General features: G+C 36.0%; 5 protein-coding genes across 8 annotated transcripts; 4 read left to right on the top strand and 1 right to left on the bottom strand.

Annotated features, from left to right (window-relative positions):
* The first annotated feature begins 16,195 nt into the window (after nt 1–16,195).
* Nucleotides 16,196–27,599, top strand: LOC123564436 (uncharacterized). The gene is made up of 4 exons (XM_053537064.1): nt 16,196–16,311; nt 21,551–21,919; nt 26,093–26,239; nt 26,598–27,599. Exons 1-4 carry the CDS (start codon nt 16,231–16,233, stop codon nt 27,087–27,089), a joined length of 1,089 nt encoding a protein of 362 aa, XP_053393039.1. The 5' UTR covers nt 16,196–16,230; the 3' UTR covers nt 27,090–27,599.
* Nucleotides 27,600–40,770: 13,171 nt separating this feature from the next.
* On the top strand, nt 40,771–50,160 carry LOC123564435 (cytochrome c oxidase assembly protein COX19-like). 2 transcript variants are annotated; one of them, XM_045358024.2, is made up of 3 exons: nt 40,771–40,909; nt 45,615–45,726; nt 48,147–50,160. In XM_045358024.2, the coding sequence occupies exons 1-3, from the start codon at nt 40,816–40,818 to the stop codon at nt 48,211–48,213; spliced, it is 273 nt and encodes a 90-aa protein (XP_045213959.2). In that variant the 5' UTR covers nt 40,771–40,815; the 3' UTR covers nt 48,214–50,160. The 2 variants fall into 2 exon arrangements, with proteins under 2 accessions (XP_045213959.2, XP_045213960.2); XM_045358025.2 differs by having other exon boundaries at nt 40,794–40,931.
* Nucleotides 50,161–60,292: 10,132 nt separating this feature from the next.
* On the bottom strand, nt 60,293–69,455 carry LOC128549670 (uncharacterized). The gene is made up of 2 exons (XM_053526900.1): nt 69,300–69,455; nt 60,293–62,358 (listed from the first exon to the last, which is right to left on the bottom strand). Exon 2 carries the CDS (start codon nt 62,351–62,353, stop codon nt 60,293–60,295), a length of 2,061 nt encoding a protein of 686 aa, XP_053382875.1. The 5' UTR covers nt 62,354–62,358; nt 69,300–69,455.
* Nucleotides 69,456–69,561: 106 nt separating this feature from the next.
* Nucleotides 69,562–139,470, top strand: LOC123564434 (macrophage mannose receptor 1-like). Of its 3 annotated transcripts, none has more exons than XR_008369916.1 (11): nt 69,562–69,813; nt 74,040–74,122; nt 74,417–74,488; nt 76,109–76,232; nt 77,089–77,186; nt 77,578–77,655; nt 78,239–78,353; nt 82,749–82,931; nt 83,211–83,498; nt 84,157–84,394; nt 139,188–139,327. XR_008369916.1 is itself a non-coding variant. In XM_053537063.1 (11 exons), the coding sequence occupies exons 1-11, from the start codon at nt 123,208–123,210 to the stop codon at nt 139,418–139,420; spliced, it is 1,662 nt and encodes a 553-aa protein (XP_053393038.1). In that variant the 5' UTR covers nt 123,066–123,207; the 3' UTR covers nt 139,421–139,470. The 3 variants fall into 3 exon arrangements, 1 of the variants encoding a protein (XP_053393038.1); XR_008369915.1 differs by lacking the exon at nt 139,188–139,327 and adding an exon at nt 86,618–86,895; XM_053537063.1 differs by lacking the exons at nt 69,562–69,813; nt 74,040–74,122; nt 74,417–74,488; ... (5 more) ...; nt 83,211–83,498; nt 84,157–84,394 and adding exons at nt 123,066–123,256; nt 124,703–124,785; nt 125,104–125,175; ... (5 more) ...; nt 135,203–135,490; nt 135,914–136,156 and having other exon boundaries at nt 139,188–139,470.
* Nucleotides 100,561–115,038, top strand: LOC123564432 (prestalk protein-like). The gene is made up of 9 exons (XM_045358021.2): nt 100,561–100,704; nt 106,444–106,526; nt 106,826–106,897; nt 108,168–108,291; nt 109,142–109,239; nt 109,579–109,656; nt 109,826–109,940; nt 110,285–110,479; nt 114,750–115,038. Exons 1-9 carry the CDS (start codon nt 100,653–100,655, stop codon nt 114,998–115,000), a joined length of 1,068 nt encoding a protein of 355 aa, XP_045213956.2. The 5' UTR covers nt 100,561–100,652; the 3' UTR covers nt 115,001–115,038.
* Nucleotides 139,471–144,179: the final 4,709 nt, after the last annotated feature.

Here is a 144,179-nt window from a genome sequence, read left to right as displayed (position 1 = left end):
TACATCATTTTTGCATGCTCTATATCTATTTAAACATTGTAAGAATATATCCCTTTTTTCAAAACAGTGTTCATTAAACCATGGCTGATTACGTTCACTATAGCCAACATTCACATTATTACGTGTATTTATTCTCTTAACAAAAGGTGAAGCTGCATTTCCGAAAAAGCCTTCAAATTCATGTATACACTGGTCAATATCAAACTGACTATCACTCATGCTAATATGTGTTGACAAATTATCCAAAGACGCTAAATTTTCAGGCCTATTTAAATTTTTAACATATGTATTCTTTTCTTCCGTATTCCACAAGTACTTATAAGAAATATTTTCATATGTGTTATCTGTATTACTACATATTTTATCTATAACTGTATCAAAACTGAATGTAACATTCATTAAACAGTGATCTGACATTATGTTTGGATCATCAAAATTAAAAGATGAAATATTCTTAAACATATTATATTTACACAATAGATAATCAACAACACTACAACCTCTGTTAGTGACACAAGTATATTTTCCCACCTTCATATCGTTACCTATTCTGCCGTTAACTAATCTCAAACCTGTTTGCCTACACAAATCTAACAGTAAACGACCATTATTATTTAAATGACCTTGATCTTGAGAAAATCTCTGCATACCAGTATCAATCTGATATAGTAGACGCAACTTGACCGCGATGGTTGACCTTAGGCTGATTATTCATATCGGTTATTTCATTATAGAAATCAAGTGTGCTTAGGGTTGCCGTGTATATTTATATGGAATTAGTTTGTATACAGTGCAGTATCAAAGTATATATACTTACATTTGATCAATTAAAACTTTCCAATATACTAATTTATATTTACACAAAATTATATTTCCTTCTTCTCGTGCAGCTCGTGTTTTACGTACACTCCTTTTCAATAATAGGTTGTGCTTCATTATGTATTATAATGCAGAGGTCAACCATCGGGGTCAAGTTGCGTCTACTATAGTCATCAGGCAGAATATCATCAATACAGGTGTCAAATTCAACAAAATCAGGATATACGCCGAAATATTTCACGAAATTCACGTGACAAAGACACGGGTGGTAAACGCGCAATCCAATTCCCGCCGGAAATACGCTTAAAATGGGTTGCGCAACGTCCGGTGCTGGTGTTGCGCGTAAAAAAGACGAAATTGAGGTATGTGAAGTTATGTTTTTGCTTAGTATGAGACAAGTATAAATTTTCTCGAAAAAAGAAAAATGCTATTCGACACAAATATGATAATACATCATATGTGTAAAATATCTGGTTTGTAATTTGTTTCGACTCTAATATCACGAAAACGCAGGCGAACAAGAAGCGTGAAAAAAGTATGAAATCAACAAAAATGGAAGTTTCTGACCTCATATGCCTAATCTGAGGACATCTGATGCTTTTTATGATAACTCAACTGTTTTGAAGTAACGAATATCAAAATTATTTGCTTCAAATCCTGCTTACTGGGACATAATTGACAAAAAAAAAGCATCGAGAATGGGGTTGCGCACCGGGAATGGAGTTGCTCGTATACATCATAATGTATATAATGTATACGCGCAACTCCATTCCCGGGGCGCAACCCCATTCCCGAATATTTTTTGCCAATAGAAAATTTGCATTTTTCATGATTCCATGCTTTTTGACAGCTCGAGCCAGCAGAGTTTTTGTGATAACAGAGCTGATTCTTAAATTAAAAGGTTGGTATTTCACACATATGATCTTTATTCATTTTTGTGTCGAATAGCATTTTGCTTTTTTTCGAAAGCACTCGTAAATGTGTCATTATTTACAAAAACAAAAACCAACCTACCTCGATTGTGTATATATTGATGCGCAACACCAGCACCGGAAGTCGCGCAACCCATTTTTAGCGTATTCCCAGTGGGAATTGGATTGCGCGTTTACCACCCGTGAAAGAGCGCCCAAATATACAACAACAACAACAACAACAATAAATTTATTGCATTAAACATTTTACAATGTCTATAGCAAACTGACAACTCCAACACGAACATAGCTTTACGGAAGATCTTACATGTACTTAGTTTCTGATTTTACTTGCATGGTATAAGAATTTGGACAAATTTATTAACACATTTCTAGATTTTATTGACAAAAGGTTAGATAGTTTTTGAAGCGTAGGCCATGTAAAATAATATTTCTTTATAATTTTTGTCTGAGATCTTTGTATTTAGTACATATTAAAAGATGATGAAATTCATTTTCAACCATATTTGATCTACATTGAACACATATTCTATTATTTCTTGGAACATTAACATGTCTACCTGTTTCTATGAAAAGATCATGGGAAGAAGTTCGAAATTTAGTTAAGGCTATTCTGTATTTTTTCTCTTGTATTTTGTCTAAGTACGACTCAAAAGCAAATGAATGTTTGAATAAACAATATGTTTCTAAACGAGGTGAATTATTAATTGCCGCATACCAGGTTTGATGATATATGTCTATAATTCTTTATCTAATGATATTATAATTTAACAACATAGTAAATTGATTTTGCCACAAATACGCTAACCCTGCTTGATCTAATATACATTTTACTTGATACGCCCAACTGGTTTGGTTATAGGTAACGCCATTATCAACATCAGTCTTTAACATACAATACGTTTTAAACAATAAAGAAGTATCTTTCTGTTGTAAAACTTTAAGCCAGTATTTTATAATTATTAGTTTCCTATAAATATACATCGGAATTCTTCCTAATTCCCCGTAAACAGCATCCAGATTGGTGGAATTTCTCACACACAGTAGTTTTCGACAGAATTTAGAGTGCACAAATTCGACATCCGGGCTTTTATGATAGCCCCAAATTTCTGCGGCATAATTCAGTATAGGAGCTACAAGTGTGTCAAATAAACCTAATTTCTGTGACACTTGCAGTTCTAACTGATTATTTACAATAAACAAGTTATGCATGGAAAACGAAGCATGTTGCGCAACTAATTTTTGCGTGCGATTCCAATTTCCGTTTTTAAATAGATGAACGCCTAGATATTTAAACGTTGTAACAACCTCTATACGTGAATCATAAAGATAAAAATCATGGGAGGTATGACGCCCGTTTTCGAAAATCATAACTTTTGTTTTGTTTACATTTAAACGTAATCCCCATGTATTACTGTAATTTTCAATGTCATTTAACATTGACTGAAGAGAAAATGGATCATACGCAAATATAATCGCGTCATCGGCAAATAATAGAAGAAAGATTTTAAGATCATTTATTTGCAACAAACCATCTATATTGCTATTTATGTTGTTTATGATATCATTTAAGAAAAATAAACATAACAAGCTACTTGACGAATCACCCTGTTTTACGCCAATATTAGACTGTATATATGAAGATTTATCTGCCTTGTATCTCACATACGATTTTACAACATTATACATAGATTTTATAGCCTTGATAAATTTTGAACTAATATTTTCCTGCATTAATTTATGCCAAAGATACAGCCTATTTATTTTGTCGAACATTTTTTCCCAATCTAAAAATGCAGTATACAGTTTTCTTTTAGACGCTAATGTTTGAGAAATTAAAGCATGTAAAATAAAGATACAGTCTACTGTAGACTTGCCTCGCTGGAAACCAAATTGATTATCTATCAGTTTCTCATGTTTTTCGGCCCATTTTGTGAGACGTGCAACCAGAAGTCTAGAGTATATTTTAGACAGGATATTATTCAAAGTGATACCTCTGTAGTTTTTAGCTTCTTCGGCGTTCCCTCCTTTAAAAATAGGTATTATAATTCCTTCTCCCCAAGTTGTTGGGAAAATACCATCATCTAATATTTTATTATAAAGTTTATGCAGAAAAGGAGATATAATGTCAAACGAGTTCTTAAAAACCTCAGAGATCAATTGATCTGTCCCTGGACTTTTGGAATTACTTTGCGCTGAAACAGCTGCTTTAATTTCTGTAATGGAAAACTCTGTGTCCAAGTCATTGTCTAAAACAGTATACTCACTCGGTATTACGTAGTCTGCATTATTATTTTCAGTTTCATAAAGCTGATTAAAGTGCGTGTATAAATCATTAATATTCAAACTATTTGATTCATTATTATTTTGTTTATACTGCTGCTTAACATTTTTCCAAAAAGATTTTGGATTAGTTTTAGCTAAATTAGATATACGTGTACCTTCTTTCTTGTAAAAAAGCCTTTTATACTTTCGTTTTGTTTTAATGTACGTTTGTTTTTTATTCAAGAAATTATTCTTATTAATTAGACTTTTATCTCGAATAAATGCATTTCTTGCTTTATTGTATTCTTTGCGTGTTTCATACTATACTAGCATAACCTTCAGACCAAACTAGTACTGGGATAAACTACCAAGAAAAGTAATTTCGAAACGCGAATAATTTTATGTAAACACCAGAGTTATTGTCCTTCAACAAGTTAAAAGTGCAGATGCCATATCACTTTGTAAAGGTTTAAAGTCAATTGATATCTGATGTGAGTGCGTTTACTCATTGCCGCCGATTTCCTGCAAATGTTTTATTGCTCATGATAGATATTATAGTCAGTTTTTGCTGATATTTTTGCCATAAGCCTTATGGTGGATATCATATACATTTTGTATAATGTTGTAAATACTTATAGTAACTCAAAAATGTTTTACAGCAAATGTAGCCAGAATCTACACAATAGAGAGTTTGAGATTTCAACCTTCGCCTTCCCCTTCAACGTCTCTCATATATATTTGGGGTAAAACGTCACCTATATGCGTGTATTTTATTTATATCAGACGTTGCTACTAAAGTTTTCCATGTAATTTCAAGTAAGCCTAAGACTTCGTTTAATTACTATGTGAAATAAAAAGCTTAGTTTCAGGATTTCTGCTTATTAAGTTATTCGATTATCCATATGTATAATTGGACTAAATTTGATGCGAAACACTATCAATACGTATAAGAATATTGAAGTTTTGTTTGGCTAATGATTTTAACCAGATATATTGAATTGAACCTGGAAGTATGAAGTTATCAACTGATTTTGAGAAACTTTGAGATTTTGTTCAAACTTTAACTTCTACGGCATATTTGTGTCCTCAGGCGGTATTGATTATACCAGATGGGCCTTTTTGTCGTAAGAAGTGAAGTTTTGAACGGCCGAAGTTGTGATATCACGAAAGTCAAAACTTCAGTCTTTGTACATCTACTCTGTCCACATACACGGCATCAAAGACAGAAATCTGGATGGAGGCACATGGCATGACAGTCATTTTACTTAAAAAATGAATGATAACGCGCGATTATCATTTGGTGGAACATTTTATTTTAACTTCTAAATAGAATCAACCCGTTTCTGCCGGACACTTAATAAGACAATTGCGTTTTAATTATAAACATAAAATGGTACTAGTAAGACGGATTTTTTTTGAAGTATCAGACAATTTTAGATCTATGATATCATGATGCGAGAGGTTTCCTGTTAGCCGTATGGGATAGCTCCATTTTTTACATGCACGGAGCCAGAACATGGCAGAGGGGCATTTGGGTCAATCCCCCTTCGATTCTTACATTTTACAAAGAAAAACGTCTTGAAACTCGGTGTGACTACCCCCTCTTAAAGTTGGTGTCACTCTAACTAAAATTCCTTCATCTGCACATGCTTTACTTATGAAATAGTATATATGCCCACATCTTATTTTGTGCGACAATTTTCGTCTCCACCTAACAGTTCTTGACTGTTTCGCTAGACACATGGTGACTTTGCACGATTATATTGTGCTGTCTGAGAGTTTGGCATTATACAGAGTCAAACTGAGTGTCATGATGCCAAAACGTATGATATCACGAGAGTATCTTACATTTGTTTCAAATCGCTTGTTAAATGTATTCATATATTGTGTATATTGGCTCATGTTATCAACATATCTTTTAAAAGGTTAGATTTTTAACAGGAACAGTCTACAAGTAAAACGCGTCTTTTAAGGAATTCGATGTAGAAAGTACCAATCCAAAGTAAAAAAAAACCTTTAAGAAAAACTATGAAATACTAGTCAACAGCATTTTGTGTTTGCTTTATCTCATATATTTAACTTCAAAGTATATCGAGGAATGCATTTATTGTAGTTGATGTCTCATGTTTTTGTTTAAAAAATATTAACTGTAATATCTTTCAAGAACACCATCAACAATAGAATACCATTTTTATTTCCTCTCATGTATGATTTACAATCATGCATTGTATACTGACATCATTTTATATAAAATGTTTTTTTTGTTTTGTTTTTTTTTATTATTATTATTATTGTAATCGCACTAATATCCATTCGATGATTATGTTAATTGAAATGTTGTTTTTTTTAATTTTCATTTCTTAAACCTCTTGTAAAAGTCCTGCACTTTCGGACAATTGATATCAAAATGCACGAGAAAAACGATCATAATTACTGATAAATTGAATGGGCGGATTAAAAGAAGTAAGGTTTATTCTAAAGTTTGAAATCTTAAGGAATTTTAATCGAACTTCAACTTCATACGTTAACTTCGCAAGAGAAGTTGAAGGGGAAGGCGAAGGTTGAAATCTCAAACTCTCTAATAACACCAAAGTTACTGCACTTAACTGAAATTTTGTTATTACTTTTGTTGTTACGTCTCAATGTCAAATATACATTTTCTATCAAATTGTGTATGAAATTCTTTTTTTTCTCTCGCCATGACTAACGAGTACTAGTAGTTTCCAAAAGTTTTTTTTCATACAACGATACACAGAGTTATTATTTAAAGATATACTATGTTGATATTTCACTACAATATTTGATCCTCGGATATTAAATCTTCACCAAATATATTCATCTTGATTTTAATATTAAAACTAACTGTGTAGAGCTGTTTTTACAATTAAATGTCATGTAGAAACAGTCATTTGTTAGAAAAACACTTCCAGTTCCCTATAAGTGATAAAATTAGTTCATATTCGTAAGATGGCTAGTTGATACACATTTATACGTCTGTTTTGTTTTAATCTAACACACAATAATCCTGGTCCTGGCACTGGAAATTTCTGAGATGCTCTTGAGTGTCTCCCACCTAACTAAAGGCCGGTACTGGTTCTTCCCAGGAAATACGGCTTCGTGTGTACCGGTACTATACACCGGTTACGTTAAGGAGAACAGACTGTCTTTCGGCTAAGTTAACTGGGCAGGCCTATATCTGAAACTCTCTCTCTCTCTCTCTCTCTCTCTCTCTCTCTGTTCTTGGGGCTGTGGGAACGCTAAATATACAACTTCGCGAAATGATACAACTGACGTTAAATGATACAAAACTGACGCTAAATGATACAACCAACGCTAAATGATACAAAATCGAGGCTCGCTAAATATAAAAGATACAAAACTAACGCTAAATGATACAACAATTTTAGGCTCGCTAAAAGCTACAAACCGTTGACGCTAAAAGATGAAAATTTTCTATAGGAATAAATGGAGAATTTCTACATTAGTTGACGATTTCACGAAATTTTTATCTTATTTCATGCAGGACTTGTCACACGAAAATTTAAATATAGTTTTATATGTTTCCTTTTAAATAAACATATAGGCCTACATGATCCCAATTGTATTTTGCTGGAGTGCTCGCCAGCGTATATAAACAAGAACAGAGTGGCATGTATTCGATCTTTATACAATCTCTACGCCGTTATTAATACTTTTTTAGTTGTATAAATTGGAATCAGTGCATTTGTAATGTTTAAAGTCAAACTGCCGTAGTAACATATGCAAAATGAATACAAATTGAAATAAATATGTTTGTTTGTTTGTTTTGGGTTTAACGCCGTTTTTCAACAGTATTTCAGTCATGTAACGGCGGGCAGTTAACCTAACCAGTGTTCCTGGATTCTATACCAGTACAAACCTGTTTTCCGCAAGTAACTGCCAACTTCCCCACATGAATCAGAGGTGGAGGACTAATGAATTCAGACACAATGTCGTTTATCAAATAGTCACGGAGAACATACGCTCCGCCCGGGGATCGAACTCACGACCCCACGATCCGTAGACCAACGCTCTTACCTACTGAAATAAATATGTTATATTTTATGTTATTGGCACTGTTATGACAACAATTTAACATTATTTTTAGTTTTGCAAATTACCCGCTACGATTGTATATTTTTGTTTTACATGGTTTTGATAATTCGTCTGCGATTTTAAATTTGTACGCAAAAATGTCCGCATGGTATTGCCTACTGTCACTGTACTTTGAAAGTTTTTTGCTTGACATTCCAGATAATGAAATAGACTACTAGTGTATTGATGTAAAGGGTAGTTGAAAGCATTAAAAGAAACAATACAATTTGTTTTTAATTGATTGAAAATTAAGATATACATGTATTTATCGATTATCGTTTGCAGTTACAGAAGTATCACTCATGAAAGAATCGATACAAAATGAACGCTATGTAGTACAACACGTCTGACATTGAAGCGTGCAAGAAGACTCATTTTCAAGGGTGCTTTCCAGGCCCGGATCCAGAAATATTAGATTGGGGGCACCAGTTTATCATCGGCAAGGTGCAGAGAGTAAAGTTTATACGGGAAGAGGTACCCCCAACTTCCGTCCTAAATTTTTGAAATAAAGGTATGAAATGCGAAAAATTTGGGTGCAACTTTGATGACTGAGGGGAAGGTGTGGGCACGGACCATCTGGATCCTCCAAGCCTGTTTTCAGTAATTGCCTTCTTTTATGAGATAGGCTCATGACCTTCTCCGTTTACCTTTTTCGACATGTCTTTAGAACGACATCTTATCTCGTGCATAATACATCTTATCTCGAGCGCAAGAGATCTTATCTCGTGCATACGATATATTATTTCGAGCGCACGACATCTTATATCGTGCGCACGACATCTTGTCTCCTGCGCACGACATTTTAGCATTTGGAAATTAGCATGACACAAGGGCCAACCAAGCCTAGTTGTGTATACTAGCATAGCTGAAATGTTATGGTTAAATGATTTTCCCTGGAGTCGTGGCCCTTTATTTGTGGCAGCTCGTCTGACCAGCTCCTACTAGATGATATATTTCCAGAGCCAACGATAGCCTGCAACCAACACCAGTCCGTTGGAAAATCTTTTGATTTAGTAACAAGATATCTGCCGACACTTGCATTTATTTTAGTTTCAATGATAATTTTTCAATGTCTTTAAATTTACAAAAAATCCGCGCGAGTTTTCGTCAATGCCGGTGACGACATTTTTACCAATATTTTGAAGTATGGTACCTACGTTTGAGATATTTACACGTGCCAAAAAGTAATTGTTTTGCGCCCATTCGGTGTTACTTTGAAATCATTGCAGTTAATATTGTATGCAGTAAAATATATTAATAAACAATTCATATATTAATAAAACGTTTTAGATATTATTTCAATATTCCGCCATACTGAAGTTCCTGACTTTTCTTGATAGGTTTTTCAAGTACAATATAATCCAACGTAATTTTGATCCACTCTCATACGGGTGTCGATTTTCTGTCTATTTTGGCTGAATCGTTCAGGCTTCGTCACCATTTGACGTCAAGTAGAAGTCATATACGAAGCACCTTCAGCTTGAAGTAACAGCTTGACTAAAGGGTGTGTTTTGGGCAGTAAAGTCAATGCAGTGTCATCACGCCATGTACCCGGATAATCCTAACTCTGTTAAGCGACCCTAACTCAGTGCCAACATGGCTTACAGAAAGATGATGTATGTAGTTAATTTCCTTGTCTTTTTTCGTGTTTTATGTGAGTATGCAATGTTAGCGACAAACTTTTGATAGTCATAATATCCTGTTTTGATAACATGTTTTGTGTACTAAATATTTCAATCGAAATGTCACATTATGTGGCTGGAATTCATTAAAATGTACTCAAAAAAGTCTTCAAAATGAACATGTTTTATGTTTCTAACTGTTTTAACGTACCAGAAATTGCAGTAAGACCTTACTTATTAAATGTATTAGTTCCATAAATATCTCTTTGACAATGTTTAACAGTATCAATGTTTGAAATCGAATTTTATAGCTTAAAAATTGTATTGATTATGAGGTGGGTTTAAATTTGCGGATAATTCCTAACTGGTATAGGAAACAGTGCTGGATAAATACGAACTTAGAATGGATAAACACCTAACCAAACGAAAACTGCTGTTCGCCTGTGCTTTTTTTTGGACTGCTGATGCTCGAAGATCTTTGATCTACCCACCCAGGCAGGGATGTGGGATTCCTTTGTCCAACTTATCCGACTCGTGATTTTTTGCCGGCGGACAAGTGCATTTTTCATTCTGTGTGTCCGCGGACAAGCATATTTTTCAGGTATAAAATGAGAAAACATAAAATATCATTTAGATTGTGTCTTGATTCAAGTGTATGGAGGTGATAAAGATAATGGGTTCTTTGACTAGGGCTCGCGCACACTGTAACTCTGTGACTATGATAAAATATCAGAGAAGACTTAGATACAAGAAGATTTAGTTAACGTCGGAAAAGTATAAACATATAACACTAGCTTAAAGCTATTTTCCGACAAACACATGTAAATAAGCTCAACATAAGTAAAACAGCTGTAATAAAATGCAAATATGTGAAAACACTGTGCCACATTAAAGCAAATAAAGCATCTGGCTCTAAGTAGATAGGAAACAAATCACAAATTATCACATACATGTTACAGCGCATTAAAACAAAAAAGCACATATGTACTAGCAAATAAAACGAAATAGTAATTTACTACATACAGATTTAGCACATTTAAAGCAACATAAAAAATTAGCTGACACTACACAAAAATGAGAAGAGTTGCATTTTACAACATGCATTAAAAAAAAAAACAACATAAAAGAAGAAACAATATACATGCTAAAGGAACCATAAGAACTACATGTACTTAAAGTAGCTGAAGAAAAATATTTGCATCATTGATCAGCATGTAGCATTCTGTAACTAAAACTAAAAAAGGAAAACAAGGGTTACACACAGAGAACTAAAAGGACATTTAAAGACATCAGAAACGTAAACAACTTATGAAAAGTATTATGACAAATTTGTAAGTAGAATTCCAACTGCTGAGACAATAAGTCACTGTCAAAGGAAATATTTGACCCAGTAGTCAGCTAAATTAAAATTAAAAGCACACAGAAATCGCAAGTATGACTAAAACAAGTCGGAACGTTTTACGGCGTGGGCAGTGTTGCTTTTTCCATTACTGCCCATGAACAGACTCAATCAAACCGAGTCTGCAATTTTCACTATTTGCCTTGTTCCCGGTTCTTCCGAGGGATCTACTTTCCAGATTTTATTAAGAGTCTTTCTCTGAATTCATCTGGCTTTGCACCATTGCGTGGGCAGTGTTTCGGGCATGACCTCAAAAGATCCCGAACACTGCTTACGCGATTTCAGGCGTTTATAAACTTTAAAAGGCAAATATTTCAACAGCTTATATTTTACCACAGTTACTGCGATATGCTTTTCGTTTCATTGTCCTAAATAAAGAACTCGATCTCCAGTCTATTTGGGCTTTCATGAAGGTTTAATATTACAAATCAGAGCAAGTAAAATTTGACTATGGACAAATGAAAAATGTAAGGATACCCACGTCCCTGTCCCGTCAGTCCATGCATCACTCCCCCTTCCCCCCCCCCCCCCCCCCCCCCCCCCCCACACACACACACTTTTCAAGAAAAAAAAAACATTAGATAATTTTAGGATTTTATTTAATGATAACATCCTTACACCATTTAAAAATGTTTCAGCAAATAACTTTTTATCTACACTACAGTATGTTCTTTGATTTTAATGCCGACCGTAACTTTGTAAATTCTTGTCCGGGCTGTAATTCTGTCATCCATGAAGGTATTTTGAAATAGTCTGGCATAAATGTATTAACCTTAATGAGACGACGTTTCATGTGTAACTCTCAGACCCCTTTCTACAAGGTCAAGGTCACACTTAGAAGTCAAACAGTCTGTTTTGTGTCCGGATCGTAACTTTGCCATTCATCAAGAGGTTTTAAAAGTACTTAGCATAAATGTTTACCAAAATGAGAACCCTAGCTCCAAGGTCAAGGTGTTAACAGGGTTATTTTTGTGTGCGATCCATATTTCTGCTGTCCATGGAGGGATTTTGAAATATTTAGACTTTATGAACTATGTGACAACACAACAGAGACGTATCATAAGCCAGTATGGCAGATCAGAAAAGTTTACCATTATATCAAAGATGATATTGACTAAATGCATGCAAATAATAAACATACTGTTGTTTTATATAAAGGCATACATACAAATACAAACCATCAAAGAAAGAAACAAAAATATGGGAATGAAAATGAAAACGAAAAGAAACACACACACACACACACACACACACACACACACACAAAGACAAAACATGAAAAAAAAACTCACGTAGATTCGACCCCACAAAATGATTACGCGCAAGACCCAGACCCCTAGCTCCAAGATCAAGTTTACACTTAGAAGTCAAGTGAAAGCTAAGGTCAAAAAGGTCTGTTTCATATCCGGTTCGTAACTCTGTCATTAATCAAGAAATTTCGAAATTAATTTGCAGAAATATTCCCCGATAACGAGAAAACGTGTCGTGCATAACAACCAGACCACTAGCTTACTTAGATTAAAAAGCTAAAATTTATGTTTCTTGTCCAGTCAATAACTCTGCCATCATCAAACATTATTTGTCACAATTTTCCCTATGATGAGTTAGTGTGTCATGTTCAAGACCCAGACCCTAGCCCTAAGGTCAAGGTTGCCTTCGGAGAATTTTTTTCTCTTGTCGAAAAATTAGCCATACCTTAACTATTCTGGCATATTTTGCGCATCGAACTGTAGCATTCTTGGACAAACCTCGGGGGCGTTTGTCACTAATGTGCCATCTCTTGTTTGAGCTTCAATTCTAACTTTGAGAGTTATATATATATTTGTACTTATCCCTTTAAAATGTCAAGTTCAGTAGTGGCTATTGTCAAGTTACCTTAAAGACACACCACTAACTAACTGGAACCTTTTGTATTTCCATAATGCTGTCTGACTAAAGTACATCTCCTATTACGTTATACTTAGGATCTGAAGACGTGCTATTGATAGCCTCGTTCTGACGACCATTCCGTTAGCCAGGCAGAAGGCTTACTTACAACATTTTGTAAGAATAAAAAATCTGTAAGTGACTGGTCCCGGATTCGAGTCCCTGACAGCCTACACATTTTTACTTACTTACAACATTTTGTAAGAATAAAAAATCTATATTTAGACTGGGTTTTTGATAGTTAGATTTTTTATGACGTAAAGTGTCAGCCGGTTATCTCTGTCGGTAAAACGTTAGCTCTGTCGGTAGAGCACTTGCTCTGTAAGCGACTGGTCCCGGATTCGAGTCCCTGACAGCCTACACATCTTTCTTATCTTTGACATTCGAACAAGTCGTCTGATTGGTTAAAATAAAAAAAAAATAGAATTGCGAAAATAAAAATAGCACTTCTGGAAATCAAAAATGTACAGAAGACGATTAAGAATGGGTCATTCTCGGATCTTCGTTTAAAAGATCAAGTACTTCAGTCAGATTGTTCCAAAATTGTAATTATACATTTTTGTATGGAGAAATGAGAAATAGCAAGTGTCAAATTACAGTTCGACAGTAACAGATATAAGGCTAAGACAATGTATTACTAAATATATTATTCAATTAATGTAGCAGTATGCACGGTACTTCATGTATTAAGGTGAGTTTAGATCACACTTTGTTTCTATATACAGTGTAAGATAGTTATTATTCTGTTTTGTTTTTTTTAAACTATACTGAGAAGAGAATGACTGAGTAAGTTTGCAGATGAAGTTATGAAAGCCGGACTGATATTGTCCACCTGTCATCTTGTAGAATAGTTGTATGATACCAGTATTACCAGAATTATTTGCACAAAGTTCATGTTGGAGGAAAAAGTAGACCACTAGGTATTGGCGGGTCTTTAACTCTTCTAACTTGTTAAATACCGATGGATAAAAATAAATGCTATAGCCTATAATTAACGGTCAATGCGAATACGTTAATGTTACACACCGATAGCCACACGAAAACTACATGCAGATATAGACTTGCCACAGTTCTCTACTGCGAAAATCTAAAGTGGTAATTTTGACTGGGAATTCACGGCATGAGTAAGGTAACAATATATTCTTTTATAATATACCTATATAAATTCTGTAAAAAATCGGCTTGTATTTCACAATTAAATATGAATAGACAGACAAAAAATCCGTATTGTACCTTTTAAATTCCGTATTGTACCTTCCATATTGTATGCTGCCGGACTACTTTCATTAATATGCATGACCCGGCACATTTCTATAAGTAGCGCACATAAAAACTTCACTAAGTTCCATTTAATATCGATAAACATTGAAGATTTCGTTCAAGAACTAAACAAGAATCAAAATGGTAAAGGTATATAATAAAAGGGTCATTATAACAGTAGCTAGATTTGGGACTTTGTATTCGGCTCTCGTTGATTTTGCCAGGTTGGATCACACTCGGCGCTTGCGCGCCTCGTGAGATCCCATCTGGCAAAATCCACTCGAGCCGAATACTGCATCCCAGATCAAGCTACTGTTATAATAACCCATTATATTGTTTTTATTCACGAGTTGTAAGCTACAATATAAAATACCCATTTTTAACAAAATCAAACTGGAAGTTAGAAATAACAGAAAAAAATAATTAGGTCATGAGTCATCATTATTATACCTGTCAAAATAAAATTTGTCATTAGTTTTCACGAGCTGTCAAAATTACTTTTATCTCTCTATTCTGCAAATGCATTGTTTTTGTAAGTATCTCGTTCGAATATTGTAGTGTGTGACTTACCTTACATTCCATATTAATATTTTTGCTTGAAATTGCTTTGTTGAGCTAACCGAAGTCACATATGAATTGCTATTGTTTTAGTTTATTGTCTGTTATAAAGGTACCAAACCTCAATATTAGGAAAGAAGAATTATGCCTTTCTGATAGACAAGGGAAACTATTTGGTTGAATCATAACATAACGGTTTTTGCAAAGAACTGAATATTCTTTGGTTTTTTGTTATTCACCGGAAATTCAAAATGTGACATCACCTCGAAATTTCGAAATTTATTTCACCGAGTGAACACTATAATGCAGTATAGCGCAGCCACGAGTGAAAATGTAAATTATGGTGTTCACAGTTTTTGGTTTTAACCAAATTATATCCAGTTTGTCCGCGCAACGTCACGTGCATCGCATCATGACGTCATTATGTCGTGACGTCGAGATATAGTTCTATTACATTTCCTGATTTCTGTTACACTTTGTTATAATAGAATGTATATATATTTATGATCATGTTAGTATTTCTATACATCTGTATCTTTACTTAGTATATTTTGCATGGAATTTTCTATTATTTATAATTCATATTCTTTCGTGTTCAAATGTAGTTCCGTACCAGTGAAAAATAAAAATGATATTTTCGTTGTTTGAAACAGTGAAAATATTAATTTTATTTCACGGATAAATTTCATTATTTCACCGAGGAGCATAAAGCATGTTACTTTGAGAAAGTAGGATTGTTTGACATAATAGTACGTCTGTCTGACAAGATAGTATGTTACTTTGAGAAAATAGGATGGTCATTTAACAAAATGCTACGTCACTCTGTGAAGATAGTATGTTAGGCCTACTTTGAGAATAGGATGGTCGTTTAACAAAATAGTATATCACTCTGACAAAACTGTATGTTCACTGGACATGATATCATGTTGTTGTTTTTTAGCTCACTCGTCCGTCGTCTGTCGTCTGTCTGTCGTCCGTTAACATTTAGCTTGTTAGCTATGCGATAGAGGCTGTATTTTTCAATTGATCTTCATGAATATTGGTCAGAATGATAACGTTGATAAAATCTAGGCCGAGTTCAAAAATGGGTTATCTGGGGTCAAAAATTAGGTCATTAGGTCAAATCAAAGAAAAGTCTTGTGTATGCGATAGAGGCTGTTGGAGAAAGGTTTATCCACCCGAGGCTTGCAGGATAAATAGAATATGGTTACTGTCTTTCTTAACTTAAGTTTATCCACCGAATTGGAGAAAGGTTTATCCACCCGAGGTTTGCCGAGATAAATTTAGCGTCGTGTAACCTAATTTGTTCGCGACAACAACAACAACAACATGAAAAATGCTGTTAACGAAATTATTAAATAATACAATTTTGTCTGGAACATACTGCCGTCAGTATATGACGAGGTGTTTTACAAAGGTAGCTTAAAATGTTACGTTCAATAATCGAGTAAACATGGACTTTAAAGTTCTAGTGCCGATGTTTTGAATGTTTGTTATTTCGGATAATTTCGGATAGGCAGTGGCTACGATTACGGTACCGTAATCCTAGCCTCCGATTCTAGGATTACAGAAGTTCCATATTCCTAGACTACCCTTTGAGGATAGGCTAGGATTACAGAAGTATTTAAGAGGCATCAAATATATGTTAAGACATGCATAAATGATGTTGTAAACTTACTTATCTATCTATCTCTCTCTCTGTCTATAGATACTGCATGACACCCTTGCGAGTATTTTATGCAGGTGCGCGTCAGTGCATAAGAGTTATTTCACTTAAAATAGCGAAAAGGAAATAAAAATAAACATATACAGATGTTGATTTTGCCCGATTCTAAATGCGCAGAAATCTAAAGTGACCAGATTCTAAATGCGCAGAAATCTTCGTAAATGTTCCAAATTGGGAAATATTTAGCCCTATATGATATAGTAAGGATGTGTTTAAGCACTTTCTCATACACTTGTTTCACATTGTACAACCTCTTTAAAGTTTAACATACTTCCATTACAAAATTGTCCATAATTTGGTCAATATTTGTGCAATTTTGGTGAAATTTTTTCAGAATGTAGATTGGGAAATTTTGCACTCATTTTGGGAAAAATACATACTTTTTGGCATTGGGAATATAGCCGAATAATGGGGAATATAGCCGAATAACGGCTATAAAAACGGCCGAAAAAAAACCCTGAAAAGATATACATGAAATAATAAGGCGGCCATGAAAAAAGAAACAACAAAAAAACGCTATTTTAATTAAGTTTACAACATCATTTATGCATGTCCTAACGTATACATTTGATGCCTCTTAAATACTTCAGTAATCCTAGCCTATCCTCAAAGGGTTGTCTAGGAATACGGAACTTCTGTAGTCCTAGAACCGAAGGCTAGGATTACGGTACCATAATCATAGCCACTGCCTAAGGTTTCATATAGTGATACAGATTTCATCATCTCTTCCTATCTGTCATCCATTAAAAGCAATATAATATATTGATATTCTAACATTCCGTCACTGTTATCAGACACATGGTTAAAAATAGAATGACCTATCAGGGAATGATCATGCGACTCTAGACGAGATATTAATTTCGCGCTTAGAAAAAAAAAGTTTCTAAATCATATTACTCCTGTTTTTTGTACGGTACAAAAGACTGGACTATGTTTTGTTAAGGGCATAATGCACATTTCATCAATTTTCAGTATATAAAGCACCAAACTTTAAGAGATTTTAAGCTTGTCTGTAGCTCTGAACTTATTTGTACTGGTACAAATAACCGGAGTATATATATAGAGAGAGCTACTTGGAAAGAAACTGTAATTATAATGCATTGCAAAGGGAAGATTTCCCGGGAAAACATTTTTCTTTGGGGGCTAAATAATAGAATATGGAGCTCGGAATACTTTTAGGGGTAGGTATGATTCTGAAAATGGCAATATTCAGGCAAAAAATGTTGAAAAATATGCTTCTGTACAAATAACAGGAGTATATTAGGCGAGAATCGGGCCATGCATTCAGGGGTAAGATTTATGCTTTTGGGACTGTTTTTCATTCTTAATGGCATTTGTGTTCTAACAAACTGTGCAGAATTAGTTAGTGCTTGAGATGGATAGAGAAAATAATTGTGCAATTTATGAATTAGGGAGTTTAATTCAGGATGATATTATTGGTTCTGCGTCACAATGGCCACATAGAATTAAACGTCTGTTTTGGACACAAAAACGTCAAGCATTTTGATAGATTAATTGTGGCATCATTTGTCTATGTAAAAGGATTAACCGCTAATTGCTACCTTTAGAAATTTTACTAGTCCCCAGTTGATGTAAATCCGTTACAAATCGCCTTGTTTTCGGTAGGTGCGAACCACATATAATTAAAACTCATCAGAAAGTACTTGAACTAATGACTCGGATTTCAATCAAAGTCGATTCAAGATGTATTTCAGTAAAGAAAAATGCAGAAAAGTGGTGTAAACAAGTCAAATGTGATAAATATTGTTTTTATGTAAAACGGATTCCTCTTGATAATAAATGCATTTCGTATGGAAAAAAATGGTAGAATCTACTCAGTATTCAGACAGAGGGTAAAGTTTAGCAAAATATATCTTTTATAAGACTCCCCCACCCCCACAGTCTTAATTTTACAACCCGTTTAATCGAAAATATTGTTCATGCTATTACTTGAAACTACTGTCAAAATGCAAGCAATGCCGCCTGTCTTTTTAAAGTATTTCACGCGATCATCCGATAAGAAGTCGGCTATGTGTAATATGTGTGGAGAGAACCTTACTTACGGGAGGGCTACATCCCTGTAAAAACATGTAAAAATAAGTAAAACCTATATAGAGTATATGTAAATGGAAGCAAATAACAAATATTTTATGTTCAAAAAGATAAACAAGCGATGAGAACGATAAGTCAGTCTTAATTCGTCAATGTCTAAATTACTTCCGGTGTGAACGAAAGTAGAATTAATGCAGATGGCTGCTAAGGGTACGATAAATTCATAAGATTTTGAGTTGATTTGTTGATCATTTGATGACCGAATATTCGAATATTCGTTCGGAAGGCTGACCGAATATTCGAATACCAAAATTGCTATTCGTTGCCATCCCTAAAATATATTGAAATAATACTGGATTGTATTATGATGGTTTTTGAAGGAATACTGGATATTTGACCTTATAAGGTGAGTAACATGTATTTATAGTAACAAGTATCTCACTGATACTGATTCTCGTGTTCGTTACACCATCTAGGTTTTAACGGAATAAACAACAATTTTCATAAGGATGAAATTTAACCAAAATATACTTGTCCCGCGGTACAAATAATCGGATAATGCCCTGACCGATCTGAATTGCTAATAATCTTGCCTTTCTCAAGCTGTTTTTTATATGGAGTTTGAAGGCGGGAGGATTTAAAATAAACCTTTAGTTGAGGTTTTTCAATTTTTTACTGCTCTGAGTAGAAAAAGCTTATCCCAAACATTGGTTCGTAAAGTTCTGCTGTGAACTCTAAGATATAAATTGTATATCACTATTTATAAAGCACACATTGATTGCTAATTTCACAAAATGTTTAATCCCAGTAAAGCAGGTGACATTCATATTACTTTAAAAATATAAGGGTAGTGGGGTTTAAGCACGATGGGACACATGCTATTGGGTACCATGGGACAGTGTTAAGTGCATCTGGAAAAAAAACACAAGTTATTACATTGGTAGATTTATGCATACAAATGTAGAAAACTTGACCTATCGGTTGAGTTTTTTGAAGCGTCGACCCATGACAATCAAGGCTTTGATGTCTTTTTATACCAGACGGCAAGTTCAAGCTGATGATATGGAATATGATGATATATTGTAATAATATTTCTTCAGCCAAGCAATAAAGGAGGCACTGCAAGAGCTGAAAAACAGCTGAAGTTTGACTTTGACCTAACTCACTATTTCTCAGCAAAGGCATTCAATACTGTTGGCATGCCATTACTGGATAAATCAATCAGTTATGAGAAATCAGTTAATACATTAAGTTTAGAAGTTTATAAACAGATATGTGTGTTCATTTGATACTGTTGTATAGGAGAGATCGCCATGACATCACGCATTAATACCTGTTTATCATTGTTTCTTTTGTCAGGTGTAACACAGGTGTATAGATCTGAATATAATACCAGTAAATAATGTTGCCTTTTTAGCTCACCTGAGCAATGCTCAGGTGAGTTTTTGTGATTGCTCGACATCCGGCTTCTGTCGTTTGTCAACATTTAGCTTGTGTATGTGATAGAGGCTGTATTTTTCAACTGATCTTCATGAAATTTGGTGGGAATGATTGCCTTGATGAAATCTAGGTCAATTTTGAATATGGGTCATCTTGGGTCAAAAACTAGGTCACTAGGTCAAATTATAGAAAAATCTTGTGTATGCAGTAGAGACTGTATTTTTCAATTGATTTTCATGAAGTTTGGTCAGAATGATTGCCTTGATAAAATCTAGGTTGAGTTTGAATATTGGTCCTCTTGGGTCAAAAAGTAGGTTAGTAGGTCAAACCTTGTGTATGCGATAGAGGCTGTATTTCTCAATTGATCTTCATGAAATTTGGTCAGAATGATTGCCTTGATGAAATCTAGGGTAAGTTAGAATATGGTTCAATCTAGGAACAAAAAGTAGGTCACTAGGTCAAATCAGATATAATTCTTGCGTATGCAATAGCTGTATTTTTCATCAGTTGATCTTCATGAAATTTGGTCAGAATGATTTCCTTGATAAAATCTAGGTCAAGTTCGAATATGGGCCATCTGGGGTCAAAAAGTAGGTCACCAGGTCAGATCAAAGAAAAACCTTATTATGTGATAGAGGCGGTATTTTTCAATTGATCTTCATAAACTTATGTCGATATGATAGCCTTAATGACATCTAGGTTGAATTTGAGTATGGGTCATTTGAGGTAAAAAAGCTAGGTCAAATCAAAGAAAAAACATTATGTATGCGATAGAGACTGTATTTTTCAACTGGTCTTCATGAAATTTGCTCAGAATGATTGCCTTGACAAAATCTAGGTTGAGTTTGAATACGGGTCATTTGGGGTCAAAAAGTAGGTCACTAGGTCAAATCAAAGAAAAACCTTGTGTATCAATAAAGACTGTATTTTTCAATTGATCTTCATGAGTTTTGGTCAGAATGATTGCCATGATAAAATCTAGGTCAAGTCAGAATATGGGTCATCTGGGGTCAAAAACTAGGTCATTAGGTCATATCTAAGAAAATACTTGCTTAAACTCAGGAGACCACATTTTTGGTCCAATCTTAATGAAAATTGACCAGAATATTTGTTTCCTTGAAATCACTAGGTCAAACATGTTTACACTGTTATGGTGCGTTTCTCAGGTGAGCGACCTAGGGCCATCTTGGCCCTCTTGTTTAGCTTTCAAGAGTCATTATTTTCAGTGTCAGATGCATGTAGTATACACATGTATAGATACTATACCAGTAATTAATGTTGCCTTTTTTAGTTTTCAAGAGTCATTATTTTCAGTGTCACATGCACAGTATACAGTATAGATACAATATCAGTAATTAATTTTGCCTTTTTAGTTTTCAAGAGTCAGTATTTTCAGTGTCAGATGCACAGTATATATAGCCCTGTTTTTGCTTTACAGAGATGTTTCTGTGCACCTTCCACAAGTGAAGTGATAGATACAAGGAAAAGGAAAAAAAGGAATGTTGTGACTCTTGACAAAAATGAAAACGATGTTGTTCTAGATTTCTTTAATAATTGTGACCATGTTACTCTGAATAAACTAATTGGTTACAAGTCCCACCTGTTTAAACATTATGACTACAGCAAGTGTATTACATCATCTAGAGAAGACAGATTCTGTGATGTGGAAGACTTTTTGAATAAAACTGGAATCACAGAAGACAAATTAAAAGAAATGGCATATGCAGTCCTATTATTTAAGAATGTGGAGAATACTTCAACAGGAATGAAGTTTTTTTATCCAAAATTTGATCGGAAGAATATAGAGGTATATTTTTATTTACTATTATGCAAACTAACATGATCATGATCAGCATTTTTTGAGTATTTTTAGCTCTCCTAAGCACTAAGTGCACATGGTGAGCTTTCAGAATTGTTGGAAGTCCTTTCATCGATCTGTTCACACTTTCATCCACAGATTCATTACAGAACATTTTCAAAACCACCAAGTCACAGGTAAATGCCTTGGGTGGTCCCCATTCAGATTCCTTCTAATCTAGGTCATCCGTGCAAAATTAAATTCTAGTTGTCATAGGGAAGAAAGTCAAACGCCCTCTGAGAAACTACTGGCCCTATTTTGAAATATTTGCACAGAAATGTCTCTTTGACTGCAGTCTGCAAAATACCTTTGGATTGTTCTGTTCTTAAAAGATCATAGCTGTAAGTTTAGCAGGGCTAGTTTTTCCACTATGAAAGAAGGATTTGATTTACTGACCTTCAACCTTTATTCATAGACTGGCATGTAAACAGAAAATAAATCTACCAAAAAACCGGCAACCATCAGACATTTCAAGGCTTTGATTAATATATTGTTGTTAAAGGCATGTACTCTGTATCTTCTACATGTATATACCAATTCATGATTACCTCCCCTGATTTTAATAAAAATGGATTTATCTCAGTAAGTATTTATAGGACTCATTGTAAATTTCATTATTGTCATGAGTTGGACTGAGACAATCAGGGCAGATAATTATGTCTCCCACCACACAGTGGTGTGGGAGACATATTGATTTACTCCAGTCTGTGTGTGTGTCTGTCACAAAACTTGTCCGCACTCTTAAGTCGAACATTTCTCATCCGATTTTCACCAAACTTGAACAAAATGTGTTTGACCATGAGACCTCGGCCAAGTTCGATAACTAGCCAAATCGGTCCAGGCGTCTTGGAGGTATGGCCCTTGAATTACCAAAAATCGGCCTTTTTACTCTTGTCCGCACTCTAATTCAAACATTTCTCATCCAATCCTCACCAAACTTGAACAAAATGTGTTTGACCATGAGACCTCAGTCAAGTTCGATAACAAGCCAAATCGGTCCAGGCATTTTGGAGATACGGCCCTTGAATTACTGAAAAATCTGCATTTTTACTCTTGTCCTCTCTCTAAGTCGAACATTTCTCATCCGAACTTCACCAAACTTGAACAAAATGTGTTTGGCCATAAGACCATAGCCAAGTTTGATAACTAGCCAAATCCGCCCAGGCTTTTTTGATTTATGGCCCTTGAATTACTGATTGGATCCACTCGTCCAGACCATCTAATTGGATCCGCTCATCTAAGCCATCTAGAGACACTACACATTTTTCATAGGGGCAGTTGTGGGAGACATGCGTTTTTCTTAAAAGCATCTCTAGTTATTGACTGATTTTGTGTCAAATTACCTCCCTTTGTTTCAAACTAAAATGGGTGTATTTCAGTAACCAATGAAGATACTGATTTGAAATAACATTTATGCCATCAGATGGACTCAGACAATCAGGTTAGACTTTTGACTGAATTTATGACAAATTACCTCCCTTTATTTTATGTAAATGAATATACCTCAGAGCAGAATCTAATGAGATTGGTTCTAAATGTTATTTAAGTCTTCCAGGGTAAGAAATAATCATGCTTGTACAAAAATGCAGCATTTGAGCCTAGGACCTTTAAACTTGATATATGGAGATTGGCCCTGACTAGTATGTGACCCATATGTAAAAAGGGACTGTTACAAGAAAATATTTATCCTGATGATTTTTGATGTGTATGTCTATGTCATCTATGTCAAAACTTGATCTATCATTAAGAGCAATGGTACTTTGGTGAGCAATATAGGGCAATCATAGCCCTCTTGTTTATTAAGTGAGACTTTTCGGAAATTATTTTTGTGTCAAAAAATGAATACAAGTCAGGGGTTATACTTTTAGAACATCAGTAAGTTAATTTTTAACATGACTGACCATGTTTAAAGCATAAAAACTGCAGTTTTGCAACTTTTTGTTAAAAAGTTGAAAAACATATTCTCCAAGGCCATAAAAACATTTAGGGTCAGGCCAAAAATTTAGGGTAGATCAGGATACCGGAAACAAACAATTTTTTTATGCCTATAATTGTCTATACATCATTGACAGATATGTGATCATTATGTTGTTTTGCAGTGTAGTTGTAGGTGCCTTTCAGTAGGGGACTTTGTATTGCATGGCAATACTTCATTCACTTCTTCAAGCTAAGTATATTTATTACATACACGTTTCTATTCCTCATTAAGTTACACTGGTACCGGAAACGTCAATATTTTTCCATACACTGACGCCAGAATTTCATATCGGGTGCGTGACGTAATTCAGTGTTTGTTCTTGCACTATTTTTTTCTATTTAGTTCAGTATTGTCAATCCTATTCAGGCTATTGAACAAATTTATGATATTTACATTATATTTATACGTGTAGATGTGTATGTAATAAAAAGGTTATTATCTTTGCATCGGGAAATATGCACTCTTTCTTCAGCGGAAGAATATTGCGCTCCTAAAGTCACGCAATATTTCCGCTGAGAACTCGTGCATATTTCCCGATACAAAGCTAATAAGCTATAAATATTAAATGTTCACTTCTGCATAAAAAAATCTAAGTTGGGCTACCTGGATAGAAAATTTTTCATATTCTCTAATGAAAATCTTACATGCAGTTAGACAAGTTCTGAACACCTCTATTATCAATTGAATGGCATAATTTGAAGTAAAGCCCCATGTAAGCACAGCTATAAACTGTTCACACAGGTGTATGAATAGCATGAACACAGTTCATCATTCTTGGCTGAAAAAGGCAATGACCAAAAACATACTACAAAACAATTTACATGCACTTTTCTTTTGCTATAATAATGTGAAATCATGTAATTTTGTTGGCACATGCCAGCATCTTATGTATGGACAGCATTATTATTTATACATTATTTATGAATATATCCCAGGATATTTTTGTGAAAAAGCCACTACGTGGAATCCATAATTATACCCCCACAAAACGAAGTTTGGGGGGTATATAGGGGTGAGTTTGTCGGTCGGTCTGTAGGTCCGTTGGTTGTCATGGTTTCCGGATGATAACTCAAGAAAGGCTTGACCAATTTAAATAATTTTTGGTACACAGGTATAACATCAGGAAATACAGGTCAAGTTTGGCTTGTAGGTCAAAGGTCAAGGTCACACTGACTCGAAACAGTTAAACGGTTTCCAGATGATAACTTGAGAACCCTTTGGTCTAAGATCATTATTTTTTGTACACAGGTGTAACATGATAAAATACAGGGAAAGTTCGACTTTGGGGTCAGTCCGTCAAAGTTCAAGGTCACAGTGACCCTGAACAGTAAAACAGTTTCCGGATGATATCTTGTGAACGCTTGGGCTTAGGTTCAAAAATTTTGGTATACAGGTGTAACATCATGAAATACAGGTCAAGTTCGACTTTGAGGTCAGTAGGTCAAAGGTCAAGGACACAGTGACATGAAACAGTTAAACTGTTTCCGGATGATAACTTTAGAACGCTTGAGTCTAGGATCATAATTTTTTGTACACAGGTGTAACATGATAAAATACAGGTCAAATTCAACTTTGAAGTTAATAGGTCAAAGGTCAAGGTCACAATGACACAAAACAGTTAAACAGTTTCGGGATGATAACTTGAGAACACTTGGGCCTAGGATCATGAAAATTGATAGGGAGGTTGGTTATGACCAGCAGATGACCCCTTATGATTTTCAAGTCAGTAGGTGACAGGTCAAGGCCACAGTGACCTGGAACATTTAAAACGGTTTTCAGACAACAACTTCAGAACACTTTGGACTAGGATCACGAAACTTAATAGGGAGGTTGGTCATGATCAGCAGATGGCCCGTATTGATTTGAGTTCCAAAGGTCAAAGGTCAGAGTGACATGGAACATTCAAACCATTTCCGGACGATAACTTGAGAACACTAAGCCGAGGATTATGAAACTTCATAGGGAGGTTGATCATGACCAGCAGATGACCTATATTGATTTTGAGGTCAGTAGGTCAAAGGTCAAGCAAGTTCAGCCTTGACATTGGCTTAGTTCTGTGACAAGGCCATATTATTGGGGTATAATTCGTCACTCCTGTGACAACTCTAGTTGATTCATTTATGATGTATTTGTAACTGTTTTAGAATATAGACAAGGTGGTTGTGTTGGACGTATTTCACAGAGAATTTGCTTGGTGTGTAAGAAATACAGATGATGGCTATATAACTGATATAGGCTTAAAGAAAATCAACTTGAAAGGTACCTATGATCACCTTGCTCACCACAATCAGGTATGTTCTCTTCTCTGTTGTGTATTTAGTAAACTTCATTTCAGTCTTGCATACAGAAAAAACCTTTGACGGTTTCTTGATGGTTGTGATAGGCCATTTTATTTGTTACCTTGTTCAGTGAACTGTACGTTCTTTAAAAGAAAGTATTACTAGTAATAAGCTTTTCACATGAAGATCAGATGCAGAGGTCCAGTGGAAATATACTGTCTGACTAAGAAACCAGGGGTCACCCCCCTCTCCTCCAACTTAAAATAGATACCAGTTTAGATACCAGTACATTCATTTTCTCATGAAAAGAAAGTGTTAATTTTGTGTAATCAGACTTGCAGTTTTTAATATCTGACTTAAAATATTTCAGATTCGAAGGTTTCTGGAGACAATTCCAGAGTCTGAAGTTTATCTGCTTCGCACAAGTACTGCACGTGGCAGAACTGTATCTAAGCAGGGTAGTAGATACGCTGTCCACCAAGCTGTTGTAGAAGCTTTACTTATTACACTGCTAAACGAAAGACACCAACCAACTGATTTGGAATACGTACATCCATCTGACGAGAACGGAACTGAAAGGAGGAAGTTTGAGAATAGAGTTTATTTGTTTGAACCTCCAGCTTTGAGAGACTTTTATAATGTTACGTTCCAGAAAGATTTACTGGAAGTATCAGATTTATTTAAAGATTGGTATTTCCATAAACATTCAAATATAAAAGAGTGGGGTTTAGACAATGAAGAAAGGAAACAGTTGTTTTTTGATCAAGGTGCAGGACAAGTGTCCATTTGTGCTTTAATAACAGATGTGTTTTGTAGATCTCTAAAGAAGAAGAACAAACAGTTCCCTCATGCATATACATGAGGACAATACATGAAGGCATGTACTATAGGTTGAATAGAAAATTGTCTTAATACTTTTTTTCATTGAATATGAATTGCAGCAGTGGTTTCCTTAAAACCTTGACAAGTTTGTATTCCATATAGTGAATCATTATATACATATGATGAAGATCCAGAATAAAAGTCCAGCAAATATTTGAATATTTGGATAAAGTCCCCTGTTTTTTTTCCCAGGGGGGATGGGGTCTTACGCCATTTTTCAACAGTATTTCAGTTATGTAAAAAGTGTTCCTGGATCCTGTATCAGCAAGAAGCTGCCAACTACCCCACAGGAATAAGAGTATTTTATCTTAATAGCTTAGGAAAAAGCATGCATACCCATGGGTGTTATGTGTTCATTCTGTTATATAGGATTTCAGTCACTTATATGGTAAAAAAAAAAAGAGAAAACACTGTTCAGTAAAAAAAAATTATGATGAAAATTTTAGTATATTGTGACAGACATTTTCTGGGAAATAAAATAAAAAATATATGTATATTTCATAGTAATGTTGGAATTTATATAATTTGTAGTTGTGTAGTTTTATATGACTTGTACAGAAGTTATAATTGAAGAAAAAAAAATATCATTCACGAAATTTACTAGATAAATTGCTTTAGTACTTGGTTTTTGTGTTTGAATACCAGTTTCATATTGATCATTTGAGCCACGCCATGAGAAAACCAACATAGTGGCTCTACGACAAGCATTCGTGACCGCGGATGCACAGGTTGGTCTGTTTCCATGTTGGTTGCAAAGCGACTATGTTGGTTTTCTCATGGCGTGGCTCATTTGTTTATCCTGTCTGTACATTAAAAACAAGCATGGTAGCATACCCAAATGAGCACTGAAGTTGACTGAGTAAATATTAAATTTAATAGACATGTAAACTTCTAGAAAATTTGAATTTGAAAATCTTTAAGGACCCTTTTAGAACCCTGTCATATTATTTGATGGCACATGTGACTGCCATTCTATCTGTCCGTCTGTCTGATATATTTTGTGGCCAGAGCATAATTCAATAACCATTCAAGAGATTAACATTAAACTTGGCATCTTGGCATGTAGGTAGGTTCATTTGAAGGAATGGATTCAAAGTTATTGTACAATTTATTTGACCTGTCAAAACTTATTTCCGGCTTTCATTATATTTCATTCACGCCTATATAAGATTGACATGAAAGCCAGAAACATGTTTTGACAGGTCAACTAAATAGTACAATACTCATATGCACAACCTTATCTTAATACAATTTGCTTCAGACTTTTAGTAGAACATCGTTCATGTGAAGATTACATTACTAAAAACTTTGCTATTTTGAGGATGGTGCAGTATGTGGGGGCACCCGTGTCCTATTGACACAATTTTAGTTTATTCATGTGCCTTAGTATTCAAGGCATGAACGAGGTCATTACATCAAAGATGAAGGTTACAGCAAAGTCAAATTTGTCCATATTTTTTATCAGAATGTTTGTCTTGATGAAATATAGGTCAAGATCAAATATGGGTAATCTAAGGTCAAAGACTAGGTCACCCAGTCAAATCAAAGAGAGACTGTATGTGTGCTATTAGGGCTGCATTTTTCACTAGATATTTGTGAAATTTGATCAGAATGATCATTTTGATAAAATCTAGGTCAAGTTCGAATATGGGTCATCTCGGAAAAAAACTAGGTCACCTGTTCAAATGAAAGAAAAACATTGAATATGCAATAGGGGCTGCATTTTTCACTGGATATTCATGGAATTTTAAGATTGTCTTGATCAAGTCTAGACCAAGTTTGATTATAGGTCATCTTGGGTTAAAAACTAGGTCACTCTGTCAAATCAAAGAAAAACCTTGTGTGTGCAATAAGGGCTTCAATCTGATGTGCATGAAACTTGGTCAGAATGTTTGTCTCCATGAAACCTTGGATGAGTGTTATCTGAGTCACATGGGGTCAAAAACTAGGTCATTAGGTTAAATAAAAGAAAAAGCTTGTTTACACTTTCGGAGCCACACTTTTTATTCAGCCTTCATAAAACATTGTCAGAATGTTTGCTATCATGAAATCTTGGATTTTTAGCTCACCTGAGCACGAAGTGCTCAAAGGTGAGCTTTTGTGATCGCCCTGTGTCCTTCAGTCATCCATCGTCCGTCAGTCGTCTGTCGTCAACAATTTGACTGTTAACACTCTAGAGGTCACAATTTTGGCCCAGTCTTAATAAAAATTGGTCAGAATGTTACCCTCAACAAAATCTTGGACGAGTTCGATATTGGGTCATCTGGGGTCAAAAACTAGGTCACCAGGCCAAATCAAAAGAAAAGCTTGTTAACACTCTAGAGGTCACAATTTTGGTCCAATCTTAATGAAACTTGGTCAGAATGTTACCCTCAATAAAATCTCAGAAGAATTCGATATTGGGTCATCTGGGGTCAAAAGCTAGGCCACCAGGTCAAATCAAAGGAAAAGCTTGTTAACATTGTAGAGGCCACATTTATGACTGTATCTTCATGAATCTTGGTCAGAATGTTAATCTTGATGGTCGCAAGGTCCATTTTGAATCTGGGTCATGTAGGATCAAAAACTAGGGCACCAGGTCAAATCAAAGGAAAAGCTAGTTAACACTGTAGAGGCCACATTTATGACCATATCTTCATGAAACTTAGTCAGAATGTTAATCTTGATGATCTTTAGGTCAAGTTCGAATCTGGGTCATTTGGGGTCAAAAACTAGGTCACTGGGTCAAATCAAAGGAAAAGCTAGTTAACACTTTAGAGACCACATTTATGACCATATCTTAATGAAACTTGGTCAGAATGTTAATCTTGATGATCTTTAGGCTAGTAGGTCAGGTGAGCGATACAGGGCCTTCATGGCCCTCTTGTTTTGAATCTGGGTCACATGGGGTCAAAAACTAGGTCACTTGGTTAAATAAAAGGAAAAGCTTGTTTACACTAGAGGCCACTTTTTTGCTCTAATCTGAAAATAAGTCAGAATATTTGTTGCCATGAAATCTCAGACGGGTCAAAAACTGGGTCAGGTTGGGTCAAAAACTAGGTCACTTGGCCAAATTGAAGAAAAATCTTGTTATACACTCTAGAGGCCACATTTTTGCTCCAATCTTCATGAAACTTGGTCAGAATGATTATCTCCTTAAAAACTTGGACGAGTTTGAAACTGGGTCATGTGGTGTCAAAAATTGAGTCACTAAGTCGAACATGTTTACACTGTTATGGTGTGTTACTCAGGTGAGCGACCTAGGGCCATCTTGGCCCCTTTGTTTACCTTAAATGTTCGAACATCTGCATAGAATCTACAAATATTGCTTGTAGTACTGGTTCTAATGCATCCAGGGCTATGGTATAGATGGCACTGCATAGTTTATACTTGAGTTATTTGTAGAACAATTACCAAAAACAAACTACCCACTTACAACTTTTGGGACCAGAAATGAATCGTAAAGCTTCCCATGGAACAGTTTGTAACCTTCTTTCCAAAGTTTTCTAGTGCATATATTTCACTTCGGATGAACCTTTTAACAACGTTATAAGGCAATATTTTAAAAAATGGCATATATTTTCCATTGGGGAATTGTTTACTGATGACAAGCGATAACCATTTTTAGCTCGACTTTTCAAAGAAAAAGCAGAGCTATTGCACTCGCCCTGCCGTCGGCATCGCCATTGGTTAAAGTTTTTGGTAAAGACAAATATCTCTGTTACTATCAAAGCTATTGACTTGAAACTTAATATAGCTTTTTACTATCAAAGTCTACGCCAGGAGAAACAATTCCCATAACTCTGATATGAATTTTGACAGAGTTATGCCGCTTTTTGACTTAGAATTTTTAGCTCGACTTTTCGAAGAAAATGTAGAGCTATTGCACTCGCCCCGGCGTTGCCATCGCCGTCGCCGTTGGTTAAAGTTTTTGATAAAGTCAAATATCTTGTTACTATCAAAGCTATTGACTTGAAACTTAAAATATGTATTTACTATCAAAGTCTACACCAGGAGAAACAATCCCCATAACTCTGATTTGAATTTTGACAGAATTATGCCCCAATCTGACTGAAGTACATCTCCTATTACGCTACGCATAGGATCTGAGAACGACCTATTCATAGCCTCGTTCTGACGACCCTTTCGCTAGCCAATCAGAGCCTAACTTACAACATCTTGCAAATCTACCTGTAGCCTTGACTTTTGATATTTACAATTCTTATGTCGTAATGTATCAGATAGCCGGCTAGCTCAGTCGGTAGGCCACTTGCTTTGTAAGCGAGGGGTCCCGGGTTCGAGCCCTAGAATGACTGCAATTTTTCTTACTCTTTGACATTCGAACAAGTCGTCTGATTGGATAAAATAAAAATAGCAATACTGGAAATCCAAAATATACAGAAGACGAATGTGAATGGGTCGTTCTCAGATCTTCGTTTAGAAGATCAAGTACTTTAGTCAGATTGAATTATGCCCCTTCTTAACTTAGAATTTTTGGTTAAAGTTTTTGATAAAGTCAAATAACTCTGTTACTGTCAAAGCTATTGACTTGAAACTTAAAATACTTATTTACTATCAAAATCTACACCTGAAGAAACAATCCCCATAACTCTGATTGAATTTTGACAGAATTATGCCCTTTTTTAACTTAGAATTTTTTGATAAAATTTTTGATAACAGTCAAATATCTCTGTTACTATCAAAGCTTTTGACTTGAAACTTAAAATACTTATTTACCATCAAAGTCTAAACCAGGAGAAACGACCCCCATAAGTCTGATTTGAATTATGCCTCTTTTTAACATAGAATTTATTGTTAAAATTTTTGATAAAGTCAAATATCTCTGTTACTATTAAAGCTTTTGACTTGAAACTCAAAATTGTTATTTACTATCAAAGTCTACACCAGGAGACACAATTCCTATAACTCTGATTTGAATTTTGACAGAATTATGTCCCTTTTTAACTTAGAATTTTTTTAAAAAAATTTTGATAAAGTCAGATATCTCTGTTACTATTAAAGCTTTTGACTTGAAACTCAAAATAGTTATTTCTATCAAAGTCTGCACCAGGAGACACAATTCCCATAACTTTGATTTGAATTTTGACAGAATTATGTCCCTTTTTAACTTGGAATTTTTTTTACTGGCAAAGCTCTAATTTAGAGTCAAGCACTGAGAAAAGTCGAGCGCGCTGTCTTACGAACAGCTCTTGTTGGTTAAAGTTTTTTTATAAAGTCAGATATCTCTGTTACTATCAAAGCTTTAACCTTGAAACTTAAAATAGTTATTTACTATCAAAGTCTACACCAGGAGAAACAATCCCCATAACTCTGATTTGAACTTTGACAGAGTTATGCCCCGTTTTAACTTAGTACTTTTAATCCCCCGCCGTGGCGGAGGGATTATAGGAATGGTCTGCATCCCTCCTTCCGTCTGTCCTTCCATCTGTAACAAAATCGTGTCCGGTCCATTCTCCTAAACCCCTTGAAGGATTTTCATGAAACTTGGGTCAAATGATCACCTCATCAAGACGATGTGCAGAACCCATGAGTCAGCCTTGTCGGTTCAAGGTCAAGGTCAAAGGTTTGAGCCTGCCATTTTGTGTCCGCTCTATATCTCCTAAACCCCTTGAAAGAATTTTATAAAACTTGGGTCAAATGATCACCTCGTCAAGACAATGTGCAGAACCCATGAGTCAGCCATGCTGGCTCAAGGTCAAGGTCACAACTCAAGGTCAAAGGTTTGAGCCTTCCATTTTGTGTCCGCTCTATATCTCTTAAACCCCTTGAAGGAATTTTATAAAACTTGGGTCAAATGATCACCTCATCAAGACGATGTGCAGAACCCATGAGTCAGTGATGCTGGCTCAAGGTCAAGGTCACAACTTAGGATCAAAGGTTTGAGCCTTCCATTTTGTGTCCGCTCTATATCTCCTAAACCCCTTGAAAGATTTTCATCAAACTTGGTTCAAACGATCACCTCATCAAGGCGATGTGTAGAACTTATGAGTCAGCCATGTCGGCTCGAGGTCAAGGTCACAACTGAAAGTCAAAGGTTTGAGCCTTCCATTCCGTGTCCACTCTATATCTCCTAAACCCCTTGAAGGAATTTTCATCAAACTTGGGGTCAACTGATCACCTCATCAAGAACTCATGAGTCAGCCATGTCAACTCAAGGTCAAGGTCACGACTGAAGGTCAAAGGTTTCAGCTCTGTATCTCCTAAACCCCTTGAAGGATTTTCATGAAACTTTGGTCAAATGATCACCTCATCAAGACGTTGTGCAGAATTCATGAGTCAGCCATGTCAGTTCAAGGTCAAGGTCACAGCTAAAATCAAAGGTTTACCCTTTCACTATCCATAGCAGTGGCGGGGGATTTAGCTGGCAGTCTGTCTTTCAGACTGCCTTGTTTGGTTAAAGTTTTTGATTAAGTCAAATATTTCTGTTACTATCGAAGCTGTTGACTGGAAACTTAAGATATTATTTACTATCAAAGTTTACACCAGGAGAAACAATCCCTATAACTCTGGTTTGAATTTTGACAGGTGTTATGCCCCTTTTTAACTTTGATTTGTTTGGTTAAACTTTTTTTAAAGTTTTCAATGGCAAAGCTCTAATTCAGAGTCAAGCACTGAGAAAAGTCGAGTGTACTGTCTTACGGACAGCTCTTGTTATATAACTCTGATTTATCAGGTAACTTTAAAGGCACTGACCTCCGCATCGCAAGATAAAAAGAAAAAGAATTTTTAGATATGAGAGGTAATTGCTCTATTTCTTAAGAAGGCTTTAAAACTTAGTTGCTGAAAGATTATATCTATGTTATGCAAACACGAGAATTACCTGTTTTCAGTAAGTCTAATTTTGCCGAGACAAATACAAATACTTGGCATTTATATAGCGCAAAAATTATAAAATATTCTATTGCGCTTTACAATTACATAACACACATTTAAAATATATACATTCAAAATATGAACAGGATTCTAAAACTTAGATTTAGAGATTTAGACATGTATAAATACTATACCACTACTGATATTTTTTATTTTAACAAGAGTACACTGTCTTATTGTTCATGAAACTGACTAAACAAATGTGTTTTCAGTTTTGATCTAAAGCTGGCTTCAGACTGAATGTCTTTCAGATAGCTAGGCAGATTGTTCCCACCATTTGGGACAAAAACGACTGCCATAGATCTGTCTGCTAATTTTGTTCGCTGTCTAGGGATGTTAAAGTTAGTGTCACTTTGTGAGCGTAGTCTGTACCGATGTCGAGTAGGTACAAACATTTCCCTCAGATATACTGGAGTTGTACCATTGATGACAGGGAAGACTATTACTAGGACTTTGAACATGACTCTAGCCTTAACTGGAAGCCAGTGTAATTCTTTCAGAAGTTCAGCACTTGGTTGTTCATAGGAAGCATTCATGACTACTCTAGTGGCATGATTTTGGACTCGCTGTAGTTTGTTGATTTGGTAGGCTGGAATTTTTGTAAATAAACTGTTGCAGAAGTCAATGTGAGAATGAACCAATCCATGCACTAATGATTCAGTTGACTTTTGTGTGAGATGTTTCCGTATAGCCCTAAGGTTTCGTAACTGCACATGAGCTATCTGACACTTTTACTGGATGTGATGGTCAAAGTTAGTGTGTTGGTCATGGTTACACCCAGATCTCTGACATGATCGACGCATTTTACATCACACCCACCAACGTTTACACTTGTGATGTTCAATTTCACTAACTGTTGTCTGATTCTATACATAATTATTTCAGTATTAGACCGATTCATTTTCAGTTTGAAGTTTGTCATCCATTTTATGATTTCATTGAGACAACTGTCTAGTTGTTGAAGAACAGTTGTCTCATTTTGAGAATTTCCCGCTTGAATTTTTAGCTCGACTATTCGAAAAATAAGTGAGCTATCCTACTCACCACGGCGTCGGCGTCACATCTTGGTTAAGTTTTTCGTACCAGTCCACTTTTTGACAAAGTCTTGAGAGAAAGCTTTGAAACTTTCAATACTAGTTTACCATCACCATGTCCAGTTTTAGGCTAGAGTACATAACTCCATCAAGTATTTTGGCTGAATTATGGCCCCTTTTAACTTAGAAATCTTGGTTAAGTTTTTCGTACCAGTTCACATTTTGTGTAAAGTGTTTTACATATGGCTTTGAAACTTTTATAACATGTTTATTATAACAGTCTCTCTCTGTAGGCAAGGGTACATAACTCTGTCAACTATTTTGGCTGAATTATGGCCCTTTTTTGACTTGGAAATTGGTTGAGTTTTCGTACAAGTCCATGTTTTGTCAAAACTATTTGACATGTGGCTTTGAAACTTTTAACACTTGTTTATCATCATGATTTCCATCTGTAGGCAAGAGTACATAACTTTTATCAACTTTTTTGGCTGAATTATGGCCCTTTTTGGACTTGGAAATTGGTTCAGTTTTGTCAAAGCTATTTGACATGTGGCTTTGAAAATTTAACACTTGTTTATCATCATGATTCCCATCTGTAGGCAAGAGTACATTACTATGTCAACTCTTTTGGCTAAATTATGGCCCTTTTTGGACTTGGAAATCAGTTAAGTTTTTCGTACCAGTCTGCATTTTGCCTAACCTGTTTGTCATATGGCTTTGAAACTTTGACCATTTGTTTACCTTCATAGTCTACTTACCTAGGACAAGGACTTAAGCTTACCAACATGGTCACACATTGCCATATAGTGCAAGACTTATCTAAATCTACAAATGCAGGTACATTGTTTGTCTTATCTGTTCCTTATGTTTTGTCTAAAAATCTCAGGTAATATTTTGAGCCTATACAGTGAAGTTCTATCAATGCTTTGAATAGTCGAGCGCGCTGTCAACAGACAGCTCTTGTTAATACAATCTTGTGATCATCCGTGTATCCATAGAGATTGGCTGGATATTTCTGCACCACTCAGATGAGAGCCAATATATACAAGGTAAAGATCACAGGTCGGGCACAAGAACCCTGCAGGACACCAAACCTCAGTGGCTCCCTGTCAGATGCTGACTAAAACTTCAATTGTTCTATTCGTGAGATAAGATTCTATCCATTTCAAGGGAGTGCTATGTATACCAAATTCACCTTGAAGGATTTTAATCGGTATCGGGATATCGATGGTATCGAACACTGCACTCAGTCGATCATGACCGCGATTGTTACTTGATTTTTATCTATGGTTTCCAAAAGGTCATTATACATTTTGAGCATTACTGTTTCAACCCCATGATATTTTCTATAGGCACTTTGGTAAGCTGGGAGGAGATTGTTAGCTTCAATATGCTTATTGATTTGGTTTAGTGCAGCTTTTTCAAGAATTTTGGAGAGGGATGTTAAATTTGACACCGGCCGATAGTTTTGCAGTTCAAGTGGGACACCTTTCTTCTTCAACAAAGGTTTTTATCACAGCACTTTTCCATTCCTCAGGGAACACTACAGATAGCAGTGATCGATTTACAATTTCTGTCACAACTGGAGCAAGTTGTGAAAAATGCTCCTTTAATTTTTTAGTTGGAATCACATCAAGTTCACAAGTTGTAGATTTTGATGCATATACAAGTTTCAAAATAGCGTTTTCGGAAAGTGGTTTGAACGCAGTAAATGAATGTATTCATAATCACAGGTGGATTCGAGTAGGAAGAATTACCATTGCTGGGTGTTTCAATTGGTATATTGTCAAGATCATTTCTCAATTGGTTATTTTATCAGCAAAGTATCGTAGGAAGTCATTTGCCAAAGATACTGCACTTGTGTGTAATGGGAGCGGATATATAAAAAGGAATATAAGTAAAAAACATTTGGTCCCAGTGGGGTTTGAAGCTATGCACCCTTGAAAAATTAAAAGTCAAAGGTAGGTTTAAGGTAGGAATTGAATACTCTTCAAAATGAGGTACATTATTAGGTATCTAATAACTTAAGGAAACAAATTCCAACTAGAATTTAGATGCTCATAGGACAACATTATTATAATGTTGAAACACCATCTCACAGGGTTGTTTTGGCAGAGTGTTTGATTGTGTCTTAATATTCCAGTTAGTGTTTGTTTTTCTTCAACAGGTTAGTTATGTCTCCTCCACTAGGAGAGACATATTGTTTTTGCCCTGTCCATCCGTACATCCATACGTCACACTTCATTTACGATCAATAACTTTAAGAGAACCATTTGATATAGAACCTTCAAACTTCATACGGTGGCAGGGCTTATGGAGTAGACAACCCCTATTGATTTTGGGGCCACTCCAAAGGTCAAGGTCACAGGGGCCTGAACATGGAAAAACATTTCCGATCAATAACTTGAGAACCACTTGACCCAGAACGTTGAAACTTCATAGGATGATTGGTCATGCAGGGTAGATGACCCCTATTGATTTTGGGGTCACTCTGTTAAAGTTCAACTTCGCAGGGGCCCGAACATGGAAAACCATTTCCGATCAATAACTTGAGAACCACTTGACCCAGGATGTTGAAACGTCATAGGATGATTGATAATGCAGACTAGATGACCCCGATTGATTTTGGGTTCACTCTGTTAAAGGTCAAGGTCACAGGGGCCTGAACATGGAAAACCATTTCCAATCAATAACTTGAGTACTACTTGACCCACAATGTTGAAACTTCATAGGATGATTTGGACGTGCAGAGTAGATGACACCTTAGGTTTTAGGGTCATTCTGTTAAAGGTCAAGGTCCCCAGGGCCGAACATGGAAAACCATTTCCAATCATATTGATAACCGCTTGACCAGAATGTTGAAACTTCATAGGATGACTGGACATGCAGAGCAGATGACCCCTATTGGTTTTGGGATCACTCTTTTAAAGGTCAAGGTCGCAGCGGACAGAACATGGAAATCCATTTCCGGACAATAACTTGAGAATCATTTGACTAGAACCTTCAAACTTCATAGGGTGATAGGACTTACAGAGTAGATGACCCCTATTTTTTTGGGGGGTCACTCCATGACAGGTCAAGGTCACATGGGGCTGAACATCGAAAACACTTTCCAGTCAGTAACTTGAGAACCACTTGACCTTAATAGGATGATTGGACATGCAGAGTAGATGACCCCTACTGATTTTGGGGTCACTCAATCAAAGGTCAAGGTCACAGGGGCTGAACATAGAAAATGATTTCCAATTCATAACTTGAAAACCATTAGGCCCGGAATGTTGAAACTTAGTGGGATGATTGGACATGCCAAGTAGATGATCCCTATTGTAGCCAACCGTCAGTGTCTCTTTGACTTCAGCTCCTGTCCCCTGTTGACTTCTTGCTTATACGACTATGCATTGGGGGAGACACGCGCTTTTCTACAAAAGCATCTTCTAGTTTTGACCTGAAGATCATTTGATTGAGCAGAGTCTGGTACTTCATCCATAGGTATTTCTCATAAGGAATTCGGTGGTGGGAATGTTGGCTCTGTGGAACACGGGCATCTGAAAAAGTGGTCAAAACGTTCACAGCACAGCAAAAGTTAACCATATAACCCTATTTGGCCAAAATGGAATTGATATTCTGAAATAATTCTTCTGACTAAATTCTTTACAAGGTAGTTTTTACCAAGAAAGAGGATTATTTCCACATTTTAAAGACAACTTTGGTAATATAAAAATTTAAAAACATTTTGCCACAGATCTAAAATGGTATAACATCATTTATCCGGATGCCATTACTTCTGGTTGATCAAATGTTTATAACTACCTGAATATATTTAAATGAACTTACTTTGATTGGCTATTTACTTGTTCAGAGATCCAGGTCATATTAAAACAACCTTGCATTTCCAATTAGAGCTTTTTTAATGACATTCCCTATGTAAGTGGCATATCTAAATGCTGTCACCAGAATCAGTGTACTCGGGGCCTAGTCTATAAAATCTGGTGGCAGTAAAATGTAGAGATATGACTAAAATAAAGTTATTGTAAATGCAATGCTTCCTGACTACAAGATTGAAAATATTTTCAGACATTGTCAAGCAAGAATAACGACGGGCACTAGAAGGCACCATAGAATCTTGCCAATTTTGCATACGTCGGTATAAGGTGTGAACCATGGTGACATACTTAATATAATTACCTAGTTTGCACCAGTTGAGTTAATGCAAAAGGGATACAACTATTTAGTAAGAAAAGCAATACTTATTTTATTTTATTTACATCCGCATGTATTATTATTATATACCACATTTATATAGCACTCTTCATATAAAAATACGTTCAGTAGTGCTTCACATAAAAACATTTATAAAATGTTCAATAAAAAATGGTAATTGAACTATTATAGAAGAACTTAAAATTACATTACAATAATAAGATACCAAACATTTTAAATTAAAGGTAAGCAAATCAAAACATGAAACAAAAATACAATATCATAAAACATTAACTGGCCTATCAAAGACAAAGGTTAGAGCAGAATAGAACAGAAGATATTTTACAAGTATGATGTCTGCGAAATGCATCCCAGCATGCAAACCGTCCCGGATGAAACGGTCCGGAGAACATGCATGATACATCCCACAGAAAAAGCACTGCCAACATTATTCTGTAACGCTATTCTAACATTGTAAAAACAAATGGAGATAAAACAGTATTTTTACAAAGAAAGTATAAAACATAAAAAAATCAGAATACCCAGAAAGCTAATTCTTGGTAATGTGTACTATTTGGCTGTATATTCATAAATTCATATACCCTACAAAAATTTTTTTCAGTCAGTTAAAAATGAAGAAACTGGAGGAGATTTTGTAAAAAGGGTAAACATGTGCAGTTGCTAAGAAGTTTATTAAAATTTACATATTCTTATTCTGATCATTATGTACCACTTACTTGTTTTTAGATACATTTGGCAAAGTTTCACTAGATATGGCTAAAAACTGGCCATGTATGAATTTCACAGCTGTTATTTAGTCAATAAGTTTTTGCGCGATCAATGCAATGTCTTATTTACATTTCCCTAGTTGTTTGAGCAAAGCGCATGCATAAAAAGATTTATTTGTTTATTTTGTTGGGTTGAACGTCTCACCAACACAATCATATGAATCACATGAAGAATTCTACGCCACGAGTGAGACTCGTACCAACATCGATGAGGGGCAAGTGATTGAAGTCAGCGGCCTCAACCACTTTGCCACAAAGGCCCCCTACTGTCTTCTAACTGATTCAGGTAACAAGGCAATAATATTGGTACTTTTCACTGACTTTTACATCTTTAAATTTAAATCAATGCATTTTGATGATTAATTTCATGAAGAAAAAACTGTAAAATATTTGATAAAGATAAGCTTCCTTATATGAAATTTCTTGAAAGAATCACATTTAAATAGTCATCTCTGAAGTTTGTGGTAATGAAATTTTGGAATATTGTACAAGTGACTAACTGAATGCCAGACTTCAATTTTCACTTTAGAATAGTAGGTGTCAGTGGGCATTTGGCCTCTAAATGTCATTCAACAGAGTGGGTAGTTGTGTTTGATGAGAAACTGTAAAAAATTGGACAGGTTAAACCTATATAAAAGTACTGTTTTTTGGTGTATAACATATCACTTTACTAAAAGAAGCACGTTTTAATTGTCATCTCTAAATTTTGGGGTATGTGACAGATCAAAAGATCAATAGCAGTGCCTGACCATGACGCTATGCAAAATCAATAGCAGTGGTTGACCTAAACTGAAGAGTAAACAATTTTGTAATGTCAGGGGGAACTGTCTTGAATGCGTTTGGTTCTCAGAATAAATTTCAGGCTAAACCACCTGAAAAAGGAAGCTTTCCTATCGATCATGAAGGTGAGAGTCTCTTATATCGAAGGTAAACGCTCGATTAAATAATAAGAAAGTTTGTCATACAATTTCGCGACCTATTTTGTAACAGGCAATGGGATTTAGTCCAAATAATAGGACATTTTAGGACAGCATGAAAACTTTGGTATCTAGTTAACTCGTCTCCCAGTCAACTCGTCCCAATATTTGTCATTTCGTTCCCCAAATTTGGTCAAACATGCTCAAAAATTAGGGTAGGTAAGTCGGTAACATTTTTTTTTCTTGGAAAGTTTTTTTATTAGGAACTTCGGAATAATTTTTTTATGTGCAAAAATGTTACAATAAGGTGTTATGCCTTTAGAGCATCATCAAATTGATTTTAACATCATGGCATGTTAAATGCATAAAAAAGTGAGTTTTAGATCCTTTTTGTTTGAAAGTAAAAAAAAAATCCAGGATTAAAATCACATTTTAAGTCGGGCAAAAATTATGTGTATGGTCTGGATTTCCGAAACAACATGAATCTTTTTTTTTTATCCTTAGGACATATGGCACACAGAGTCGAAACTGTATAAATGCTCTGTACATTTTATACCACCACAATGGTTTAAACTAGAAGAACTCATGGTCATGAAGGGAAGAAATACTATAACTCGTTTCAATGATAGATTTTCACTAAACGTGCAGTTCGGTGAATTACATGGGTATCCTAGTATATTAGAACAAGCGATATTTATACTTGCCATACGGTGTACCAGTCCATTGTATAATCAATATCCATAATCTGAGATATAAACATATTTTATGCATTTAAATCAATAGTTACAGAAAATTGCGTGACCTAAAAATACTAATAACTCCAGGTCTAGAGGTCACGGTAGGTACACATGTTTGCCAAAAGTAAACAAACCAAAATAAGAATTTAATAAAAATCACAATTTTGACACTAAACTAATAGGATGAAATTCAAATTTGTGATAAAAGATCTTTAATTTCAATAATCATAATGGTTGCTGTATATGTTTTTTTATTCATTTTGGAAACATTATGCTGCATTTTCACATTTTAGCGAACACGTGTAGTAAAATGACGATTGACATACATTTCAAAACAGCCAATCAGAATGTTTTGTAATTAGAAACGGAACTTCATAGGAAGTTCAAAATTTTTTAGAGTAAATTGAAAAAACATAAACTACGTTGTTTTTCTAACGATAGATGTATTGAAGAAATGTTGACCTTACAATGCGCAAGTAAATTACTGTTTGTTGATATCCATATAACGATTTACCGAACTACGATTGGTTTTAGGTAGAAAATGCGCATTGAACATAGGGTTAGTATATTTTCCTCTTCATGACCATGGTTCTTATAGAATAACTAGGGGTAAGGTATAACATGTACAGAGGCATTTTCTTTCTGTTCTGGTGCCAGTGACCCGGACCATGTTTTAGGACGACCAGGACCATGTTTCTGAAAGTTCTAGGAAACTTTTTACTTAGAAATATATGTTATTTTGATGTCTTAGAATTACCCGTCAAGTCATAGATGAGCAATATTCATAGTCATTAAACTTCATTTACCGACAAAAGTTATGCACCAACTGGACTATATAGCGGGCGACCTATATAAACCATCATTCAATATGTATTTATATTTATATAAGTTTTAGAATCCTTTTATTGTAATCTTATTTTTTAAAGTGTGGATTTATTAACCATATTTAATTGCTAAAATTCAACATGTTCAATTATAAATTGTTTTTCTCTCATGTTTAAAGGTGCGACAAACGTGTCTTTGATTATAATCTAATTCAATCACTGATGTTCTATGTTAGCGATATTAACGAGGTGATAGTTCAGTGGAACTTTTTTCATTGATGTGCATTATTGTGACTTTTTTTTGAAGATATGTTTGTCAAATGATGGATTTCTTCAAAACTGAAACAGATAATCATTTACACTTATTTATGTTCACTGAGTGTTAAATGCAAGTCAGTTTAATACTCGAGATTATAGTTATTATTTTCCTATCAAGATAAAGTTGTTTAGCATAGAAATATATGTGATGAATGTAGCTCTGGTTATATTATGGTAGAACTTTTTTTTAATGGTAGATCAAACATTAATTTAGCTTTTAGATACATGCAATGCAATGCACCGTCCTATATCCGTCCCTGCAAATGTCGTGTTGTCCTTGTTATTGATCTGTGACATCATACGTACATGTATTTGTCTGCCTAACTGTTGTATATGCCTAACTGTGTTATTAATTATCAAGGGTGGAGCGCTGTATGAAAGAAAGGAATTGTGAGTGAGAGCACTAAATTTCACGTGCGTGCCTGACCCCACATAACCTTGCTAACCCAGAGAAATATCTAATTCCCGCCATACTAACTTCTCTTGGGCATTCTTCTCCAGCTAAAATGCTGCCTTCACTGTAGTTTGGCATTGACAAAATTGCACAACAGATCATTTGCTGGTTGTCTTCAGGATTCCGGCTCTGTTTTAACCTTGTAGGATGATTTAGAAACTAATTTCACACCCCCATGGTGAGTCCCAGCCCCCTAGTGACCTTAAAGAAATGAGCATTTTTATGATCACCTTGTATCCGTCGTCAGTCAGTCCGTCCATCCGTCGTCCGTTGTCAACAATTTGACTGTTACCACTCTGGAGGTCACATTTTTGGCCCAATCTTAATGAAACTTGGTCAGAATGTTACCCTCAATAAAATCTTGCATGAGTTCGATATTGGGTCATCTGGGGTCAAAAACTAGGTCACCAGGTCAGATCAAAGGAAAAGCTTGTTAACACTAGAGGTCACAATTTTGGCCCAATCTTAATGAAACTTGGTCAGAATGTTACCCTCAATAAAATCTTGGACGAGTTCGATATTGGGTCATCTGGGGTCAAAAGCTAGGTCACCAGGTCAAATCAAAGGAAAAGCTTGTTAACACTCTAGAGGTCACATTTTTGGCCCAATCTTAATGAAACTTTGTCAGAATGTTACTCTTAATAAAATCTTGGATGAGTTCGATATTGGGTCATCTGGGGTCAAAAACTAGGTCACCAGGTCAAATCAAAGGAAAAGCTTGTTAACACTGTAGAGGCCACATTTATGACTGTATCTTCATGAAACTTGGTCAGAATGTTAATATTGATGATCTTAAGGTCCAGTTTGAATCTGGGTCATGTAGGGTCAAAAACCAGGTTACCCGGTCAAATCTAAGGAAAAGTTAGTTTACACTGTAGAGGTCACATTTATGACCATATCTTAATGAAACTTGGTCAAAATATTAATCTTGATGATCTGTAGGTCAAGTTCAAATCTGGGTCAGGTGGGTTCAGAAACTAGGTCAAAGGAAAAGCCTGTTAACAGTCTAGAGGCCACATTTATGACTGTATCTTCATGAAACTTAATCAGAATGTTAAACTTGATGATCTTTAGGACAAGTTTGGATCTGGGTCATGTCGGGTCAGAAATTAGGTCACAGGGTCAAATCAAAGGAAAAGCTAGTTTACACTTTAGAGGCTACATTTATGACCATATCTTAATGAAACTCGGTCTGGGCCCAGTTGTTTGAAACTTTAACAGTTGATTAAGCTAACAGTCGATTAACTTTTAAAGTAATATTTCGACATTTTAGAAAACTTAGAAAACAAATGTATGACTTTAGAATTATGAAAACTGAAACGTCTTTACAGAAAAATTAAAACAGCTTACTAGTGTTTCCCACCAAGACTAGTATTTTGAATCAAAATTTAACAGGCGATTAGTTTAACAGTCTGTTAAAGTTTCGAACAACTGGCTCCAGAATGATAATCTTGATGATCTTTAGGTCAAGTTTAAATCTGGGTCAGGTGGGGTTAAAAATTAGGTCACTAGGTCAAATCAAAGGAAAAGCTTGTTAACACTCTAGAGGCCACATTTATGACTGTATCTTCATGAAACTTAATCAGAATGTTAAACTTGATGATCTTTAGGTCAAGTTCAAATCTGGGTCATGTCGGCCAAAAACTAGGTCACGGGGTCAAATCAAAGGAATAGCTAGTTAACACTAGAGGCCACATTTATGACCATATCTTAATGAAACTTGGTCAGAATGTTAATCTTGATGATCTTTCGGTCAGTAGGTCAGGTGAGCGATACAGGGCCTTCATGGCCCTCTTGTTTAGATTTTTTGATGCCTTTGAAAATTCATAGGTCTGTTTGTCTGTTCATCCATCTGAATTTGTGTTGTGCATATCTCAAAAAGTATTTGACCTAAAGGCATTGAACCTCACAGGATTGTCATTCAGCATGATTGTGAAGGTATGCACCTGGTGTTTTAATTGGGATTTCACACAGCCGACCAGAGTTATGGCCCTTGACGTAGACAAAACTATGCACACATTGACAGGAGTGGGGCATCTGTGTCCTAATGACACAGATCTAGTTAGTACTAATTTGCTAGGCATTTGCCATTAAGGAATGTTTGATTTTTGAAAGTCTATATAAGATTATAGTAGCATAGATTTGATACTCTGTCAAAAAAAAACAACAACTTGTAATGTGTAAAATATAAAAAAAAAAGTGTTCATTAAGTACCGTATCTTGATACTAGCTTCTTAAATAATATTTACTGGTGACTTTTAAAACTTCAAAGATTTATTCTGCCAAAATGATGGGGAGGCAAGTTCCTTTAACAAAAATCAAATGTATCCACATTTTATTTGTATACAATCTCTTTTCAGGGGAATGCAAGGTATTTATGAGGAGCTTTATGAAGTGTTTACAGGCAAATAACAATGACAATTCAAAATGTCGCTCACAGTCTAAGGACTACCTCTCCTGTAGAATGGACAAGTAAGCTAAAAAAGAATTTGATTGCTTAAATAATAAAATGTGGGAGGGTCTTTTCACCCCAAGACACACCAAAGCACCCAAAGACACCTCAAGATGCCTACAAAACAATAATTATCCTATTGTTTAGTATCAAAATATCGAAATAATAACATTTTGAAGTAAATTCTGATAATTTTCATTTATTTTTAATCGTAGAAACGGAAACTGTAGAACATAATAATTCAAGGGGAACAATCCAAAAGCTAAGCTGCTTAAATATAATATTACATGCTGATCCAGTTATTTCCCTTCTATTCAGAAGTAACTGTGTTTGTAACATATGTTAGTAAATTTAAGCAAAAAAAAATGTTTTTAACTGTAAGGGCGTCATGGATTTGCAGAATGACCATATCCAAGGGAAATAACTCAATATGTAATTTACATAGTATTAATGTTGGCTTTACCTCCCTTTAACATTGATAAAAAGTTCGTTTCAGCTGATGTTCTTAGATGTATTTCCTTGAACAAACCTATTCTAAAGGTTATTTTAACTGCATTAACAATATATATTTAATAAATGATACAAATTAATTAATATTCTAGGTGTCTTGGGGTGAAAAGACCTTCCGATAAAATGTAACTTGATACAGAATTCAGGGTGAGCTATTACTACATGTATCTGTGGACAGTCAGGCATCTATTAATCAGGAATCTACGAGGGTCCTGCAAATAGTTCTGTCAATAATGGGCTTCGGTAGTTTTATCTCAGGTATTTTATAAAATACTTTGTTGCACTTGAATGGTGTGTCCAATAGCTGATGATATCCGTTCATTTCATGCAAATTGCTTTTAAAATGACCAGGTTATTTCAAATTGAAATACATGCAGTCATATACACTGACCAATTTGCTTGTCACATTGTAAAATGGACGAAAAGACTGAAATTCATAGCCATATTAATGCTGCATTAGGCTTGATATAGATTCAAAGCGGATATTTAATGAATTGTGTGTATATATGGACCTCAGGCCATTTCAATGTACACAGTTTTTAGCTCAACTATCCGAAGAATAAGTAGAGCTATCCTACTCACCACAGCGTCGGCATCACTCCATGGTTAAGTTTTTCATACTAGTCCACATTTTGGCAAAGTCTTTTGAGATAAAGCTTGAAACTTTCAAGGGGCCTCAGTGGCCGAGTGGTTAAGGTCGCTGACTTCAAATCACTTGCCCCTCATCCATGTGGGTTCAAGCCTCACTCGGGGCGTTGAATTTTTCATGTGAGGAAGCTATCCAGCTGGCTTACGGAAGGTCGGTGGTTCTACCCAGGTGCCCGCTTGTGATGAAATAATGCACAGAGGGGCACCTGGGGTCTTCCTCCACCATTAAAGCTGGAAAGTCGCCATATGACCTATCATGTGTCGGTGCGACGTTAAATCCAACAAAAAAAAAAATTGAAACTTTCAACACTTATGTACCATCACCATATCCAGTTTTAGTCAAGAGTATATACCTCTATCAAGGATTTTGGCTAGATTATGGCCACTTTTAACTTAATCTTGGTTAAGTTTTTTTTGCATACCAGTTTACATTTTGTGTAGTGTTCGACATTAGGCTTTGAAACTTTTATTGCTTGTAATAGTCTCTATCTGTAGGCAAGAGTACGTAACTCAACTATTTGGCTGAATTATGGCCCTTTTTTGGACTTGGAAATTGCTACAATTTTTGTACAAGTCCATGTTTTGTCAAAACTATTTGACATGTGGCTTTGAAAGTTTGAACAATTGTTTATCATCATGATTTCCATCTGTAGGCAAGAGTACATAACTCTGTCAACTATTTTGGCAGAGTTATGGCCCTTTTTGGACTTGGAAATTGGTTCAGTTTTCGTACAAGTACATGTTTTGTCAAAACTATTTGACATGTGGCTTTGAAACTTTGAACACTTGCTTATCATCATGATTTCCATCTGTAGGCAACCCTTTAAGGGACCTACAAAGCCGAATATAGGAAAATCTGTAAACAACTTTTTCTCATTAACAGAAGCAAGGAACAAAGTTACAGGTCAAGTGCTTTATATGAAGGGCTTTATGGACCTCTTCTTGATTATTCATGCACAAGTAAAGGTTCAAGGATGCAGCTTTACAGCTGATACCTTTTTCAATTTTCAAGGCACTAACTGGCATGGTTTCTATCTATCACAGTATCATTATAGAAAAGCAGCTATTCCATGTTTCATCTGATTTATGCCTTAAATATAGCATTTGTTCATATATACATATTTAGATGTTTGCATTTCAAAAAACTTCACTGTCCCACACCCAGTGGGACAAACATGCTGTTTTTACTGACAACTGTGGTTTTGACCTTACTTATGATTGATATGTATTTTTTAAATAGAAAACAAGTTACAAGAGCTAATATGATATTTATTTAATTTAGGAATCTTATGGAGCGTGAAACTTGGAAGAAGCTTGGTTATGCTGATCTGGTGAAGGATGGAACATAGAACATTTACCATTGATGCTATTTTGAAGAGATAAAACATTTAAAATGTTAGCGAAGATGTGAAGATATTGTGAAGAAAGGAACTTTTATCATAAAAATTTGTGATGATATTTCAATGAGATAAAATTTTTACCATAAGAAAACATGTCATTATGTGAGGTAAAACATTTACCATTTTTGATGGAATAGACTTATCAAGCAGCAGTGTATAGAAACCTGAGCACTTTCCACCTTTACAGATTCTTTGAAATATAACACTATCAATACAGTCATGTTTTTGAATTATTCAGTTTCTTCTCATAAACCATCAATGGAAGGTCTTCTCCCGGCTCTGTTTAAGTAGAATGCTTGGCCCTTTTAGGGGCCACTAGAGTTAAAAATAGGAAAACCTCTCATGAAATGCTTGATGGATCTTCAACAAAGTTGATCTGTAACATCATTGTGAGGTCCTCTCCCAAAGTTGTTGAAATGGTTCTGCCTAGTCTTTTTTAGGGGACACCAGAATTAAAAATAGAAGAAAAAAAAACAGATTACTTTTTATCTTGAATATTGTTCAAGTGGTAATGCATTTTTGGGCCGTCACAGCAAAATATAGAAATAACCTTTCAATTACTTCTATTTTAATATTTTCACCAAACTTGGTCAAAAGCAAGGTCAGATGGTTAAGGTTCTCTTCAGATAAGCGTTTGGGTCTATTGTAATGACTTTATGAATTGCTTGATGGATCTTCATCAGACTTTGTTTGTAGCATCATTATAAGGTTCTCTCCTAATTTTGCAACAATGGGGACACTTTGCGCCTTTTAGATGCTACTTTAGCTAAAAGTAGAAATAACTTTTAACATCTTCTTCACTGGAACTGTTAGATTTATCTTCGTATCTAGCTTAATTGTGAGGTTAGCTCCTAAGTTTGTTCAAATGGGAGCACTTGGTCCCTGTTATGGGCTGCTAGAGCTAAAAATAGAGATACCTATAAATAACTTCTTCTCATGAATGGCTTGATGGATCTTCACCAAACTTGGTCTGTAGTATAATTGTATGATCCTTTTCCAGACTTCTTCAAATGGGGGCACTCCCCTTTTAGAGACCACTTTAGCTAAAAATAGAAATAAAATAGAAAAAAAGTGGAAACTTCACAGGTCGCTCAACACAACAAAAACACTCATGACCAAATGGATGCAGATAACCATTTTAAAGATACTTTCTAAACTGCTCTCAGTCTACTCAAATGGTCTGTATCATTTCTAGCCAAAATTTTTAAAGACTTTAGGAGCATATTGTGTTTGAACTGTTTTTCAACTGTCACATAATTTATGTAATCAACCTCTACTACTTCCAGAATTTTTAACACCTGGAGTATAAAATGATCCTCTTTTAAAGTTGAACTCTCTGTAGCCTGTTTAAGCTCCACATCTCAGGTGAGTGATCTAATGCCATCATGGTCCTCTTGTTTACTTCAGTAATAAAATCGATGAAAGATCATGAGGAAGCATAGAACGCAATGTAATAGCAGACTCGGTTTATGAGATGTAATATAATGTGCAACACCCCTCGTGCCCCCTGGTACCTGTTTGAGTGGAACTTAACTGGGAAATGTTTTGATGAATAATATTTCACTTACAATGTACTGTATTAATAATATTTTATATTGCTCCTTGCACTGTTTCATCCCTTGAATAAGTCTTCAGTACATTGTATGCCTTGTATAAATAAGTTGTATTAATTTTTAAATCAGTCTACTTTCAATGATTTAATTGAAGACATGATGTATTAAAGTAAATTATGTATGAAATGTGATATTAAGTTTGTTTTCTGTGATTTGTATCTGTGTTTATAACTAATCACCTAAAAACACATTTGTGGTACTTTATTATTGTTTGTGTTTTGTCATCTGTCCTAAATACCATTGAATATTTGTAAAAAAAATATAAAAACTTTTAAAAAGAAAAGCCTTGGTTTATTTTGGTACCTAACAGAGTGTGACACAAACAAAAGTGCATGATTGAACTTAAACAGAAAACAGAAAGTAAGCATTGTGTATTTGAGAAGATATATATTTACCAAATAGTGATTTCTCATTCAGTAAAATAATTGTTTGGAGTTCAGATGTGAATGTGTTTTATCAGGAGGATGCAGTCCAAAGATATAACATGCATCTGAACAACAAAAATGATTTTTGTTGAGCCCGCTTGCGGAAGCGAAGACATAGTTGTCCAAATGGCTGTTGGTGTATGTGAGTGCGTGCGTCCGGATTTGTTTGTCCGGACCATAACTTTGACATGCATTGAGCAATCTTGTTTATATTTGGCATGAATGTAAACCTCAGTGAGACGGAGTGTCATGCGCAAACCCCATGTTCCTATCTCAAAGGTCAAGGTCACGGAGGTCAAAGGTCAAAATTGAAGTTTGTCCGGACCGTAACTTTGACATGCATGGTTCAGATTTGTTTATATTTGGCATGAATGTTTACCTCAATGAGAAGTAGTGTCATGCGCAAACCCCATGTTCCTGTCTCAAAGGTCAAGGTCACAGTTGGAGGTCAAATTGAAGCTTGTCTGGAGCATTTCTTCTTCATGCATGGTGGGATTTTGATGTAACTTGGCATGAATGTTCACCTATATGAGATGGAGTGTCATGCGCAAGATCCAGGTCAAAGGTCAAGGTCACAGAGGCCAAAGGTCAGATACAAGAATGACATTGTCTGGAGCATTTCTTCATGCAAAAGGGGATTTTGATGTAACTTGGCATATATGTTCAACACCATGAGGCAACCTTGTTTTTAGAATTACTTCCCTTTGTTGTTACTATAAATAGTTTATATTGTAACTTTTTATGCCCCCGAAGGGAGGCATATTAGTTTTCAACTGTCCGTCCGTTAGTTTGTTTGCCACAACGTTAACTTCTTGCATGAAGGCACTTCACTCGCAAACCACTGCACCCAGGACCTTCAAACTTCACATGCTGATAGTACTTACTACTTAGTGAGTACATGACCCCTACTGACTTTGGGGTCACCAGGTCAAGGTCACCAGGTCAAAGGTCAAGGCACTGCTGGGGCATTTGTCACTATTAGTGACAGCTCTTGTTTATTACTGGCCATGGGGAAAATTGAGACCATTTTTCTGTGGTACAACATGCATGTTACATCCAATTTTTAGGTGTATTTTGACTTATCTCTACCTGATAAGGAGGTTTGTGTGGACTTATATAGATTTTTTTATGCCCCCAAAGGGAGGCATATTAGTTTTCAACTGTCCGTCTGTTCGTTAGTTCGTCACAACATTAACATTTTGCATGAAGGCACTTTACTCACGAACCACTGCACCTAGGACCTTCAAACTTCATGTGCTGATAGCACTTATTTAGTACACGACCCCTAATGACTTTGGGGTCAAAGGTCAAGGTCACAGGGGCCAATGTTAACTTTTTGCATGAAGGCGCTTTTCTCGCGAACCACTGCACCCCTTGGGTCAAATATGGCCCCGCCCCGGGGGCCACATGGTTTATATAGACTTGTATAGGGAAAACTTTGAAAATTTTCTTGTCCAAAACCACAGGGCCTAGGGCTTTGATATTTGGTATGTAGCATCATCTAGTGGTCCTCCACCGAGATTGTTCAAATTATGCCCCAAGGATCAAATATGGCCCCGCCCCGGGGGTCCAAACTTTTACATAGACTTATATAGGAAAAAAGTTTAAAAATCGTCTTATCTGAAACCACAAGACATAGGCCTTTGATATTTGGTTTGTAGCATTGTCTTATGGTCCTCTACCAAAATTGTTCAAATTGTACCCCTGGGGTGAAAAGAGGCCCTACCCTGGGGGTCCCAAGTTTTACATAGATTTATATAGGAAAAAACTGAAAAAATCTTCTTGTCTGAAACCACAAGACCTAGGCTCTTGATATTTGGTATGATGCATGGCCTAGTAGTCCTCTACCAAAATTTTTCAAATTATGTCCCTGGGGTTAAACGAGGCCCCTCCCTGGGGTCACTTACTTATTATATGAGTTATTTAGGAAAAAATACCTAAAAAATTATCTGATCCTATTTCCAAGACTATAATTATAATTACCTGATGACCCCAAGTAATATGATGTCACTTGACTGTGACCTTGACCTGCTGACCTACTTTCTTGTTTTTTAAGATACAGCCTTGAAATTTTGATTACATACACAGTTTTGCACACCGAACGTAAAACTGATTTTCATTGACCATGAATGTGACCTACTGACTTTCTTAATATTTTAGCATCAGTTTAACATTTGAAACATGTTGCTCATATTACTCAGGTGAGCGATCCAGGGTCATCATGACCCTCTTGCTACTAATTTTTAATCGCATGTGGTGGGGGTTATAGGAATGGTCTCTGTCCGTCCATCCGTCGGTAACAATTGTGTCTCCATATAACTTTAACCTCTTGAAGAATTTTTATGAGACCTGGGTCGAATGATCACCTCATCAAGACTGTGCAGGACTCATGAGTCAGCCATGTCGGCTCAAGGTCAAGGTCACAACTCAAGGTCAAAGGTTTGAGCCTTCCATTTTTGTGTCCGCTCTGTGTCTCCTAAACCCCTTGGAGGATTTTCATGAAACTTGGATGAAATGATCACCTCATCAAGACAGTGTGCAGAGTTAATGAGTCAGCCATGTTCAATAAAGGTCAAGGTCACAACTCATGGTCAAAGGTTTTCGCCTTCCATTATATTTAACGATAGCTAAAACGCATTCCTCTGTGGCGTTTGCCGCAGCGGTCCGTGGTTCCAGTCCAGACTTATTCATAATATGACCAAACTTCAATTTTAACGAAAGATCAGTTTTAGCAAAGCTTAGTGCCTTTAAATAAAATATAGTAGAAATGTTAACTGCAGTAAGGAAATGCCACCTAGCAAGTTTCAGTCAGATTACTTGAGGAACACCAGATTGTATTTATATAGTGTTTGTATTCAACTTCCGTTACATCAGGCTTTTGTATAGGTGGATGATTCAGGTTCATCATTCTGCGTCAGTTGTCTATAACATTTTATGCTCCATTCGAAAAAAGAGGGGTCATATTGTTTTGCTCATAGCTGGTCAAGCTGTCTGACTAGAGAGTGCTTGGTCGCACGTTTGTCAAGTTTCATAAGATAATTGTCTGTGGTCAGTAGCTGGTCAAGGTAACAGTGACCTCGAGACTGAAAAAAGTTTTTGCTAATTTACTAATGAAGAACTTGGCATACACTTGTCAAACTCCATAGCATGACTGCCTGTGGTCAGTAAGCTGAAAAAAAAATTGCTTTCGCACTTCTACTGTCAATGTTCATAATTATGATGGTTACATGCCGTCAGTAGATGACCCTGTTGTTTCAAAGGTGGTTAGGTCAAAGGTCAAGGTTACATCGTACAAAATCACATACTTATTTGCCTCTGATAGGCCATCGTGCGGGGGAGGGGAGGGTTGTGGCATATGTGTTTTACAAACCACTATCTTCTCTGAAACTACTAGTCGAAATTACTCTAAACTTGGTCTGTAGCACCCTGGCATGGACCTCTCTCAAGTTTGTTCCAGTGGTTTTACTTGGTCATCTGTTGTAAAAACTTCAAGGTAAAATCATAGAAAATGCAATGTTTGTCTTTATGAACTACGATAAGTTCGAAATTTGGTCAAAGCACACAAGATCCAATCTTAGAAAAAAATGTTAACACTTTAGAGGCTATATCAGTTACCATTTCTACAAGATACCTTTTCTAATTGTTTACCTTACATATAGGTCAAATGAGCAACTGGGTCATCCTTAGTCTAGTCCAAAACTAGGCCACTAGCTCAGGTCGCCAAAACTAGGCCACTGGCTCAGGTCGCCAAAGCCAGGCCACTAGCTCAGGTCGCCAAAACTAGGCCACTAGCTCAGATCGTAGCAAAAACAAAACGACCATATTATTTTTGCCCAGTATACTGGAAAAATGGTCAGACTGTTTGTCTTTGTGTAGTCTTCACCAGATTTGAAAGTGTGTGTTTGGGTAGGGGTGGGGGGAGGGGGGGGGGGGAGGGGCATCTGTGGTAAAATCTAGGCCACTTTATATCAAGTCATAGAAAAATAAATGTCAACACTCAAGACGCTACATTTTCATCCAACATTTTATGAATCTTGGCCCAAATATTTGTCTTCATATAACTTAAAGGTGGTTAATCAGATTTTGTTAAAAACTTGAATAGCTAATCATTTACACTTATTTGTGCCAACAGATTTTCATACGTGTTAGATTTCCACTGGAAGTATTACTAAAACTTGATTTTCCTGCCAAGATAGCGTTATTTTAGCATAAGTATAAATTTAATACATGTACATTGTTTTGTAAACATATTTTGCCTCAGGAATAATATGAATATGAGCACTATTGTATTAAATATTTAAAAGATTTGCATTGACTAGTATATACAGTCTACTAGTATTTTGCCAAAATTCATTAGAAAAGCACGTTTATAGTTTTATTATTACCTCCCTTTGCCTATCTCGGTTGCGCAACCAAGATAGACTGAAAAATGGTATTTTTCCTAAGCTACACACTGTTTTAAAACTTGGCTTTTGCTTCAGGTATTTCAAATATCCCATTATATGTCAAATGCAAATGCAAAACTTGAATTTATATTGAAACCAAAAGGAATAATCCACTTTTTAAATACTTTTATATTAAGGGAGGTAATTGCAAAATTTCAAATAAAGTAGTAAAATACATATTTCTGACAGGAATCTAACGCTGTGTAAATGGGTCTTTTTGTTCCTTAAATAAATCTCTATCACAATACATGAAAACTTAAAAATGTCATAAAATGTTGCTCAAATATAATTGACCACCTTTAAGCATCTTTGGTAAAAAAAACAAAAACAAAACAAAAGCAGGTGATCGTATATCACTCTTAGAAGTCATTTTGTTTCCCCTTTGGTGCTCCTGGTGTTTTGTTAACCAGGCCAGAGTTATATGGCCCTTAATTTACTAAACATAAGGGAACTTCAAGTTTATGTCCCACATATCTCAAAAATATTTGGCCTAGTATGATCATGAAACACGAGAACGTTACTCGGCAAGTATCTGACTTTGAGTCCTGAAAGCCTTTAGAAATATTATTCCGCATGTGAAGTTGTTCACCAGGGGTTTTTGTTTGGGTGGTACGCCTCCTCCCCCATGCTCCTAAAACTACTCTTAGATTCTTTTATTTTATTTTTCTTAATGTTTTGAAGTATCCTTGCGCCCCGCCCCACGAAGTATGAAGTATGAAAGTTAGCATTGTCAACAGATAACATATGACGTTACAGTGGCAGTAAATGTGGTCATCTGTATTCAATAAACACACATCTGATTTCTACCTGATTTACAATAATTACCAGGATTTATGAATCAATGGCAGATGCAAAACTAGAGTTATCTATGCATAAAATCTAGGTTACTGGCTATTTCGTAGAAAGAAACATTATAAACATTCTAGAAACCAATTTGTGAGTTGATATAATGTTGATTTGCAAGTTCACACGAATCAAAGATTCAAGATTGAGTTTATATGTTACAATCTGACATCTGTCGTCTGTCATCCATAATTTTATTGTTGATGCTACAATTTTGGCCCAATCTTGAGGAAAACTAGAACAACGATAGCTTTGAAACTTTGCACACTTGTTCACTATCCATAATTAGGTGGCTACGTAGGACAAGAACCATAACTCTGATAAGCATTTTTTCAGGAAACTTTGTACACTTGTTATTATCATGAAGGCCAAGAGCCATAAGTCTAATATGCATTTTATCTGCATTATGGCCCTTTATGTAGTTAGAAAAATTGTATTTCGTGTTATTTAGGTTCACTTTTCTTGAATTCTTAAGAGTTATAGTTTTGAATCATTGTACACTTGTTTACTATCATTAGATTAGTAAATAGAAATAGATAAAAAAAAAAAAAACGTTACTCTCTCATGCATTTTGTCAGGATTAAGGGCCTTTGAAACCTAGAAAATCAATACTTCTTGGTTGTTCTTTTTATTTAAAGTTCTGTTTTGAATACTTTACTATAGCTTTGAAACTTTATACATTTGTATACAACTTAGTTCTCTAGCCAAAGTACCGTGCGCAGGTAAATGATGCAAAGAAATGGTAAAATTAATTAAGATAATAATATGCATAATACTTACCAAAAGAAACAAAGTGAATGAATTCCGGCGCAGCATTATGCATAGAAATAAAATTCCGGTTTCCTAGCCTATGCACAGTACTTTGGCTAAGGAACCGGTTCCGGACGAATAAGTTCGCTGTCTAGGGAACCGTTTCGGTTCTCTAGCCACTGCCTATTTCTACCTGTACCCACAGGCACGAGTATCGGACCTGGGACAAAAATATGACCAGATTGATAAAAACCCTTGTTTTCATCCTATACGAGTCCAAAATGAAAATATGAAGTGAAATATGATCCCCTTTCAAAAGATACATATGTCTACTGTAGACATATGTATCTTTAGAAGGGGGCTCATAGTTCACTACATATTTTCAATGTGGTAATGAAGGGGTCCGGTCACTTGATCTTGGTTTTGTCTAGAGTTTCGATATTCTTCAGAAACAGCCCTAAAATGAGTATAAACCATGTATAATTATCGAAGTTATTCCCCGCTTTTGCAATGGTAGGCTTCAAGGATAAACACCTGGAAACAAATTGGCTAAAACTATTGTGCAAATTTAGTACTCGGACATCAAAATCAAAAACAGAACGTGCAGTAGTTCTTGAACATGATGAGATATTTAAGGTTTTGAAATGACCAAGAATTTATAGTCCCTTTATAGGTCAATACTTTTGTTTGTTTGTTTTGGGTATAACACCATTTTTCAACAGTATTTCAGTTATGTAACGGCGGGCAGTTAACCTAACCAGTGCTCCTGGATTCTGTACCAGTACAGAACTGTGTTCCGTAAGTAACTACCAACTTACCCACATGGATCGGAGGTGGAGGACGAATTATTTCAGACACCATGCTTTCTATAAAATCGTCGCGTAGAACATACACCCCGCCCGGGGATCGAACTCACGACCCCGCGATCCCTAGATCTGCGCTCTCCCAATTGAGATATGCGGGCGGGCGGGCGTTTCTTCTGAGGATAGAGTATGTAACAAGTAGATTATGATATTCATGTCTATATGCGGATAAATATACATACCATTGTGAATAAGTGTAAAGTTGAAGTCAGATAGGTAAGATATTGTGTCCACAAATCCAGGGCTTAGGATGTACAATTTTATACGAGAGGAAGCTATTTATGGCTCGAAACAATGCCCGGAGCGGGGGCCGGGCTTTTCATCCGTCACTAACAACTGGGAAAGTCGCTCTATGACCTAAACTGTGAGTATTCTAAACCAAACCAAAAACGAAGAAAACACCCGATTAGATTTTGATTTACCTATGTATCGTAATTTAACTCCTGTATAGACATGTAAAATTGATAAGTTCGTAGTCAAAGGTCAAATCGGCAAAAGCTTTTCTTTCGAACATCTTTGACTGGAATAGCATGCCACTACAATGTAGAAGTTTATTAAACCCTGATTTTTCAAAACTTCAAATTCAGCAATTAAAAAGCAAAGGTCCATGTGCTAGCTTTGATATATTTCCTGTAACTAAAGAGGTTTGCACATTTCAAGCTGATTTTGAGACATTATTTGGAATCATTTAACATGCTAAACTCGAAAGACACGTGGTGACATTTCAACTTCATTATTTCAAGCTTTCTGCTTTATGATTTCCACTTCATGAATACACAAATTCACGATTTTTGCTTCCTGATTTCACGATTTCCACCACGAATTTAGGACTCCACGATTTCATTATTTAACTTCACGATTTCCGCTTCACGAATTCACGATTTCACCATTAAACTTCACGATTTCATGATTTCTTGATTTCACTATTTCCAATTGGCCAATCCATTCAGTTACTCTCCATTCGATGAAGTGTATACGTAATGAATGGCCTGGGTTACCGAGGATGAGTCTATACTCCTGCATACGTCTGTGTGGAGGTTGGGGAGAGATATTGGTGCCTGTACCAACACAGTCTTGGATACTTTCAACACTAAAACATGTATGAATACAATAAGATGCCCAAGTAGCTATACTTTTATTAGACAATTCCAAAATATATAAGTATGTTTATTATGCCCCCGCCATTTATGGCGACGGGGCATTAAGCCTTGCAGTTGTTTGTCTGTCTTTCCGTTATTTTGGAATCCGTCTTTCCGTCCACAGACACATTGGTTTCCGTTCATGTAAAAGAGAATGCTTGCATGGATTGAATTTTTATTTTGTATGCATATCCTTTCCACGCCTGTAACGTAGTAAAACATCTAAGCCGCTTTTTTGTGGTAAGGCCATTCCCTTGATCAACTCAGTTTGCATACCATTTACACAGCAGGTGGCAATAGCTTACATGTGAATAAGATGCATCGCTTTTCATTTAATAGAACAAAGATTGGGAGCTTACTAAAACCGAAAAAAAGGGACTGGAACAATTTCACATTTAAAGCAATAATGCATTCTAAAAGTTTTGTTTGTAAGTCTATTTCCTCATCAGTTGAGGCATTTTCGGCCGGTTTCCACTTTCAGTACCTAAACCTGGTTGTGCAAATATATAACACGCCATCTTACATGTAACGAATATCACCCGCGATTTTCTACGTCATACATCATGTGACCAATAAAGGCGCGAAAAGTTGAAATTGTACTATTATGAAATCGTGAATTCTTGAAGTGGAAATCGTGAATTCGTGAAGTGGAAATCGTGAATCCGTGAAATCGTGAATTCGTGAAGTGGAAATCGTGAAATCAGGAAGCAGAAATTGTGAATTATGTAGTAGAAATCGTGAAATCATGAAGCAGAAAGCGTGATATAATGAAGTTGAAATGTCACCACGGGTCTTTCGTACTAAACCTTTCAGTATGATTAGAACTTGTCTTTAGAAAGATAGCAACGTTGACGTTTTGATAAATTCATTCACGGGTTGCCGCTAATTCGTTCAATGGTTTTGGTTCCTACCTTAAAGAGAGCTTCGTGAAGTTAACGTTGTTCAGTGGTGGTATATATACGAGACGTCGTTTCTACTACAACCTTTATCAGTTTTGTTGCAAATGAACGACATTTTCTTAAGGTATAAAACTGTTCTACATACTCCAATGTGTGGAAGTATGACGCGACTGAAAGTCTAAAGTGTACGTGTTTTGAAAGAAAACATCGTCCCAGGATACAGTAAGAATATTTCATTTTACATTGCAGTTCAATAACAAATCTTAGCGTAATTTACACAAGTATCTGATCTGAGCATACGTTCCCTACATATCGCATATTGTTCTGTAAATGGGGCCTTAAAATGTTCTTTAAACCGCTGTTGGTATTCTGCATGAAATTGTCCTTGTGTTGAACCCGCTACAACCCTTACAATGGACTAATATAAAGTATATAATAACTTACCAACTTTGTCAAGCGCTGAATACCTTCTAGAATGAAGTAATTTGTGTAACGTTCTGCCAATAGTTTTTCCAATATGGCGGCCTCCTAGTAAGAGGGCGATCCCAGCATCCTTTACGTCAGCCAGCAGTTTCGCGGGCGACACACATGAGTGATCCGCGTCTACTACACTCCTCCCAACCCTATAAGGGAGTGCATCTATGTCAACTGTATCAGCCTCTCGGAAATGTCTGAGCCTGCCATGTTTGATGTTCCAACCAAACGTTGTAGGTTGGATGTCCTGGGTTCAAACCAGTACTAGCACTAGGTTGTCCGCATATTTTTTCTACCCTGGGCAACCTGGAGTCTCCCGGCAAAGCCGCACCTTCCTTGACCAGGAACCAGCCTTCACAGTTTAGGTGAAGCCTAGTCGATATTAGGCCCTGCTTAGGCCAACTCTGGAGGCATCTTTCTGACATAGAGCCGTTCCGTGTTGGTGGCGGCTCTTTGAAGAAGATCTCTCCATGGCTCACTGCGGATCTTGGCTACCTCAGCTGCGGTGTACCCAAGGCAGCTGGTGTCGACCTTCGAAGGGCTGCACCAGGAACCGGAAAGTATGGAGCATCAGTCTCTAGGAGAATTCGTCCGGATCAACATGCCTTATCCAATCCAACCTGTCATGGTCCCCAGGCTCCTTATATTTGGACACCACCGAAGTGAAACCGAAGTACGTGCTTGGGTACTCCGCAATCCATCTCTCTGCTAGTGAGCGACTGCCCGTAAAGCAATGGCAGTGGATAAGGTGTTCCCGTCCCACTGACCGATGCGCCTTCAGAATCATGAGGACAGTCAGCCATGCTTCGTCGGATTCCGTCCCCACACTCCTGCAATGTAACACTAGGACATGGTTTGGTCCTAAGCAATCTAACGCCTTCTCCAGATTCAACATCTGGGTATACCACTGATTTGGTGGCTCATTGCGCTCCAAGCCAACTTCCCCTAGAGCAACCACTTCGGGCATATTCAGGCGATCCCTGAACCGTCTCCAGTCCTCTTCAGTCCCTGAGTTTTTCCGGGGATGCCATCCAATAGCAGGACAAACTCCTTGGCTGACCCAGTTCTTTATGTCTGTTTTAGAAGGGTAAGTTTCTGGGTCACAAAACACGCCAATGACCCTTGGTACCTCAATCTCATATTCTGGTAAAGTTGACGAGCCATCCAGAATACTGGAGAGATTCTTCTCTCTTTTCCCTAGTTTCTCCATTGTCCGGTCTAAATGACGATGGCTGTCAAATCCAACTGCGAGTTTAGGCAGTAGAAGTTGTTCCTCTTCAGACGGTTCGAATAGCTCCCTGAAGGTGTCCCGCTGTTCCGGCCTTAGCAACGAAACCAAAGAAATGAGCCTGCTCCACTCGATTAAGGAAAGAACACTGCTTCCATGATTACGGAGCGTCAAATCCTCCTCACGCTTGTTCAGCACCTCTCCCAGCTCACGCATGCCCTGCTGTAGGTCAGTTACAGGAGTTTTAGTTTCAGAAAACTCCCCAATACTTTCAGCCAGCGTCACCAAACTATTCAGCGTCTTGTGAGCTCCCACCAGCATTCGCTGGAGATGGACAAGAGCCGTCCTCCTCCTCTCAGCAACTTCCGTGCCATTCAGCGCAGGATGAAATAGCAATGGCAGATGTTTTTTGAAGGCAGGTTTTTCCTCCATTCTGTCACTACATCCTTGAATTGGGCATCTAGGCAGCGCCGATTTAGGACGCTTGCCAGACTCCTGGCCTGCCTGCTGCGAGGGGCTCCGTTTTCTCGGCTGCTCCTCCCTATGCCTGTGGCTGTCATCTCGTTGACGCTGCCTGTCTGACATACCATGACCTCGGTTATCGGGGGGTCTCGGTCTGATTGGGCCCGAGTTGCCCCTATTGCCTGATGAATGCCCTTGCTTATGGGGCTGCTTTGGGTTTCCCCTACTCTCCTGACCTCGGTCGACATGCTTGTCCTTCCGGGATTCTCTCCGGCTCTCTTCATGCCCTTCTTTGTGGGCCTCACAGGCACTATCTCGGTAATCCTGACGTTTTGGGGATTCCCTAGACTTTTCCTTGGTTTTAGGCTGTTCAGAAGAAGCTTTGCCCTTTGGAATATCCTTCACCCATGGCTTAACTGGGCTGACAGGTTTAGTGCCAGCTGGCGTACGTTCCGGAGTCCTAGGTCTGTCTGGCGCGTTCACCAACTGGACATCATCTTCCAACAGACGAGACTCATCTTCCTCGGTCAAATCCAACTCCATCTCTTCCTCCCCCTCCAACAGAGACGATGCTGCTTTCCCTGATACCAGCTGCTCAATCCTTTCGATTTCAGGATTTGATTGAATTCTTATATCCTTGCTGGGGCCCTGGACTACCTCACTCCAAGTGCGTTGCTTCGGCGGAGGGAGTGGTGCCACATTAGCTTCCAGCCATGACCTGTTATGGAAGTTGAGCTCCAAGAGGTCCCTTGACAGTTTTTTAAGCCAAGCTTTCTTGGAATTTCTGGACTTTGCCAGTTCGACCTGGCTCAGCAATGTAGCCTCGGCCTGCTGACGGAATTCTGGTGGGCACATAGTTAGTGTGGTCACCAGTGGTTCTGTTGGAGACAGCCTACCAACCTTGGAAAGGTCTTGTATCTCCTTGAGATTTTGCTCATGATTTGCCATCTTATCTGCAAATAGAAAGAAGAGAATTTAAATAACTTACCACGTCCCTGATTATGTTCTACCCTTACAATCCGCGCACTGGTACATGCCAATGTTCAAGGCATCTGTCGGAGTAATATCCACACATGATCCATGGAACCATTCCTCGCAATGATCACATTGTATCATGAATCTCCCCTGCCATTGTTTTCTGCAAAAGCAATAGACTCGGTCGTCCCCTCTGGCAGTTTTAGTGCCCTCGGGGTTAGCCTTCCAGTGTTTGATCCAGCTTGGCAACTGTCTGTCTCGACATGGTTTTAATCGATCATGATTAGCGACAAACACTACATTCCTAAGCTTCACCCTGAAAAGATAAGACGACAATCTTGTGACGATTACCCCGGGCCCTTTCCAAGGCGGACATAGCTTCTTACACTTACCCTTTACGGCCGCTGTGTCAAGGACATAGACTGCATCACCTACCTGGTAAGATCTTTCAAATAATCTCAAATCATGGTCACGTTTCATTCTCTTTGTGCTAGTTTTTAGTGTTTTCCTAGCAACTTCATGAGCCTGCTGTAGACTTGTTACCAGCGATGTAACATGTTCATCTGGACTTACCTGTTTATTTTGACCCTGTGGGAACATCAAACTAGCTGGAGTATTTACTTCCCTACCCAACATCATCTTATTTGGTGTAAACCCTGTCATACGATTGACCGAAGCACGAAGAGCGCCGGCCAATTGTGGCAAGTACTGGTCCCATTTGTTTTGGGATTTGCCTATGAAACAACGCACAGCGTCCATTAAGGTTCTGTTATACCTCTCCACTTGTCCATTACTAGAGGGTCGGTATGGTGTGGTTCGTGCTTTGTGAATTTCTAGAACAGAGCATACTTCAGTGAATAGTTTAGATTCAAAGTTTCTGCCCTGGTCTGAAAAAATTTCAAAAGGTACACCAAATCTCACAAAAAAATGATTAACCGCACCTCTAGCTGTATCCTCTGCTGACTGAGTTGGTAAGGGTATACACTCGACCCATTTGGTGAACTGGTCCACCATCATCAAGACATACTCATTACCTTGAGAAGTTTTTGGGAGAGGCCCCAAGAAATCAAGGTGCACCCGTTCCATGGGCACCCCTGCCTGGTGTTCGGACAAAGGGCTACGGCCATGCCTGCTTGTCTTCTTGTTTTGATTACAAACAGCACACCCTGATATATACCTGGTCACATCATCCTTGAGCCCATACCATGTGTACTTTTCTCTAAGTCTTTCTTTAGTTCTCCCTACCCCTTGATGACCTGAAGAGGGGAGGTCATGATTTAACCCTATTGCAATCTCTCGTAGCTCTTTTGGCAAGACAAGTCTTTTGTCATCTGTATCTGGGTCATTTAGGTACAAAACCCCCTGGATAAACAGAATTCTTCCCTATTCAGCCAATAAGATTTAAGCGCGGGACTAGCTCGGAACAATTCAGATGGATCTGGCTCCCGAATATCGTCTAACCATTCAATTATAACCCGAAGGTCTTCGTCAGACCATTGAGCCTGTTTTAGCTCATCTAAAGAAAAGCCCCAGCTATATAAGGTTCGATTGCTTACACCTGGTAAGTCTGTGTCATTATCTTTATCCGACTCACCACTGTCGTCGTCTGTCTGAGTCACAAGAGGTTGTTTAGATCTGACTGGCAAAGGCCCTGTTTTCGACCTATTGTCAGCGGTATCACCATCCACTGGCTTTAGCGGAGCGTCGGAGTCTGTTTTCGGCACATCCGATCCACCCTGGTCTACTGCTGCATTATCCCTTGCCTTACCCCGGGTAGTAACCATGTTAACACCTACCACTCCATAGCAACCTGCAGGTTCTTCAGTTTGCCATGGAATGTTGTCGATTACAGACTGCAAAACTTCTATGTCGTCTTGACATACTGCACCAGATTCTAAATGCTGCTGAGTTGTGCAACAGCCAAGAATCTCTGATTCTGAGTTATCTAGATGAAACCCTTTTTGGTTCAAGACTGGCTTGCCACTGTCGCTGTTCAGGCTGTTTGAATTTCCCCAATCAATCCCGTAGATGTTTTCACCTGTGCCCCCATGGGTCCTCACAGTTTGACCATCGCTGGAGTGGCCAACAACAGCGGAAACCGTCAAAGCTGATCTTGTCACCAATGGCACTGCATCATCTACTTCTTCTTGGAAGACTGCCCAATTTGTTTCATGAGCCCTAACACAATATTGGCACCCACCGCATGGTAAATTACCAGGTCGCACCCCGGCACTGTGACCTTCGCATGTCCCCTCTACAGCCGGCATTCTGGACAATGCATCCGCGTTACCGTGTTCACGACCTGCCCGGTGTTTCAACACCATATTATATTGAGATAGCTGTTCCAACCATCTCGCCAACTGACCTTGCGGTTCCCGGAAGTTCATAAGCCATCTTAAGCTTGAATGGTCAGTCCTAACCGTAAATGGTTTGCCTAGTAAATAGTGCCTGAACTGTCTTGTAAAACGCACCACCGCCAGAAGTTCTTTCCTGGTTGTACAATACCGACGTTGCTCCTTTGTTAGAGCAAAGCTGCCATAGGCGATGACTTTTTCCATGCCTTGCTGCACTTGAATGAGTTCAGCTCCGATTGCATAATTAGAGGCATCAGTGTCTAGAATGAATTCATCTTTGAGATTCGGCAACGCTAATACAGGTGGTGAAATGAGAGCTTGTTTTAGAAACTCAAATGCTTCCGCCTGTTTCTCAGTCCACTCGAATTGTTTTTTCCGAGTGACAGCATAAAGAGGTTCGGCAATTTGTGAAAAGTTTTTCACAAATCCCCTGTGGTAATTGGCCAGCCCCATGAATCTCTCTACCTCCTTGGCTGATTTTGGAGGTGGCCAATCTTTCACTACTTGGATGTCAGTGTCGGACATCTGCAAGGAATCACCTGTAACTCTACGCCCCAGAAACTCAACCTCCTTCTGAAACAATGAACATTTCTTGGGTTTTAGTTTTAACCCATACTGTTTGAACCTCTCCAGGACCTCCCTCAAGTTTTGGAGGTGATCCTGGAAGCTCGACCCTAGCACTAAAATATCATCTAGGAATGCCAAGACGATCTTCCATGACAAACCACGCAATACAAGATACATGACACGCGCATATGTGGCTGGAGCTCCGCAAAGTCCAAAACCCATACGCACATGTTCATACAATCCGTACTTAGTGATGAATGCCGTTTTCTTCCGGTCTTCTTCCCGGATAGGCACTTGCCAGTACGCAGAATTGGCATCTAGTTTAGAGAACCAAACACTACCAGCCAGCGTATCTAGGCAGTCATCCACTAGAGGTAATGGGAAGACATCTTTGGTTGAGGATGCATTCAAAGCTCTGAAGTCCAGGCACCAACGAACTGAGCCATCGCGCTTTCTGATGAGAACTGGTGTCGATGCCCAATCAGATGTGGACTCTTGAATAACTCCAGCTTTGAGCATTTTTTGCAAGTGAGCTTCCTCTTCCCCCGCAAAACATGCAGGTGTGCGGCGCAACCTTTGTTTTGTAGGTTTAGCATCACCTGTATCTATTGTGTGCTCAATAGCATCAAAATGACCTAGATCAAATTCGTCTTTGGCAAAGACATCCTGATATTCAATCAGGATTTCCTCAAGTTCTGAACTTTGTTCCTTGTTTAAGCGTTGGCTTGCTTCTTCCCAGACGGATTTTAAATGCTCTGGGATACCAGTTTTGATATCCTGTTCTACACCTTGGTGTTTATCTGTCTCATTTTCTGAGACCTCACCTACCTGATAGACCCGTACCCCCTCCGCAGACTCCTCAGCCAGAGTGTCAGATATGGCATATGCCTTGCCTAAATCCTTTCCTTTTTTGACTAATCGATACCTGTCTCCCGGATTAATTAAACATACCATGGGATCTGATTTTCCATTTCTTACAACTCTAGGGGCAAGAAATCCCAAGTTTTCATCTGGTTCAATGACATAATCAGGTAGTGGTGTTTCCATTTTACACTGTTATCGTACTACAGAATGAGGAGGTACCACCACGCGCTTAGCAACAGTAACTCTAGCAACCTGGGGCTTGTCCCCATATGATGCCTCATCAAGCGCTATCCTCATGCCATCAAAATGCAGCACACCCCTACCCATATCGAGAACAGCTTGACCCCTTCTTAAGATGTCGATACCAAATAGCATATCTTGCTCAATGGGACCTACGTATAAGGTCTCTTTGTACCAACGTGTCCCTATCCTGATTTTGAAAGGACCTGCAATGAAACCAGACATAGCCATTTCTCTCCCAGCAGTTAGAAGTTTCACCACCTTAATTTTTGGTGGAGGATTTTTCAGGGAATTGTAAACAGAGTCAGATATTATAGTGACTTGGGCAGCAGTATCTACAACTGCCGAAAGTTGACGGTCGTTGAGTTGAATTGGCATGGAAAATTCAGATGCTGACTTTATTTGACATACAAGTACTTCTTCTACCCCTTGACCACCATTAGGAACTGAAAAGTCCTGTTTTGGCACTTGGTTTTGTTGGGGACCATGGTGTCGAGTATCAACTGTACTGGTCAAAACCGGATTTTCGGATGCCATGTCGTCGGGTTTTCCCTTATTGCTTTGTTTTTACAATTGATCACTTTGGGTACCATGCTGTCGGGGATTGTCTGTATTCTTAAGAATGCTATTGTCTGATACCAAACTACTTTGAGTCGGTGGAGAACCTGTTTGGCCAAGTTTTTGGCACTGGTTGTTGAAGGTACCATACTCTTGAGTGTTGACTGTAGCTGAAAAAATGTTATGATTTGGTGTGTCCTTGCTGTTAAGATGAATAGGACTTAGTTTTTGACCTTGGTTTTCAAGATGGCCATGATGTTGAGGTGCTACTGTATCAAAAAAATTATCTACGTATGTATCCGTATTGATAAAATGATCATTGCATGGTTTTTGCAATGAGTCCCCCTGGGTACCAAGCTCCCGAAGTTCAACTGTACTGTTTTTTAACTGTTCCCTGTTAACTGACACTTGGATCTGGCATGTAAGCGGATTGGACAGGCCTAATTCTGAGGATTGGGTCGGGGTTCGGCCGTACTGCCCGACCCCTTGGAGTTTAACTGTACATTGCGTTTTGGGCAATTTCGTCTAAAATGACCTTGTTCACCACAGTAAAAACAACCACTTGACCGCGATGGTCGACCTCTCCCTCGCCCCCTGTTTTCCAGGATTGATTTCTGGAGACGTTCCTCCAGATCCTTAAGGGCCTTCATAAATTCTGGCTCTTGCGGTGGCTTGGAAGGTTTTTGAAAAACTTGGTTTACAGTAAACAGGTCATCATCTGATTCGGTACGCCGTTTTTGGCGATCAGCCTTAGACTTACCGTACATTGCTATGTGTACTTGCTGATACTTACGGACCAGCTGGATAGCATGTTGCACGGTATGCGGTTCTTGCATACAGACATGGTGCCCTGCATCTTTATCAACCATACCCTGGCAAAAACGATTAACGGCCTGTTCAGTGCAGAACTTATCCGGAAGATCCTTGTACGCTCGGGCAGCCAAAGTCAGAACTCGGTCTGCCCAGTCTTCCAATGACTCACCCTGGTTTTGGGTGGCTTGCTGAAATCTTACCTGAGCAGCAGCCGGCACTTCGCGTTCACCAAGTCGGTCTCCCAGCTTTTTCAATAAAGCACCAAAAGTCAAAGGTTCTGACCTATCGCTGATTATCGCATAGTAATCAAGCGCTTTTCCCTTTAGGCTCCAGCAGAGGCAGTTTAGGCACTCTTGCTCGGTCCAGTCATACGCCTTTGCATACCTGGTAAATTGCATTTTAAAAGCCTTCCAGTTACCTTTCCCATCATAGGTTAGATTCTTTGGAAGAGTAACAACTGAACGTTTCGGCTTTTGTTTAACCGAACCTTCAGTTTTCGGCTTGCGTGATGGCTTGGAGCGGTGCAATTTCCTTGAGCTGTCATCATCAGAGCTACTTTGATCAGTTTCAGTAAAATCACCAGAAGGAAAATCACTTACCTTATCCGGGCCAGTAGGTAGTTGGTAATATTGAGAGGATTTAGCCGAGTAGACCTGTTTGGTTTCACAGTCAGGATTTTTTACCTGTTCTGGGCCCGCCTGTTTAGACAAATCTTCCATCATGCCCTCTTTTCCCTCCTTCAACAGTTTACGGGCTGAAGCGAGAACTGTCAGTATATCACCGTAAAGGGGTGGGGTATCTTTAGACCCCGGCGGGGAATGGACATGCATTTCCCCCCTTGAAAATTCATCAGAATCCTCAAGGTCTGAGCTTTCCGCCTTAATTTGGGCTAGTTTAGCATTTTTGGTAAAATCTATTTGGCTCAATACCTCTTCTGAAAAAGACCTACGGGCAATTGTTTCTAATACCTCTTTATTTAGGTTGCCGCTACTCTCCCGTACAGCAACAATTGCAGAAGCCAACTTGAATTTTATACCAGGTATTTGTATTAATTGTTCCACAGAAGCAAAGTTTATTGCCACTGGCCCCCAAGGAAGATTACTAGGCTGATTGTCCATGTTTAGGGACATTCGTAAACTTACACAAATAAATTAAACAATTGAAAGTGCTGTATTTCCACGAAACGGATGTTTACACTTTGCAAACTATCGGAAAAAGGTTAGTTTCCGGTGAGCATGCGCAGACGTTTCACCAAACAAAAATTGCCTAAAATCGTTTAATTAGACAAATCTACGATGAAACCAATCCTACAATGATGTTGTAACACTGCTCGAGCGATCCAAATCAGGTTCGAAGTACTACAGGGTTTTTTTGAATGCACTGGTGCTGCGCTGTATTGCGCAATAGGGAACGTGGTAGCGTCTTCGAAGATCGGCGATTCTGAGCTTTTTAAACCGCTGCCACCAGTGTTGAACCCGCTACAACCCTTACAATGGACTAATATAAAGTATATAATAACTTACCAACTTTGTCGAGCGCTGAATACCTTCTAGAATGAAGTAATTTGTGTAACGTTCTGCCAATAGTTTTTCCAATATGGCGGCCTCCTAGTAAGAGGGCGATCCCAGCATCCTTTACGTCAGCCAGCAGTTTCGCGGGCGACACACATGAGTGATCCGCGTCTACTACACTTGTTTCACAGGATGATCCATTGAACGTTGCTCTATAACGACCAAATTTGCTTGAAAAGCTGTATGTTGATCACACGGTACTAGCTGGGTCGTTCTTTGATTTCACTAATATAGAATTGTCAATGACTGACATCTTTAACCTTTTAAACACGAATCTCTAGTCTTTGCGAGATAAACACATATATACACAATCGTTTCATTCTATTTTTGAATGACTAGCCTGTACACGTACATTTGGGAACAAAATAGAAACATAAAGTGACCTCAATTTACCATAACTGTAAATCGGTCGACATGATCGTTGTTAAGCTATTTGTTCTTGGTTATATTGGCTTGTTCTATTTTGGTAAGTATGATATTCTTTATCTATGATCAACAGAGCTTCTTCAGTACAACGACATTCAAAATAGACAATATTTTTTAATGACCTTAATAATTCTTTTGTTTAAAGGTCTGTTTTGCGTGGATATGGTCCTTAGTTTAAAGAGCAGATGACATTGTGTAGGTCGACTGTTCGAAGAATAAATAGAGCTATTGTACCATCCTTCTTAATTGGTATCCCTTATAACCATTTAACCCCTGACAATACACCCAATCACTCCTCAGATTTTTTATAGTTCGTATTGTTTCACATCAAAACTTGTACTCACCTCTGACCCATGTCATCTTCCCCGTTAATACTTTGGTGGCTACAATACCATCGTCCTCGTAGGAATATTGCAAAGACTGTATCAATATAAAGGGGAAGTAACATTATGTTGGAGTTTGCATAACCACTGTGACCAGTCCCGCCATGTTGCTACAGTCCACACCTTCAAGTCCGAGATCATGATAACAGAACATTTGCACATGGAAACCTGAAAACATTTTAGAGACATTTGCAGGTATATATCTACAACGATGTACCTGGAACCTTTCGAAACACAGAGTGCAATTCCGTGAAAAGCGGCGTATTTTTCCAAAATAATGGGCTTGCCTTGAACGAGTGAAAATTGGCAGAGTGCAATTTCAACTTGAATTTATAGAGGGGGCTCAGGATATGGAGCCTGCATATCACAGAAACTGCCAAAGACAAACCCAGAAAGCAGGCACCATATTCAAGGGGTGATTAGACAATACTCAAAGCTATGAACATCACAATATTGGAATCATCCAAACGGAAAGAAAATTATGCTGAAAAAGCTGAAAAATTAAACGTTAACAGTAACACAACATAAACGTCCTGTTAAACGATCTGAAAAGATCGAAAAATAACAACTCTCCGTTAACAAATCAAATTTCATTACCCTAGCAGTCTTTAATTAAAAAAAATACTCCTCTTCCTGAAATGGCACAATTGATATTCTCTTCGTCATCTTTGAAACCATTAAAGATAATTCATTGGAACTTCAAAAGTGGTGATAATGATCATAAGACAAGTTCACCTAGCAGCTCCCATTGTTGACCTATGTTTTCAAATAACGTCAGTTTAACACTAGATTATTAAAAGATTACAAATACTGTAGTCTTCGGTTAAGTATTTACTGCATAATAAACAGTATCAGGAATTGAAAGTATCAAATCTAGTTTGATTATCAAGATAAAATATGAAAAAAAAGCATTTGTGACTTATTTAGTGATTTGTTAAAAAACAGGAAATGCCATTCGTAGAAGACATCCGCCCATACATAGTTCAACAAGCATGGATATATGTGGGTGTGTATAAATGTAAATATATACCTGTACACAACGACTGAGCATATGAACGAATAATAATTACACAGAAGTAACAGACATGCACAGATATACATGAAGATGGAACATAGCAGGGTACCACCTTGGAATGGTCAGTGTCAAAACACTACGGATGCCGAGATTACACAAGTATACTGGTCGTGGCACCAGATTTCACTCTATAACCATAATCTAATATTACAAGACGGTGTAAATAAAAGTACTCCCCGTCCAAGAAAAATCTGTATGCACGAAACAGTAAAAACTAACACAAATACGCATACTAGTAAGTAAAGATATACAAATAAATCAAACCAAAGAACCGTAAACGTATACATTTACTCGATGACTTTGCAGAAGCCAGAGCACCGAAGGAAACATCCTTAAGGACATGGCGAAGTAGGGGAACAGTTATCAAATTAGTATGTTCCTGGACAGCTGCCATGGAGTTTCGACCTCTCATGTCATTGCACAACCAAAGAGGAAAGCGTATACAGAGGCCCATCATAAAAGGACTGACCACTAAACAGGCGTAGCATTCAGAAATAAAACATTGGATATCTTTTATAAATAAGGGCCGGGTCGGATGTTATGCCAAGACCACATCTCCATAAAAATTAGGTTGCGAAATACCTTGTCACAGATACTTTTGAAGTTAAGTACTAATACCGAATAACGGTAAACGATTTACGAAGTTTACGATAACGGTCGCCTGCTGCTTACGGTAACAGTATATAACTTTACGAAGGAAAAAGTCTTCAAAATAACTATAGGCTCAAATGGTGCTTACCCTGTAAGATGTGGCAATGGGTACACCTTCATCACTGTGGGAAAAATTTGAAGTCTATATTTTCATATGTGTAATACCATTATCAACGGAGAGATGAAAATCTGAAAGCAATGGTAACCGCATTGTTAGCATTATCTAAATTAATTCTCTAGGTTTTATATCAGCAATAATAGAAACAAAATACGGATTCCAGCCCCGTCTGGTATGCAAGAATTGCCTGTTCTGTGAATACTGTTCTAAATTTTTAATGAGACAGCCCATCGATGGAGCCTAAGTCTATATTCATAGCCGTAGTACAAACACTGCTGCTCAGGTATATGTATACGCCTGACAACTTCATTTTATTAAACAAACAAATTGATTCTGTGTTATTTTATTTTCTGGTCCTTTTGGATCTATGTAATAGATTTCCGCTTAAACCGGTGCTAGAGGGTGTGTGGGGTGTTGCTCTTTCAATCACCTCTCATGAACAGACTCAGTCAAAGCGAGTCTGCTATTATTTTTTGTTTGCATTCTATGATTCCAAAGGATCTTCATATAGCACAACAGCAATCTTGCCGTATGGCGGCCGTAAAATGTCTCCCCGTACTTGAATTCAGTGTTGTTATATTTTCTTTTCTGGTTCTTTTGGATCATGGAGTCCACTTTCAATATCTCTGTAATAGAGTTAAGCTTATGGCGGTGCTGGTGGAGGGAGTGGGGGCGGGGGCGGCGTGAGGTTGTTGCACTTTCCAAAGATTCGGTCAAATAGAGTATGCTATTATTTAACTTGATATATACTCGGTAAAAAAAAGTCCTGCATTCTTCATTATAGCGCAAATTAAAAACTTACATGCATTTACCATAGTCAACAGATATCTGTTACAAGGACACTGGTCGAAACAGAATGAAAATCGATACATAAATGATCAAGTTATAACAGTTTATATGCACTGGGGGTAAGCCTTCAAAAATGGCAAAATTAGCAGTAAATTTGAAGTGCTCAGAATAGTCTAGCTTGCATTCTTTCCTGACACACTGACCATACACAGACAAAGTCCTGAATATGAGTAATTTATTCTTTTGTTGATCAGTCAAACACATAGTAACTTAATTACTTTGTTTGTAAAATGAATTTGATAAAAGAAAATAAACATGCAATCCGTATTCAAAGTTTGGTCACTGTCATAGTAATGGCTAATGTACTGCCAAGGCGTCCGTTAAGACGACTAACTAATGAAGACCGTGCTCGTGCCCTGGGACATTTAGAAGCTGGTATGCGACCCCAGGATGTTGCAGCGATATTTGGAATTCACCGGAGTACTGCTGTTCGTCTTAATCAGCGGTATCAAGCAGAGTGTCACATTCAGCGTGGAGGATATACGCATTATTAGTGTTTGGTAGTAAAACAGTGATTTAACCATTTTTGACAGAGGACCCTTTGGGACTTCTTTTATGGATTACTCAAGAACAGATACTTGGATTTTATTTTCGTTTCCAGTTCTGTGTTAAGCTTTGATTAAAGTTTATTCTGGTATATTCATGTTTGTTGTGTGGCATATAACAAAAATATAGTCACCCAAAACATCGGCGTGTGCAGAATTTTTTTTTACCGAGTACAAATTTTGTTAAATACACGCACCGACATTTGTGCACTCAAATCACTGAACAAAATGCAATGCTAGAGTAGCCGATGAACTAGAGAAATATTATTTAGATTTTCAATACATTCCATCAAAGTGTTCAAGAAAATTGATTATTCAATACGTTAGGCGAACCGAACTAATCTAAAACCCGATAATATCAAAGTCTTGTACGCTTTTGTTTAATTTTTCAAAAATATATTTAAATGAAATACTAACTTTGAAAAATGCAGTAAGATTCAAGACACATTTTGATTTCCTTTTACTTTACGATATGTAAAACAAAATCGTTCGATATTTTTTTTAAAGTAAAATTTTAGGCGCGAGGTATGTAGTTGCATATGAAGAAGTTATGTACCTATGTGAGTCTTTAATAAATTATATATAAATGTTCTGAGCTGATATTTAGTTTAGACAGAATGGTAAAAGTGATTTTATTACTTGCAGCACAAGCGGAGCGGTGCTTTCGTTGTGCAGATGTAGCGGACCCAAGTAACTGTACCAAAATTGAAACATGCGGACCAGATCAGGTAGGTCTGCAACTCAAAACACACTTTGAAGTTACTACTATTTTATTCAAGAGAACGTTTTCAAATGCGAATGGATTTACCTCTCAAATATTTTTCTATTTGATAAAAAACTTTATTAGTCGCATTTACCCGAAGAGTTAATAATAGTAACATACTTTTACCAGAAATGGGTATGAATCTGGCCTACATAAACATCGGATCCATACGCATGCATAAAATCAGCTCTTGTTTATATATATATATAAGTTCAAAAAAGTTTCTTTCACAGTTAATAAAATTACATCTTCAATTTAGACTTGCTCCATCAGACAGTTTGTGACAGCTGTTGGCGATGTAATGTACAGCTCTGGATGTCTTGATAAAACGGTATTCAGATTTTCAAACATTTACCTAATGCCACAATCTTAGAAAAATCATAAAATATTAAACTGGTTCACATAGTTTATGTAGATGCTACGTGGATATGAAGTGAATAATTGCAAACTAAGGCCAACATATTGGAATAAGAAATTGCTTCCATCAGTTACGTGTGAATTTGTATTGTAATATAAGATATAAATGTATCAGTTTTTTATAAAGCTTTCTATGATTTCCATGTACTATTAGCTATAAAAGAACATACATTACCATACACAATACAATTTATGTCCATAATAAGTATGACTATGTTCAAACCAATACGATATAGTCAACTTCAGTCGTCAGTTCCATCTATGATTGCTATAAACATGTAATTCTGTATTTTACGACACAGCTTACCCGTTATTTCTTATTTTGCTAATATCTTATTTTTTTTAAATAAATGGACAGTTAGACCATGATTTTGTTTATAACATTAATATCAAAATTACAAAATATCAAATTAGGCATCTATAGATATATTATATGCATTAATTCCCTCTACTTCGATAGGTCACAATAAGGTAGAGCTGGTACCTAAAAAATTAAAATTCATTTTTACAGATTTTCCTCAGAATGAAATGATAGCTAAGTGCACCAATTTACTAAATATATTTATAGCTTTCCTCCTCTCAATGTAAAACGGAGTACCTTGTTTATTTAAAATGTGAGAACCACTAGACCCAGAAATTGAAACTTCATAGGATGATTGAGTATGCAAATGATCCCTCTTAATGTTTGGGTCACTAGCTTTAAGGTCAAGGTCACAGGGGCCTGAACATAGAAAACAGTTTCCGATTAACAACTTTACAACCATTTGACCAAGAATGTTGATACTTCATAGGATGATTGGACATGCAGAGTAGAAGACCCCTATTGACTTTAGGGTCACTCCTTCAAAGGCCAAGATCAAAGGGATCAGAACATGAAAAACCGTTTCCAATCCATAATTTAGGAACCTCTTGACCCAGAACGTTGAAATTTAATGAGAAGATCGGATATGCCGGGTAGATGGTCCCTATTGCATTGCAGTCACTAAGCCAGCCATCAGTGTCTCTTTGGTTTCTCTCCTGAGCCCTATTGACCAGTTATATACTACCATGCTTCGGGGGGGGGGGGGGGGGGGGGGGGGGGGGGGGGGGGACATGCGCTTTTCTACAAAAGCATCTTCTAGTTCATATAGATTATATGTATATATAATTATATATTTTATTGCCTAACATATTTTGTTTAATGCCTTTGTATTCTATGCAAAGTAATAAGCTAGCTCTACTGTATTTTTTCTGTGAACCATCGATCTTCGTGTAGGACTAATTTCCGTGAATTCATTAACCCGTGAAATTTAATATCAACGTAAGTAAAAGTAATCATTTCATACCTCTTACGCTGTGAATAATAATGTTTTAAGTTATGTTTCAACTTACTTTTCATCAACTGTAATAACCTAAAAGAAAATTTGTTTGATGTTCATGAAAATATAGAAATTATCTCACTTCTCAATGAGATATTTTCCAAATTTGCTTCTGGCAAAGAAATATCCTTTATACTTAACATAAAAAACTAAAGAATATTGTTAATTTCTTCCAGAAATGTGGAACACTTGGCAATATTTTCGGAAGGAGAAATTTATCTGAGAGAGGTACTGATGTAACCACATGCCACGAATGTTGCGATCAAGATTTCTGTAACAGTCAAGGATGTGGTACAACAGGTAATCTTTTCTTCTACGTATGTTATTTGATGTAATGTCGACATTTCGTTGGATAATAACAAGATATTAATGTTTGTTTGCATTGGGTTTAACACCGTTTTCAACTGTATTTCAGTTATAGTTATTCAACGGTGGGCAGTTAACCTAACCAGTGTTTCTGGTTTCTGAACCAGTACAAACCTGTTCTCCGCAAGTAACTGCCAACTTCCCCACATGCATCAGAGGTGGAGGACGAATGATTTCAGACACAATGTCTTCTATCAAATAGTCACAGAGAACATACGCCCCTCCGGGGATCGAACTGACGACCCCGCGATCTGTAGACCTGCGCTCTCCTTATTGAGCAAAGCGGGCGGACGGCAGATATGAATGAGACCTGCAGTATGAATAATGACAAACAACTGTAATAAGCAGAGGAATTATGATCATCAATAATATTTTATTGGTTAAAGAAAAAGGAGAGAATATCTTCGGCAACACAGTTATAATAGTAATGGTAAAAGTTCAAATACTCGTAGTAGCAGCAGTATTATTACTCGTGTACCAGCAATATCAGCAAACGTATCTTCAACAACAGAAGCAGCACTGAAAGTGAAAGCGGCTACTAAATAATGTTATAACACAGTATGTTACTGCTATCGCAATGCCGACAGTAGCAGCAGCATTATATCAAGTAGTTGTACCAAAGCAATAACACATAGATTAAGTACAAAGAACATAATACAAAGTTTATTTGTCCTGTGGTTAGTGGCAACATTGCAGTCGCAGCAGATATAGAACAGCTGTAGTAGTTGTAGAAAGAAATTTCAGAACTAGTACGCAACAGATAATCATTGTCATTTCATTTATCCTTCAGCAATATCACGTGATAAGCGGGGACCTTATTGTTTCACGTGCGATGCCAGCCTGGACCCTCAAGCTTGCACTGACATTAACATTTGTAAAGACACTGAGGTGAGACAATTAATGAAAGCTGCAGTTGTTTGAAACTGAAAAATCGCTGGGCATGTAGTTTTTCCTTTCAAGTGCTTAAACCTATTTAGTTTGGAAAAGAAGACAATTTAAAATGACACAAGTGATATCTGACACGCGACCGAATGTACTTCTATTACACCATGTGGCAGTCATCATCTCTAAAAGGCGGATATTTGTAGTTGGAGAACTAAATATGCTCATAACTAACAATCGGCTCACGCATTTTAGTTTGAACCAAATTAACAAGCTATCGGACAAGGTGTATTTTTGACCATCGCAACCAACGTTTCTAATTGTCGCAGTTTGTCAGTGTCCGAATTACAGCACCATGAAATGTGTTATAAAGCCATTTTTGCATAAACCATTTCAGGAGTGCATTGTTGTTGTGTCTGCACATTTGACCAGTTCCTCGCAATTTGTATACACAAGTATGTGTGAGTCTAAAGCGGTAAGTTAATACCTTTAATTGTTAAAGTGTCATTATGCTTATCTTACTGCTCGTAGTGTGCTTTTGGTGAAATTTTCGGTTGCTGTCCATTTAAATGTGTTAAATTAACGGTAACGCCATATAAGTATATGAAGTTTATGCTTTAGAAATAAAGAAATCGACTAATAAAATAATAGCTCTTTCCTTCAATCTTCTACTCAGTGATCTTTCTTTCCTATAGGTAGAGATTTCTTTAATTGAAGGGATGCAACTCCTGTATGCATTTTGACCTTTCTTAAAAATACTGCCCCATTCAAAATAAGAAAAGTCATATTTGGAAACTTATTATTTCGTAGAGGTTACAGGAAGAATTTGGCATATTAGGTTAAAAACTATGATTCCCTCCACCCTTTTTACGCGCACATCTATTTCAGCTGGAGTTTTACTTGAAAAATGCGCATGTTTTCATTTTAATGGAGTTAATCTTTAGTGATTTTGTGATCGTTGTGCAATTTAAAAAAGCTTGTGAATTTCTTAATCTGTTATGTGTAACAAGTGCGTTATCAAAAAGCCATATACATTATTTAATCTGCATGTCTTCCAGGCATGTGCGGCATTCTCTCATATCGGCACAAATGGTAGTTGTCCGCCAGTTTGCTGTAACCAAGACTTTTGTAATGACAATTGCAGACCTGGTGTACCGGCGACTAGCCCTCCGGGTAAATAACATTTTACAGGGAAATGTAACGATCGAAGGTGGTTTTCATACGAAAGTCGTTAGTATTTTCCTAACAACGCTATTCTCTCTCATCGTAGTCTAACTGTAATTGTACAAGTCTTCTTTGAATTAATGCATTTCTGTCTTGTTATATTTCCATCTCTTTCGCTATGTTTTAGATTAAATATGTGCTAGCTATTTTCAATGAAATCTGTTTATATTGAAAAAAAAAATGATACATTGTAAAATACAGATTAAAGCAAGTCACTTTTTCTTTATTTTAGTTTTGATACATACTTATTTCAAGCTTGAAATTTCTGTCCAAAATCCAGTACAGTACTAAAAGTTTTATTCACAGATAAGGTGTATTTCTTGAATGGAAAAAAATCTGTGATCTGTCATCATAATAAATCATGAATATATAGATAAAACTTTATCAAGTGGATAGCTTATTCAGTGAAAAAAATTCAAGTGCAAGACCTTCCCTATGTTAGTATAAATGCAAAATTAGTATTTGGATTAACAAGCATAGTAACAAAGAGTGAGTAGATATAAATTTACAATCAAGACCGGTATAAAAATTAAGCCTGCACAACAAGGATGATAGGTCTCTAGTCTATGCTCTTAACCTGCTGGGATGCAAATAGATTTGCACCTTTGTGTCTGTCTATTCAAAGTCTTGTTTGCAGAGAGTTGCTATCTAATGATTTTTTAGCTCAAGGTGAACTATTGTAACTTGTCATTGTCCGTCGGTGTACGTCGTCCGTCGTCCGTCGTTCCTCAACATTTGCCTTGTTAACACTCTAGAGGCCACAGTTGTGACCCAATCTTTATGAAATTGGTCAGAATGCTTGTATTGATGGTCTCTAGGTCAAGTTCGAAACTGGATCAGTAGGCCAGATCAAAGGAAAACTTTGTTAACAGTCTAGTGTCCACAGTTTAAGTTTAAACTCATGGGACTTGGTCAGAATGTTTGTCTTGATAACCTCTAGGTCAACATTAAATGTTGGTCATGTGGGGTCAAAAATTAGGTCACCAGGTCAAATCAAAGGAAAAGCTTCTTAACACTCTAAAGGCCGCATTCTTGACTCTATCTTCATGAAACTTGGTCAAAATGTTTGTCTTGATGATATCTAGTTGAAACTTGAAACTGGGTCATGTGGGGTCAAAAACTAGGTTACCCAATCAAATCAAAGAAAAACTATGTGTGTGCAATGCTGCTGGCTCGATATGATTGGACCTATTCACGGACGGTAGTGGAAATGCATGGTCCTCTAGCCTTGGGTTAAGCAGAACTTACCCACATGTTACAAGTACCAAAACAATTAAGAGACATCCACAGATTAATTCATACGGTAGTTCACATGGAACCTTCAATAAAATATTAGTGTGTAATTTCACAAAAAGCGGCGCATGATCCCAAGTTGAAATAATGGAATTGCCCTAAACGGAAAAACAATGTGCAGAACATAGCTTTTTTTATCATTATAACACACTCTAAAGATAGTTTTTTTTATCATCATAACACAGTCTGCAGAAAAAATCACGCTTTGACATGATAACATGGCTAGTTGACATGATAAAACACTATTTTGGAAATAAATATCATAGCTTTTTTAAAAGTAAGAAGATTTAGCTTACCAAAAGGTTCCTTCTAGCGCATATTAAATATTCTTTTTAAGGGATCTGTTTTTAGCATCCTGTTGCAGATGTTTAATAAAACAATAATGAAAAATATGCTTTGTTAGTTTACGTGCATTCTTATCTAGATCTATTTAAAAACATTTAAAGTTATTTCGCACAAACATATATTTTAACTTATAATAATAATCAAACTCCTTAAATATTATATCAGCGGACAATAAATAATAAAGATCATCATTCTATCAAAATTTCGGGAATCTTCCCTAGTGGAGTGGCACAGATCGGAATTTGGCCGTATGTTAGCCTCTTTGTAAATTTAAAGTTTCACATAGCAATACATGGACAGAAAAGTGCTGCCAAACGCCTTGCTTAATTGCATCGCATGACTTTTACTTCCAGCTCCAGAACGAAATACGGCCGTCTGGGACCGTAGAAGTTAAACTAGAAGAAAATGAAACCAAGCAGAATAATAGCAGACGATATTTTTGACGGGAGTCTATTTTTAGATGATGCGTACTCATTTAAATAATCTCCATTCTTCATTATGACAAGTTAGATTTAGGAGTTATATGATTTTAACTATATTGTTGTTTCTTAAAGACCTGTTATTACGTAGTTGTATTTCACTAAACTTTAGTCTAAAGACTGGTTTAAAGATGCGTAAATACACCCTGGCAAAGAGGCTATTTGTAATGAATATGCATGAGTCCAAGATGGCGGCGCCCTACTGGAATTCGGATGCCTTTGATGATATCCTTGTATCCATTACCTGCTCAGTCAAGTGTGACATGTTCACCATAAGTGTTCCTTCCCTTGAGAAGGAACAATAAGACATTGTTTTGAGAAGTTAACACCATAATTTGACAATATAACATGGCTAGTTAACTTTGTAAGACACTGTTTCGACAAGTTGAGACAACAATTTGACAACATAACATGGCTAATAAATATAATGAGACACTGTTTCGACAACTTCACACCACACTTTGAAATAATAACATATCTTTTTCAACATAATGAGACACTGTTTTGTCAAGTTAACATCAAACTTTGACATGGTAACATAGAATGTCCTAGCATAAAAAAGCTGCGGCGTTCCATTGGTTTCTCTAGGTTTGACAATGTTATGTCTATGTTACAATATATTTCCAAACTGTCTAGAAATCGTAGCAAACATTTAAATTAATATTGCAACATACTAGAGATGGAAACACTGACAAAGGCTTATGATAATTGTTGACTGGAAATTATTTTAAATTTATATGAATTAGATATATCCTCCTTCATGATTGTCTACGTGATGTCCTAAGTGTACGTGTTATTTAACAAAAACTCGAATTAATGTAATTATCTCACTTCTTGAACGTTTGCATTCTTGTGGATATTTGTATCGGCGTCATGACTTGAGAAAGAAACAGCTTATTAAAGTTGGCGATAAGAAAAGTATCTGACAGATTTCTATAATATCTGCTATTACAAACTTATCTAATAATGTGCATGCAGGTAGATTAATGCGTGGGCTGAAATGGCTGGAATGGTCGTAGCAAAACATCTTTATTGAAATCATGTAATAAAGAATATAGATGTAATATGTGTTTAAAAATTGATGTACGGACCAGCCTTCACAAAACTATTTCGTACCAAAATCATGTATTTCGTCTGAATCAGATAAGTTTGTTTCTTCTGAATAGTATAGTTCTCTAAAAGTAAACCAATTGTGTTTACAGATTACATATTTTATTAACTATCGCAACAACAATCTTTAATTGTCGTGTGGCGGCTGTAAAAAGTATTCCGTAAAGGGATTCAGTGTTGTTATATAATCTGGTCCTTTAGGATCATGGAGTCCATTCAATAGGTGCGTAATAGAGTTTCGCTTAAGCCGGTGCTAGGGGGGCTTGAAAGGTGTAGCACGTTGCATTATCTCTCACGAACAGACTCAATCAAACCGAGTCTGCTTTTATTCTGCTTGATTGCATTCTATGCTTCCAAAGGATCTTTTTACAGATTCTATTGTTTTGAGGCTCAAGAAACAAATGAAAACTGATATTAAGAAATGGCTGACAAATGCTTTCCATGTCGTGATGGAAAACCCAAAAGACGTAGGAAAATTGAAGCACGACGTAATATACAGTACAGACATGTAAAATTGTATAACAAAATTTGCATTGTCATGAAAATAGATCAGATTACAGAAAATTACGACCCTATTTGTAATAAATACATTGATCCGATGTCTTCTGAAACGCAAAACTACTGTTCATTTGGTTTATCGACATACTAACACAATTAAAGGTCATATGGTAACTACCCAGCTAAGGTGGATGAAGACCCTAAGTTCCCAATTCAAGCATTATTATAGACTCGGGTGGGCACCTGGACAGAACCAATGACCTTCCGCACGCTAGCTTGGAGGCTTTCTGACATGAATTGATTCTACATCCCAAGCGAGTTTTCTACCACAAACTGCAGTGAGAGCGAAATGACCAGAAGTCAGTGGCCGGAATTACTCGGACACGGTCGTTCATTTCTTCCTGATTGTATGCCATTTGGCAAAGTTCTAAAAATGAACACTTTTATTTGTACAATAATGTAAACGTTAGTGTATTTTTTAACGTAAATGTTTATATATTTGAATATATAACGTTTATGACTTTGCAATGCTGCACTAATGTTTCAAGGGAACTTTTTTAAATATATAATAAATAAACATTTCTGTGACTTCCTCATTAAAACAGTTTATTATAAACAGCTTCGTGTAAGGTGAACCACTTCTACGATGACCTTACGGGGATGTGCATCAAGATTGACGAAACACGCAAACTCAACTACGCTGACGCTATGAAAGCATGCGAAGCCATTGGAGATCAGCTGGTTACAATAGATACTCACGAAAAGACCCTGTTTGTTGAATATATGATATTGCGGCACTCCCGTAAGTTTGTTAGCTTATGATATGATTGTTCGGTCGTTTAAACTTTTCTGTATTCAGATTAGTGTTGTAGATGTTTGCGTTTTGAATCAAAGTAAGAAATGTTTGCTCTTCCTGAAATATCTTAACATCTCATATTACGGTTTCAGTACGAATGTAAGAAGAAAGATTACGTATAATGAAAAACCATTGGCATTAAACGCGTTTAATATTGCGACAGAAACAAACCCAATTTAAACATCGAAAGCTATTGAGTATTATGCATTATTAAACACATTTCAGAATTATCGGACGAGTCAGAGAAAAATTACTATATTGGTGCTTTTGACAAGCATGACAACAGCGTATTTTACTGGCCAAATGGACACAAGATGTACTACACAAATTGGGGCGGAGGTGATGAGGTGGTTCACAACCAGCAGCCGGATGGTCGAATCGGAAATCCTCAAAATTGTGTGATATTGTACGGACTAGATCATTATCGCTGGCATGACGATAAATGTTCACATTTATTGCATTTTATTTGTGAAGATCGTTCAACATTGAACGTGAACATAGTTCATCAAACTGGTAAGTACTTTCTCATCGAACAAAGTGTGTAATTACTTTTAAATTTTAGGAAGTTTCCATCAGATTTCTTGAATTTTGTACACTGTTATAAAACTTATTGTGAAGAATAAGATGATAAAGACCTTACGTTCTTTCACTTAGCAAAAATCGATGAATTGTGGTTTCAACTTTTCTTTTCAGCTGAAACAAGAAAACTATTGATTATAAATTTAAGTTAAGGTTTCGTACAAGTATTTGTTGGCACTTTAAGCATGTGTGGCAATATTTAGGTTAAACAAGAAGAGAAGAAAATTTATTTATTTTGTGGGTTTAATGTCGCACTGAAACAATTATAGGTCATATGGCGACTTTTCCAGGTTTGATAGTGGAGGAAGACCCTACGTGCCCCTCCATGCATCACGAGCGGGCACCTTGGTTGAACCACCGACCTTCCGTAAGCCAGCTGGAGGGCATCCTCACATGAAGAATTCAACGCCCAGAGTGGGGCTCGAACCCACAACAATGAGGGGCAAACGATTTGAAGTCAGCGACATTAACCACTCTGCCAAGAAGAAAAATAAAGCCTTTATGTATCATAGGTTTTATTTATGACTGTCTTGGCTGTTACTTAAATTATCATATTCATGTAAGTTTCTCTCGCTATTATTATATAAAATAGGAGCCACAGATTCAGCAAACATTCCACTGCCTACAGACGGTAGTAACACTTCATTGCAATGCGCATGGCGGATACATGCATTTGCACGCGGTAGGCACTGATCTTTGCGTACATATTGTAACACATCATGCTGACTGGAACTCAGCACGAGCAGCATGTAAGAAAGAAGGCGGTGATCTCGTTGTCTTGGATACAACAAGCAAAGCAACGTTGATGAGGGGAAAAGTAGGACACTCTTGTACGTATGATATGATTTGTAACGGAAACACACTCTAAATTAACTTAACAGTAAATTTGAACGATTGTTTATTCAAATATCGTTTGTTGTGCCAAAAGGAAAAATATATGTGATGAAATTTATCATTCCTTTAAGGCGTACGCTAGAATTCCCTGTATATGAGATGGGCGAAAATTTTCCCAAAAACAGAATTTCTTTAAACTTTGGATATTGAAGGACAATCATCTAAGAAACAAAAAAATGCAATAAAAATCATAGGTCACCGGATTCGAAAAAGAGTTATCTGCCCTTGAAAACGTCATTTTTGGGGGAAATGCCGTTTTCAGGGGCAGATAACTCTTTTTTGATACCGGTGACCTATGATTTTTATTGCATTTTTTTGTTTCTTAGATGATTGTCCTTCAATATCCAAAGTTTGAAGAAATTCTGTTATTGGGAAAATTTTCGCACCAAATTCTAGCATACGTCCTTAATTAGATGAAAATATATGTATATTGTACATTAAGCTTTCTTGCTATATTCATTAGGCATTCTCTTCATACATTCTAGTATACATTTGACTTTCTCTTTCTCTTTCTCTTGATATATACATATGGCTTTCTCTTGCTTTCTCTTGATATATACATACGGCTTTCTCTTGATATATGCGTACGACTTTCTCTTGATACATACGACTTTCTCTTGTTATATACTTTAGCCTTTCTCTGGATATATATTAGCCTTTTTCTTAATAAAGACATAAGATTTTCTCTTGATATATACATTAGGTTTTCTCTTGATTTCTCTTAATGTATGCTTTAGGCTATTTTTTGATTTATACATTAGATATATATTCTTTTCAGACACGTTTTATAGTTATGTTTTAGCGTTAACACTGCAAAAAAATATAAAACACTTTCGTATCGTAAACATGTGGTACAAAGAGGAAAATAGTCATACCAGCTTTACAATACATATTTTGATATATAAGTTTGATAGAACATCAAATGGAGAAAAGTAGAAACCGCAGTATTGCACTGAATAAATAGAGGATATGTGTTTGATTTGAGTGCATATATGGAATATATCTCGCTGAGAAGTGAGAAAATTTCAAAGATTTACACGAGCGCGTAGCGCGAGTGAAAATGTGAAAATTTTCTCACTTCGAGGTGAGACATATTCCATATTCACGAAAAACAAACATTTTTTCTTTTTATTTTATGCTTTTACGTTGAGATGTGCATTTTGCAATAAATATTAATATAAGCGCGGGAAACAGACGCGCGTAAACAGACATGACATCAGACGTGTTGTGACGTTAGAAAGGTGCACACAACATAAAGTTCCATTTTATTTTATGTTTTGCTGCATAACGTTATGAAATTCTAATTAAGTAAAATAATTTGAATCGAGAATTATACTATTAAGAAGAAAGTGCGACTGCAATTTTCATCGTGTTTTAAGAAAATTATTTAAAATTCGTACACAATGTACAAGTATATCGGCATTTACAGAGTATTTCATCAGTTAGCATAAAATAATTACGGTTATCTTAAAACATTTCTAGATTTCTAGATAGACCGGTTTCTAAGTAGGAGCAAAAGACTTTTTCTTTAAAAAAACATTTCTCATGGTTAAATGGGCAAACATTTATACACGGTGATTGGAACTCGGGCCAGCCTAACCACCATGATGGGAGAATATACATGAAACTTTCCTTATATATATGAATTTCTCCTGATATGTATATATGAGGATTTCTTTTTATACTGCATGTATAATATTACATACAAAAGGTCATTATTTAATATGTACATAGGACTTTCCTTTCACATATACACTAGACTTTTTTCTTAATATATACATGAGGCTTTCTCTTAATTTCTCTTAATATTAGACTTTCTCTTGATGTATTTATATGGTTTCTTTATTGATACATACAGGGGACTTTTTCTTCTTATATCCATAAAGTTTTCACTTGGTACATACGTTAGGCTTTCTCCTTCTATATACACTAGGTTATCTTTAATATATATAATATTACTTTGCTTTAAAAATATACGTTGACACTACACCACAATTATAGAACAATTTTTTATCGTAAACATGTGATACAGAAAAAAATTGTTATATTAAATGTATTACATATATCTTGATGTATTGATCTTATAAGACAATGGAAGAAAAATAGAAAAAAGCAGTAATTTAATGCGAATAATAACGTTTATCTAAATACATTTCTAGACTCCAGTCAGAACGGTTACTGGATAGGAGCAAAGGACTTTTCTTCACATAATCACTTCTTATGGGTAAATGGGCAACCAGTTACACACGGGGATTGGTATCCAGGCCAGCCTAACCACCACGACGGAGGGCATGACCATGATTGTGCTTGTATGTGTAATTCCGGGGAGCACTATCACTGGCACGATGACTATTGTCCAAAACGTCTTGGTTATATCTGTGAACGAAAGTAGAACTTTGACAATTTCATTAAAGACAAAATAAAATAAGTAAATTTATGTGTTTGTTGCTACAATATATTCCTCTGAAAAGTAATGCTGTAAGTTTAAACCTACTATATATATCTTCGTGATGTTGAAAGAAACATACAAGTTCTTTCAATATTCACATTCAATAAAACGTCTTGCTTCTTGACACTATATCACCAGATACAGGAAGATTAATTAAACCCAATAAAATTAAGGGTTAATTTAAGGCGAGGACAGTTATCGGCAATAGCTTGTATATATAAGTTATGTCTAAATTATTACATTCTCGACTAAAGAACTACTTTCAGGTACCTTCTTTAACCTTTTCACATATCAGAATTTACATGCACACATTATTACAGCGACCAAATATTCGACTGTTTTGTGTGGTTTTCTTTTCCAGCAGACTGCTGTGATGTTTAATGGTATGATGTAATAACTGTGATTTACAATGCATAATAAAACACAGTTTCAATCTTCTTTGATTAATAGGAAAATGAAAAGTGCCGGGTTAGAATCTGTACCACATTTAGAAGACATTGAACTTGTATATGCCTTCCAATATTTTTTGTCCCTAAGTAATTATGTCTCACTGGGGGAGACATATTTTTTTTGCCCTGCCCGTCCGTACGTCACACTTCATTTCCGATCAATAACTGGAGAACCATTTGACCTAGAACCTTCTAACTTCATAATGTGGCAGGGCTTAAAGAGTAGACGACCACTATTGTTTTTTGGATCATTTCGTCAAAGGTCAAAGTCACATGGGCGAAAACATGAAACATTTCCCATCAATAACTTGAGAATCACTTGGCCTAGATTGTTGAAACTTCAAAAGATTTATTGGTCATGCAGAGTAGATGACCCCTTTTGATTTTGGGGTCACTCACTTAAAGGTCAAGGTCACAGGGGCCTGAACATGGAAAAAACATTCCCGGTCAGTTCCTCGAGAACCACTTGGCGCAGAATGTTGATGCTTCATAGGATAATTGGTCATGCAATGTAGACGACCCCTATTGATTTTGGGGTCACTCTGATAAAGGTTAAGGTCACAGGGGCCTGAATATGGAAAACCATTTCCGATCAATAACTTGAGAACACCTGACCAAGAATATTGAAACTTCATAGGATGATTGGACATGCAGAGTAGATGATCCCTATTGATTTTGGGGTCACTCTATTAAAGGTCAAGGTCGAAGCGTACAGAACATGAAAATCCATTTCCGGTCAGTAACTTGAGAACCGCTTCAAGATCCAGAATGTTGAAACCTCATAGAGAGATTGGACTTACAGAGAAGATGAAACCTATTGTCACTCCATCAATGGTCAAGGTCACCTGGGGCTAACCATAGAAAACTCTTTTAAATTAATAACTTAAGGCAGGAGGTTGAAACTTTATAGGATGTTTGGGCATACAGAGTAGATGATCCCTACTGATTTTGGAGTCACTTGATCAAAGCTGAAGGTCACAGGGGCCTGGACATAGAAAACCGTTTCCAATTCATAATTTGAGAACCTCTAGACCCAGAATGTTGACATGCCAGGTAGATGATCCCTATTGCAACCATCAGTACCTGACATTTGCTTCTGTTCCCTACTGTCTTCTTGCCTATACGACTATGCATTGGGGTACACATGCGCTTTCTACAAAAGCATTTTCTAGTTGTTTTAGAACTTATTAAAAGACAGTTTTGGCGATGGTTATCTTTCCATTCATTTTACTGTTCAAAGTCACAAGTAAGACATGGTTTTTAGTATTTGAAATATGGTGAAATTGTTAATTGCTGTAAGGAAATAGCACCATGCAAGTTTCGGTCAGATGTCCTGATGAATACAGATAAGATTTATATTACAGATAAAAGAGTCGTATATCAGACACTTTGGATTGAAGGATTTTAATTAAAAATGGTAAAAGTTTTAACTGCTAGGAAAATGCAGCACTACAAGTTCCAGGAATACTGCTTGTAAAAGACAAGATTAATGGTACTTTGTAGTTGCAATTTATAAAATAATTACAGTGTTTGTATTCAATTTTCGATACATATATAAATGTTGGTTTCTTACCTTGCCTCAACATCGTTAGCTTTGCGTGATGATTGCCTGTGATCAGTAAACTGAAAATGAGTTTCACTCTTTGGCTGTCAATGGTCATAAGATGGTTACCTGATGTCAGTTGATGACCTTTTTGTTTCATAGGTAATTACGTTAAAGGTCAATGTCACATCTTACAAAATTACTTACCTATTTAAATTTGAAATGGGTAAAATCATAAAAAAACAACACTTTAAACAAATTATGGGCTGCATTTTTCTAATCTTCATGAAAACCGATCAAAATGTTTGCCATTATGATATATGGCAAGTTCGAAATTCCGTTAAAGGACTCAAGGAAAAACTTGTAACCTGTAACTTGTAAGCCATTTTTCTACATGATACCTGCTCCGATTGTTAGTCTTTCTTACGTATAGGTCAAATGAGCAACTGGGTCATCTTTGGTAAAAACAAGGCCACAAGTTCAAATCGCAGCAAATACTAGTAAACAGGACCATGCTTTTTAGCCCTGTACATATACTTGAAACATGATCAGACTGTTTGTTTTTTGTAGTCTTCACCGAAATTGAAGAAAAATCTGTGGTAAAATCTAGGACACTTACATGTCAAATCGTAGAAAAAATCTTAAAACTTAAGAGGTTACATTTTCTGCCTGATCTTTATGAATCGTTACCCGAATATTTGTCAGCAGAGTATGAAAGTGGGCTATCTTGGGTGAAAAAAAGAGGTATTTATCATTTTTAGAGGTCATTTTTGTTTCCCCGTGTATGCTGCTAGTGTTTTGTTTGGGATATCACTCAACCAGACCGCCTTGGTAGCCTAGTAGTAGAGCGCCTGCTTCGAGTGCGGGAGGTCGCGAGTTCGATTTCTGTCCGCGTCATACCAAAAACGTGAATAATGATACTGGTACCTTCCTTGCTTGGCGCGCAGCATTAAGAGGATAGCACTAGGACTGGTCAGCCCGGTGTCAGTATACCCGGTGTCAGTATAATGTGACTGGGTGGCGTATCATGCCACGTGTCTACGGCGTGATATTCTAGTGAGGCAGCACTATAAAGTTGGGCAGTGTGCTCACTGCTACAAGTAGACACCGTCGGTTATATGTCTAAAGCTTGTTGAAAACGACGCTTAACCTGAACACACACATTACTCAAGCAGACCAGAGTTTTGGCCTTTGACGTAATAAAAATTTACATAAAGGACCTTAAAGTTTGCGTCGCACATATCTCAGAAATATTTGTCTTACGGTCATGAAACAGCATACTCAGCATGTATCTGAATCTGAATCTTTGGAGGCTTTAGAGATGTTATGCAGCATGTGAAGTTGTTCACTTTGGGTTTTGTTTGGGTTGTACGCCACCCTCTCCTAGCCCAAAACAATTCATTTTACTCTCAATTTCTTTTACTTTGTGTTGCTTGATGTTTTGAAGTATCCTTGCACCCCTCTCTCACGTAGTATGAAAGTTTGCATTATCAACAAGTTGCATACTTCTATACAGTTGCAGTGAGTGGAGTCATCAAATTTCTGTATTGCCAGAATTTATGAATCAATAACGCATGCAAAACTAGAGTGATTTTAGCAAAAATGTAGCTTACTAGATTATTTTGTACTAACGAAATAAAGAAACATTATTACCATTACAGAAATCAATTAGTGAATGGATATGAGGATCGTTTACAAAGTACGTAGACTGATCCAATAACTTCAACACCGACAAACAAATGCGTGTTACATTTGTATCATTTTGAACAATAATCTGTTACAAATGTACCAAATCTAAACTCTACTACCTTGCATAATATTATTAGTTTTGTGATCATTTGTTCAAGTGATCAGCCCACGTCACCGACGTCTTCTTAACGTTTACGATACTTTTCTTAATCTTAATTTTATCATTTTCTTTAACATTGATCATAAATAACAGGGAATCATTTGAAGAATTATGTTAATAATATTTATTTTCAACAAGGTGTCAATCTCGGTTAACGCAAAATAAACGTTTGAATGAATCATGTAGAAATAAGAATTTTTTGTCATTTACTTGTCTGTAAATCATAATATATTATGCCTTATCAAGTTATTGAAATATTTCTATTAATAAACTTTGATAATGTGGCAGATGACCTCAATACAATCGACACTGTTTATTTTCCAATACAGGTAACTAATACTTACTTTACAATATAGCTCCAAGATAATGTTATGACGGATTATCTTTGAACAGCCCAGGACTTATTGGGCATAACTGCAACATTTTCAAAGTTTATTAGTAAATGATGATTGAGCAACCTCTTGGAATATGTAAATTATAATTCTGGTTTTCTGCATAAGAAGTCAGAAGTTTCTGTCAATGTTACCCAAGTTCTTGTATTATATTATTTTTTTCTAAATGCCCTCGTGACTTCAGTTTTAAGTTGTTTTTTTTTATTAAAGACTAGAACGACTGATACGTAAGATTATAAAGAGACTTCACCTAAATTCTGTTAACGAAGTTGAGGTGATTTTTTATTGCAGAAATGTATGTAATTTTTATTTGAGTTATTGATGTTACATTTAAGACGTGAGACTATTGAATGGGTCGCTAGTTCGTTACTATGGTTATTAAATAACCTATAATTTTGAGTACAGTCATTCTATTTAAGAAATAGAATTCTAATAGATCTAAATCTGTTCCTATATTTTATCAGTTAATAAAATATGGGCAGGAGTTTGGATGCGTAATAATTAAATCACGAGTGCGTAGCACGAGTGATTTAATCATTCGCATCCAAACGACTGCCCATGTTTTATCAATTGATAAAATTATCGGAACATGTTTATTATTTCGATTCTAACAACGCAAATATTTCGCATTTTACAGTACTACATTTTCAGCGTAATACGTCATTCGGGTCATATGCTGTTACAATTTACCCACCTATGGTTAGAAAGAGTTGCATAGCCAATGGAACATAAAGATATTTGTTTCTATTTATCAAAATTTTTAGAAGTATTTATAATTTAGTAATCAAAACAGCTCGCAAACTAATTATGAAGAGAATCATCAAATCGGGCGAGTTGACCCTGTGAAGTTACGAGCTTAACTTTATATGACGTCACATTATTATGACGTCATACATTTATGACGTCACTGCTGAATCTTAATTAAGCTAATTGAATTCGCTCGTAGAGATCGAAACGTGTTTTACGGTCCTGCACATAAGTCAGTATGACTTTTTATTATATTTTTGTTTTTGAAATGCTGTTTTCAACCGTTTGGCCCTGAAATATTAAATTGGTTTGTAATGGAACTGAAGTAGAATCTCTTATGCCACAATCATAGGGGGTGAAATGTAACAGCCAACCATGTTTTATCGTAGATTCATGTATAGGCGATTTCGCTATATGTTTATATAGCAATCGCTATGGATCGTGTTAGAATTAATAATAAGTACTATTGCTAGCAGACATGTTACTTGTTTTAACGGTACCAATTACCCTTGACTGTGCATAATGGGAATAAAACTGTGCATAGCGACAGTCTCCTCATGAGAAATACATATTTTTGAACATCCCTAGTATATTCACATTAATCAAAGATAAGTATGTAATGCTCCGGCATCTTGCGTCTGACATCCATAATTTTATCGTTGATACTACAATTTTGGCCCTAACTTTAGGAAACCCAAGCAAAAAGTTCGAATCAGTTTTGTGGTTTTCATCTTATCTATCGCTAGATCAAATATTAGAAAGGCCTTGTTAACACCATAGAGGCAACACTAATTGTCCAACTGGCATTTAACATGGTCAGAATATTTGTATGTTTGTCACATACCGGTGGAACACCGGAGGGGACTATAGGAATGCCCTCCGTTCGTCCGTCTGTCCAAGCTTACATTTGCATACTTGGATGGCTATAGGAATAAGAGGTAACTGTATATTTTTTTCTTTTCTTTAATGTCATTCATTCCGTAAGCTTTTATGTGGCTATGTTTCTTTTACGTGGCCAAACGAACAATAGAGAGAACAAAAGAGTAGCCATATAAATACCAATATGTAGGAACATCCGCCCGTCCGTCCGTTAATCTGGATCCTGCTATAACTCAAAAAGTATTCAAGCTAGGTCCTATTGTGTTGGCTTTGTGTGTGTGCGTGTGTGTGTGTATGTGTGTGTGTGTTTGTGGTGTGCGCGTCTGCGTGCTGTGGGTTTCGTTTTGGGGAGGCTGCGTTTTTGGTACGTGGCATTTCCTGTTTGATATTTGTCTTTGTTTTTTATAAAACTTGTGGTATGTGTATAGAGGGCAATATGTAGATTATGCACTTACATAACTTTTACTTGTAGGTCAAAGATCAAGGTCATTAATGAAGGTCAAGTAAAAATTGTTTCTGCTCCATTATTCGTACATGTATATGCATTGATGGATTATCTTAGTGCTACACACAAACATTCCCCATGATCAGACTGTGTGTCATCACATGACCTATGTTTGTCGGTTAAAGGTCAAGTTCACTGTTTAAGGTCATTTAAAAAAACATCCGCTCCATAACTTTTACTTACATTGATGGATTATCTAAGTGCTACACGCAAACGTTCCTTATGATGAGACAGTGTGCCAACGCGTGATCTATGCTTGTTGGTTAAAGGTCAATGTCATTGTTCAAGGTCTAGTAAAAATTTGTTTCTGCTCCATTACTTTTAATCGCAGTGGAGGGTCTATTTACAGTGTTTCACAGAAATGTTTCCCATGATTAGACTATGTGTCGCGCACATGTCCCATTGTTGTCGGTCAAAGGTCGAGGTCACTATTGAAGGTCAAGTAATTTTTTTTTCACCGGTATGGTAGATAGATAGGTAGATATAATTCATTGTGGTAAACTAGACAATATATCATAAAACAAACACAAATTCAATGTTAACATAATAGATATAAACCTTTAAATGCAACTGTAGATGACATAATCAATACCAATGATAACACAAAAAGAGAGCATAAAGCTTCCTTTGAACTTTCATTGGAAAGGCAAATTAATTAATCAAGTATTGTACATGTTGGGTTAAATTTACATAGCACATGACTTTAACATTTATATGGTAATATAACAGAAAGTTGCTTGACATTGAACAGGAAATATTAAGACTCCTACACTAGACTTAAGAAATAAATATTATATGCTAGAATGAAAGTATTGGCCAGATAAAAAGACTACACTGACAAATGAGCTAAAAATAGTCATCAAACTTGATTTGTAACATCAAAAAGAGCCTCTTAAATGGAGGCGGTTGGTTCCTTTTAGGGTCCGCTTGAGCTAAGAATACAAATACCTTTTTTCAAATAGTCACATGGCTCCATTTAGGTGTGCTAAAGCTAAAAATAGGAAAACATTTAAACGACTTTTTCTCATGATAGATCTTCATCAAAATTGGTTTGTAGCATTGATACAAGGTTCTCTCCCAAATTTGTTCAAATTGCAGCATTTGGCTCATTTAAGGGACCGCTATTAAATGTAAAATCTGTACACGATATCTTCTCATGAACCACTTGATGGATTTGGTCTGTAGCATCCTTATAATGTCCTCTCCTAATTCTGTTCAAGTGCGCCTGATATATATTACAGACTCCGGTATATACCAGATTTAATCGATTTGAATGATTAGTATCTTTAATGCATATATTTATTAAATATTTTATTTAATGCATAATCCTTACGCTAACATTTAGTCAGCATATTATACATATACACTAAATACGTGCGGACATGCAAACATTTGCGTATTTTTGCCGTGCGCTCCTATGTTAATGATTTTGTGACATGCGCAGAACAACTGCACCAGATCTGTTATGAGAATCATTGAAATTTCAATGACTTAAAGCTATGACTAACGGTGTTTTAGGCATACAGACACTAAATAGAAAAATGGCGCGAAAAAAAATGGTAGTCGCATAATGGCGGATACAAATAGTCCTCAGATTTTTCGCTGTGTAGAGCTATTTTCCTTATTTTCTTTGCAAGGTTTCTTGGTAAAATCACATGACAGATCTATGCTTGACATGTAGATAGCATTTTGATCATGAAATAACAACATAACAAAATTTTTCATGGAAACTTAGATCATACACCACCAATATAATTTGGGGTCTGATTTTTAGCTGATTTTGCAGTTTGTGTGTTTGACTGAAATTATTTTTCTTGCATCAAACATGACCCCCACTTTTCTTTTGATTTTTATTTAGCACTGACGATATTCTTCAAGAAAATGTAGTTTACAGACATGATGTGTACTGCGGCCATTGGAAATAGATCAATTTTATATAGAATAAAGAACAACAACTATTTAATGTGTTATAACCTTTAAACGTGCAGAACTACCTTAATTAAAGAGGGAGGCCATGTTCCGTCAAGCGCAGCGGTGGTATAAATACGATACTTCGTTTCTATTACAATCTTTATCAGGATTTTGCCAATGATTACACCAAACCGGAAGTGACTACTCAGTGTTACATGTGAAGTAGTCCAAAATGTAGTTCCATGCTATGGATGAAATCTGGTATAATGAGTGACATGAGGAGGTGACAGTTAAAGTTTTGGCTTATGTTTATTGCTTATAGTATTGAGAATAGATCTAGACCATTTTCATTGTAAATTTCTTGGAATAAGTTTTATTCTTTGCTAAAAATGTCTACCTACGCGTAACTGCGAAACGGCTGTTTTCATGGGGGCATTTTTAGAGGGTGATGTTTCTCAGAACAGATTATTTTTCTTATATTCAACATAACATGTCAATATTTTTCTATTTTTGATAAGAAGACATGTTATACTAAATGATCATATATGGTTTTCATATCATTGAAATGCTCTAAAGTGCTGAAAATGAGGTCTGAATGTTTTGTTATTAATATGAAATAAATAAGGACTTGAATTGGTAGAATGTAACCTATAAGTTGTGAAGGGGTAAAAAATTAAACTTGTTTAAATGTGGCTGTAAACAGGCTAGTTTGGCCAGATTATGATAGAAGATGACAATTTCAGTGCAATTTAGCAGAGAAAAAGAAGAAAAACTAAAAATATTTCAAGATCACTGTTTTGGGTGTATTTTTTTCAAAAAATGCATATTTATTGACTAAATATTGGTATGTTTTAGGTGTCAGGGGTGAGTTTGGGTATATTTTACAGTAACAGTGTGTGATTTGAGTGCACTTTATGGTAAAACTTGATAAAATATGGCAAAAATAAGCTCAAGCAAGGAAAAGTGGTGTGACAGGAAAGGCCGTACCGGCGACAGTAACCATCAGAACAAATCAACACCCTTTACAATATTTACAAATTTATTTACATAAGATGATTATTAACAATGAATAGATATGAAAAGAAAAAAAACTGATTATAAGAAAGAAAAAAAAAAGTTCAGTATCTCTAGATACAAAAGTTCTTATAGTCCATTCTAATCTGACGTGACACAGGTCTTTAATGTAATTGTGAACTTTAAGTAGCACAAACAAAACAGATTTCTAAATTCAGAATACAGTCCCTTTAAACCGTGAATACGTTGATTCCGTGTTGGCTCCCTATGGTGGTAGGTGATTGCATCCCTGAGCTGACTTCAGAGGATAACAAAAATCATCGTCTTTGCGGTTTACGGCACAACCATGGGACGAAAGCTCTGCGCTGGGAATATCACATCCAGGCGAGTGAAGACAAGTGAACCTCGGGCATTGTACTTCCGGGTTATGACATCACCAGGTAAAATCGTCTGGCGGAAGAAGCTAAAATATATAACATATGGTAAGCACCATAGCAAAACAAATAAGTCAGGGCATAAAACTGCTCCTTTGGGTATACCATACCTCCGTAGGCTCCCATAAATAATACGTGCTACTTATACAAAATATATGTGCTACTAAGTTCAAACGTCACATGATTAAAATACGTCACTTATTACTTCCATTATTACAAAGATTACTTACTTAAAAGACTAAAGTTAAAGTATGAAATGATATGAAAAGTATATGATGAAACATTATAGATATGGACATGATAAACTGCAGCTATTATTTACAACTACAAATTAACAAAATTCAATATAAATCAAACGTTATATCATAGTTGGCATCCATATAATATCAAATGCCATACACTAAAACGGACATTAATTAGATGTGCTATAGACTGGCACACAATTACAAATTACAATAATATATTACATACATGGTACTAGACTTGCCATATAGATTTATACATAACAGTACAATGCAGTAATGGCGTTCCATAATTAACAAAATGTTTGACATAAGTTTTTGAAACAGTGCTTTATAAATATCATGTTACAAATTTCAGTATAAATCTAACATCTTATATAAATGAAACATTTTAGATTCCTCTTTCGAAATAATTTACAAAAGTCTGAAAAATTTAATAAATCATCCTGACATACCGAAACTAGCAAAAATCATATGCCGAAAAGTAAATGTTACAGAATTCTGTAGAATGAACAAAAATTTACCCAAAAAAAATCGTAATGCAAAAATAATACAAAAATCTAACAAATAAATTTCTTACCTCGATCGAGCATAAATTTCTAGCAAGAAAATAATTCAGACATAGATTCGTCTATAAAGTCGTAAGGTGGTGTGCGCAAGGCATATCTAGTCCAGTCTATTTAAAGGATAATGTCCCGCCAAATACTAAATTTCATGGGATTCACGGCTAAGCCGTGGACTCCGACTATTTGTGTTTCCACGGGATTCACGATATAGCCGGGGAATCTAACTACTTTGGCGCGGATTTAAATTGACAATTTGAGGCCCATTATAGTGGTTTTGGGGATAAAAACATAAATTACTGAAGTTTATAAAGTATCAACTTTCTTATTACTGAACAGAATTTAATGAAATTTACATGGAAATTTAAGTTATGAAATACAGAAAAAACATGAGAGGTATTTCATGCGTGAAATCTGACATTTACCTCAATAACTCAAAAATTTACAAAAAGATGATGCAATACCTGCATTTACAATACATATAAAATAAGGCCCGTATGTCAATTTGTGACAAGTGGTCAAAAATGATGTCGCAACAGCTTTTTTCCAGGAAATTTGGCGCACTAGCATACGTTACTGAAAAAGCCATAAAACCTTGAAAATTGATTGTATCAAACTGAAACTGGTATTTTTTTCATGCATTTAGGTTACTGGCACAATTTAAGTGAAAATAACACATTTTGAGTATGAAAAAATGTTTCTTTAAGGACGGATTACACCAAACCGGAAGTGACTACTCAGTGTTACATGTGAAGTAGTCCAAAATGTAGTTCCATGCTATGGATGAAATCTGGTATAATGAGTGACATGAGGAGGTGACAGTTAAATTTTTGGCTTATGTTTATTGCTTATAGTATTGAGAATAGATCTAGACCATTTTCATTGTAAATTTCTTGGAATAAGTTTTATTCTTTGCTAAAAATGTCTACCTACGCGTAACTGCGAAACGGCTGTTTTCATGGGGGGCATTTTTAGAGGGTGATGTTTCTCAGAACAGATTATTTTTCTTATATTCAACATAACATGTCAATATTTTTCTAGTTTTGATAAGAAGACATGTTATACTAAATGATCATATATGGTTTTCATATCATTGAAATGCTCTAAAGTGCTGAAAATGAGGTCTGAATGTTTTGTTATTAATATGAAATAAATAAGGACTTGAATTGGTAGAATGTAACCTATAACAGGGAACGACTTTTTCTTTCGGTGTATAACTGTTCTTCATACACCGATGTGTGGAAGTATGACACGACTGAAAGTCAAATGTGTGTTTTTAAGAAAAAATCGGCGAAGAATTCAGTAAGAATATTTCATTTTACATTGCAGTTCAATAACAAATCTTAGTGTGATTTACACAACATACGTTCCTTACATATGGCATATTTTTCTGTAAATGGGATGTTAAAGTCTTCTTTAAAGTCCCTGTTGGTATCCTGCATGAAATTGTCCTTCTTCACTTGATAAAATGAAACGTTGCTCTACCACGGCCAGAAATGAGATTACTTTTCGGCTGTATGTTGTTCACACGGTACTCCCTAGATCGTTTCTTGATTTCATAAATATAGAATTGTCAAATATGGCTTTAGAAAAGCCGGCACCTTGACCTTTTAAACGCGAATATCTGGTCTTTGCAAGATAAACAGATATACATCCATTGCACCAACGTCATTTCATTCGATTTTTAGCTCGACTATACGAAGTATAAGGAGAGTTATCCTACTCGACCCGGCGACGGCGTCGGCGTCTTTCCGCGTCCCCACCTTGGTTAAAGTTTTTTTTACACTTTCTCTTTTTTAACTTATCTCTGTAATTACTTGATGGATTTGATTCAAACTTAAAATACTAATTCCTCATCACCATCCACATCATCTGACATAAGGGCCATAACTCTGGCACCAATATTTCAGGAATTATCCCCCCTTTTCACTTAGATTTTCAGGTTAAAGTTTTGATGCACTTTCACTATATCTCTGTTATTACTGAATGGATTTGATTCTTAACTTATCTCTGTAATTACTTGATGGATTTGATTCAAACTTGAAATACTTATTCCTCATCATCCACATCATCTGACAAAAGGGCCATAACTCTGGCACCAATATTTCATGAATTATCCCCCCTTTTCACTTAGATTTTCAGGTTAAAGTTTTGATGCACTTTCACTCTATCTCTGTTATTACTGAATGGATTTGATTCAAACTTAAAATAGTTGTTCAACATCATCTCCCACATCATATGACGCAAGGTGCATAACTCTGGCCCCATCTTTTCATAAATTATTCCCCCTTTTTACTTAGAATTTCAGGTTACAGTTTTGGTGCACTTTCACTCTACCTTTGTTATTACTGAATGGATTTGATTCAAACTTAAAATAGTTGTTCAGCATCATCACCCACATCATATGACACAAGATGCATAACTCTGGCACAATTTTTCATGAATTATTCCCCTTTTTACTTAGAATTTCAGGTTAAAGTTTATGCACTTTCACTCTATCTCTGTTCAACATCATTACCCATATCATATGACACAAGGTGCATAACTCTGGGACCAATTATTCATCAATTATTTCCTCTTTTTACTTAGAATTTTAGGTTAAAGTTTTGATGCACTTTCACTCTGTCTATGTTATTACTGAATGGATTTGATTCAAACTTAAAATAGTTGTTCAACATCATCACCCACACCATATGACGCAAGGTGCATAACTCTGGCACCAATTTTTCATTAATTATTCCCCCTTTTTACGTAGAATTTTAGGTTAAAGTTTTGATGCACTTTCACTCTGTCTCTGTTATTACTGAATGGATTTGATTCAAACTTAAAATAGTTGTTCAACATCATCACCCACACCATATGACACAAGGTGCATAACTCTGGCATCAATATTTAATGAATATACCCCTTTTTGCTTAGGATACACTTGATAGTGTTTTGATACATTTTATCTTTACCTCTCTTATTACTTTAAGTTAATATTTTTGACATAGACTCAGGCTATTGTGCAATATCTTCATCCACAATTGGTGTCATTAAACACCCCAGTGACAGCTCTAGTTTCCTCAGATGTGCCCAGTTTCACTATCCAGCATCGAAATAGTCGAGCGCGCTGTCTCCTGTGACAGCTCTTGTTGAATGACTAGTCTGTGTATTTTTGGCGACAAAGTAGAGATATAAAGTGACCTCAATTTACTATAACTGTAAATCGGTCGACATGATCGTTGTTAAGCTATTTGTTCTTGGTTATATTGGCTTGTTCTATTTTGGTAAGTTTGATATTCTTTATCTATGCACAACAGATCTTCTTCAATACAACGACATTCAAAATAGTAATGATAGTCTGTTTTTAATGACACTAGAATTTCTCTCGTAAAAATGTCTGCTTTATCTCTTGAGATTGCACCAACTCACCCCTCTTTTTTATATAGCTCGTATCGTTTCCCGAGTATCGCTAAACATAAAAAAACTTGTACTCACCTCCGACCAACACACTCTTCCCATATCTGTACGCCGTCCATACTTTGAGGACTATAATACCACCACGCAGGAATATTGCCAACACTGCATCAACAAGTAAAAAGTTGCTGCAAGATGCAGCAAATAGATGGTCGCACGGCCCAAAAAACAAAGGGTTTGTAATGGTCCGTATCAGTGAAGGTATATTTCACCAAAGATGATAGTGAAAGTGGAATGATAGAGAATAAAACAGAACAACCAGAAACTGCCGCTGTTGAAGCCAGATCTGTAATTGTGGCACACTGCTACTTATCTCAGATTTAAAAACTTGTCACCTGAAAAAATTAAGATTGGACCGAAAATGTGGTCTCTTGAGTTTAAACAAGTATTTTCTTAGATATGACCTAGTGACCTAGTTTTGGACCCCAAATGACCCATATTCAAACTTGACCTAGATTTTATCAAGGTTATTATTCTGACAAAATTTCATGAAGATCAATTGAAAAATACAGTCTCTATCGCATACACAAGGTTTTTCTTTGATTTGACCTAGTGTCCTAGTTTTTAACCCCAGATGACCCAATGTCAAATTTGGCCTAAATTTCACCAAGGTAATCATTCTGAAAAAAAAATCATGGAGATCAGTCTCTATCGCATACACAAGCTAAATGTTGACAGACAGACGCCGGACATCGAGTGATCACAAGAGCTAAACAAGAGCACACCGCCTTGCGGGTGCTGACGCTCATCTAATTTTTTTGTTTAATAGAAATATTGTCCTACACATGATTTTCAAAATCTAAAAAGGGCCATCATTCTTGAAAAAAGCAGGATAGAGTTATGTTTCTTGATGTACAGCGTCCGCTTATGATGGTGAAAAACTGTTGCAAGTTTTAAAGCAATAGCTTTGATAGTTTAGGAGAAAAAGTTGACCTAAACATAAACTTAACCAAGAAATCTGATATTTTCTAAGTCTAAAAGGGGCCATAAATCTTGCAAAAAGCAGGATGGAGTTATGTTTCTTGATGTACAGGGTCGGCTTATGATGGTGAACAAGAGTTGCAAGTTTCAAAGCAATAGCTTTGATAGTTTAGGAGAAAAAGTTGACCTAAACATAAACTTAACCAAGAAATCTGATATTTTCTAAGTCTAAAAGGGGCCATAAATCTTGCAAAAAGCAGGATGGAGTTATGTTTCTTGCTGTACAAGGTTAGCTTATGGTTGTGAACAGGTGTTGCAAGTTTTAAAGCAATAGCTTTGATAGTTTAGGAGAAAAGCTGACCTAAACATAAAACTTAACCAAGAAAACTGATTTTGTAAGTCCAAAAGGGGCAATTATTCTTGCAAAAAGCAGGATGGAGTTATGTTTCTTGATGTACAGGGTCAGCTTATGATGGTGAAAAAGTGTTGCAAGTTTCAAAGCAATAGCTTTGATAGTTTAGGAGAAAAGTTGACCTAAACATAAAACTTAACCAAGAAATCTGATATTTTCTAAGTCTAAAAGGGGCCATAAATCTTGCAAAAAGCAGGATGGAGTTATGTTTCTTGCTGTAGAAGGTCAGCTTATGGTGGTGAACAGGTGTTGCAAGTTTTAAAGCAATAGCTTTGATAGTTTAGGAGAAAAGCTGACCTAAACATAAAACTTAACCAAGAAAACTGATTTTGAAAGTCCAAAAGGGGCAATAATTCTTGCAAAAAGCAGGATGGAGTTATGTTTCTTGATGTACAGGGTCAGCTTATGATGGTGAACAAGTGTTGCAAGGTTCAAAGCAATAGCTTTGATTGTTTAGGAGAAAAGCTGACCTAAACATAAAACTTAACCAGGCAACGCCGACGCCGATCAAGTGATGACAATAACTCATCATTTTTTTTTCTTCAAAAAATCAGATGAGCTAAAAATCAAAGAGTACAAATATGCCCCCAAGAGTAAACAAAATAGTGGGGAATAAATTTATTTCAAGGTATATACTGTATCACAGCAATATAAGTAAATAAAGATGCATTTTCATATTTTATCTGTAGATCTTCTATAAAAACTGGAAAAAGTTAACTTCACAACGCGACAGTTTGCACAGCCAGACCAGGGTTCGAACCTGGAACCTCCCCAAAACACAAATTACCATACGTAATTTCCTCAATTTTGGGTTGCTCTGCCAATTGAGCTACCTGGTCAGTGGAACTGCAATATCACTTAGGATAAATTTTCGATACCTGGTTTTTAAAGCTGAAAGGTAATGTTAAAATGTGAAAACAAAAATGGTAATGGAGATTTTAGTAATAATTTAAGTTTTCTACCAAGTCAACTCTGCATATAAGCCGATTTACCACCTTTTTCTGTTGAGCCAGGCAGCCTGCTGAAATTCTCTCAAAAATATTAATTTAAATCCTCTTATAATATTTAAAACAAGCATTGTCACAAATAAATACAAATTAGGTTAAAAAAATGTTTGTTTCCGGTATCCCGACCTACCCTAAACTTCTGGCCGGACCCTTATTCTTTTTCATTGCCTCGGAGGTTTTTTTTTCAAATGTTTTAACAAAAAGTTGAAAAACTGCACTTCTTATACTTTAAACATGGTCAGTGATGTTAGAAATCAACTTACCCAGGGATAAATTAGCAGGGGCCAAGGGTGTAACTGTAACGATATATCAAAATTCATTTTATCATGATACATTAGTTTGGCGATACACGTATCGTATCATAGGCCTGTCTCACGATACAGAAACGATAAGTGAAAACTTTCATGCAACATATGTTAAACATAGTAACTACAGAAGTGTATCATTTATTACAGTTTCTTAAACTTAAAAGCAAAATTTCAAGTACTTTCCAAGAGTAGAAACATTGATTATTTTTTCATTTTGTCACATGAATACTTAATTACGGTACTCAATTCATATCGCGATATCGCTGCATCTGTATCACGATACATATTGTATCGTGAGACTAGCATATCGTTACACCCCTAGCATGTGCCCAGTAGCCTTTTCCGTCTTCAAAAACTTCAAATTTATACTCATAAAAATTTATTAAACTAGGTCCACTTTGGGTGACTTGCTAAGGCTTTGGTTTATTCTACAATTTAGATCCACATGTGAATATTCAACTGGCACTAAAAATGCATCACATATCTAACAAATTATCACTCATATATCCAATCTGTTTTAACACAGTATTCCAGAAAACTTAAAGCCGCTATGTTTTGTCATTGGACTAGCCTTAAGTTACCTCTGGTTTTACCGGAATGACTTGATGAAATCACTTGATGAAATCAAAAACCACAGGTTAAAAGAAATCTTCCAGTTATAACATGCATAGAAAAAAACAGATAGGACAATTTCAAACAGATCGATCACTAATGTTTTTCATATTTTCTGAAAATTCTGAGAGATCCATATTGGCAGAATGTCTGCAAAACAGGTCTAGCATTTCTTCGTTTTAAATTATATAGAGTACATATATGGACAATCCATGAATACAAAGATTTTTCAATCTATAATTTTACAGAACTTGAAAATCCTAATTCTTTAGACAAGCTTACTGTCGCCGAGTGGCTGCTTTTTATTTCTAATATTTGCAGCCACAATTTGACCGTCACAATATAAAACAAACTGTATACGTCGGATTAGTTCGACTATCTATCTCTTTATTCTCAAGCTGCCTCGTGTCTTAATTATTAGGAAGTATGTACAAGAGAAAATTCTCTCCATGACACCGAGTCAAAAATTCTGACGCGGTCTCAAATTAATAAATTAAAATGCCTAATGTTTCAGTAACTGCAAGACATTGGGATATGTTTATAAATAGCTTCATTTAATAATTGGAAAAACCTTACACAGCGCCACCTGGCAAATGTAGCATATGTACATGTATGTGTAGTAAATTCGCGCCAAAAGTCACGTGATCTATTGTTTACACTAATCCGTCTTCAAAACCTTCACATTTATACGCAATAAAAATGTTACTATGACTGCAACTCACCTCTATAAACCTATTAAAATGCGTATACTACGCAAAAAGTCTTCTAAAGCATGCTATTCATTTATGAATGTTTCCTATTGATAGTGTAAGTAGGGTGACTCGCTGTGAGTTTGGTTTATTCTACAATTTAGGTCAACGCATGTGAATTGGCACTCAGAATGCTATGTTGCCAAAAACAAAATTGTTGGTAACAACTTACCTTGTTCTTGACAAAATCCACTTCAAAATATTTTAATAAAAGAAGACGTTAGGCTGAAAATGATAAAATCCGATTCAATATAATGCAAATTCTGCAAGTATTGCAAAATATTAACCAGAAGGAACAGTATAAAAATATCAATTCCATTATTGTTGCGATTACACGTTAGAATATTCGCTTTCCGAGTGTCAAACGAAAATTTAACAGAAAATATGACTCGAAGGGAAAAAGTTGTCAAATCCGAACCCATGGCACATTCTTAAACCACCTCTATATGCCCGGCCCCGATGGGCCGTGCAATAAGGTGAAGTATTATTGTGTCAGAGTTTGCAGACTTGCTATATAGGAATCACTTTGACTGCCCCGTTCGTCCTTCTACATCCCATCCGCGGTAAGTAAAGTGTACATAAATTACTTCCTTTTAAAGTGGCATTATGCATATCTTACTGCACATTGTGTGGTTTTAAAAAAGCAATTTTCGGTTGCTGTGCATCTAAATGTGTTAAATTAACGATAATGCCGCATGAGTATTTCAAGTTGATGCATCAGAAATAAAGAAATCGGACTAATAAAATAATAGTTCTTTTCCTCAGTCTTCTATGCAGTGACCTCCCTTACCTATAGGTAGAGATTTCTGAAGTTGAAGGGAAGCAACCCCTGCATGCAGTGTGACTTTTCTTAAAAAGACTGCCCCAGTCAAAATAAGAAAAGTCATATTTAGAAAGTTATTATTTCGTACTGGTAGCAGCAAGAATTTGGTATATTGGGTTTAAAGCTATAATTTCCTCCACTCTTTTTACAAACACATCTATTTCGGCAGTATTTTTACTTGAAAAATGCGCATAATTCCACTTTAACACTGAAAAAGTTTCAGAATTCAAGACCTAATCACGTATTTGAAACGTCACATAAGCATTTGATATTATAATGTTAAATAAAAAATGTGGAAACTTCATAGGTCGTTCAACACGATAAAAGCAAAACTGTTTCTACAGTCCACGCCATCAAATCCCGGGTCGAGAAGAACTGACATTTGCACATGTGACAAGTACCCGAAAAGGCTTTAGTGACATCCGACGGTTTATTCATACAACGATACACATCGAACTTTCAGTGAATCACTGAGTGCAATTTCCGTGAAAAGCGACGTATTGTGCAGGTTATGCATGCTGCATATAACAGAAACTGCTAAAAAAACACAAATAAACCTACACTATAGCCAAGCAAAAATCTTTCGATATATTAAGGAAAACTTTTGGCGCGAGGTAGGTAGTTGCATAAGAAGAATGTATGTACCAATGACAGTCTTTAATAATGACCTGATATTTAGTTCAGACAGAATGGTAAAAGTGAATTGATTTCTTGCAGCACAAGCGGAGCGGTGCTTTCATTGTACAGATGTAGCGGACCCAAGTAACTGTACCAAAATTGAAACATGCGGACCAGATCAGGTAGGTCTGCAACTCAAAACACACTTTGAAGTTACTACTATTTTATTCAAATGGTACGTTTTCAAAAGCGGATGGATGTACCTCTCAATTATTTTTCTATTTGATAGGAACTTTATAAGTCGCACTAACCCAAAGATTTAATACTAGTAACATACTTTTACGTCAAATAGGTATGAGTCTGGTTTATAAAAAACATCGGACCCGTACGCACGCATAAAAACAGCGTTTTTATAATTCTATGTATATATTAGTTAAAGAAATTTTCTTTCACAGTTAATAAAATTTCACCTTCAATTTAGACTTGCTCCATCAGACAGTTTGTGACAGCTGTTGGCGATGTAATGTACAGCTCTGGATGTCTTGATAAAACGGTAATCAGATTTTCAAATATCATCCTATGGCTACTATTTTAGAAATCTTATAAAATATTAAACTGGTTCACATACTGATGCAGTGAGTAGTTGCTAACTGAGACCAACATAGAAAAAATTAGAAATTGCTCCAATCAGTTACGTGTGAGTTGTATTTTTGTACTTTGATATAAGATATAAATGTATCATTTTTGATAAAGCTTTTATGGGTTTCATATGCAATAAGCTATAAAAGAACTTATATATTATCATACACAATACAATTTATGTCCCATGTTCAAACCAATGTCGACCGATGTCCTACGATATAGTCAACTTCAGTCGTCAGTTCCTTCCATGACCGCTGTAATTTTTTTTTGCTCAACATCTTAAAATCTAAAAATTACCAGAAGTCCGGGTTTTTTTTAAATAAATAGACAGTTAGACAAAGCCGTTGTTAATAACATTATCAATATTGCAAAAATATTAAATTACGCATAGATATAATTTTATTCAATTTATAACCACACCTCATCTTTTAAAAAATCACAAAAAATACATATAGAAGTTGTGTTTTTTTTTTTTCTAAGAAAACGGAGGTGGAGATTTTTATTTTCAAAAGAAAATGGTTAAATATTATCCAAATATTATAGCCCACTTTTTCAGCACTTTATTATTTTTTTTTTTTTGTTATTGCAATACTTTCTTTATAACGTGTTTTCATAAGTTTGTGAAGTCTGGATATTTTATTGTATTTTTTGTGGCCGTTGGAGTACTAAAATGAGTAAACTGTATATGATGACATAGTTTGATTTTGTTGAAGTTTTGATATATTATCAACAACCTATTACTCTGGGCGTACGTAAATTCTCAGAAAGATACTTTGAGTATTTAAGATATTGGCAAAATAGTAAATGACGAGTTAGTTGTTCAGTATATATCCTACTGTTTTTGTTCTGTCCGTCCGTTCGTCAGTTGCACTACATTTCCGATCAATAACTTATGAACCGTTTGACCTAGAACCTTCAATCTTCGTAGGATAATGGGAATTACGGAGTAAAGGGCTCCTAATGTTTTCGGGGTAACCTCATCAAAAGTCATGACCACAGGGGCCTGAACATGGAAAACTGTTTCCGATCCATAACTTGAGAACCACATGACCCAGAACATTGAAACTTCATAGAATGATTAGACATGTCGAGTAGATGACTTCTCAGTGAGATTTTTTCCAAATTTACTTCTCACACACAAATATTCTCTAAAACTAATTAATATTGTCTTTTTCTTCCAGAAATGTGGAACACTTGGCAATATACTCGGAAAGAGAGATATATCTGAGAGAGGTACTGATGTAACAACATGCTATGAATGTTGCGATCAAGATTTCTGTAACAATCAAGGATGTGGTACAACAGGTAATCGTCTCTTCTACATATGTTATATGATGTAATGTCGACATTACTTTTGACAATAAGAATATATTAATGTTTGTTTGCTTTGCGTTTAACGCCGTTTTTCAACAGTATTTCAGTTATGTCACGGCGGGAAGTTAACCTAACCAGTGTTCCTGGATTCTGTACCAGTACAAACCTGTTCTCCGCAAGTAACTGCCAACTTCCCCACATGAATCAGAGATTGAGGGCGAGTGATTTCAGACACAATGTTAAACCGTCACAGAGAACATACGCCCTGCTCGGGGATCGAACTCACGACCCCGCGATCGGAAAACCTGCGCTCTCTCTATTAAGCTAAGCGGGCGGGCGGCAGATATTAATGAGAACTGCAGTATGAGTAATGACAACAACTGTTCTAACAAGAAAAATAATGATCATCAAGAATGTTGTCTTGGTTAAAAAAAGAGAGAATATATTCAGCAACACATTTATATTAGTAATGATAAATAAAGAAAATAGTTCAAATAGTAGCAGCAGTAACATCAATATCAGCATACGTAGTTTCGATAACAGAAGCAGCACAGATACTGAAAGTGAAAGCGGCTACTAAAATAATAGCAAAGATCTATATTATAACACAGTATGTTACTGCTATCGCAAGAACGACAGTAGCAACTAGTTGTACCAAAGCAGTAACACATAGATTAGGTACAAAAAAAAAACAACAATATAATAATACAAAGTTTATTTGTCCTACGGTTGGTAGCAACATTGCAGTCGCAGCAGAAATAGAACAGCTGTAGTAGTTGTAGAAAGAAATTTCAGAACTAGTACGCTACAGATAATCATTGTCATTTCATTTATCCTTCAGCAATATCACGTGATAAGAGAGGACCATATTGTTTCACGTGCGATGCCAGCCTGGACCCTCAAGCTTGCACTGACATTAACATTTGTAAAGAAACTGAGGTGAGACAATTTATGAAACTGATAAAATCGATGGGCATATAGTTTTTCCTTTCAAGTGCATAAACCTATTCAGTCTGGGAAAACAAAACTTAAAATGAAACAAGTGGTATAACAACATGTGACAATCATCATCTTTATATAGGCGGATATTTGTATTTGGAAACCTAATATGCTCATACCTAACAATCGACCCCCGCACTTTAGTTTGAACCAAATAGATAAACTGTCGGACAAGGTGTATTTTGATCATCTGGAACGAGTCTAATTGTCGCAGTTTGTCAGTGTCCCAATTACACCATGAAATGTGTTATTAAGCTGTTTTTGCATATACCATTTCAGGAGTGCATTGTATTTGTGTCTACAGATTTGAGCAGTTCTTCGCAAGTTGTATACACAAGCATGTGTGAGTCTAATGCGGTAAGTTAATATCATTAATTGTCAATGGAGTTAAACCTTAGTGTTATTTCTAATCACTGTGCCATTAAAAACTTGTGAATTTTCTTAATCTGTAATGAACAACTAGTGTATTATCAAAAAGTCATAAGAAGTTCTAATATACATTATCTGTAAACTACCTATCTTCCAGGCATGTACGGCATTCTCTCATATCGGCATAAGTGGTAGTTGTCCGCCAGTTTGCTGTAATCAAGACTTTTGTAATGACAAGTGTAGCCTAGGTGTAATGACGACTAGCCCACCGGGTAAATAACAGTTTACATGGTAAAATAAAATAAAGGTGAATTTCATATGAAAGTCGTCAGTATTTTCGTAACTAAGCTATGCTCTCTCATCGCATCCTAACTGTAATTATTCAAATCATTCTTTCAATTGATAATTTTTTGTCTTGATATATTTCCATCTGTTCTCTATGTTTTAGATTAAGTATTTGCTAGTTTAAAATGTTAGTGCGTGGAAAAGCTCACTTAAAAGACATTTCGGATAAAAGAAACTTGTATTGAGCAAAATCTTATATTTTATTCCTCTTAAACACTATATGTACTGTTCATGTCAATCAAAAACTATGTACCATTTTCGTTGTATGTAGTTGTTTGTGATACTTCTGCCGGATACCAACTGCTACAAGACGGAAACACATCACTGTGTGTCCATACTTATACAAATCACGAAGATTGGTACAATGCACGAGCCACATGCATAGCTGCTGGGGGTGACCTTGTTATTCTAGACACGAACGACAAAGCTGTCCTAATGAGAAACACCATACTGAATGATATACATCGTATGTTAAATAATTACCATTATGTCCTTGAAGACATCAACGTAACGCTTGACTAAAGTCATACTGATTTTGCGAAGAAGTTGTTTGTTTTCACTGGTTGTTAGTGCAGATGGAAATATCCGGCTTGGTGGTAATTGTTTATGTGGTAATGAGGTTCTACAGTTAAGCCGGTAACGGGGCCCTATCGTATAAACAGTTATTCCAGAGCCGAATAATCCATATCTAAACCTGATACCTGAAACCAGAAACTGAATCTGTTTTCTTTCATGTATGTTATATTCAACAAATAATAGTAAAAAAACGTCGAACGAACAATTTTCTTTTTAGCAGTATTTTCTTACAGTAGCGTTTTTAAACAAAAACGCGGGAAATTTACTCTTGAAAATGGGAAATATATCATGGCGTTTCAAAGGCAAATAGAAACAGGAAGTTCCGGTCTACGGTATAATATTTCGTTAAATAACGTTTTATGAATCGCGGAAAAACTAAACTATCAAGGTAAGATGTAAGATGAATTTTCAACCGCCGGAAACTGTCTTGTGTTACTGAGTTAAACAGGGATAATAGTCCTCATACTTCTAAATTATGTTGATTTTTAATTTTTTAGCTCACCAGTCACAAAGTGACAAGGTGAGCTTTTGTGATCGTCCGTCCGTCAGTCCGTCCGTCCGTGCGTAAACGTTTGCTTGTGACCACTCTAGAGGTCACATTTTTCATGAGATCTTTATGAAAGCCGGTCAGAATGTTTATCTTATTGATATCTAGGTCAAGTTTGAAACTGGATTACATGCTGTGAAAAACTAGGTCAGTAGGTCTTAAAATAGAAAAAACCTTGTGACCTCCCTAGAGGCAAATTTTTCAATGGATCTTCAAGAAAGTTGGTCAGAATGTTTATCTTGATGATATATAGGTCAAATTTGAAACTTGGTCAACTGCGGTCAAAAACTAGGTCAGTAGATCAAATAATAGAAAAACATTGTGACCTCTCTAGAGGCCATATTTTTCAAGCGTTCTATATGAAAGTTGGTCAGAATGTTTCTCTTAATGATATCTAAATTAAATTTGAAACTGGGTCACATGTGGTCAAAAACTAGGTCATTAGGTCTAAAGATAGAAAAATCTTGTGACCTCCCTAGAGGCCATATTTTTCAATGGATCTTCATGAAAATTAGTCAGAATGTTTAACTCGATGACATCTAGACCAAGTTTGAAACTGGGTCACGTGTGGTCAAAAACTAGGTCAGTAGGTCAAATAATAGAAAAACCTTGTGACCTCTCTAGAGGCCATATTTTTCATGGGATCTGTATGAAATTTGGTCTGAATATTTATCTTGATGATATCTAGGTGAAGTTTGAAACTGGGTCACGTGCGCTCAAAAACTAGGTCATTAGGTTTAAAAATAGAAAAACATTGTGACCTCTCTAGAGGCCATATTTTTCAATGGATCTTCATGAAAATTGGTCAGAATGTTTACCTTGATGATATTTAGGTCAAGTTTGAAATGGGTCATGTGCGGTCAAAAACTAGGTCAGTAGGTCTAAAAATGGAAAAACATTGTGGCCTCTCTAGAGGCCATATTTTTCACGAGATCTTCATGACCATTGGTGAGAATGTTAAACTTGATGATATCTAGGTCAAATTCAAAACTGGATCACGTGCCTTCAAAAACTAGGTCATTAGGTCAAATAATAGAAAAACCTTGTGACCTCTCTAGAGGCCATATTTTTCAATGGATCTTTATGAAAATTGGTCAGAATTTTTATCTTGATGATATCTAGATCAGCTTCAAAAACTGGGTCACATGAGCTCAAAAACTAGGTCACTATGTCAAATAATAGAAAAGCGACGTCATACTCAAAACTGCTTCATGTGGGAACAGGTGAGCGATTCAGGACCATCATGGTCCTCTTGTTTCTTGATAAATACCTGTAACATATCAAATGGTTCTTTAGGTAATAATCAAGTTCCAGATGAAAGTCGGCAAAAGTCAAACTTCTTTTTAAAAAGAACTTCAAGTCAGGAGCTACTAATAATGGACCGGTTAGCGTTTTATTCAAAGTTTCTAAACTTATGGAAAGGTCTATTTATAACCATTTAAAATGTTTTCTAGCAAATACATTTTAAGATGAAATTCAGTTGATTATGGCAGAGTTTATACTTTCGAGTCTCGCATTTAATTTTATAGTGTTCTACATATATATAAACGAATAACTCTCCCCAGTCTGTCAAAGTTCATAACTCTGTTAAGCGGCATGTATAATATATGCAGGTTGCATTGTACTGTTTAATACATAGTAAGTTCTATTATATATATGCAGAAACTTTTGAGTAATACTACCTTATATCTTTTTAAACGTGTATATGGCCTTTTTACGGGGTTCACTACAATACCACAATGGCCAGTTTCCTACATTTACTACAATACTGTAATGGCCAGTTTCCTACATTTACTACAATACCGTGATGGCCAGTTTCCTACATTTACTACAATACCGTGATGGCCAGTTTCCTATATTTACTACAATACCGTGATGGCCAGTTTCCTACATTTACTACAATACCGTAATGGCCAATTTCCTACCTTTACTATAATACCGTAATGGCCAGTTTCCTACAATACCGTAATGGCCAGTTTACAATACCGTAGTGGCCAGTTTCCTTCATTTACTACAATACCGTAATGGCCAATTTCCTACTTTTACTACAATACCGTAATGGCCAGTTTCCTACAATACCGTAATGGCCAGTTTATAATACCGTAGTGGCCAGTTTCCTACATTTACTACAATACCGTAATGGCCAATTTCCTACTTTTACAACAATACCGTAATGGCCAGTTTCCTACATTTACTACAATACCGTGATGGCCAGTTTACAATACCGTAGTGGCCAGTTTCCTACTTTTACAACAATACCACAATGGCCAGTTTCCTACATTTACTACAATACCGTAATGACCAGTTTCCTACATTACCGTAATGGCCAGTTTACAGTACCGTAACGGCCAGTTTCTTACATTTACAACAATACCGTAATGGCCAGTTTCCTATATTTACTACAAGACCGTGATGGCCAGTTTACAATACCGTAGTGGCCAGTTTCCTACATTTACAACAACACCGTAATGGCCAGTTTCCTACATTTACTACAAGACCGTGATGGCCAGTTTCCTACATTTACTACAATACCGTGATAACCAGTTTCCTACATTTACTACAATACTGTAATGGCCAATCTCCTACTTTTACTACAAGACCGTGATGGCCAGTTACCTACAATACCGTAATGGCCAGTTTACAATACCGTAATGGCCAGTTTTCTACATTTACTACAATACCGTAATGGCCAATCTCCTACTTTTACTACAATACCGTATTGGCCAGTTTCCTACAATACCGTAGTGGCCAGTTTCCTACATTAACAACAATACCGTAATGGCCAGTTTACAATACCGTAGTGGCCAGTTTCCTACAATACCGTAATGGCCAGTTTACAATACCGTAATGGCCAGTTTCCTACATTTACAACAATACCGTAATGGCCAGTTTCCTACATTTACTACAATGCCGTGATGGCCAGTTTCCTACATTTACTACAATACCGTAATGGCCAGTTTCCTACATTTACTACAATACCGTTATGGCCAGTTTCCTAAATTTACTACAATACCGTAATGGCCAGTTTCCTACATTCAAGTTTTATGCTAGAACTAGTAGATAGAATGCCATCCTGTTAACTAAATAATAGATTCTGCTGTTCCATTGTCTGTAGATTTCCGGTCGGATCTAAAAGTATAACATGCCATATTTCGTCACCTCGGAATAAAATATTGATAACTGCATTGACATAAAAAGATCACATACATTTACATTGTATCCAACTTCTAAGGTGACTACTTTAAATGCGTGTCCATACATCATTTTAATAGTTTCTATGATTAAATGTAAATTAAACTGAGCAAGGTAACGTTAGTACAGGTATCAAATATGTTTTCATGAAATAATACAAACATAAATGAGCCGTGCCATGGGAAAACCAAATAGTGGCTTTGCGACCAGCATGGATCCAAAACCAGCCTGCGCATCGGCGCAGTCTGGTCAGGATCCATGCTGTTCGCTTTCAAAGCCTATTACTATTAGAGAAACTGTTAGCGAACAGCATGGATCCTGACCAGATTGAGCGGATGCGCAGGCTGGTCTGGATCCATGCTGGTCGCAAAGCCACTATGTTGGTTTCCTCATGGCAAGGCTCAAATTTTATTTTGAGCAGATAACCACCAGGAAGGATATTGGATTGGTGCACGTGACTTTGACCTCAACGATACTTTTCTCTGGATAAACAGCCAAAAAGTTGATACATCCGAAGCAGATTGGCACCCGGGCCAGCCAAACCATCATGACGGAGGCCATGACCAAAACTGTGCAGTCATGTGGAGGGGTAGTCATAGTCATTCAGAGAACTATCAGTGGCATGATGATTTTTGTGATAAACCATTGGGTTTCATTTGTGAACAGTCATGAATGATTAAACTTGGATAGTCTTTCAGTCCTTGTTCAAATGTTGTCGTTGTTAATTTCTTAAATCTGAATAAAATCAAAACTATCAAGCCAATAATTCGAACTGCTGACCATACTAATATATGCATTACACATGTAAGGTATAATCCAGTGTCAGTGAAAAATTAATTGGCTTTCTTGCATATAATTAATACAAATAGGGGACAGGGAAAACTTTTAAAAGGTCAGTATTTTTCTTCGCTTTATGAAAATTATTACAAAACGCCACCTACCTATTTAACATAGTACAAAATATCGATACGGTCCTGAGTTTATTGGCTAGACTACATCTCAATTGTATTTTCAAAAAGATTTATTTAGTGTTCGTTTGTACAGATATATATCATATTGGAAATTCTTTCAAATCCGCAAATAGCACAAGCGGTTCTTGGATGTTTTTTTGTTGTTTTTTTAGCTCACCTGTCGCAGTGACAGGTGAGCTTTTGTGATCGCGCAGCGTCCGTCATCCGTGCGTCCGTCCGTTAGTTCGTCCGTAAACTTTTGCTTGTGACCACTCTAGAGGTCGCATTTTTCATGGGATCTTTATGATAGTTAGTCAGAATGTCATCTTGATGATATCTAGGTCAAGTTCGAAACTGGGTTATGTGCCGTCCAAAACTAGGTCAGTAGGTCTAAAAATAAAAATGAAAATTAGTCAGAATGTTTATCTTGATGATATCTAGGTCACATTTGAAACTGGGTTACGTGCCGACAAAAACTAGGTCAGTAGGTCAAATAATAGAAAAACCTTATGACCTCTCTAGAGGCCATATTTTTCATGGGATCTGTATGAAATTTGATCTGAATATTTATCTTGATAATATCTAGGTCAAATTTGAAACTGGGTCAGCTGCGATCAAAAACTAGGTCATTAGGTCTAAAAATAGAAAAACCTTGTGACCTCTCTAGAGGCGATACTTTTGAAAGGATCTTCATGAAAATTAGTCAGAATGTTCAACTTGATGATATCTAGGCCAAATTTGAAACTGGGTCACATGTCGACAAAAACTAGGTCAGTAGGTCAAATAATAGGAAAAACCTTGTGACCTCTCTAGAGGCCATATTTTTCAAGGGATCTGTATGAAAGTTGATCTGATTGTTCATCTTGATGATATCTAGGTCAACTTTAAAACTGGGTTATCTGCGGTCAAAAACTAGGTCATTAGGTCTAAAAATAGAAAAACCTTGTGACCTCTCTAGAGGCCATACTTTTGAATAAATCTTCATGAAAATTGGTCAGAATATTTACCTCGATGATATCTAGGTCAAGTTCGAAACTGGATCACAGCCGACAAAAAGACTAGGTAATTAGGTCAATAATAGAAAAACCTTGTGACCTCTCTAGAGGCCATATTTTTTAATGGATCTTCATGAAAATTGGTCAGAAATTTTATCTTGATGATATCTAGGTCAAGTTCAAAACTAGGTCACATGAGCTCAAAAACTAGGTCACTATGTCAAATAATAGAAAAAAAGACGTCAAAACTGGGTCATTTGGGGACAGGTGAGCGATTCAGGACCATCATGGTCCTCTTGTTTCAAAAAGTCTCAACATGGTTTAAATGTTGAGTTCTGCTCAACCCGGGGTTAGAGGCCGCCCTTGATATTATCATTTTGTATATACGAAAACAAACGTCTTTTTCATCTTTCTATACAAAATACACTGTGCATGTAAATATTATTTGTTAAACAATTCTGAAGTGTGAAATTAAATATGCCTGTTGGTATAAAGGGAATTTCATAAACACAAGGAAACATTTATGCTAAATAAAGCACATGTACCCACACATTGTAGTTGCTAATATGATATAAATTATGTCATTTTAGTGCATGTGCATACTAGGTATGTATTTGGTTTAAAATAGCAGGAAATTATAAAATAAAAACATATAGCCGCTATTCACACGAAAGCGTACCGATTATCTTGAACATCTATGTAATAAATCAAGATACAAAATGATCACTACTCATAATCGGCAAGGGATACCCCCGACGGTTTGTAGTCATCAATTTGAAAGAAAAGCAGCTTTTAGCTTTGATATTTTATCTATAAACCGAAATCTAAGTGGTCATATAGTGCATAAACTCGTAATAGTTCTACGAAGGTTGATGCTTACTTGACCAAACTATTCGACAGCCGTTTCAAAAGGCCAGAGTGACCTTTAATTATGTACTTATCACATTAGATATAGAGCTCGTTACCTACTGAACACAAATAAGAATCCACTAGGATTGTCGTGTGTAGGCCAAAGCTTTTCGAACACCATTATCAGGCTTGGGATCCTAGTAAGCTTGATGTTATTTTGCAACCAAAGTCTTAATGGTATTTTAGCTTTTACTGCTAACGCACTCAATCATCCTATGACATTAGAAGATAACAAGAACTATATTCAATTTGCGACTTTATGCTCAACGGATATCCTATATATCCTCCAAGCATGCTTCCAATGGAATTTTTCACAGATATTATTAACTACCATAGCCGTCCTTAAGTTCGATGTGGCAGCTATAAAAAGTTTCCTCGTACTTGGCATTATTTTTTCTTGTACTGTGGGATGACATAGAACTTCAAGTTGTACTATTAAGCATCCTGCATAAGCCGGTGCTAGGGGGCGTGAAGGGTGTTGGTACATTTCGTTACCTCTCAAGAACAGACTCCAGATTGACGCTCTTTATCTGTTTACCTTGAACTGAATAGGTGTCGTCTGCCGAACGCAAACAATCATTCTATAAAGTTTGAAAATAGTAATCTAAACCCTTCTTCTATAATCGATATGGAACATTTTCCACGTGATCGTTAGTGTGGCCTTGCATTTTGATAGACTTGCTCAAAAATTATAGAGGCAGAATCGCTGACTTCAACTCACATGTCTTTTACTAATGTGGATTCGAAACCCAGCCTAGGGTGGAGAATTCTATTCTCTACGTGCGAGGAAGACGTACCAACCAGTTGACTTGCGGAAGATCAGTTGTTTTACCAAAATGCCTGCCCATGCATGAAATGATGCCCGGAAGGGTCTCACCCGACCATTAAAGCTGGAAAAATCGCCATGTGACATAAATTGATCGGTGTGACTCTAAACCCAAGAGAAACAGAATGAAAAATTACAAACAACTCTTTAAGAAGCACAGAGCCCAACCAACATAAAGGATACTCGATTTGATTGGGTCTTCCCTAAAGTTTGTAGGGGTCATCTATTTCAGTTTAAGGGTCATTCTGATCTATACCTCTGACCCCTTCATAACGCTTCTTAGCATGACGAAAGAAATATACTTATGCTTCTTTTTTTCAGTTTCCAATACAATTGTATAAGCTCAAATAAATAGTGCAGTTGTGAACTTGAGGATATGTTACAAATATATTTATTTTCTAATGGCACATAAAATTCATTTGCATAAGCGTATGCGTAGACATCATATACTGATACAGTGTCTTTAATATACAATTTTGGAAAGAAAGTATAGGTAAAACTTTTAAAACCTACTGTAGGTAGTAACTAGTCACGTGACTTTAACTGGGCCATTTTCTATCTCAAAAGATGATCGCTACCCAAGACAAAGAGGGATTTTCTACATGCACATGTATTTATATTGCGTAAAAATGTGTTAACATGATGTTATGCAGGCCCTGAAGAGCAACACCATTAGATGGGCTAATATTTGTTTCTTATGCTAAGATAGTTGCTTCGGTGGGGTCGCTTAAGTATTTGATTGGTAAAAGTTTCACTAACAAATGTTACATTATCTATTATATGGCTGTCCTACTAAAGTTTTCCATTCTAAAGTTAAGAAGGACAAGGAAGACGAATTGTAGTTCGTGACTATTCGTTTAGTTTGGTTCCATAAAAGGTTTAAATGTATTTGCCTTTCAGACAATTATTTAATGACAACACATTTTTACTTGTTCAACATATCGTGGCAAATGTTACATAATATACTGTATATAATTAGTGTGTTGTGTCCATAACTTTTTAATCTAGAGACAATTACTATACGATACAACTAAGGTTACACCGTGTTATGAATCAGTCAAAATTTGCAAGTTGAAGGCAGGCGGAAAGACCATTCTTCAACACTTAAGTCAGATACTAACTATATTCTTTTAGGGATAATTTCTGTATAATAATAATAATAATAATTTCCGACAGTGCAAAAATACGATGTTAATACACGACGCGAAAGAGCGACATTCTATTTTAAGATTTGAATATTTAATGGACACTGGGACATTTCTGTATTCATTTTGAAATGAACTTTGTTACAGCTTCTGAAAATACATACATACAGAATAAAAGTTTTAGTATACAGAAAGGACATGCTCTTTCAGACGGCTTAATTAAACATAGTCCAGTCTCAGTTCTGCACGTGCAAATTGAATATTACAGACCTTTCACAGAAATGATGGCTTAGCTTACAATATTGCTCAACTATGTTTTTAAATCTATAGAACGTAGTTTATGTTTCACAACAAATGGCTAGTTTTTTTTTTATATTTGGTATTGTCCTTATAGAGTGACCATTTAAAGGGACTGACCCATGCATTTTAGGCGAAAAACAATGTCTCTCAAATATCCATAAAATGTGGTTACTCTGAAAGTAACCTGTAGTACAAACCAACTGAAATAAGATTATTCCCTGATACTCTTATAAATAACCAAAAATATTGACAGAAGGTAGTAAACCGTTGCAACGCTTTTGAAATAATGCAGACAGTTTACAGTCTTTTTTTACCAATATCTAACATTTATTTTCATCTACTTTATCATTTTTCTTGTCATATATACTATGTTATACTTGGTGGAAACGAACATGTTGAAAATGTTCACCAAAATTGTGGGCGAGTAGCTTTAAGGAATGTCTGATGTTATACACATTGAGTGTATTTTAAACACTAAATGCTCACAGGAAATCTGATTTTACTTTTAATTTAAATGTGTCTGTTTATCATTAATATTCAATTATTCTTTATCAAAGTGCCATCAAACACCAATGTAATAAACAAAATCTATATTTAATATTGACCTAAACAGCTTTCTATTATTCATTTTTTTTTTGTTGGTAGTTATTATGATATAATTTCATACAGAAACTCCTAAGCACAAGGACAAAAAGTCAAAGCCTTTCTGTTTCTGTTCTGTTTGTGCACAATTATATATAGACAGCGTAATGCAGATAACTACGAAAAGCAAACAAGAAACAAACACACTAAAGAAACTTTCAATTAGAACAATACTTGTTTAAGCTGAAAAACTGAAAACAATCCTTCACTCTTCGGGAGACCCAATATCCCTCCCCTTCAGCAGCAGCAAGAGTAGAAAACCCTTACACATTCTTCCCTTCCTTCAGCTAGCGTTAGCATTGCAGCATCTGCCTAAAATTTTGCTATTACATAGTGCCGTTCTAAAGTTGAGAAATATAGCTTATCTGGCTCAAATATGTGTGTCAAGGAAATCAATGTATAGATCTGTCGATCACGACTTTCCATAACGAGCTATGTTTTCAGACAGTTATCTGCCAGAAACCTTTTAGTACTTGCGCACTATATCATTGAAACTACAAACGACTGAAATAAACAAATGTTATGTAGAGCAGAAATCAGTCAAAAATTGAAACTGATGCATAATCGGTACAAATGTAGACTAATTGTCGATTAGTCATGATTAAATTCAGCTTACTTTTGGAATGTAGACTGTGAAATATTTCGTTTTTGGCAATACGACCGTTAGTTGTTGGTTTATTTTTATGTTTGAACAGAGGTAGCTTTTTAGGGGTATTGTAACAACGCAACTTTGTCAACGGTGATGGTTTTTGTCAATGCCTTGAACCATATTTATTTGTGATTCTCACTATGACAGAGCAGTCCGTCATTGTAAGATTGTATGCCGGTTAATCATTCCTTAGCAGTTCGTTTTGCAGACATAGATGAACCATTTGCTTATCAAGAATGGTAGCAGATAATTGCAGGAACGATAGATCTTTTTAACTGTCAACGTTTCTTAAATTATCAATAAATGAGGATGAGTTGATGTGGACATCTCCAACAAATTGATTTTGGACACTAGTATCATATCAAAGAACTGCCCTGGGTCAAACTTACGATTCCACGTGAATTTTCTTACTGCAATTTTGTTTAGTATATTTTTGTATAAAGTCAATTCAAGAGAGTCAGAGCCAATTGTGATCAATCGAAATTATGATGAAATTACATGTGACCGGTTCTTCTTTGAAGACATCTAGAATTTAGCTAGGTCGTTGACTCCTCTTTAACCTTTGATGGTAGGAAAATAGCAAATTATTTTATGGTTACCGTACACGATTTATTCTGTTAGAGAATGTTTCTACTTACGATCCAATCAATAAAAAGTACATATCTTTTAAGCTACTAATTTTTATCAATCTCATATAAATAAACAAGAAATATCTTTAAAAATGATGGTCGGCGAATTGTAATAAGGAAAGAAGTTTATGAATTTTTCATCTAAGATTCATCTTTCATCTAACATTTTTCAAATTGCAAAACTAAACACCGCACTTTAACAATTTAAATGGTTCTCTTTTAATTTTTCGCAAAGGTTTCGTAGGGTTGCAATTTTGTTTCGTTTATCCTTAGACGAATAATTACAGCAGTAGTTTGATGAAGATTCATGAAGCGTTCATGAGAAGAGGTCATTAAACGTGTTTATATTTTTAGCTAAATTGGTCCCTATCCCCATTTGTAACAAAATAGCAGGAGACCTTACGATATTGTTACACATCGAGTTTGATAAAAATCCATTATATTTTAGTGGTTAATGCGAAGAAAGGCATATCTACTTTTAGCTATAGTGGTCCCTAATAGGGCCCAAGTTCCTTTATAAATAAATTTGGAAGAGGACCTTATAATGATGCTCCAGACCAAGTAAGACAAAGATCCACCAAGCTGTTCATGAGACGTTGTATAAAGGCATTTCTAGTTTTAGCTCTAGCAGCCCCTAAAATGGGTCAAATGTCCCAGCTGAACAAAGTTGGCTGCGGGCCTAATAAAGATGCTACAAATCAAGTTTGGTTAGAATACATGAGAAAAAAATCAATTAAAGGACTTTTTTATTTATTATTTTTATTTATTTCTAAAATAGGCAAACTGATCCCGCTTTAACAAATGCATATTCGCTATTCATGAATCTTTGGACAATGACGTCACACCTATAAAAAAGTGAAGGTCAAGCAAAACATACAATTGTAATTATTTCAATATTTCTGGTTCATAAGCAAAGTTTGACTGCAGTCATATCACATAGATAAACTGTATGCAGCGTACCTTCATTTCAGTGTAATGAGATTCAGTCATTATATAGCATATACATAATAAATCAGATTTCAACTGTGTTCAATATTTGCATACCATACTAAAGAAAAATATTCATATATAATAAATCAGTTAAATAATTTATAACAAATATATCACAGCAAACAAGTACTCATTTTAATATGCAATCTGAATAAGTCACAAAAGCAAGAAACCTTTTCATATACAGACGACAATTGTAACAAGGAAAAACTTTTAAAAAGCACTTCTCAACATAAAAAAACTCTTATCACACCCTTATTCATGTGATACGCAGACCGTATTCAGCTCTTTCTTTAATTTGATATATGTTGGTATTTGAACAGGTTTTTATCATATTTATTAAACTTACTTATCATTTTGAGATATATCAATATTCTTGCTAAATATACTGAGCCAAAGATAGCTTTAAAACTGTGAACAGCGTCGTTAAGGATAAACGCTTTGTCTACATTTCACTCAGCGTAGCACAATCAATAGAGTGAATGAAATTGACACTCTCGTCCAATCAGGCAGAGTGTTGCATAAATCTTCCATTTTGATAGATTATCTATAATGCGTTATCAAGTAGTTTGATTTGCAAACTGAAGTCACGTGGCATAGGTAACGAATTCGTTCTTAGACGGCGTTCGCCGAAAAATCGTCCGAAAAGTTTCACTACATATTTGTTTTAAGTTCATCTTGTCACTCCTGCTTATATCCGGCTTCGAAACCAATAATTTACATACTATTGCCCGTCGTTACAAGGGAGAAACATAGAATCCTTATCATTTGAACAGATTGGTGACATAATTTGTTGAATTTGACGTAATATTGTAATATCAATCAGGAGCGCGGTGTTACAGGAATGACTATCTTATTTTCTTTTTTGGCACTTTTCGGCCTTTTTGTGCACAGTAAGTCCTACTTACAATACATTTTACATTAATTTTCAGAGACATGCTTATATTTATTATATTTTTGTAAAATATTCTTAAAAGCTTGTGACATGTCCATTCTTAATTTTCGCAACGTTTAGTTTACACTTCTATAAAATCAAAAGCTAACCACTTGAAATATGTTAAGAATAAAACAGAATAATGATTAAATGAACGACAAATACGCGCTATATCGACACGTCTCCAAATTTATATCATCAGAGAATGCTTTCATTGTGTCTCCTATATTTAGTCTAGGTGACATATAGATTTAGTATCATCCGTATCTGTCCGTCTGTCTGTCCGTCTGTTTGTAACAGAGTTCACCCATGCAACTCCTCCGACAACACTGGAAGGATTAACACTAAACTTCACAAAGGATTAGTGGTGCATATCTTCAGCTTTTCCGTTTTGGCGATTTTCAGCGGAGTTATGGTCCTTGATTCATCAAAGTTTATGATGTTCTGACCACTTCTTTTATACTATTTGGAGGATTTTCACCAAACCTTAAAGGAGTGATCAGTGTCTTATTATGCGTTTTATCGGCATATTAGCTCAGTCATTTTCTGTGGGCCCTTTATTTTTAAAATTAAATTGCATTTTGGCCACTTCTCTTACACCATTGGGAAGATTTTCACCAAACCTTACACGAGTTATCAGTGTCAGTCATTACTATAAACATCATCGGCATGTTTCAGTTCAGTCATTTTCAGCAGAGTTAGGCACTTGATTTGTCCTATTTTACCATGTTTACACTACGTGCTGTATGTAATATGGCTGAATTACGAGTGATCAGAGTGAAGCGTAGTTGTACATATTATCGTCATGTCCTGATTAAATTATTTTTAGCGGAGTCATGACTTCCGGCGAACGCCGTCTAAGAACGAATTCGTGACCAAGCCTGACCCATGCCGCGTGACTGAAGTTTGCAAAATTTAGACTATTTGATAACGCATTATAGATAATTTATCAAAATGAAAGATTTATACAACACTGCGGCTGGATATAAAGCTGCTGTGTTGACTACCCGCCGTGATTTGACAGTTATTTTTCCTGTTTGAAATTCTTTACATTAATTTATAGTCGCCAAATAACCAACAGCTTTCGAATTAAATATTATGAATTTGGCGATGCTATCAAAAAATGACAAGGTAGTCCTGACGCCATTTTTTCAATCAACGGATTCCGAAGTGGATTGAATCCAGCTTAGCAATGAAAACGATCAAATCCGCGAGGACAGGTAAAAAGAGCGTGCGCATGTGTTTTCACTTCCAAGCCGGGCTCAATCCACTTCCGTTGGTTGAAAAAATAGCGTGAGAGCTACCTTGTCATTTTTAAATATCATTGGAAAATCCTGGATATTTTTAAACGCATTTAAATTCAAAGTTGTTGGTTATTTGGTGACTGTGTACACGTTCAAAACAGGTGAAGCCACCCGATGTTTCGAGTGTCGGAATGTTCCCTATCCACGCGACTGTGCCAAAGTTAGAACATGCAATTCTGATGAGGTAAATATGGTTATTTAGATATATAAGTGATGTAAATAATACTATTGCACGAGTTATTATACACCGCATTCAAGTTATACAATTCGATAATATATCCTTATTAAGCTTTACTTAAAACATACAATAGGAATTGTTAGGTTTTACGTATGTCGAATGATATAGTCCCCGGCTACTATATATGCTTCATTGTATGGACCGTTATTAAACTTAAACACTGACTGACCCCGGCTATTAGTTGAAATCATTCACTTCCCTAAGGACTCTATGTATGTACATGCATTTTGTAAGATAATTTAAGCATTATCTCTGAAATTTCAGTATTGTTCCACAGAGCAGATAGTAACAACAAGCGGTAACATTGTGTATAACACTGGTTGCTTGTCCAAGTCGGTATGTGTTTTAAATAATTTTCTGGTGAAAACATTTTGGTTAAAGGTGGTCAATCACATTTAAACAACATTTAATGACAGTTTTTACTTTTTGTATATTCTGGTAGAGAATTATTTAAGGAACAAAAAGACCGATTACATAGAGTTAGATTCCTATTTGAAATGTATATTTTATTACATAGAGTTAGATTCCTATTTGAATTGTATATTTTATTATTTTTATAAAATTTTGTAATTACTCCCCTTAAATATGAAAGTATATAAAAGCTGGGTATTTCTTTTTATTTCGATACAATGTCTAGTTTTACATTTGCATTTGATAGACATATCAACTATTGAACAATCTGAACCAAAATGCAAGTTTAAAAGCTGTGTGTTACGGAATTCCGTTAGGGCCATCGCCTTTGAATATATTGATCTGAAACGCGATACTCGATAGTACGATGATGAAAACGCGAAATCACGAAACCACGATAACGAAAACGCGACAGCACGATGATGATAACGCGATACTACGATAACGAAAACGCGATAATACGATAGTACGATGACGATAATGCGATACACTATCGCGTTTTCATCATCGTACTGTCGCGTTTTCACCATCGTACTATCGTATTATCGCATTTTCGTTATTGTAGTATCGTGATTTCGCAATATCATTATCGTACTATCGCGTTATCACCATCGTACTGTCGCGTTATCATCATCGTACTGTCGCATTATCGTCATCGTACTGTCGCGTTATCACCATCGTACTGTCGCGTTATCACCATCGTACTATCGCGTTATCATCATCGTACTATCGCCTTCCGGTGCCCATGCGCACAGAAAAATTTCCTCTCCAGTGTTCTGGTTTCTATTTATCTTGTTATTTAAGCTCTGTTGAAATTAAAAATGATTTCTATTGCTTGCTAATGGGTTGTAAAAAGTTTTTTCAGCTAAAACTAAGTATGTACTTAAGCAGAAAAACTCTGCAGGTCAATCGGTTTGAGTTTTCTATATAGTATATGATAACAAGAAAAAAAAAATTTATATTGTACCATGATCAGGGCGTTTTTTGTTTGTTTTTATTTTGGTCTGACATGAATATTTTCACATATATGATGATGAATATTTTCACAAATATGATGGTTTATATTTCAACACTGAAAAGCAAATGCATGTCTTGTAAAGCTCAGGTCATTGATGTTGAATTCCGTAAGACGCATAACAACACTGAAATCGGAGCATCGCAAATATTCGAAGAATATTGTTTGCAGTTTTCATGGCACATAGTTTCTTTTAATGCATCAAAGTCTGGCAATTTTCTGCAAAAATAAAATAAAAAGTAAAGCAGTTTACAACCAAAAGTGAGTTAACGCCCCCTTACTCAGACATTTTATTTATGATTTTACAGGAATGAGAAATGCAGTAAAATTATATCTGCACAGCATTCTGAACCTGTTCAACATCCAACACGCTTTGTCTCCCTAAATTCATTTTCTGTAAATGACTCTTAAATTGACGAAAGCTAAAAAAGCATGGAAAAATGTTAATTATTTTTTGCTTTTGACTAACTAGCAGCTGTAGCTATAGGAGGATCATCAATATAAATCAAGATTTTCACACACTAGCACCCGCGTTCGAATCTGCATATCGCCCTATCGCTAGAGCAGGAGCTGTAGTTCTAAAAGTATAACTTCTAATCTTCTCATTTTTAGCATGCACATGCGCACCGGAAGGCGATGGTGCGATAATGATAACGCGACAATACGATGGTGATAACGCGACAGTACGATGATGATAATGCGACAGTACGATGGTGATAACGCGACAGTACGATGGTGATAACGCGATAGTACGATAATGATATTGCGAAATCACGATACTACGATAACGAAAACGCGATAATACGACAGTACGATGGTGAAAACGCGACATTACGATGGTGAAAACGCGATAGTATATCGCATTATCATCATCGTACTATCGTATTATCGCGTTTTCGTTACCGTAATATCGCGTTATCATCATCGTGTTGTCGCGTTTTCGTTATCGTAGTTTCGTGATTTCGCGTTTTCATCATCGTACTATCGAGTATCGCGTTTCAGATCAACACATACAAAGGCGATGGCCCTAACGGAATTCCGTAGTGTGTAGCTTCTGAATTCATTTATTTCCAATCTATCTTGGTTGCGCAACCAAGATAGGCAAAGGGAGGTAATAATAATTTTTCAAACTTGCGTTTCTAATGAATTCCATCAAAATACATAATTTTTAATGCAAATATTTTACAAATATTTTACAATATGTCTGATATTTATACATTTCCTTAGGCAAAGTATGTTTATCAAATTTATACTTATGATAAAATAACTCTATCTTGGTTGGGCAACCAGGATAGGAAAATGAAATTTTAAAAATACCTCCAGTGAAAATCTAATTTGTATTAAGTGTTAAGTGAACATAAATGAGTGTAAATGATCAGATGCTAAAGTTTCGAACAAATCCGTTACATGGCCAAAATCTGATTATCCACCTTTAAAGCTGTTTTAAACAGTAACAAAGAGATAAGATGCTGCGTGCGAAAAGTTACTCTACCCAATAAGCAACACACCATTGTTGATACTCTATATATCGATACATATGTACTAGGATAGACAAAGGGAGGTAATAATATCTTTTAATACTGGCATTTCTAATGACTTAAATTTCAGTTAGATATACAATGATTAATGCAAATCTTTTACAAACATGATACAAGATGTCTTTTATTAATATATGTTAATCACATTTGTACTTCTGCTAAAATAACTCTATTCTGGTTGGGCAACCAGTGCAGGGAAATCAAATTTAAGTAAAACTAATATTAAGAGCTATATAAGTTATTGTAAATGAGCAGTTGTTAAAGTTTCGAGCAAGTCCGTTACTTCACCAAATTCTGATTATCCACCTTAAAACACGTTTCTTATATTTGCATATATTTACTTGAAACTGATCTGTGAGACAGACTAGGTACCACTGGCATGTCGGATGTACCCGACCTAAATTCCAGTCAATGCATATTTTTCTTGTCTCTAAGAAGAAAGTATCCTTTATGATAAGTACAAAACTACATTGTAACAAAAATAAGCGAGCATGATAATATATTCAAATTAATATCGAAATTTTGTTTTTCTGGTTGACAACTTATGCTTATTTTTTCATACCAGTTGTCTACCATGGTTGGCCCGGGACTATGACGACCCTCTGTTGGATTTGTGTGTCTAGGCTTTTCTTGTTTGGAAATATTTGCTGCATGTTTATATCTTTTGTCTTTAGAAATGTTCAACTGTTAGTGGATTGTTAGTTGGTAAAAGGTCATCAGTCATCCAAAGAAGTAGCACCGACTTATCTACATGTATAGAATGTTGCACAGGAGACTTCTGCAATAATCAGGGATGCGGAACACACAGTAATATGGCAATTATTTCAGACAAATTTGAGACTTATTCTTCGGTGGAAGTTCATTCTCTGATATATGATATATTTTCTTCGATTTACTTAATAAATTTAACTTTGTAAGACAGTTAACTAATATTCTCTATTTTTTTCGCCTCTTGAATAGAACGGTTTATATATTGTATATGTACTCCTCGGAAATTCTCTTCATGCAATATATATCTCTTAAAACAAAGGCATATAGTTTTGAAAACTTATTACATTTATTTTTTCATAGACGAACAAATAGATTTAAAATTAAAAAGACAGTAACCTACCGTTCTATTTATCCTACCGTCTGATTTAAACTAATTTAAATCAATTTCAGTCTCAATTTCTACCAACTCGGTATCTGCCTGCCTTAAACAACAGATTAAAAACTAATACACCACTAATGTATGTATGGCCAGTCAAAACATCCTTTTTCATAGTTTGAATAAGTTTGAATTGAGACAGGTCTTAAAATCCCTAACATTATAGAATAAAAGGGGGAAAACTAACACTAACCGTATGTTACGTACCAAACTTCTGTGTAGACTACTTGCTGCCAAGTGAAGTTTTATCCGAAGTTCAGTTGCAATAAAATACCCATTCTCAACAACGCTGCTTTATAGCAAAACAGTTAACCGTGGAAGCCCCAGATGACTCAATTTCAGTCAATGTACTTTTTTTTTTCGTGCTGGTCATACACACCTAATAAAAGCTCGTATATAAATAGTCGTAGAGACTCAATTGTTGCATGTCTTCAGTAGTTGTTCTAAAAATATGTTTTCGTTTTGAATAGAAATATAAAAATGTTCGGCAAAACTTTAAACTGACTTAATAAAGCAAAATTCATTATACTCCTATTTTTAGCCCTATATTTTACATGAAGGAAGGACATATAATAAGACAAAACAAATAACAATATATTTACGAACACTGTTTTTTTTTTGCAAGAAACTCACTTTGGATTAAAGAAACATTTTGAATTTTAAAGATACCGCGACAAGAATTCATTTGATAGCCACATTTAATATTTCATAGACAAATCTTATCCGGTGAATACTTATCTTTTCCAGATGGATAAATTGCTTTTTAAAATAAGTTTGAGATTCTACAAATTTCATTATTGTTTGAATCAAACTCTAGAAACAATATTTTTATATGATTTGCCCAAATTGCCTATATGGAATTCTGCACATAATTAAAAAAAAGCAGAAGAAAATTATGATTTCTAAAATAATTTCAGCATTTTTAAAATAACTATCAAAGAAAATCAAACGTACCCAAACATTCATTTTGTCCCCATTTTTTGTTTTGTTTTGTTTAATTGGAATAATTTGATAGCATGCTAAAATATGTGAATACATTTTGCAGCCTCTCCTCTTGGTCAACGAGGCCCCTATTGTTTCAACTGCGATTCAATTCTAGACCCCAAAGCTTGCAGCGATGTTGCCGTGTGTGAAGTTGATGAGGTCAGATCAACCTTTTCATTCTATACATCTTTCATTAAATTACTTTTTTTTCTTTTTTACGATAATCTTTCCAGTACTTTTGTATAAATGCAATTACGTACTCTTGTTAAAGTACTTTTGACTTAAATGAATATAATGTGTAATAATTATATAAATAATTGCTACTGTCGCGAACAATAGAAAATATGACTTAATATCTAATATACAAATTAAGTCCGTTTCAGAAATGCATGTTGTACTCCCCTGCAGAATTCAGTGGCCTTCCTGAGGTTGTATACAGGAGTCAGTGTGAGACTAAAGTGGCAAGTGTATATATCTTTAATTTTATCCGATCTCAGTGGGGTTTAAATTCACGCCCTGAACTGTACTTAAGGATTTAATAAGATGCTTCCATTGTAGTACATAAAACGTCATATCAAAATATCTATGACATAGTGAAGAAGACGGTAAATGTACCTGTATCTGCTGTTTTTATGATAAAGCTGGCTTAATTCACACATGAATGACACGAAACTGCAAACTGTGGTCACGTTAATGCCTTGCTTAAATGATATTCTATAAGCAAACCTTACATAAAACAATAACTAGAATACATACAATAACACACATTTGATATAAGGTACAGAAAACCCGTTTCAATTTAGAGATTTAAGATCATTTGAGAAAAATACCCGATGTTTTACATGTGCATAGAATATATATGTACATGCTTAATATTTTATAAATCTAGGTTGCACTGTTTTTATATCTGAAAATAAAATTTAAAAACGTTTCTCGGAAAGAGAATTGTATCAGTCAAAATCCAAAAATACTCATATATCAGTAATTTTATTTATTAAATCTTATCAATTAACATAGCCGTATGTTAATGCTAACCAAGCAAACATCTTGATATCAAATTTGAAAATAGCTGACTTGGACTCAGTACATTATAAAAGGAATGACCTTTCTTTGTACCAGTTACCAGTAAACTCATACAAATGTGATTTTACACGTGGTGAAATATTCCTAAACTTAAAATTACACAAGAAATGCACACAGACAGTATTGCTTAGGAAGATCAGGTATATAAGTGTACTTATTGTGAATTTTTTAGGCTTGTGATATTCTGTCTCAAGCTGCCAGCAACTACGCTTGCCCACCTTCATGTTGTGATTCTGACTTCTGTAATGATCAATGTGGTACGCCTTCCAACAACAACATGACCACTCCACTTCCTCAAACAACGACATTTCATATTCCAACCCAGCCAGCAGCACATATAACAACCCAGCAACCAGTTGTTGTAACGTCTCAAGGTAGAGTACATTTACCTGACATATTTTCAAGTAAAATCTTGATAAGTATATGTTTTCGTAATGCCCTTGCAATGGATTCAATGTCTGTTGTATCAGAAAGCGGCCACAGGTGACAGATTGATGATCTGTTAGAGATTAAAAAATGGGAACTCCACACGTCGATCAATACGACATAAATGAAAATGTTGCAGGCTCGATATGATTGAACCTGTTCACGGACGGTAGTTGAGATACATGCTACGGTCCACTCCTAGAACTTACCCACATGTTACAAGTACCAAAATAATTTAGAGACATGCGCAGATTAGTTCATACGGCGGTGCACATGGGACCTTCAATAATACATTAGTGTGTAATTTCATGAAAAGCGGCGCATGGTCCCAAGTTGAAATAATGGGCTTGCCCTAAACGAGAAAACAATATGCAGAACTATGTTTATTGACACAGTCTTATTACATGAATACTTTAAACGTATATTTTAAATGATATAAAATCCTTGGACAGTGCTCAAAATACTAAGACTGGTCCAACACTTACTTTGTTTGCGTTAAAAGCAGTATTACAATAAGTAACCCTTTCTAGCAGCAGATACACTTGTAACAACTGTATGACTTTATACATTTAACGTTCTACCAGGAGAAGTTTCTGTAACATCAATACTTGTAATAAATCACTGTAACTAGAGTGAATCTAATTTATATACAGCGTTCAAGTGATCACTCATAAAACGTGACATCAGCTAAAAATTAAGACAGGTTTCTATGAAACGCCGCAGCTCTCTTACGAATTTTTCATGTTATCATGCCAGAATGTCGTGTTATATTGTCGAAACACTGTCTGGTTATGTTAAAAAGCTATACTATCATGTCAGAGTACCGTGTGTTCTTGTCTACAGAGCGTGCTAATTATGTTATAAAGCTAGACGATCAAATTATTCTTTAACAAGATAGTTTGTTTTTTTACATAATTAACCACTATTTTTACAAGTTAACATGACACTTTGACATGATAACATGCTTAGTTAACAAAATAAGACACTATTTGGACAAGTTAGCATTGCATCTGAACATAATAACATAACATTTTAACATATTAAGACACTGTTTTGCCAAGTTAACACCCCAATTTGACAATACATCAGAGCTTTTTAACATAACAGCACACTCGGTAGACAATGATGACACGATATTTTAACAAGATAAAACAGCATTTTAACATAATAGCAGGCAAAATAACACGATACATTTATTAATTTTTAACATAATAACACTCTCCATATACAAGGTCAAACCATACTTTAACAAGATTTTTATCATTTTAACACACTCTGCAGACAAGATCAAACTTTGACATGATGACATGGCTAGTTGACATAAGACACAATTTTGGCAAGTTAACAACACACTTTGAAATAAATGTCGTAGCTTTTTAACGTAATAAGACACTGTTTTGAGAAGTTAACGCCGTAACTTGACAATATAATATGGCTAGTTAACATTATAAGACACTGTTTCGACAAGTTGACACAACAATTTGACAAGATAACATGGCTAATTAATATAATGAGACACTGTTTCGACAAGTTCACACCACACTTTGAAATAATAACATAGCTTTCTTAACATAATAAGACTGTTTTGGCAAGTTAACATCATGCTTTGACATGATGACATAAAATGTCCCGGCATAAAAAAGCTGCGGCGTTCTATCGGTTTCTCTAGGTTGGACAATGTTACGTCTATGTTACAGTATATTTCCAAACTATCTAGAAATCGTAGCAAACATTTAAATTAATATTGCAACATACTAGAGATGGTAACACTGACAAAGGCTTATGATAATTATTGACTGGTAATTATTTTAAATTGATATGAATTAGGTGTGTCCTCCTTCATGATTATCTACGTGATGTTCTAAGTCTACGTGTTATTTAACGAAAGCTCGAATTAATGTAGTTATCTCACTTCTTGAACGTTTGCATTCTTGTGGATATTTGTATCAGCGTCATGACTCGAGAAAGAAACATCTTATTAAAGTTGACAATAAGAAAAGTATCTGACAGATTTCTATAATATCTGCTATTACATACTTATCTTATAATGTTCATGCAGGTATAATAATGTGTGGGCTGGAATGGCTCGAATGGCCGTAGCAAGACATCTTTATTGAAATCATGCAATAAAGAATATAGTTGCAATATGTGTAATACGTTTTTAAAAATTAATTCATCAAACTAGTTCGTACCAAAATCATGTCTTCCGTTCGTATCAGATAAGTTTGTTTCTTCTGAATAGTACAGTACCTTAAAATCAAATCAATTATGTACATAGATTACAGGTTTTATTAACTATAACAACAATAATCTTTAAGTGCGTGTGGCGGCTTTAAAAAGTATTCACGTAAATGGATTCAGTGTTATATTTTCTGGTCTTTTAGGATCATGGAGTTCATTCAATATGTGTGTAATAGAGTTCCGCTTAAGCCGGTGCTAGTGGGGCGTGAGAGGTGTAGCACATTTCATTACCTCTCACGAACAGACTCAATCAAACCGAGTCTGCTATTATTCTGTTTGATTGCATTCTATGCTTCCAAAGGATCTTTTTACAGATTCTATTGTTTTGGGGCTCAAGAAACAAATGAAAACTGATATTGAGAAACGAATGACAAATGCTATTTATATCGCGATGGAAAATTCAAAAGACGTCAGAAAATTGAAGGACGACGTACAGACATGTAAAGTTGTATGACAAAATTTGCATTGTCATGAAAATAGATCAGAATACAAAAAAATTACGACCCTATTTGTAATAAATACATTGATCCGATGTTTTCTGAAACGCAAAACTACTGTTCATTTGGTTTAACGACACACTAACCAATTAAAGATCATCTGGAAACTATCAAGCTAAGGTGGAGGAAGACCCTAAGTGGTGCCCCATTCAAGCATTATTTTAGACCCGGATGGGCACCTGGACAGAACCAATGACCTTCCGCACGCTAGCTTGAAGGCTTCCTGACATGAATTGATTCTACATCCCAAGCGAGTTTTCTACCACAAACTGCAGTGAAAGCGAAATGACCAGAAGTCAGTGTACGGAATTACTTGGACACGGTCCCTCATTTCTTCCTGATTGTTTGCCATTTGGCACAGTTGTAAAAACGATCATGTAAACGTTAATGTATTTTTTAACGTAAATGTTTATAAATTTGAATATATAATGTTTATGACTTTGTAATGTGTGGTTGTGTTTGCTGTACTTATGCTTCAAGGGAATTTACATTAACCTTTAATTTTTTTAAATACATAAACATCCGTGTGGCATCCTCATTAAAACAGTTTATTATAAACAGCTTCGTGTAAGGTCAACCACTACTACGATGACCTTACGGGGATGTGCATCATGATTGACGAAACACGCAAGCTGAACCACGCTGACGCTTTGAAAGCCTGTGAAGACATTGGAGATCAGCTGGTTACAATAGACACGCACGAAAAGACCGTGTTTGTTGAAAATATGATATTGCGGCACTCGCGTAAGTTTATTACTTATGTTATGATTGTCCGGCTGAGTAAACTTTTCTGTATTCAGATTTGTGTTGTAGATGTTTGTGTTTTTATTCAAAATAAGAAACTATTGTTTTTCCTGAAATATCTTTAATAACTTTTCATATCATATTACGGTTTTAAAGCGATTGTAAGAAGAGTATACGTAAGTGCGTGTAATGAAACAACATTGACATTGAAAGCGTTTAATATTTCAACTGAAACCGAATTTAAACATCGAATTGTGCACAATTAAAATCATTTCAGAATTATCGGACGAGTCAGAGCAAAATTACTATATTGGTGCTTTTGACAAGCACGACAACAGCGTTTTCTACTGGCCAAATGGACATAAAATATACTACACAAATTGGGGCGGGGGTGATGAGGTGGCTCCCAACCAGCAGCCGGATGACCGAAGCGATAAGCCTCAAAACTGTGTGATAGTGTACGGACCAGATCGTTACCGCTGGCATGACGATAAATGTGAACATTTATCGCATTTTATTTGTGAAGATCGTTCAACATTGAACATGAACATAGTTCATCAAACTGGTAAGTACTTTCTCACCGAATAAAGTATGTAATTACTTTAAGATTTCAGGAAGTTTCTAACAAATTTTGTGAGTTTTGTACACTGTTTATAAAACATGTTTTATTATCAAGAATAAAATGATTATAAACCATCTTAAAGATGTTTTGACCTAACGTTTTTTTTACTTAGCAAATATCGATGAAATGTGGTTTTAACTTTTCTTTTCAACTAAAACAAGAAACACATTGGTTATAAGCTTATGTCAAGGTTTCGTACAAGTGTTTGTGGGTACTTTAAGATTATATGGCAATATTTAGGTTAAACAAGAAGATAAATGAAGCCTTTATGTATCAGTATCATAGTTTCTATTTATGACTCTTTTGGCTACTACTAGAATCATCATTTTCGTGTAAGTTTCCCTAACTATAATTATATATATATAGGAGCCACCGATTCAACAAACATTCCACTGCCTACAGTCGGTAGTAACACATTTCATTGCAATGCGCATAATGGATACATGCATTTGCAAGGGGAAGGCACTCATCTTTGCGTACATATTGTGACACATCATGCTAACTGGGACTCCGCACAAGCAGCATGTAAGAAAGAAGGCGGTGATCTCGTTGTCTTGGATACAACAAGCAAAGCAAAGTTGATGAGGAGTAAAGTAAGCGGACACTCATGTACGTGTGATATGTTTTTTTAATTAAAACAAACTGTAGATTAACTTAACGTTGATTTTGAACGATTGTCTATTCAAATATTGTCTCTGGTTGACGTGTCATACCAAATGAAGAAACATGTGATGAAATTTGTCATTCCTTGAAAGATAAAACGAAAGGTGATAGTCAACCGTTCTATTTCTCTGAGGCTTTTTAAAGCTTACATTCTCCAGATGAATACACTAGCACGGGCTGTAAACACTGGTTCCCACTCTTTACGGAGGTGAGTTGAAATCCGCCTCGGAAGTATCACCGGCTCTTTTTTCAACTCACCTCCATAAAGAGTGGGAGCCAGTGTTTACAGCCCGTGACTAGGCTTCTTTTGATATATTCATAAGATATTCTCTTGATATCGAATATTTCTTGATATATACATGAGACTTTCTCTTGATCTACACTTTAGCCTTTCTCTTTAAATACACTTACGGCCATTTCTAATCCGACAATTTTTAAATTTCTTTTTCTCGGATATGGTTCAATGTATTAGTTTGAAATATAAAGTTGTTTGTTTGGCTACAGTAGTTGTACATAAATTACATTAAAATCTTTCAACCGTGACGACTCAACAGTTTTGCGCCTGGTACGTGCACTATTTCAACACTCTGCACGAGGAAATGTTGGTAAGCAAAAATATCAATTTTTATTTTCATTTTGTTATTCTAGAATTCTATTCACCATGAAAAAAACATAATTTAGCTATTAAAATTGTAATGGTTATGATGAATATCCAAGAGCGCGGCCGCGCAATCGGATTGTTTCGGACATTCACTCAGACACGTAAGTAAATCGGAATTTTATTTATGTAACGATATTTTGACTTTTAATATTTACAAACAAAATGAATCTATTCACAATAAATTGTAGTACAAATGTACATCTATCAGTGAAAGTTTGATATTGAGTTATTTTTTCTTTACATGTTGTCCGAGTCTTTGGTAGATATGCGTCCACCATGGCTAGTATCAGCATCAAGTATCAGCGCACAGTATCAACGAGTTGATGATGAGCCCAGGCAGCCTCGCAGAAGTGTGAACAACGCCTGCACAGGATGCGCGGATCATTATAGATCATCTTCGAGATCGTTTTACGACTGCGACATGCACTGCGAGGGCGACCAATGGAACGCATGCTACAGTCGGCAAACAGTCGCAAATAGTCGTCAGGCGGCTCCACGGACAGGGAATAAGAGCTGGGCGCATTTTTCAAGGGACTTATTCTGACACCACTTCAATGGCAACAGCGGGTCCGATGTGCCCTTCGGCACCAGCGTTTCAAACGGGGCTGAGTGGTCAAATGTCCTGTACACGGACGAGATTCTTTTTAACTTGTACTACAACGACGGAAGGATGCGAGTGTACAGACGTGGAGGTGAAAGATTGAACGACGCGTGTGTGTTTCAACGAGACCAGTATGACGTTGGTTCCGTGATGTGCCAGAGTGTCGTTACACAACAAGACTGACTTGATAGCTGTTCGCGGGAACCTTAATACAGGTAGGTGCCGGAAGGAAATCTTTGTCCATCTCGCAATTCAACACCTACGAGCCAGTGGACATTGCATGCAATTGCTGCAAGAGGGAGCACCGGTCCATAACGCTCGTTCGGCACATATATTGCTGCAACAACAGAACGTGCCCGCCTAAGTCACCGGATCTTTATATTATTGAGCACCTGTGGAACGAGCTGAACAGATGAGTACAGAGTCGACCCACAGCCTCTCGCAATCTCCGTGAACTGGAACAGGCCCTTGTGCAGGAATGGAGCATTGTCCCCAGTGGCTCATGTGGAACTACGTGCTGTCGGTGAGGCAGAGGCGTGTTCAGGTTGTGAGAGCCGTGGGAGGACACACGAAGTATCAATTACTCGGACGTACACACTCTTCTGTGATTCAGTTACTTTTCAAATTGTTAGAAATTTGCGTAATGCCATTTTGTGAATTCGGATTTTGTAGTGATATTGCTTATTTGTTAAGTTTTAGACATATATGTTTATCAATTGGGATTAATTAATCTCATGTGTTAAAATATTTATATTCAAAATTTGAACGAAATCCGTACACAAATAATTGAACTACATGGCATTATATGTGTCGGGTTAGAAATGGCCGTAAGTGTGCATTAGCCTTTCACTTAATATAGACATTATGTTTTCTCTTGATAGATACATTAGGTTATCTCCTGATATATGCATTAAGCTTTCTCTTAATATATGCTTTACGTTATCTTTTGATATATGCATTAGATACCCATTCTCGTGGGTAAATGGGCAGCCAGTTACACACGATGATTTGCATTCAGGCCAGCCTAACCACCACGTAGAAGAGAATATACATGAGACTTTCTGTCGATATGTACGTACGACTTTCTCTTGAAATATACATTAGGTCAATTCTTGATAGAACATTACGCGGATGCGCAGGCTGGTCTGGATCCATGATGGTCGCAAATGCACTATGTTTGTGTTCTCATGGTGCGACTCATATACATTCGGCTTTCTCTTTACATGTACATCAGCTTTTCTCTGAATTTATATAGCTATCTTACAGTAGACTTTCTCTTGTTATATACATTATACTTTCTCTTGAAATATCTATACGACTTTCTCTATTAATATATACTTAAGGCTTGCTCTTGTTATATACATCAGACATCAGACCGTCTCTTTATATATATATTAGGATTTCTCTTGATAAATACATTAGATTTTCTGGATATATGCATTAGGCTTTCCCTTCATATATATTTTAGGATGACTTCTGATAGATGTATTAGATATATATGCTTCTTAGAAACGTTCAGAAATGTTTTCGCGTTAACACTGCACCAAAGATATAGAACACTTTCATATCGTAAGATGTGATACATAAAGAAAATTGTCATACTAACTTTGCTATACATATCTTGATATTATATATAAGTCTGGTAGAACATCAGAAGGAGAAAAGTAGAAAAAGCAGTGATATGAATAATACCGTTTATCTAAATATATTTCTAGATTCCAGTCAGAGCGGTTACTGGATAGGAGCAAAGGACTTTCATTCACATAATCACTTCTCATGGGTAAATGGGCAGCCAGTTACAGACGGGGATTGGTATCCAGGCCAGCCTAACCACCACGATGGAGGGCATGACCAGAATTGTGCTTGTATGTGGAGTTCCGGGGAGCACTTTCACTGGCACGATGACTATTGCCAAAAAGGTCTTGGTTATATCTGTGAACGAAAGTAGAACTTTGACAAGTTCATTAAAATGAAAGCATAATAAAATAAGTAAATTTATGTGTTTGTTGCTACCATATATTCCGCTTTAAATTGTCATTATACTGAAAAGAAACATGCAAGTTCTTTCGACATTCCCATTCAATAAAATGTTTTACTTCCTAAGTTGAAAGTTTGTTTGTCACTATAATATCGCCAACTACGTGTGGAAGATTGATTAGATACGAAACAATTTTAGGTAAAATTGTGGTAAAAGGATGATGATTAGACGTTTAAAAATTGGCCACTTGAAGTACATAAAAATGAGATGAAGCTACTGATTGCACTGCATTTGAAACTACCTGAAATGGATTGCAAAATGTTTCATACTGAACAAAATATTATTGTCTATCAAGCCAAAATTGCAGAATGAAATAAGACAATTGTACGAGCGTGTTGGTTGTAATAGAGTCAATGTTCTATAAACAATCTGATATTGATTTAAATAGTATGTACTGTCTATCGACTACACAACCTTATTAATTAGACTGAACAACATTTTTTTAAGAAATACGTGACGAAATGAAAATGACGTCACTATAGTTTTGTTAGAAAGGAAAAACTAGATGTGATAGGACACATGTGACCCCCTCTCCTGTCACTGTACATGTTTTATGACTCGAGGTGAAACATTTTTAAGAAGTTTGCAACACAAACTTTAAAGAACTTTATGCCTATTGTTCACTTAATGAAGGACCATAACCTAGCTGAGTAAAATCCTAAAGAGAACACCCGATGAAAAACTTCATAGGCTATAAAACAATCATCATGTTTTATGACTCTAGGTCAAATACATTTTGACATACATGCAGCACAAACTTCAATTTTTTGACTAGGTCAAGGGCCATAACTCTGGTCTTGCAAAGTGAAAAGATCTCAGGTGCACAGATCCACATGATGGATAATATTCCTACATGGTTTCATGAGTGAAATGTTTTTAAGATATATGCAACAGAAACATTTAATGTGTATTTCGCACTAAATCAAGAACCATAACTCAGATCTGGCTGATTGAAATCAAACACAGAACACCGGTTTCACAACTTCATATGCTATATAATAATAATATAATGCTTTATGACTCTAAATCAAATACTTTTTGAGATACATGTGACACAAACGTTTATCCCATTTATGCATATTTTTAACAATCAAGGGCCATAACTCTGACTGATAAAAGTCTGGAACAAAATCCCAAGTGCACAGCTTCATATGCTTGAAAATATTCTTATGATGTTTTATGACGCTAAATCCTATACCTTTGAGATATGTGCGACACAACTTATGCCTTTTTATGCCTTTTTTTACCATAACTCTGGTCTGACTGAATGATATCTGTAACAAAACCCAAGATACACAACTTCACATGTTGAATATTCCTGTAATGTTTCATAATACTGGGAGAAATACTTTTTGAGACACAAGCGACACAAACTTCAGAACCACATTGCGTTTCAAAGCCTATATGTTAGTTGAGGTTAAGCAGAGCATACTTTTAGTACCTTAATTCAAAAACAACATGTAACTTATATACAATACAATGTAATATATTTTCAATATAGATTTTATATCAATAGATCTATTTATTATTTGTAAAAATATGAGAAAATAAATGAAAGTCATCATTCATCGCTTTTAAAAAAAATGCTTTTACAGTGTATTTGGAAAACAAGTTATGCATAAATTGGTTTTGCTCTTGAAAACTTGACTTTGAATGTTATTATGAAAAATGAAGAAAATATGTCCAAAATTGGAAATTGTGGTTAATGTTTGAAGATGAAAGTGAAATGTTTATACATCAAATGAGAATGATTTGTGACTAGGATTAATGTGTGTGATTTTCAAAAACATCCATAAAGAATGAAAGAGTTATAAAAAAGGTTTAACTTAAAACCAGTATTGAGAGCATTGAGATTTCGATAAAATATTTGTGAAAAGATTATACTTTCTGAAAAACATACCACTCTATTGTACGGATAAAGCATGTTTTTTCGTGTTATAATATCTGCAGAATCCCGAGGTATTGGTCGGTTACCGAGCCCGATAGGGTGAGGGTACTAACGATTCCCGAGGGATTCTGAAGATGTTATAACACGAAAAGAACGTGCGCTAACGCTATTCTAGTATAAAACGCGTAAAAAACAAGTAAATGAATATATTTTCCCTCTACGTCATTTAATTTCCATGAAATGGGCGGTAAAGTCTATGTTGTTTTTACACGTTGACGTCATTTCCTTTTGAATTATCCGTTTTGTTGCCTTAATACGCTTTGCCACGGGACGCGCATACATAAAAAGGAATTATAACAGCACCTGAGCGCGAGAATCACTCTGTTAACACACGTTTTCTCTCCTGTTAAAAACCCCAGAAAAGTGACAATAACAACAATTTTATACAAGAATGAATGAAACAATTTCAAGACAAATGGCAACAGATCAACCAAACACGGGATACCTACTTTGGTCTCGACCATACCTTTCAGACCTTTCAAGAATGCTATATTTGGGATTAAATCATCTGAAGTGCTTCCTTTCTAAACGAAAATAAAAGATAAAAATGACTATAGTTTATTTTATTGGTGATGGTTGAACCTACTATGACCAGCAATCATTATGTCCAGTAACAGAGAGATAGCGACATCATGTACATGCGCATACAAATGTGAATTCAATTTTTACAAGTATACGTAATATTCAGCGTTTGCCAAAGACTTTCAGGTAACCTTTACCTGATACATAACTTTTTTTCGCATGAGAGACTCTCACGTATGCGTATCCGCACAAGTACAAAATCACAACCTCTCAATTACAAAATATACAGCCAGCACCTGTGCTAATCAATCAACAAAGGAATGAACCCATGAAGTTGCCAAAGACAAGCGGTTGCCTAGTCTTGATGCAAGGACCAGCTTAAGATCTGTTATGAGCAAGTTTCAACATACAGAGATTTTATGAGGTTCACTATATCTATGTTGTTTCTTGACGTCAGTACAAATATATTAAACTATTCTTATTAGCGTTCACAAACAACAAACAACAAACACACAGGTAGATGGGAAATGGCCGCGATTTTATTTCATTGATATTATGGCATATAGCATGTTTAAATTTATAGAAATAAATTTGAACACAAGAAAATTCACTAGCTAAATTGCATAACAACTTATAGGCAACGCACTGAGGCAGAAGCCCATTTTATAGACTGACAGTGAAGAATCTGGCAAATTGCAGAGATTTCTCCATTCACAGCTTATTTGAAAGTGAGGCGAATTGTTCATTGTTTACTTCTATTTATAAATTGCTATATGCCATACCGAAATGCGCATACGGTCGCATGTGTATTGAGGGCCACTAAATATTTTATGAAAAAAAAAATACATGAAATTAAGAGTATATAAAAGAAATAACTCGACTTCACTATTCAAGACTTAAACACTACGCTTTTTTACCATTTATAATGAAGTTCAATCTGTATTCTCTTTTAGCATAACGGGCACCTTTATATTTGTAGCTGAAACTAAATGTTATGTTTTCTTGTACTGAAAGTTAAAACAAAGGCCTTGACGAAATAAGAACATTTATAAATTGTTACATCTTAATAATCTAGACAAATGGTTACATATAATGTATGAATTGTATGGAGTATGCCAGCGGTTATTCGTACTACCTAATATGTATCAAAACATATGCTAATACCTGACCTGATGCTAATATGCGTTAAGGTTCACTGTTACTGACAGAAATAGTATAAAACTAGTCAACATAATCTCCTCAAGCTCAAATCCGAATGCCTGCAATTTGCCTGTCACAGTCTATATCGTTTAACGAACAGCCATGCCCATGTTAGAAGCAACTTATGATAAAGACAATAGCGAGTGCTGCAGTAGAACAATCGATTTGATTTTCATTTTTGTAAGCCAGCTTGTGTGCTTCCTACATGCTGCATTTAACCCTGAACGTGGTTCGAACACCCAACAGAGAGGGACAAGTGATCCGGACCTTATGACATAAATTTGTCGACCGCAACAGCCTACTTGTAATGCATTATATCTAATATTTTCATAAATATATTATCATCATTCCTTTTTAAACTTAAGTTTCTGAAACATTTAACAATGAAAAACAGCTTAAAACAGCTTCAGAATAAAATCAAACGTAATTTTACATTTTGCCTGTCCCTTACCTTTCGTCTTTCATTTATTTTACCTGATGTGTCATGCTGACGAAACTGAACAAGGAGTGTAGCCCCTTTTGATATCGGTATTTTGATCATCGTTATCATCATTGCCAGTACTTTTGATTATCTTCAATTACAGTAAATTAAGCTTTTTTACATGATTATTGTCCACCCATTTACAAACATACATGTGCGCAGAGCTGGAGATTTTGAATGAATGGTTATGCAAAGCTGATCATTGTATACCGGTATATGTTTTCGGACAAGACGACAATTGTCGCGTGTCGGTGAGGCGAGAATTAAAGTGCCATAAAAAGGATTCCATAATGGACAGTTGGACACTTTTTGTATTCATTTTAAAATTAAATTTGTTACATTGTTACAGCACATACAAAATAAAAAATATTTACTGCACAGAAAGGACATGCTCTTTCAGACGGCTCAGTTCTACACATGTAAATCTGAATATTGCAGACCTTTCATTGACATTTCATGGTGCTTTAGCTTAAAATACTGCTCAACTTTGTTTTTAAATCCATAGCGTTGGTTATGTT

This window comes from Mercenaria mercenaria, chromosome 2, assembly GCF_021730395.1.
Source record: "Mercenaria mercenaria strain notata chromosome 2, MADL_Memer_1, whole genome shotgun sequence".
Lineage (NCBI taxonomy): Eukaryota > Metazoa > Mollusca > Bivalvia > Venerida > Veneridae > Mercenaria > Mercenaria mercenaria.
Note: the sequence above shows the minus strand (reverse complement) of the source record. Positions and strands in the feature narration are given on the sequence as shown.

Coding starts and splice junctions, on each gene's coding strand:
- LOC123564432 (XM_045358021.2), top strand. CDS start 100,653: ATGATCGTTGTTAAGCTATTTGTTCTTGGTTATATTGGCTTGTTCTAT. Junction 109,657..109,825: donor GCATGTGTGAGTCTAATGCG/GTAAGTTAATAT, acceptor CCTATCTTCCAG/GCATGTACGGCATTCTCTCA. Junction 109,941..110,284: donor AATGACGACTAGCCCACCGG/GTAAATAACAGT, acceptor CGTTGTATGTAG/TTGTTTGTGATACTTCTGCC.
- LOC123564436 (XM_053537064.1), top strand. CDS start 16,231: ATGCTGTTAACGAAATTATTAAATAATACAATTTTGTCTGGAACATAC. Junction 16,312..21,550: donor TGACGAGGTGTTTTACAAAG/GTAGCTTAAAAT, acceptor TTTGCTTTACAG/AGATGTTTCTGTGCACCTTC. Junction 26,240..26,597: donor ACCTTGCTCACCACAATCAG/GTATGTTCTCTT, acceptor AAAATATTTCAG/ATTCGAAGGTTTCTGGAGAC.
- LOC128549670 (XM_053526900.1), bottom strand. CDS start 62,353: ATGGCAAATCATGAGCAAAATCTCAAGGAGATACAAGACCTTTCCAAG.
- LOC123564435 (XM_045358024.2), top strand. CDS start 40,816: ATGTCAGGGGGAACTGTCTTGAATGCGTTTGGTTCTCAGAATAAATTT. Junction 40,910..45,614: donor CTTTCCTATCGATCATGAAG/GTGAGAGTCTCT, acceptor ATCTCTTTTCAG/GGGAATGCAAGGTATTTATG. Junction 45,727..48,146: donor CTCTCCTGTAGAATGGACAA/GTAAGCTAAAAA, acceptor TATTTAATTTAG/GAATCTTATGGAGCGTGAAA.
- LOC123564434 (XM_053537063.1), top strand. CDS start 123,208: ATGACTATCTTATTTTCTTTTTTGGCACTTTTCGGCCTTTTTGTGCAC. Junction 124,786..125,103: donor GAACATGCAATTCTGATGAG/GTAAATATGGTT, acceptor CTGAAATTTCAG/TATTGTTCCACAGAGCAGAT. Junction 128,611..129,995: donor TCAGGGATGCGGAACACACA/GTAATATGGCAA, acceptor TACATTTTGCAG/CCTCTCCTCTTGGTCAACGA.